Raw genomic sequence first — 144,179 nt, 5'->3', positions numbered from 1 at the left:
CATCCCTCTGGCAGCCCGGCAGCCCTCGGGGGATGCCCACTTGCCAGCAGGGAGTAGACCTAAGCTGCAGTCGGACATCCTTAGCACTGCTGAGGAGGCAGGAGAGGCTCCCACCACCACCACTGTGCTGGCAGCTGTCAGCCTGGCTTGTGGCTGAGCAGAGCTCCTCCTATGTGAGAGCACCCTGACCACCAGAGGGCAGCTCCTGCATTGAGCGTCTGCCCCCTGGTGGTCAGTGTGTGTCATAGTGACCAGTCATTCCCAGTCCTTCTGCTGTTAGGGTCAGTTTGCATATTACCCTTTTACTATATAGGATAGAGGCCTGGTGCTTAGGTGGGGGCCAGCTGGTTTGCCCTGAAGGGTGTCCCAGATCAGGGTGGGGGTCCCGCTTGGGTGCCTGGCCAGCCTGGATGAGGGGATGATGGCTGTTTGCAGCTGGTCACACCCCCTTCATGGTGGGGGTCCCCACTGGGGTGCCTGGCCAGTCTGGGTGAGGGCCTGAGGGCCGTTTTCCGGCTGGCAGGTGACTGAAGCTCCCAACCTCTCCTTTTTTTTTTTTTTTTTTTTTATTCTTGGATTTATTTACCTTCTATGGCTGTCACTGGAGCTGAGAGCCGGCTTTAGCTCTGAGGCTCAGCTCCAGTTCTGAGACCTTGGCTGCTGAAAACAGGTATCTGCGTTTGTTTGGGTTCTATAATTGTAACACTGTTGCAGTCCTGCTTGCTCCAGCTCTGAAGGCTGAAAGCAGGTTTCTGGGGTTTATTTACCTTCTATAATTGCAACATTGTTTCTTAGACTGCAGCTCAGAGGCCGGCAGCGGCAGGCGGGGAACCTTGGCTTCCTCCATCACTGGAGCAAGCAAGCCTCCTGTTTGCTTCAGCTGCCTGGCTGCCGGCCGCCATCTTGGTTGGCAGTTAATTTGCATATCGCCCTGATTAGCCAATGGGAAGGGTAGCAAAGTTACTGTTAATTACCATGTCTGTCTATTATTAGATAGGAGATATATATATATATATATATGTTAAAAGAGAAACATGTAAATTGAACATCCCTTCGCTATGCTCACCAGCCAATCAGGGTGAATATGCAAATTAACCTGCCAAATATGGTGGTTAATTTGCATACACAGGCGCCGGGCAGAGAGCAGAAGCAGGAGAGTTGGCAACTTGGGGGAACGTGGCTCCCTTGGTCGCTCCCTGGGTCGCTCCCTTGGGGGGATGTGGCTCCCTTGGTTTAGGTGGAGAGCAGAGCAGGAGAGCCAGAGGCTTGGGGGGCTGTGGCTCCCTTGGTTGCTCCAGCAATGGGAGCACCAGGAATTCTGAGAATAGTAGTTCTGATGGCACCCCCAGGACCAGAAGCGGAAGCCCAGAGTGCGGGGAGCATCAGAGATGCTGGGAATCATAGTTGTGGTGGCAGACAGATCTCCTAGACACTAGAGCAAAGTGAGCCTGGAGCTAGTTACTGTTGCAGTAGGGGATGGAGGGAAAGCAAAGGTGAGAGACATAAGTAAAATCAGAGTGTCTGGGAAAAATTAAAGGGAAGATATCCTAAAACTTCCAGGAAATCTCCACCAATGAAGCAAAGAAAAAAAAATGCCTCTATTATTCTGGGAGCAACAAATCAAACTTGGTTGGGGGTCTCAGACAATTCGCTCATATGATTGCAAAGACAGACAGAAACTCCCATATTGGAGAGGGCTCACCTGAGGGCTTCCAGATTGGAGTGGGTGCAGGTCGGGCTGAGGGACCCCCCGTACTCCCCCTCCCCATGCATGAATCTTCATGCACTGGGCCTCTAGTATCCTATATAATAAAAGAGACACATGCAAATTAACTGTCCCTCTGCTATGCTGAAGCCATGCCCAAGTCACACCCACCAGTCACGCCCACCAGTCAATCAGGAGCGAGCATGCAAATTAACCCAAGTAAGATGGCAACGGCCACAGAGCTGGAGCAAGCAGGAGGCTTGGGTTGCCCCCGGCGATGGAGGAAGCCAAGCTTCCCACATGCCCTGACTAGCCCTGGGCTATGCTCAAGGCTACAAAGTTTCAATTATAGAAGATAAATAAATCCCAGGAAAAAAAAAAGAAAAAAAGGAGAGGCTGGGAGCTTCAGTCATCGGGGGTGTATGGCCAGCCTGAAAATGGCCCTGAGCCCCTCACCCAGGCTGGCCACACCCCCATGGGGTGAGGGTCCCCACTGGGGGCTTGACCAGCCTGCAAACAGCCCTCAGCCCCTCACCCAGGCTGGCCAGGCATCCGAGCAGGACCCCCACCATGATCCAGGACACCCTTCAGGGCAAACCAGCTGGCCCCCACCCAAGCACCAGGCCTCTATCCTATATAGTAAAAGGGTAATATGCAAATTGACCCTAACAGCAGAATGACTAGGAATGACTGGTCACTATGACACACACTGACCACCAGGGGGCAGACGCTCAATGCAGGAGCTGCCCCCTGGTGATTAGTGCACTCCCACAGGGGGAGCTCTGCTCAGCCACAAGTCAGGCTGCCAGCTGCCAGCACAGTGGTGGTGGCGGGAGCCTCTCCCGCATCCTCAGCAGCGCTAAGGATGTCCAACTGCAACTTAGGCCTGCTCCCCGCTAGCAAGTGGACATCCCCCTAGTGCCCCCAGGCTGCCAGAGGGATGTCTGACTGCCAGCTTAGGCCCGATTCCCAGGGGAGAGGGCCTAAGCCAACAGGTAGACATCCCCCGAGGGGTCCCAGACTGCGAGAGGGCACCAGCCGGGCTGAGGGACCCCCCGAGTGCACAAATTTTTGTGCACCAGGCCTCTAGTGTGTGTGTATATATATATATATATATATATATATATATATATATATATATATATATATATATGTATCTCCAGAGGACTTTGCATTAAAGTTTATGGGCTATTTGATCTCAACTTAAAATCTATAGTACACTAATTATGGTTTATTCAGCATAATAACACCAGGCTCCAGCCCACATACATAGCCCAGGACACAGCCACTCCCAAAGCTGCTAGAAACTGCCAGCTGGGCGTGTTCCCTCATTTGATCACTCCTAACTACTCCTGAGCATTGCTGAGTGGCTCACCAGCTCCCTTCTAACACCTCCACCTCTCCACCTTGTGCAAGGTCCACCTGGCTTTCTGAGGCCAAAATAGCATTCTGGGGTGACTGTCCTAGAATGTACCAGAATGTACAGGTGGAATAGTTAAGCCCCTTCAGAAGCACTTGGATGATTTTCTGGAACAGAAAATAACAGCAGTTCTTTTCCAAACCAGAATCCTTTGTTTGGCCCAGTGTATTAAAGGTTCCCACTCCTCCCCATCTGCCCCCCCTCCCCCCAGTTTATGTGGCAACACAGTTGCTGTGATTCTCATTCCCATGCTGTTGCCTGACTGAACAAAAGTGCAACAGGGTCCCATGGTTTGCGAGTACCCAGCCGGCCCATTTAAGGGCTGCAGCAGCTCATGCTGACCCAGGTGCAAAAAGAACAGGCTCCACCTCACCACATCAGCTGTGTGCGATCTAAGCCAAGAAAATTGGCCTTTGATACACCCCGGTTACCCACCACACTATATTTATTGTGGACTAAAGCAGGGCCTGCCTGAAGGCATGGATACATGGAGCAGACTGACAGAACTCAGAGGGAAAGGGGGGTTTGGGGGGGGGGGAACTTGATCAAAGGTGAGGAGATTAGCCAAAGAACATGTATGCATAGCCCATGGACACAGACAACAGTGTGGTGATGGCCAGATGGAGAGGGGGCAGAAACTAGGTGGAGGTAGGTAAAGGGGGGAGGGGGACAGGAGGGTATGTAATAGTGTCAACAATCCTATATAATAAAAGGCCAATATGCAAATCAACCGAACGATGGAACAACCAGTCACTATGATGTGCACTGACCACCAGGGGGCAGATGCTCAACCCAGGATCTGCCCCCTGGTGGTCCCCAGCGGTGGTGGCAGGAGCCTCTCCTGCCTCCGCAGCAGCACAGAGGATGTCTGGCTGACGGCTTAGACCCACTCCTAAGCCAGCAGTCGGACAACCCCCGAGGGCTCCTGGATGGGAGAGGGCACAGGCTGGGCTGAGGGACGCCCCAAGTGCACGAATTTCATGCACCGGGCCTCTAGTAAATAAATAAAAAAAGATTTGAGTTATTTCTTATCTGACCCTCCAACAGGTGGCTCAAATTCCAGGAGCTTTGCAAAAAGCTGCAGACCAGCCAGATATCCACTAGGGGGTGCCCTGCTAACATTTGTCAGAGCCAGAGGGCTCAGTCCCTGAAGTTTTCTGATATATTGGGCATGATTTATCAAACTGTTTATTTTATCCTTCCATAAAGATGTAGAAAGCATTAATAATGGGCACACTCCCAATAATGAGCAAATTAAACTAATTGTTTTACTTTCACTTGCTTTTGAATTTAATATTGGCCAGCAGTATTGAAATAAGGTGTGGATTGGTGGCAAGATACTGCGCAGCAAACCTTCTGAAGAAAGCCACTAGAATGGACTCTATCCCAGAAATGTGGGCACAGGGCATTCTGTGTCCATGCAGGAGTGGAAGTCGTTTTAGAGCTATTCAAACAGAATATTTCAGTAGGGAAGAACCAAATGTCTTCTTTGTTTATTGGAATTTTAATTGAGATAATTATACATGCAGTTGTGATAAATAATTCTAAGAAATCTCATGTATGCTTTCCCCAATGGTTAACATTTTCAAAACATAGTATATTACAACAACCAGGATACTGACATTAATACAATCCACTGATCTTATTTATTTAGATTACTTAGATTTCCCCAATTTTATTTGTACTCGTGTGTGTGTGTGTAGTTCTATGCAATTTTATTACCTACTAGAGGCCCAGTGCATGAAATTCGTGCACAGGGGCATCCCATCAGCCCAGCCTGCACCCTCTCCAATCCAGGACTCCTCGGACATCCGTCTCACAATCCAGGACTGCTGGCTCCTAACTGCTCACCTGCCTGCCTGCCTGATCTTCCCTAACTGGCCCCCCTGCCAGCCCTATTGCCCCCAACTGCCCCCCCCCCCGCCAGCCTGGTCACCCCTAACTGACCCCCCCGCCAGCATGGTCACACCTTACTGCCCCCTGCTGGTCTGGTCGCCTGTAACTCCCCCCTGCCAGCCTGGTTGCCTCCAACTGCCCCCCGGACATCCTGGTCGCCCCTCATTGGCCCCCCTGCCAGCCTAGTCACCCCGAACTGTCCCCCTGGTGGCCTGGTTGCCCCATGCAGCCTGCTGTTCAGTCATTTGGTCACCTCCCACCTCTCCCCCCTGCCGGCCTGGTTGCCCCACAAAGCCTGCTGTTCAATTGTTTGGTCATCCCTCACTAACACCCCTGTGGGCCTGTCGCCCTAGGCAGCCTGCTGCTCAGTTGTTTGGTCCTCCCTCACTATCCCCGCTGCCGGCCTGGTCGCCCCATGAAGCCTGGTGTTCAGTCGTTGGGTCGTCCCTCACTATCCCCCCTGCTGTCCTGGTCGCCCCACGCAGCCTGCTGCTCAGTTGATTGGCTGTCCCTCACCAACCCTCCTGCTGGCCTTGTTGCCTCACTCAGCCTGTTCAGTCCTCCATTCTGTTGTTTCAGATGTGACGGCCCCTGGCTCTTTATATATGTAGATAGGTTCACCCAACCACCACCACAGTTAAGACACTGGGCATTTCCTCCACCACAAGGATTCCCTGCGCTGTCCTTTTATAATCACACCCATCTCTCTCCCAAGCCCCGGCAACCACTAATCTGTCCTCCATTTCTGAGACTTTGCCATTTCAAAGTATTATATGAATGGAATAATACAGTATGTAACGTGGCAGAATTGGATTTTTTTTTACTCTGTAATTCCCTGGTGATTCATCCAAGTCAACAGTTTGTATGCACTACAGAGTGCTTAACCATTCGCCTCTTAGAGTACATCCCTGCTATGCTGCCTCAAGATTTGGCAAGTAAATAAAACCACTGTGAACGTGAACGTTTGGGTAGTGATCCTAGCACTGCTGGCTAACGATGCTGAACATTTTCATCTTATTGACTTATTTGTTCCAGGACTTTTTTTTTTTTTTTGGTAGATTATCTGAGGTTTTCTATGCAGACAATTATGTTTTCTGCAAATAAGTTTCTTTTTAATAATTATTCCTTTTCCTTCTTTTTCTTGACTTGTTTCAGTGGTTAGAACTCCTAGTTACTACCAATAAGAGTAGTGCGAGCAGACATCTTTGCCATATTTCTGATCCTAGAAAAAGGCATTGTGTTCATGAGGTGGGGCATAGTTATTTTTGCAGATGCTTTTTATCCAGCTCAGATCATTCACCTTCATTTCTAACTTGCTAAGAGTTCTTAATCATAAAAGGGGGTTGGTGTTGGGGGCCAGATGTAAGCTCGCAAGGTCCTTGCACCTGCAGGGGCTAGCAAGGCTGGGACCCTTACCCACACAGTTTTCCCAGACTTGTTTGGATGGCGGTTATCAGTAGAATGAGAGCAACATTTGTAGAATGAGAACAGCCTTTCATAGCTTACCAAGAAGTCTGTAACTATTTACTGAGATATGCTGTACTGAGAACTTGTCCTTCTGCTATGTCTCTCCCTTAGAGATTAAGAGGAACAAAGAATACATTCCTCTTGACAGACCTCCTATTCAGTGCGTTGTGTATAAATAAGATTGCATGACTAATAAACTCACTTCAGTTCATCAAGAGAACTGGGGTCCTCCTGACCCCACTTTCCTGTCTTTCTTTCTTTTCTCAATTCCCACCTCCCTGCCTCAGCCCGGCTCAACCCTGTCAGGCTGGCCCTGGCAGATCGGGTTTTGTCAAATGCTTTTCCTAACATCAATTAATATGATTATATGATTTTTAATTATTATACACTAGAGGCCCGATGCACGAAATTCATGCAAGGGGCTCAGCCCCTGGTTGCTGCCACAGCAGCGGACCTCTGCCTCTGCCTCTGCTTCTGCTTCTTCCTCTGCCTCTGCCTCGGCCCCAGCCTGCAGCAGCTTGGTCTGGAAGGATGTCCAGTCTAATTAGCTTATTATACTTTTATTATTATAGATTTTTGGGACACCTTCTATATGTGGGTTTATTTCAGGGGTCTCAATTCTATTCCAGTGGTCTGTGTGTCTGTTTTCTGCCAGCAACATGTTGTTTTGATTATTGTTGCTTTGTAGTATAGTTTCAGGTCAGGGAGTATGAGTATAATACCTCTGGCTTTGTCCTTTTTCCTCATGATTGCTTTAATTATTTGTTGTTTTTTTGTGATTTCATACAAATTTGATGATTCCTTTGTTCTATTTCTTTGAAAAATGCCATTGAGATTTTGAAAGGGATTACATTAAATATAAATACTGCTTTGGATAATATGCCCAACTATACTGATTCTTCCAATCCATGAACATGGAATATCTTTCCATTTCTTTGTGTCTTTTTCAATTTCTTTTAATATGTCTGGTAGATTTCAGTGTATATAGGTTCTTCATATTTTTTGTTAAGTTTATTCCTAGGTACTTTATTATTTTGTTGCAGTTGCAAGTAGAATTATGTCTTTTTTATTTATTTTTCTGAAATTTCATTGTTAATAGTACTGTATATAGGAATGCAATGGATTTTTATACATTGATTTTGTATCCTGCAACTTTACTGTATTTGTTTATTATTACCAATAGATTCCTTTGTGGAGTCTTTAGGGTTTTATATATAAAAATCATGGCTAATATCCAAAATATATAAAGAACTCATACAACTCAGCAACAAAAAACAAACGAACAACCCAGTTAAAACATGGGCGAAGACCTAAACAGACTCTTCTCCCAAGAGGACATACAAATGGCCAACAGTTATATGAAAATATGCTCAACTTCACTAGCTATAAAGGAAATGCAAATCAAAACCACTGTGAGATACCACTGCACACCCGTGAGAATATCTTTATCAATAAGACAAGTAATAACAAGTGTTGGAGAGGTTGTGGAGAAAAATGAACCCTTGCTCACTGCTGGTGAGAATGTACATTGGTACAACAGCTGTGGAAAACAGTATGGAGTTTCCTCAAACATTTAGAATAGACCTAGCAGAGGATCCAGAAATCCCTCTTCTGGGCATCTACCCCCAACATTGAAATCATTTATTCATAAAGCTATATGCATCCCCATGTTCATTACAGCATTATTCAAGGTGGCCAAGACATGGAAACACAAAAGTGTCCTTAGATGGTGACTGGATAAAAAGGATGTGAGATTATATATATATATATATATATATATATATATATATATATATATATCTCCTATGTAATGAAAGAGAAACATGGTAATTAGTGTACATCCGCTACCCTTCCCATTGGCTAATCAGGGCGATATGCAAATTACCTGCCAGCCAAGATGGCGGCCGGCAGCCAGGCAGCTTGAAACTAATATGAGGCTTGCTTGCTTCAGTGATGGAGGAATCCAATGTTCCCCGCCTGTCTTGCCAGCCTCTGAGCTTGCAGTTTGAAACATTGTTATAAATATAGAAGCTAAACAAAACCCAGAAACCTGCTTTCAGCCAGCCGGGACCTCAGAGCTGGAGTTGAAACAGTGTTTCGATTATAGAACCAAAACAAACCAGATACCTGCTTTCAGCAGCAGAGGCCTCAGAGCTGGAGCCAGAGCTAAAGCTGGCCCAGAATAAAAAAAAAGAAAAAAAGGAGCAGTTGGGAGCTTCAGTCAACCGCCAGCCTGAAAAGAGCCCTCAACCCCTCACCCAGACTGGCCAGGCACCCCAGTGGGGACCCCCACCCTGAAGGGTGTGTGTCCAGCTGCAAACAGCCATCATGCCCTCACCCACACTGGCCAGGCACCCCAGTGGGGACCCCCACCCTGAAGGGTGTGTGTCCAGCTGCAAACAGCCATCATGCCCTCATCCAGGCTGGCCAGGCACCCAAGCGGGACCCCCACCCTGATCCAGGACATCCTTCAGGGCAAACCAGCAGGCCCCCACCCGTGCACCAGGCCTCTATCCTATATAGTAAAAGGGTAATATGCCTCCCAGCACCGGGATCAGCGGAGCCAAGAGGCCTCCCGGCACTGGGATCAGCGTGACAGGGGGCAGCGCCCAAACCCCCTGATCGCCCTGCGGCTCTGTGTGTGACGGGGCGGAGCCACAACCTCCCTATCTGCCCTGCTCTGTTCGTGACAGGGGAAGGCGCCACAACCCCCTGATCAGCCCTGTGGCTCTGTGTGTGACAGGGTGTGGCGCCCTAACTCCCCAATCGGCCCTGCTCTGAGCCCGACCAGGGGCTGCACCTAGGGATTGGGCCTACCCTCTGCCACCCGGGAGCAGGCCTAAGCCAGCACATTGTTATCTCCCAAGGGGTCCCAGACTGCGAGAGGGCACAGGCCAGGCTGAGGGACCCCCCTCCCCTCCCCCCGAGTGCACAAAACTTTGTGCACCAGGCCTCTAGTGTATATATATTACTCAGCCAAAGGTGAAATACTGCCATCTGAGAGAACATGGATAGATCATGAAAATATCATGCTAAGCAAGGTAAGTGAGATGAAAAAAGACAGCAACCATATGATTTCACTCATATGTGAGATATAAAACAGAAAGCAACAAACAAACAAATAACCTCAGAGATGCAAACAACAATATGGTGGTTACCAGAGGGGCTGAGGGGTCAAATATATGGTGACAGAAGGAGACTTGACTTTGAGTGGTGAACACAATGCAATGTATTATAAATGATGTATTATAGAACTGTATACTTGAATCTTATAGAATCTTTTTTAAATAGATTTTTATTGATTTCAGAGAGGAAGGGAAAGGGATAGAGAATTAAAACATCAATGAGAAAGAATCATTAATTGGCTGCTTCTTGCATGCACCCTACTGAGGGGGGTGTGGCGGGGATCAAGCCCGCCACCTGGGCATGTGCTGGAATCAAACCTAGGACCCTTTAGTCTGAAGGTCGACGATTTATCTACTGAGCCAAACCAGCTAGGGCTAATCTTATATAATCCTATTAACTAATGTCATCTCAATAAATTTAAAAATATTTTTTTAACATTAGGTAGGAAGTGTTCCTTTCTATTATGTTTTCTGGAAGAGATTGTATAGAATTGGTTTTAATTTTTCTGTAGTTGTTTGGTAGAATTCTCCGGTATGCAGAAAAGAGTTAACGTGGAGACCTGAGACTGTGATTCTTACAAAGAGCTGCTTGTAAGGTTGGCCCTTGGCTGAGTGGAAGATAGTTCCCTATGGTGATAGCGCACTTTCCCTGAATGTTAACAGTGGCTCACTGTGACTAAACTGTTCCTGGGATGTGGTTCATGCTAAACCACTGCTTTCCTTCTGGGTGTCTGGCATCTCAGTGACTGTGGTCGGTCACACAGGTGCCTACATAAGCAACCCTGGTGAAAAACCTTGGATTTCTAGGTTGGCAAGCTTCCCTTATAGACAAGACCTCATATGTGTTGTCATCACCCTTTGCTGGAGGAATTAAGAATATTTCACTCCACTGGAAAATGGCTCTCAAAAGCTTGTACCCGATTTCCTCGAGACTGTGCCCTGGGTGCATCTCCCTGCATTGATTTTATTCTGTATCCTTTTGCTGTAATAAATCATAACCATAAATTCACAGCATGCTGAGTTTATGAGTCCTGCTGGCAAATCACGAAGCCTGGGGGTAGCCTCAAGGGCTCCCAACACATGCTGTGAATCCATTGGAGCCTACGGATTTCTTTTTCAGATTGGTTTAGTTATAAATTCAATTTCTTTAATGGTTATGGTATAGTAAGATTGTCTATTTTATCTTGGCTATGTTTGAGTAGTTTGTTTTCTAGGAAATAATCCATTTCTGCCAAACTTTCAAATTTATGAGCAAAAGTGTTCAAAACATTCCCTTGTTAGTGTTTCAATGGCTGCAGAATCTGTAGTGAAATCCTCTAGTTCATTTCTGATGTTGGTATTGATGTTTTCACTCTTCATTTTTGTCAATATTGCTAGAGGTATTTTAATTCCATTGATTTTTTTTTTCAAATAACCAGTTTTCTGTTTCAGAGATTTTCTCTATCCTTTTCCCACTTTCCACTTATTTGATTTCTGTTCTCTATTATCTCTTCTGTTATGCCTTATTTGGTGTGTTTTTTCTAGTTTCTTATAGCAAGAGTATAGAATACTGATTTGAGACCTTTCTTCATTTAATATTATAATGTTTCTCTCTCAGCACTGCTTTACCTGCATCTCACTTTTTTTATATATCCTGTGTTATCATTTTCATTCAATTATGTTTTCTAAATTTTCCCTCTGAGAATCCTCTTTGATCTATGGATTATTTAAAAGTGTGTTGTTTAATATTCATGTGTTTAGAGATTTTCCCATCTACATTTTGTTATTGGTTTCTGGTTTGATTCCAACAGAGTCAGAGAACACATTCTGTATAATTTCTTTGAAATTTGCTGTCTTGTTTTATGACCCAGGATATGAGGATATATCTTGGTGAATGTCTATGGGGGTTCTAGAAATGTGTTCTGCAGTTATTGGTATTCTATATATTATATGTCAACTAGAGGCCTGGCGCACAAAATTCATGCATGGGTGGTGGTGGTGGGGGGAGTCCCTCAACCCAGCCTGCACCCTCTCCAATACGCGATCCCTCTCACAATCCAAAACCACTGTCTCCTAACCGCTCACCTGCCTGCCTGCCTGATGGCTCTAACTGCTCTTTCCTCCTGGCCTGATCCCCCTAACTGCCTATCTGCTCTACCCTCCTGGCCTGATTGCCCTAACTGCCTATCTATGCTCCCCTCCTGCCCTGATCCCTCTAACTGCCTGTCTGCTCTCCCTTCCTCTCTGTGCCTTTTGGACCCCCAGTGCAGGAGTGCTGAGAGCTCTCCACCGTGGCCTCACCCCTGTCCTGATTGGTCATTACATGACGGTGTCCAGCAATTTACATATTTCTCTATTATTAGTATAGATTAGATTCTGCTGATCACATGGTTTGTCCAGATGTGCTATCTCCTTGATGCTTTTTTGTCTAGCTGCTCTACCAGTTGCTAGAAGGTGATGTTGAAGTCTCCAATTATAACTGTGGGTTTTTTATTTCTCCTTTCAGCTTTATCAGCTTTAATTCAAATATTTTGAGGTCCTGTTTTTGGTGCACACATATTTAGACCATTATACCTCCCTCATAGATTGATCTTTTTATCATTATATAATATACCTTTTTTTTTCTGGCAATTTTTTTGCTCTGAAGTCTACTTTATCAGATACTAATATAGCCACTCTCATTTCTTTATTAATGATTTCATTATCATATATCTTTTTCTTATTCTTTTACTTTTAATTTATGTCATGAAATCTAAAATGAGCTTCTTAGAAGCAATATAAATATTGGTTGTTTTTTTAAAATTTATTTTAAAAAAACCTCTTTCAGCCCTAGCTGGTCTGGCTCAGTGGATAGAGCGTCCACCTGCATACTGAAGAATCCCAGGTTCAATTCCGGTCAGGGCGCATGTCAGGGTTGCAGGCTCGGTCCCCGGTGGGGGGCGTACAGGGGGCGGCCAACCAATGATTCTCTCATCATTGATGTTTCTCTCTCTCCCTTTCCTTTCCTCTCTGAAATCAATAAAAACATATTTTTTTAAAAAAACTCTTTCTTTTGATTTATGTATTTAGACCATTTACTTTTAAGGTAAATACTGACATGTTCATGTTTGTGATGCCATCCTATATAATAAAGAGGTAATATGCAAATTGACCATCACGTCCTCACACAACATGGCCTCCTCCATGTGGTCAAAGATGGCCACCCCACCTCCATATGGACACAAGATGGACACTACAAGATGGCCGTCAGGGGAGGGCAGTTGTGGGCAATCAGGCCAGCAGGGGAGGGCAGCTGGGGAGACCAGACCTGCAGGGGAGGGCAGTTGGGGGCAACTAGGCCTGCAGGGGAGGGCAGTTGGGGGCAACCAGGCCTGCAGGGGAGGCAGTTGGGGGGCAACCAGGCCTGCAAGAGAGGGAGGGCAGTTGGGGGAGACCAGGCCTACAGGAGAGGGTAGTTAGGGGCCACCAGGCCTGCAGAGGAGGGCAGTTAGGGGTGACCAGGCCTGCAGGGGAGGGCAGTTAGGGGCAACCAGGTCAGCAGGGGAGGGCAGTTAGGGGTCACCAGGCCAGATGGGAGGGCAGTTGTGGGTGGGGGGGATCAGGCCTGCAGGGGAGGGCAGTTTACAGGGACCAGTTCTGCAGGGAAGGCAGTTGGGGGCAACCAGGCCTGCAGGGAAAGGCAGTTGGGGAGGACAAGGCTTGCAGGAGAAGGCAGTTGTGGGGGGAACCAGGCCAGAAGGGGAGGGCAGTTAAGGGTGACCAGGCTGGCAGGGGAGAGCAGTTAGGGGCAACTAGGCTGGCAGGGGAGGGCAGATGGGGATGGTGGGGGGACCAGTTCTACAGGGGAGGGAACTTAGGGGCGACCAGGCCGGCAGGGGAGGGCAGTTAGGGGTGACCAGGCCAGCAGGAGAGGGCAGTTAGGGGCAACCAGGTCAGTTGGAGAGGGAAGTTGGGGGCAATTGGGCCAGCAGGGGAGCAGTTAGGCGTAAATCAGGCTGGCAGGGGAGTGGTTAGGAGGTGATCAGGCAGGCAGGCAGGTGAGCAGTTGGGAGCCAGCAGTACCAGATTGTGGGAGGGATGTCCGACTGCAGAGACGAGGCAACCTATCTGACCAGTATTGCCCAGGGTTCTCTCCTCTCACCTTGCCCATCACAGCCTCATCTCTTTAGAGGCACATATTGGGCCTGGCCTGAACATGGCATGTGATTATCCTCACTGCCCCCCTGCCAGTCTTGCCCACCCTCTGTGAAGCTCCCTCACCTTTGGCACAAGCAAACATGATTGAAATTGGAAAAAAGCTAGATGGGGTGATGTTGCCATGATGATATGGCTACATTGGTGTAAATACAGCCTGGTGGGGAAGAAAAAAGTTATTTGTGTTTTTTTTGTTTGTTTGTTTGTTTGTTTTTATTTTTTTTTAATTTATTGCTTAAAGTATTACAAAGGGTATTACATATGTGTCCATTTTATCCCCCCACCCTAGACAGTCCCCTAGCCTCCCCTATCCCCCAGTGTCTTATGTCCATTGGTTATGCTTCTATGCATGCATACAAGTCCTTTAGTTGATCTCTTACCCCCCTACCTCCTGCCCCCCAACCCTCCCCGGCCTTCCCGCTGCAGTTTGACAATCTGTTTGAGGCAGCACTGCCTCTGTATCTATTATTGTTCAAAAGTTTATAGTGGTCTCTATTATCCATGAATGAGTGAGATCATGTGGTATTTTTCCTTCATTGACTGGCTTATTTCACTTAGCATAATGCTCTCCAGTTCCATCCATGCTGTTGCAAATGGTAAGAGTTCCTTCCTTTTTAGAGCAGCATAGTATTCCATCGTGTAGATGTACCACAGTTTTCTAATCCATTCATCTACTGATGGGCACTTAGGCTGTTTCCAGATCTTAGCTATGGTGAATTGTGCTGCTATGAACATAGGGGTGCATATATCCTTTCTGATTGGTGTTTCTGGTTTCTTGGGATATATTCCTAGAAGTGGGATCACAGGGTCAAATGGGAGTTCCATTTTCAGTTTTTTGAGGAAACTCCATACTGTCTTCCATAGTGGCTGCACCAGTCTGCATTCCCACCAGCAGTGCACAAGTGTTCCTTTTTCTCCACATCCTCTCCAGCACTTGTTGTTTGCTGATTTGTTGATGATAGCCAGTCTGACAGGTGTGAGATGGTACCTCATTGTTGTTTTGATTTGCATCTCTCGGATGATTAGTGACTTTGAGCATGTTTTCATATGTCTCTTGGCTTTCTGAATGTCCTCTTTTGAAAGGTGTCTATTTAGGTCCTTTGCCCATTTTTTGATTGGATTGTTTATCTTCCTTTTGTTAAGTTGTATGAGTTCCCTATAAATTTTGGAGATTAGGCCCTTATCAGATATGACATTGGCAAATATGTTTTCCCACATAGTGGGTTTTCTTGTTGTTTTGTTGATGGTTTCTTTTGCTGTGCAGAAGCTTTTTATTTTGATGTAGTCCCATTTGTTCATTTTCTCTTTAGTTTCAAGTGCCCTAGGAGCTGTATCAGTGAAGAAATTGCTTCGGCATATGTCTGAGATTTTGTTGCCTTTAGATTCTTCTAGAATTTTTATGGTTTCCTGTCGTACATTTAAGTCCTTTATCCATTTTGAGTTTATTTTTGTGTATGGTGTAAGTTGGTGGTCTAGTTTCATTTTCTTGCATATATCTGTCCAATTTTCCCAACACCATTTATTGAAGAGACTATCTTGGCTCCATTGTATGTTCTTGCCTCCTTTGTCAAATATTAATTGAGCATATTGGTTCGGGCCGATTTCTGGGCTCTCTATTCTATTCCATTGATCTATATGCCTATTCTTGTGCCAGTACCAGGCAGTTTTGAGAACAGTGGCTTTGTAATACAACTTGATATCTGGTATTGATATCCCACTTACTTTGGTCTTTTTCAGGATTGCTGCAGCTATTCGGGGTCTTTTTTTATTCCAGATGAATTTTTGGAGAGTTCGTTCTAGATCTCTGAAGTATGCCGTTGGTATTTTAATGGGAAGTGCGTTGAATTTATAGATTGCTTTGGGTAGTATGGACATTTTAATGATGTTGATTCTACCAATCCATGAACACGGTATGTTCTTCCATCTGTTTATGTCTTCCTCTATATCTTTTTTCAACGTCCTGTAGTTTTCTGAGTAGAGGTCTTTTACCTCTTTAGTTAAGTTTATTCCTAGGTAGCTTAATTTTTTTGGTGCGATGGTAAACGGGATTGTTTTTATAATCTCTCTTTCTGAAAGTTCACTATTGGTGTATAGAAATGCCTCAGATTTCTTGGGGTTAATTTTGTATCCTGCTACATTGCCAAATTCATGTATTAAGTCTAGTAGCTTTTTGATGGAGTCTCTAGGGTTTTGTATGTATAATATCATGTCGTCTGCAAATAAGGACAGTTTTACTTCCTCTTTTCCAATTTGGATGCCTTTTATTTCTTCTTCTTGCCGAATTGCAATGGCTAACACTTCCAGTACTATGTTGAACAGGAGTGGTGAGAGGGGGCATCCCTGTCTTGTTCCTGTTCTTAAGGGAAATGGTGTTAGTTTTTGTCCATTGAGTATGATGTTGGCTGTGGGCCTGTCATATATGGCTTTTATTATGTTGAGGTATGATCCTTCTACTCCCACCTTTCTGAGAGCTTTTATCAAAAATGGGTGTTGAATTTTGTCAAATGCTTTTTCTGCATCAATTGATATGACCATGTGGTTTTTTTCTTTCAATTTGTTTATGTGATGTATCACGTTTATTGATTTGCGGATATTGTACCATCCTTGCATCCCTGGGTCATGGTGTATGATCTTTCTGATGTACTGCTGGATCCGATTTACTAAGATTTTGTTGAGGATTTTGGCATCTATGTTCATGAGGGATATTGGCCTGTAATTCTCTTTCATTGTGTTGTCTTTACCTGGTTTTGGTATTAGGGTGATGCTGGCTTCATAGAATGAGCTTGGAAGTGTTCCTTCCTCTTGAATTTTTTGTAGTAGTCTGAGGAGGATAGGTTTTAGTTCTTCCTTGAATGTTTGGTAAAACTCCCCTGTGAAGCCGTCTGGTCCTGGGCTTTTGTTTGCTGGAAGCTTTTTGATGACTGCTTCAATTTCTTCCATAGTTATTGGCCTGTTGAGATTTTTAGATTCTTCCTGATTGAGTTTTGGAATGTTGTATTTTTCTAGGAATTTGTCCATTTCCTCCAGGTTGTCTAGTTTGTTGGAGTAGAGCTGTCCATAGTATTTTTTAACAATCATTTGTATTTCTGTGGGGTCTGTTGTTATTTCGCCTCTATCGTTTCTGATTTTGTTTATTTGGGTCCTCTCTCTTTGCTTCTTGGTGAGTCTGGCTAGAGGTTTGTCAATCTTGTTTATCCTTTCAAAGAACCAGCTCTTGGTTTCATTGATTTTCTGTATTGTTTTTTTGGTCTCTATGTCATTTATTTCTGCTCTAATCTTTATTATCTCCTTCCTTCTGCTCACTCTGGGGTTTTCTTGTTGCTCTCTTTCTAATTCTTTGAGTTGTAGTGTTAGATGATTTACTACCATTTTTTCTTGTTTTTTGGATAGGCCTGTAGAGCTATAAACTTCCCTCTCAGGACTGCTTTCATTGTGTCCCATAGGTTTTGGATTGTTGTGTTTTCATTGTCATTAGTTTCCAGGATGTTTTGAATTTCTTCTTTGATTTCATTGGTAACCCAATCAATATTTAATAGCATGCTATTCAGCTTCCAGGTGTTTGAGTATTTTGGGTTGTTTTTATTGTAGTTTATTTCTAATATTATGCCATCGTGGTCTGCGAAGACACTTTTTATGATTTCAATCTTCTTGAATTTGGGGATACTTTGCTTGTGACCCAATATATGGTCTATTTTTGAATATGTCTTATGAGCATTTGAGTAGAATGTATATTCCCTGGCTTCGGGGAGAAGTGTTCTGAGGATGTCTATTAAGTCCATCTGATCTAGTGAGTCATTTAGGATTGCTGTATCTTTGCTGATTGTTTGTCTAGAGGGCTTATCCAGTGTTGTCAGTGGTGTATTAAAGTCCCCTACTATGATTGTATTGTTGTCGATCTCTCCTTTGATATCTTCTAGGAGTTTTTTTATGAATTTGGGTGCTCCTGCATTGGGTGCATATATGTTTACCAGGGTTATATCTTCTTGTTGTATTGATCCCTTTAGTATTATGAAGTGGCCTTCCTTATCTCTTGTTATGGCCTTCACTTTGAGGTCTATTTTGTCTGATATAAGTATTGCTACCCCAGCTTTCTTTTCCTTTCCATTTGCCTGAAAGATATTTTTCCATCCTTTCACTTTCAGTCTGTGTGAGTCCCTTCTAATGAGGTGGGTTTCTTGTAGACAGCAGATGTATGGGTCATGTTTTTTTATCCATTCAGCCACTCGATGTCTTTTGTTTGGAGCATTTAGTCCGTTTACGTTTAAAGTTATTATTGAAAGGTACTTGTTTGTAGCCATTTCTTTTTTTGTGTGGCTGTTTTCTTTCTGAGCTTTTTATTTCTTCTTTTTATACCAGTCCCTTTAGCATTCCTTGCATTGCTGGCTTGGTGGTGATAAACTCCCTTAGCCTTTTTTTGTCTGTGAAGCTTCTTATTTCCCCTTCAAGTTTGAATGATAGCCTTGCTGGATAGAGTACTCTTGGATTCAGTCCTTTGCTTTGCATCACTTTGTAAATTTCTGTCCATTCTTTTCTGGCCTGATGTGTTTCTGTTGAGAAATCATTTGACAATCTAATGGGAGATCCCTTGTATGTAACTTTCCGTCTCTCTCTTTCAGCCTGTAAGATTCTCTCTTTGTCCTGAACATTTGCCATGGTAATTATGATGTGTCTTGGTGTGGGTCTTTTCGGATTCACCTTGTTTGGGACTCTCTGGGCTTGTGTGACTTTTTTCTTCCCCACCTCAGGGAAGTTTTCTGATATTATTTCTTCTAATAGGTTTTCTAATCCTTGTTCATCCTTCTGTTGTTCTGGTACCCCTATTATTCGTATGTTGTTTCGTTTCATGTTGTCCCAAAGCTCCCTTAGGCTCTCCTCCTGTCTTTTAATTTTTTTCTCCAATTGCAGTACATTTTGGGTGTGTTTTGCTTCCTTGTCTTCTAATTCACTAATTCGGTCCTCGGCTTCTCCTAGTCTACTGTTGATACTTTCAATGGAGTTTTTCATTGCAGCTATATCACTCTTCATTTCTTCTTGGGTCTTACTTAAGTTGTTGATTTTTTCATCTGTTTCTTCTAGCTTCTTCCATATGTTATCAATTTTTTCATCTGTTTCTTCTTGCTTCGTGCAGAGGTTGTCGATTTTTTCCTCCATCCAGTTTATGCACTCTAGGACCCTTATTCTGAATTCTTTTTTGTCATGTTGCATGCCTCTGTATTACTTAGCTGCTTTTCTGGAGAGTCCTCCTTCTCTTTCCTTTGGGGGTTTCTTTGTCTACCCATGTTTGATCTCACTGACATATCTAGACGTTGAGTCATTCAGTGGCTGCTCCCTGGGTGGCAGTGACTCCTTGGTCTGTGGTTGCTCTTCGGGCGGTTGCGGTAGCAGCTGCTCTTCAGTTGGCAGCAGCTCCTCTGGTGGGTGCTGTTCACAGCTGTGGTGGCTCTTCTGGCTGGTGGGGCGAGGTTTCACATACAGCTGCTGTTCCTCAGCAGAGGGTGTGGTGCTCAGGAGGTTGCTGTTGCTTGGATCTGCTGCGTTGATTTAAAGGCACAAAATACAACACAACAAGGCACCACATACCAGGCACTATACACAAATATATTCACGATATTAATAACCCCAAATAAAGGTGACCACCTGAATTAAGAGAATTAGGGGATAAGGAAGAAGGAAGAGAAAATGATAAAAGAGAAAAAAGAAAAGAAAAGTGGGGACCAAAAAAAGGAGTGCAAAAATGAAATTGGGAAAAAGGAGGGGGGAAAATAAAAGCGAGAAAAGAAAAGAAAAGAAAAGAAAAAAAAAAGAGCGAAAAGAGAGAATGAAGTGGAAGAGGGGAAGAGACTTGTTTATATGAGGAGAATACTCCTATAGAACAGCCATTAATCCCAACAAATTCCAGCAACAGCTCCCTGGAGATGAATGCAAACTAGAAACAACCAATAACATAACGATGAAAATAGAATGGAGAACACTAATCCCAAAATAAAATAATGAGAAAATAAAATGCCACTTTAAAAAAAATGGTAAAATGGTAGCAGTAATAATACTGGTTAAAAATAAGAAGGTAGTAATTAAAAGGGTAAAATCAGGTGATGGAAAAAAGAAGAAAAAAAAAGAAATAAAAAGAAGAAAAGAAAAAAAAAGAAAAAAAAAGAAAAAAAATTGGTTTCTTAGTTAAAAGGTGAAAAAAGAAAAAAAGAATTGCAGTAGTGAAGGTCTTTCGGTTCTTCTATTCTTCAGTGTGGCTCACCTTAGACCTGCCAGGTATTCAGGAGAGTGTTGAGTTTCCCTGCGATACACTGTTCCTCTGTGTTGTAAACCACAGTCCTTATTTTAAAGCAAGCCGCATTTGTTTCCCAGACTGCCTTATTTTGTGTTTAGCAAAGAGTCAGTTTGTGGGTCAGCCTCTGGGTGGCAGTGTTCTGGGGTTGGCCTCTGAGGCTATAGGGCCTCTCTGTCCAGGGGAAGTTCACTGCCCAGAGCTGGCTGCGTAATAGTTAGTTACAGGCTCTGTGTTGTTGCTGGGATTGAAAATCCCTCTATAGGCCAGATCCTGTTAACTCCCAGGGACTGATCAGGTTATTTTAATCCTTGATCTCCTACAGGGTGGAATCTGGGTGTGGCTGTGCTCCTTGCCTGGGGGCTGAGGGGAGGAGTCTCACTCTCTGGAGAGAATAGCTGCCCCAGTCCTGGGCTCAGGGGTGTCTCAGCACTCAATTCGCTGCCACCTCTCCCGGCCCCCCTTCTCTCCTCAGTCTCTCCCCAGATTCCACTCCTCCGCACCCTCTTCCTCTCTTCAGCACAGGTGAGTGTCTGTATCCGAAATGTCCCATGAACAGGATTCAGTAAAAACAAACAAACAAACGCCGGCCGCGGAAACGGGAAAGGCTTGGTTTCTGTAAGCTTCTTCTCTTACCGGGAGCGCATGGTCTGGTCAGCTCTTCAGGCTGCCCCCTTTAGGCTCAGTCCTCTGTGATCACAGAACCCAGCTCTCAATTCCCCCAGCGGCGCCAGGAATCCCGCGGTTCTCCTTTCCCCAGTCAGGGGCTGTGCCTGTCCCAAGGGACGCGGCTGTCTGCCACGCGGTCTCCCTCCGACTCTCTGGGCTCAGAGGTCTGGCAAACTTTCCAGCCCAAATCCCTGGTTTTTTTACCTTTCCAGGGGAGTTCTGCTCTTCCTGGCTGCAAACCGTCTCACCAGCTGAGCAATTTCGCCAATTCGGGGTGGATGTTACTAGTTTCAGCTGCTCACTCCATTTGCTCCGGGACACGACCTGGGACGCGTCTGCCTATACCGCCGCCATCTTCCGTCTCCTGTTTGTTTGTTTTTAAATATATTTTATTGATTTTTTTACAGAGAGGAAGGGAGAGGGATAGAGAGTTAGAAACATCAATCAGCTACTTCCAGCACACCTCCCACTGGGGATGTGCCCACAACCAAGGTACATGCCCTTAACCGGAATCGAACCCGGGACCCCTCAGTCCACCACTCTATCTACTGAACCAAACTAGTTAGGGCAAGTTATTTGTTTTATTCCTTGTAGTTAAACACTGAAAAAGGCTGAGATGCAATGTGACAAATTCTCCTCCATCTTCATCTCCACTAAACCTAAGACATTTATTAGAACTGAATTTTAATTTTTTTTAAAAACCTCTTCCATTCTAGAGGGCAAATATTGTGTGTTGCTGGTGCACTCTGCAGTAATGGCTAAAATTCATCTGTGGAAGGCCTGTGCAATTCAAAACGCAATAGACAGGAGCTCTGGCTGCTCCTAGGCTTTGCAGCCTTGGGCTTCAGAACGAAGACTGCAGGTTGGAAGGTGATGATACAGCATAAAACCCAAGGGCCACCTTTTGTCAGATCCACTGTCAAAACTTTTATCTACAATGTCCTGTGGATATCAACTTTTAGGGAAATGTTATGTTTTAAAAATCAACTTTCCCAAGTTTAGCTATAAATCCTATGGTAATTAAAAATGAAAAAAAAAAACATTTCTTTTTCATTGATCTCATTTGTCTAATAAATGCCTTAGGGACTGACAGCTCAATCAATGCTTCCAGTCTCCTGAAATGAAATTATCTTTCTTTCATGAGCTAGATAAAAATGATTTAAGTAGGTGGAATAATTTGGCTATCTTAGTGTTATTAACTGGATGGCATTATCATCAATGTTTGTTCCCTCCTGTGTTATTTATTTCAAGAACAACCTGGGATTGCTGCAAAAAATAATTTTATTTCAGTAAAGATTATGTTACTAGAGGTTGCTCCCATTTACCCTTTGAATAATAGTGTAAATGTGAGGCCACTGGCCTTCCTCAACTGAAAAGTAGATTTGATCTTCTTCAAATCAGAGCATTCATAGTACATTTAGAGCGTTCTTACATAAGATAAGCACACAAATTATAATTACAGAAGGAACATGGAAAATGTCTTGGTGGTTTAATAAGAATAGTTTTGTTGGCATTTTTAACTTGTTGTTTATTATATAAACATTTGTTAAACTATCATTATGTACTAGACTCAATGCCAGAAAGATGAATAACCAAGAGGCCTGGAGTTCATGCATTTTATAGATGGAGAAATAGACACAAATAAATAATGCTGATATACATAAGGTGTGCAAATGCTATAGAGAAGATAGATAACTGGACCCTAAGTGTATAGGAACTGGGGATAGGTGAGAACCTATATTCTAAAGCAGCACTGCCCCATATGATAGCTACTGGCATCATGTAGCTATTGAGTACTAAAAATTTTCAGGTTTATTTCATTTTAATTAACTTGAGTAGCCAAATGTAGCCAGTGGCTACCATAGTGGATAGCATCATTCTAAAACAATAGTTCTCAAGCCTTTAGTCTGCATCAGAACCACCTAAAGACCTTCTGAGTTCTGATTCAATAGTTCTGAGGAGGGCCCAGGAATTTGCATCTTTACAAGCCCAGGTGACTCTCATGCTGCTTGTCCATGGATCTCACTCTGAGAAGCACTGATCTCTAAAGGAATCGTGTCCTTGGCAGTCACCATAGGGCTAACACCCATCCTTTGCCATGTAGACTTACTATGAAGTGGGCTCCAGAGCCCACACTTCTATGGCCCGTTTGGAGACTTAAGAGGGTCTTCAGCAATGTGTTCACACAGGTCATAATTTGTAAAATTGGTAAAACCCAAGATTGGTTAAGACGACCATCTGACAAACTCTCCATCACTCTCCCTCTCCCATTGGCTGATGTGGAGATGCTAATGGCATTTTGAGAATGGTGCTAAGGGGAGATTAATTGGCTTCCTTTTAGCTGCCTAGTGGGTATATTTTTGTGGTTTCCAGTTACATGCATGTGTAGAACTACGGCAGCTGGTTTTTGTGTAAGAATTGCAGCAAGACCGCTCCTATCAACCACTCTGCTGGCCTGCCGGCGCTGAGGTGAAGGTTCATTGCTTTATAGACTCTCCACACCACCAGACAGAAGTATGTGGACTGCAGGGGAGGAACAAGGTTTGAAATGAAATCTGTGGGATGTTTTCAATCATTAACGTTTATAATTGTAAGTGGAAGATTCAGTGCCTTATAGACACCTATTCAAAATGGAAATTCGTTCTTACAGAAATGTGCTTGATTCAGCGAATACAATATAAACAAACCATTTTCTTTTCTGTTGTTGTTGGCTGTTTTGTGTGTTTTTTTTTAAAGAGACAGATATTTTGAGAAAGTTGTTTTCCCTAATACTGTTTTACTTGCAATTTGGCAAGAGGTTTTGGAATGTATATTTTAAAAAGTTAAAAATTACAGAGTTTTTTGTAATTTATTTTGCTTTTTAGATATTTGTTTTGATCATCATTAAATTTATGGAATCAGCTAAAAATAAATGGAATCTAAAACAAAAGTCATAGAGATGAGCAGTGTAATTAGTAGAAATATTCTGATATTGAGAAGTAAGTAGTAGAAATTTTTGTCTTTATATTAAACCTAAAGTAGTAACTCATTATGTTGAATGAAAATAAAGAGTAGGCTCTTTGGGTTGTTTGATATTCCAATTAATGAAGAGAAGTAAGTCCTATAGCAAAATGGGAAAACATTAAACTCTTATTGATTTGTCACAAACCACTAGTAACAACAAAAACCTAAAACTCATTAGAAGCCATGAAATGAAGGCCTGGTGACAGGATGGTTTATAAGTGTTTCTAACTCAAACTCTTTTTAGAAATTAGTATACCCAAAAAGTTGAAAAGTCCTCAGTGCCAGTTATTGTAAGGAAAAAACTCAGTTGATATTTTCCCAAATTTGACAATAATCTTAAAATTTTACCAGAAACAAATGGGGAAACTAATCATTTTTTATAAACTATCAATAATTTAAAAAAAAAAAACAACTTTAATCAATGATGCTAGAAGGGGTCCCTCGCTTCACTGTCCCACTGTCTGGCTTCTGAGGACTCACAACCTGTGGACCCACTACCCCACTACCCACAAATCTGCCAGCTCTCATGTGTACAACCTGGTTCTGCCAGCGCCACCTTTATGAAGACAGTGATTCAACAGCTCCGGCTAGAGGCCAGGCTCAACTGTGTGAAGATTTCCCAGGCAGCTGCAGATTTGAAACAATTCTGTCTGTAGAATGCTCAACACGACCCCCTGCTGATGTGAATAACTTCAAGTACCAATCCCTTTGGACCCCAGAAAGGCTGTTCTTTTTTGAAGTGAAATGAATCTTTGAAGGTGTTCTAAACCACTTTTCATGAACTGGTGAATATTCAAAGAGAGCTATATTTGAAGCCTGTACAAAAAGCTTGCCCTCTAACATGTGCCATACTACAGAAACTTCTGCTTTTGTTAGTCCTTAACATCTTCCACTCTAAATTTCATGAATTTCTATTTCACAAAGATGATTATTTTATATACACTGGCAACAGCATACAAATGAAATACTAGGTATAAACAACAACAAAAATAATGCTAGAGGAAAGACGAAATTATCTTCTTAAAATTGTCATCTGAAGAGAGTGAAGTAATAAAAAACAACAAAAAAACAAAACACCAGGTGAAACAGTAGTTAGAGAGGATAACCGGAGAATTAACTAATTGAAATGCTATTTTTATAGATTTTGTGATGCTTGTGGTGTCAGCGTTTTAAACTTAATGGTTTAAAATTGAATGATATCTTATTTATCTTATCCTTTGAAATATTAATTTATGTTTGCAAATTTTTTTCTTCAAGAGGGCCCACAAATCATGAAAGTATTAGGCTCTACAAAACCTGATTTTGCCTCTGGCCTTCTCTTAGTACTTATGAAGTGAGTTGAAATAATGTTCTATAAGCAAATGGACTTAGGAAATGCTTTCTCTGCTATGGCACCCACAGTGCCTAGTTCATAGTAGGTGCTTAATAAAAAGATGTTAAAGAGTAAATGAAGAGTAAAGCGCAGGAGTGAATAATGGTGAGCAATTATCTGAGACAGAGCTACATGTGTGGGGTGAGGGGCTAGGGGACAAGTCAGGAAGAAGCTTCTTTTTACACACCCCATTTTGCTTCTCCTCAGTTACCCAGATTTATTGGTCCTGTGAAGCACACTCTGCTAGATTCCAGAGGCCTAAAGGTTTACATGACAGCCCCTCAAGGGGCTCTAAGTCCAGATGAGGGGACAAACTTATATAAAATAGTGCAACTGGAATGGTGAGGTAGCCTGGTGGACATCAGAGGAGAGAGAACACCCTGGGCCAATGTAGTTGGTACAAGTTCATAGAACAGTAACTCTGAAACAGAAGAAAGGAGACGTGGGAGAAGAGTGGGACAGGCAAAGGGTGGAGGTGGGAACTCATGTGGCCTGCTTGAAAGGCGACAGAAGGCAAACCACTTGGTGTGAATAGGCAAGTCCTAAAGGGAAAAATTGAAGCTTCTTTGGGAAAATCAACTATGAAGGCCAAGAATACCACACCAAGGGGTTTGGCACCATCCTAAGCATAGAAAAGAACATGCAGAGGGTTGAATATGGGAGATGAGTGTCCAGTGGGGTGCAGAACACTTTGTCCCCATGGCACAGAGGAAGGCTTGGAAAAAGGGACTCCAGGCAGAGAGACCAGATCAGAGGCTAGTCCACCAGCTCAGGAGCAAAGGAACATAGCCCAGGGCTCAGGATGTGGGAACAATAGCAAAGGAGGATGGCACTGAGGCACAATATAAAAGAGAGAGACTTGGGGTTTTGCTTTATTCTGTTTTAACATTCATTGAATGCCTAGTGTGCAACAGATGCTTTTTCATGAACTACCTCATTCAAGTGCTGGTCACCTGAGAAGATGGGGGACTCTTGTTCCAAAGCCCATCTTAGCATCTCAAGGCAGTCAGGGGTTTCTTAAGAGAGTAGTTGAAAGAGGAAAACTAAGGAATTCTGTCAAAGTCCAGTTTCAAATTCCAGTCTTCAGATGTTTCACTGTTCTCTTTAGTGTGTGTCAGTGTCTGGTGTTTTATTTCTTAGTGGGTTTCATTGTTGATATCTGGGCACAGGATGTTGAAGACCTGGTCAGCCATGAGCATCTGCTACGCCTCTATGGTTGAGGCTGGCAAAAAGAGGAACTGGAACTGCTGCTGCCTACAACATGCTTACATGTGAAACTATTAATATTTTAGAATATAAGTTTGATTAGTATGTTCTTATTTTTAATTCTTGGTTAGTTAGTTAACTACATGTGAGGTTTTTTATACCCGATACCCTGTTACAAGCTACATGGAAAAATGGGGGCCATCATCCTCATGCCATATGTAAGGAATGTGCGGCTCAGTGAAGTAACATTTGCCAAGCAGGCAGGATTCCAGGGGTTCCCCGTGAGCACGTTTTCAGCTCATGCTCTTTCAGCTCATGGCACAGCCCCTGGGAGGGGAGACAGTGGAGCAGTGTGCAGCATGGAAACCGAGAAAGGCCTGCCAGAGAGCCAGTGGGGGAAGGAGAGGAATGGCTGATTTTAACTGGGATCTTTTGCAGGAATTGATTTCTATTTGAACAGCTGGAGGACAGCTTCCTTTTCTTTGTTTTCCCAGCCTGACAAGTATTTTGAGCCCTGAGACTAAGACAGAATCACCCTGCAGCTGTCCCTGACATTTTTAAATCTGTTCCCAGTTTGAATTAAGTAAAGTCTTCATTCTTGGATATGAAAGCTATTGCCAAAAAGGTTGTAGAAAGCAGTTTATTTCAGCTTTTTCTCCGTGTTGCAACTGGCCTTCTAAATAAAAAATGTGCAATATAAACAAGCCTTCCTGTCTCCAGTGAAGGAAAGTCTAGGAGATAAGATCCCGGGCCAGCCAAAGTTCCACGGCCACATATCTAACTCCAGAAGAGGGGTTCGCTCTGCCTTTCTGCCCCTAGAGCTAGGCCATGGTCACACTTGAAGTTAAGCTAATACAGTGTGATCATAATACTGCTTCCACATGTGTGTTCTTTGTCTCCTCCAACTGTCCGAAGCTCAGTCCTTGGAGGGAATACAATCACCGGGGTATGCTCAGGAGAGAGTATTTCTCCTGTTCAATAAGGAAAGAAATACTTATGCATTTTCACAATTTACAGTTTAACAAAGACATGTTTATTTATTTAACTATTTCTTGACAAGTCAGTTTTAATATCTTACATTAATCTTCCAAAGACAATTCACTACAGCTGCAAAACATCCTCCCTCTTGCAAAAACAAAAATTGCTGATTAATCACTTTAAATTGTCCTCTTCTGTGGAAAGTGTGAACATTAAAGAAACACAAAAATGGTAGTCCTACAACAGGAAGCTGATTTTAAAGACCCTGTAGGCATTCTTTAAGGTTTGAGGAAGTGAAATAAGAACTTATATGCATATATGCATAATCCATGGACACAGACAATAAGGTGTTGAAAGCCTGGGGTGGGACAGGAACTGGCTGGAGGGGGACAACAGAGGACATTTGTAATACTCTCAACAATAAAGATAAATTAAAAAAAGAAAGTAACAATCTCCACTTGCACCATCTAGGTGGATATTTTTTAAATCTTCTTTTTAAGTCGCACAAGTGCCATGTGGTCACTGTAAGAGCAACAAATGTCATAAAACATAAGTCTAAATATCCCTTCCTTTATTGTCTCTCACAGGTTATTATACTGTTGTGAAAATTACATGTAAATATTCTGCATAAAATCTATAGTACATACTCCAGGGATAACGTGAAATTAGACTGTGATGCATTGGATCACTCATGACTCTGCCACTATAACATGGCCCTGGTGTCGTCACGTCAGCTCAGAAAGCAGTGGTTCCGAAGTGCCTGCCCACAGACATGAGGAGGTACATGAATCATTTTTACCAGGTCTCAGCAAAATAAATAAAATAAGAATAATATCAATGTCAGTGTGAGGCTGCCAACTGTCTTGATTGTGAAGAACTTTGTTTTAATATAAGAATGTGTCTTTCTTTCATTTTTGGGGGTCATTTCTCTAAAAACAATTATATCCATAGTAGTTGATAATTTGGGGTTTCTGCTTTTATGCCATTTATTGCAAAATAAGAAGTTGAGCAATACTAGTTCAGCTTATTTTTAACAACTTTCAATATTTTTAAGTGTACAATTAAGTGGCATCAATTACATTCACAATGTTGTGCAACCATCATCACCATTTTCATGTTTTTTTCATCATCCCAGGTATTCTGTAACCATTAAACAGTAACTCCCCATTTCTCCCTCCCCGAGCCCCTGGTAACCTCTATTGTATTTTCTGTCTCTATGAATTTGCCTATTCTAGGAACCTCATATAAGTGAAATCATACATTTATCCTTTTGCGTGTGGCTTATTTCACTTAGAATAATATTTTCAAGGTTCAGTCATGTTGTAGAATGTATCAAAACTGCATTCCTTTTTAAGGCTGAATAATATTCTGTCCTACATATGTACCAGTTTGTCTATCCATTCATTTGTTAATGGACCCATTGTCTTCCCCTTTTTGGGTAATGTGCATAATGCTGTTATGAACATGGATGTACCTGTATTTGTTTGAGTCCCTGCTTTCAATTTATGTGCTAATGTAGCTAATGGCTAGCCTTTTGGACAGCACAGCTCTACAGCAACCACTAACAACATAAAACAAGGAGGGAGAGCTAAAAAGCCAACACAAAAAATATTTTACATCAATGTTAAAGGCATGCTTTGAAATTAAATACCCATTGCATTTTGAAGTTATTTATTACATGTTCTTACAAGCTAATATCTTTTTAAAGTATGATACTTTGTGAAACACTGTGTAATATGAAGCGAGAATTCTCGTGATCCATCCACAATGTGTTAACATGCTTTGTGGCCTTAGAAAAGAGACCTAATCTTTCTCATCCTGCATTTATTCCTTTACCAAATAACTTATCAGAGGTGGGGCCAGAATGAAGTCACCACCCACCCCACCCAATCTCTCCCTTACTGGGGCCATAGAATGTTGTACTTAAGAAAATGGACTTGAATATTAGCCCCAGGTTTGAGTCTCACCTCTGCCATTGTGCAACGTTGAACAAATTACTTAATTGCTATAAAGTTCAGTTTCTTCATCTGTATAATGGGTATTATATAATACTTACCTTAAATCCATGTAAAACATGGTATCCATCATCTTAAAATATTAGTTTTTTATTATTATTATCCACCCCACTAACTCTAAAGACCATGAACTATGAGGTAGACACCATTCAAGGCAGCAGGGATTCAAAGGTGAATGGCAAAGGCCTTTTCTTCAACAGAGAGGTCAGACATGTGATATCGGACTGACAGAAATGGCTATTCTGAGGCTGAAGTAAGAAAGTTCAGAGAAGTGAAACCAGACAACCAATGGATCTGGGCTGCTTGTCACTACTTCAGTCAATTAAACAGAGACGGGGTTGAATCATATATGAGCGTTTATTCCAATACTGCCAGCAGTATGGAAGAGCAACGGGTCATCAACAAAAGTCTGCTCTCCAACATTCCATAAGACAGCTGCTTATATTGGATAGGACAAATATTACAGGGGGAAGTAGGAATTACAGGCATGGGGAAGTAGGCAATGCCAGCTGGGGTGGGACTCCATTGTTTGGGCAATAAGGTTATTAATCTTTCCATCATATTAGGTAGTTCTTGAATGAGAATGGACCACATTCCAAGGTTGACTCCCAGGTTCCAAGGTTGACCTCCAGGTCTGAGGTTAACTCCCAGGTCCCAGTGGTATGAGAGGTATACAACTGCCAGCCAGGTTAGAATATCCTTTCTTTAATCAGAACAAGGTAATCATGGTTAATAGGACATATTAATATTTCTTATAACTATAGCTAGTCCCCAATATTCTATTTTTGCCCCTGACAGAACCATTAGGGTAACCATATAAATGTTGCTATGTCAGTGTTCCTATTGTGATGTGTACTCTTTTTTTTTTTTTTTTTTTTTTTTACTAAAATACAGTAACCAAGGAGCCTGGAAAAATTATGAATATCGTTCTGATTCAGTTGAGGAGACAAAAGAAGCTAGGCAGATTGGGGCAGGACCATGGGAGGAGGAACCCAACTAGGCGGAGTTACTAAGTAAGACACACCTATTGGGTGGGGAAAGAAGGGCGTGCTCGGGAGGCACAAGCTGTAAAATGTATGGCTATTTCTAAGACAGGCAGCATGCAGATAACCCATCACAAGATAGTAAGGTGCATAAGCCAATTCCAAGGATGTTGCTAAAGCAGAATTATTTGAAAAGACCAATCAGGAGCCAACAAGTCTACCTCTACCCCTCAATTAAAAGGTGTGCGCTCTCTCTCCCCTCTCTCTTCTCCCAGACTTGCTAGGATCTTGGGTTGATGGTAGGAGATGCGCTCCCCTGAACCCATGTGGCTTATGGCCACGTGGGCCTCCCCACAGGGACTAATAGACTTAACTTGGATGCTAACCTACTCCCAGTGCAACATGGAAAGGAAGCTCTGGACACTGGCCTGCTCCTGGGACCCCAGCTGCACCTTTTCTAGGACTGGCTTCTCAATAAACTTCGGTTCCACTAACTGCTTTTGGTCCATGACTTTATTCTTCAATTTTATGAGACAAATGAACTTGGACTCAAACCCCACATTTTGGTTTCATAGTTATTCTTTCCAAAAATCATTAGGCTTTATTCTATCAGTGAACGGGAATAAATTATTTCCATTTAACTTAAAAGAGCAGTTTCTACTCGTTCACAAAGAAGCTCAAATCTTCTGAATCTTACTCAGAGTTGTCAGGAAGTAGTATTTTACTGATAGTCTTCCTTATCAGCATCCTTTCACAAAGTATTGTGCTCGTTTATGAGACCCAGTTGCTAATTTACGAGAGAATTATTCCCTAATGAGGATTACCAGGTTTTTAGTGCCAAATATGTAACAAGCACTTTCCATACATTCTCAATCTAGTGTTTTTTTTTCAAACCTGAACCTTGGGTTTGGCGAGCCTCACTTTACAGATGACTCTGTGACCTGCCAAGGTCACAGGGTGGTCAGAGGTGGGACCAGAACCCAATTGCCCCGCCCAACTTCCCCCTTACAAGCTTGCTCTTCTAGTGGGTGTTTAGGAGAGAGCACTTGCTGAGTAATGGTATTTCCTATATGTTCAAAGTGTAAGGAATTGGTCCCACACCTTCAGTCGTTCTTGGCAAACCTTTGGAGGGGCTCCAAGGAGACTGCGCACTCCCAGGCGCAGCAGCAACAGCGGAGCAGCAGCCCAGGCCCGAGTTCACAGTCCAGAGTGGCAGCTGCAGCAACAGGCCCGGAGAAATCTCCTGTTTCCACACAACTTCTAAGGTAATCATCACAAAGGTGAAGAAATTACCCACGCAAATACAGTATCTTATCTAAAGCACTTTTATTTGTTTATGGATATTATCAGCACTGTGTCTTTTATTAATAGCCTGCATCCTCTTCCCAGTAAACTTGAGTGTCAAGCATTTCTCAGGGCAGGCTTTTCTTTACCTGCACCAGCTCATAATGCCATTTATCCAAGGATAAAGAGCACCATGCAAAGAGGAGGTAACAATAAATGTTTGTTAATTAAATTCTCATGAAGATCTAAATTTAGTCCTCTTGCCATTTCTTGTCTTTACCTTTGATATCAAAATAGAAAAATGGGCAATAGCTATGCACAGGCATTTTCATAGGAAGAAATACAAATGATCAAAAACAATAAGATGAAAACATGTTCAACTCTATTTGTGCTGAAAGAAATATAAGCAAAACAATTTTTAAATACTAATGTCTAACTGCTGGTGGGATTGTTGTATTATTACTGTGTCTGGAAACAATACGGTAGCATGCATGAAGAGCCTTAAAAGCTGGTAATTCTTTTCACCAAGTATTTCACTTTCAGGAGTTTACCCTGAGGAAGTAATCATGCCTGCCTGCACAAAAATACAGCAACAAGGAGATTTGCTGCTTCATTATCTCCTCCTAGTTTGCTATTAATAACAATCTAAATTGATTAAATAAATTGTGGTTAATCCATGCAGTAAAATACTATAAGTCATTAAAAGTCATGTCACGGAAGAATTCTAAGTGACCGGTGTAAGTGATGTAGCATGTTACAGTATACGCAGTTTGTACAGTGTGGTCTTGTGTGTGTGTGGACTGAAAGGATATTTCACAAAATGTCAACAGTGGTTTATCTGGATATTGAGACTACAAGTGGTTATTTTCTCTCTCTCTTCAGCTTCCCTGCCCTACCTCCTTGCAGGAAAAGGTTGTCCTGTATATCTCCCAAGTCCTTCAATTAGAATATATTACTTTAAGAATGAGAAGCAAAAGGAGAGAAAAGGAAACTGTAATACTCCTGGGAAAAGATGACATCACACTTTGTTGCCTATGTGGGGACCATAGACTCCCTAGTGATAGAGAGCTGCTTGCTTTGCCTTACTGTGCTGGCCCACTAAGCCCAGAGGTATAGTCACCTCAGCTAAAAAGACAAGCTTGTTGGGCCACACCCATCCTGTTTTTCATCCATTCAGACTAAACTATTTTACTAAATTCTTGCTATGTGCTAGGCACTGGGCATACAACCATCAGGGGGAAAGGAGAGAAAGAGAAAGAAGGATGGGAATGAGGGAGGGAAGGAAGGTGGGAGAGTTACTGATTAGTATAAAGGAATCTGACCTTCACTGAATAACGGCCTGTGAACAGTGCTGTGAAGAGATGAGGTCCCCCTGGCAAGAGCTCAGTTTAGGGGGAGTTACCCTGTCGCGGCAGAGCAGCTTTCTCCAGGAAGCAAGCGCGGAGCTGAGCTCTGAAGGAAGTGTAAGCATTAAGGCAGGAGAGGACAGAGCATTCCAGGGCGAGGTAACAGCAGGTGCTGGAGATGCTGCAGGAACCCAGAGAGGCCTGGGGCACTGGAGTAAGAGAGACCAAATCAGGCAAGGCCTGTGGACATTTACATGGGGCCCCTCTGAAGGGCTTTGCAGGGCAACCCTTCACAGCTTTGCATCTCAGCAGGTATCTCAGTGCCAGCTGGAGAGTGTGTTTGCGAGGGGCCAGGCTGGATCCTGGGAGACCTTGAGGACCCTCGTAGAGGGTGTGGCAGCAGAGATGGCCAGACACAGACAGGAGGAGAGATCCTCACACAGTCAGATGGAAAGCACATGGTGATGGACAGACTATTTTTAAGTGACTTCATCTTTGACTCCCTGATGGGTAGTCTCTAATCTTGGAGTTCAAAAGCATGAACAAGGGGAAGACCAGTTTTTGAGCAAGAAGTGAACTCCGGGCTACGGCTTTTTAACACAATTGAATTCCAGGTGAGCAAGGCCACGGCCATGGAAAGCACGGTTTACCTGGAAAGCACAAAGTGGGGGGTTTCCCCGCTTTATTCATCAATAACCTTGTGATTGCTCCTGACATATCCAAGCTTTAAAGGAAAAGAGAAGAACTCGGCTTCTGAATGCTAAGTGGCTTGCAGTGAAATCATCTGAGCCTTAGTTTTGGCAGTGGCCGTGGCCATAAGAAAGGTGCATCGTTAGACTCCTTTGGGGCCACTCCCATGGCCTCTCTCCTGAACTGTCACTTCACAGTTCTAATGGGAATATATTTCTCCCATCCTATATAATAAAAGGCCAGCAACCATAATGGTGTAATGACCAGAACAACCAATCAACCAGTCGCTATGCGGTGCATTGACCACCTTTTGGTCCCTCCTTCCAGTCCACAGGCTCCTATCGCTGAATGGTCAACAGGGAACCATGGGGAACCAGAGTGGGTGGTGGCAGGGCAGGACTGGGGACTGGAGAGTGGGTGGAAGGCAGACCTCTTGGTCCCTCCTCCCGGCCTGCAGGCTCCTATAGGTCACCAGATGGCAAATGGGGAACTGGGGTGGGTGTCAGTGGCAGGGCGGGACTGGGGACTGACAAACAGGCGGAAGATGGCCCTGATCACAGGCTAGGCCTAGGGACCCTACCTGTGCACTGGGCCTCTAGTAAGAATAATTTATGTGCCACATAAACTCATCCAGTTAGCCACCTTTCCATGGGGTGGAGGGCCTGGCTTTGGCTAAAGAGCAAAGCATGCAAACTAGATTCCTGAGAGACTCTCTAGCCTGCCTCTCAAGCCTCTTCCAGGATCTGGTTTCCTTTAAGAGTAAAAGATAGAAAAAAAAAAAAAAGTACCATTTATTGATTATTATTGACTTTTGCAAAGGTAAAGAACTTATAGTCAGAGAGGTTATGTGACATTCCAATACCACACAGCAGAGGCAAGATTTCTGCCCAAGCCGGCTGACTACAAAACCCATTCCACGTGCACGGCCCCTATATGCCCCAGCACCCAACTTCCCATTGTGGCAGTTCTCTGACAGAGATGCCTACTCCTTGAAGCTACAAAGGCCAGTCCCGTCAGTCTCTAAGTGGTGGGGATAATTTGCTTTGATCTCACTAGAGAGGAGGATAAGCAAACATAAAGGCTCATTAGTAAAGAGGCCATTTTCTCTGGGGTCAAGAACCTTGGATTCTGGAGTCTGTCTGACTTTCAACTTGGCTTTACCCAATGTGTGATCTTGGACTAATTTCTAACTGTGCCTCAGTTTCCTCATTTTGATAATGAGGATCACCACAGAACAAGTCCAGTACCCTTTCACTGAAATCTTTAGTACAGATCTATTTAAAACTCAGAATTTCTTGATTTTAAAAAGGTAATAGGGTTTATATTTTATAACACTCCAAGTGGGGTCTGGTACAGGGTCCATTGCTCATTAATCAATCACATTAATATTTTTGCAGTGAAACAAATTAATATTCAGTTAGGTATAATAAAATAAGTCTCTAAATTGAGACTATTAAACTGATAAGACTATATATTTTAGATCAGATTTTTCCAGCAAAAGTATGTTTAAAGACTCCTTTTCCAAGACTTGGGATTTCAAAGTTGTGTTAGTGGAATGATGGTACCAGACCTATATTGCAAGGCTGTTTTGAGGATTAAATGAGTGAGGGAATGCATACTGAGTGCTTAGAAGAGTGCCTGGCACATAACAGCGGTCTAGCACGTTTGGCTATTCTTATTTATTCCAGGGAATAAATAAACAGGCTATTTCAAAGATTATTATTTATATGTCAAAATTACTGCTGAGTAAGCTTACTACTTCAGGGAGAATTCTAGATGGATCCATCCCATAGCCAACATCAGGAGAGAGAAGTCAAGAAAATGTTCTGAGTTCTGATACAAACAATGGGCAAGTTATTTCATTCCAACTACCACCTGCCCGTCCAGCAAAATATGCTCTCCAACAATGTGTCTCAAAATGACTCATGTAAACCCTATGATGACCAGCTGAAAATATGGAACGAACCAGAGTGGGAGATACATACTGAAGCCAGAGGCAAGGCACAAGCTACAACTGCAAATTAGGACCCCTCTTCATAGCACGTAAGAGAACTCTCCTCATTCTGACCCACACTTTTGGTTTCCTTCCTAATGCTTTTCCTTCAGCTTATCAAAGTCATTTCAATCTTAACAGAATGAAATCTTGAGAACATCTCAATCTGGAGAGAGTTTTAGCTACAAGTTGCTAATTTGTCCCAGGCAGCAGAGAAATTTTAGACAGTGTACATGAGTCCTTTCAGACTACCAGTGATGGCGAACCTATGACATGCATGTCAGAGGTGACACGCGAACTCATTTTTTTGGTTGATTTTTCTTTGTTAAATGGCATTTAAATATATAAAATAAATGTCAAAAATATAAATCTTTGTTTTATTATGGTTGTAAATATCAAAAAAATTCTATATGTGACACGGCACCAGAGTTAAGTTAGGGTTTTTCAAAATGCTGACACGCCGAGCTCAAAAGGTTCGCCATCACTGGACTAGACCCACCCTCTCTGAATCTCAGAGCAGTTTCTTGTGCCTTAATCATTGGGAAACTTGTGGCCATTTTCATCATTGGGAAATTGATCAGACTAATCTATAAAGCCCACTTCTTTCTTGGCCCAGCATACCTGTTCCCCAAACAAAACAAAACAAAACAAAACAAAATCATTTCTGTTTGTAGTTCATCGTAGAGTTTATGGCACCATACTTTGCATATTATGTCCCCAGAATAAATAAATAGGAATGTTAATAAATGGAGAAATAATAAGGAAGTTGGAAGAGGCAGTATCTCTAAAAATGTTCTTAAGAGGAAAGGCTTGCTAGAGTTCGTCTATTAGAACAGTTACTGGAAAGCTCTGATGAACTACCAGTCTGGGGCAAATTAAAAGGGAGGGGCAGTTAGTGTATACAGACACTAACTCCCCGGGCCCACAACTCTACTCCTTTCAGCAACAGGAAGCTGAAAGGATTTCAGAAATCTCAGTTCAATTTTCTGTGAAAACCAAGCAATTTTTCAAGAAGTGCAGTGTCTTTTCTTTTACTAAACGCTTTTACTAAACAAATGTTTTGATTGTCTTCTCCCACTAGAAAGTTAGCTCTATGGGAATCGGCTCTTTGATCTGCTGGACTTCTGGTGCCTGGAATTGTACCTGGAATGTTGGAATGCTTAATAAATATCTGCCGAATAAACGAGTGAATTAATCTGAAGCAGGTAAATAGATGACATTTTTCTCCTTTTCTGTGGAGAGCAGACTGTTTCTACACTTTTCTCTTTTATTTGCCTTGTTCTCTGCAGCAAGGTCTAGTCCATCCAACTTCCTCATGTGGAGCCGCTTCCCTCTTACCCTTTTATGTTGGACTCTTGCCCGCAGAATCTCACCTTTTATTCATAAAGTCTCTTCCTAAACATGAGTTTTCCTCTTAAGAACATTTTTAGTGACAGTCATCCTGATCATAGCGTTTTACCTTTCAGGAAAATATAGACACCATCCCCAAGCAAAACTCTATGCAAGGAGAGCAGCTTGAAACATGGAGGAAGAGGATTAGCAAACGAAGTAGAAGAGAAGTCTGAAGGAGACCAGAACAGCGCAGCTTCTACAGGGTCCTGGGAGTCAGGATCAGAGCCTGACAGTACTAGTATATTTGGTTGTCATTTACATGTATAAGGCCATTTTCAAAATAAATATCATGAATTTTTTCTAATTTTATTCTATGGTTAGGGAACAGGACATTATCAAAAAACTCTTCTGTGAACTCTACAGCGCTGCTAGCTGAAGCACTCCTCAAGCTGGCATGGATTGATGGAACTAGCGAGCCATACTGATGATTTCAGTCAAATCCTGCTCTTTAGGATGCTGAACTCCTTCCAGAAAGTTGCTCATTCCTTACTCCTCTTTGCCTGTGTTGTGTTTTACAAAATGTTATGCATCATATAGCAGAAGAACATGTTGTTTATAAGAGGATTTTTAAAAATTGTACACTCTGCAAGAGAACAAATTCCATAATCTAGGGCAAAACTCTCAAACTGTGGCCCCAGCCCAGCAGCAGCAGCATCTAGGAACTTGTTAGAAATGCAGGTTATAGGGCCACACCCCAGACCCCTAAGTGGGGCCTGCAATCTGTGTGTTAACAAGCCATCCAGCTGATGCTGATTCCCCCCACCCCAAGGTATGAGACCACGGCTGTAGCATCACCACGCCTCCAGAGCCTCTCAATGGATGGTCCCTTTTGAACATTTCTGAATGCCAATGCTACCTCTGAATTATGATTCTTTTCATTGCCAGGTCTTTTGATTCACAAATATCTGTGGCCCGGTCCTCAGATGCCCTGATTTCCTTACTAGAAGCCACTCACAGCTCTCTGCCAGCCTGCCTGCTCCCTGCTCTGCACCCCTGGGCCGGTCTGCTGGTGTATTGGTCGTGCTGTGCTCTGCAGGGTGGAAGGGCTTCACCTTGATTGCTCTCCTCACTCACTGTTTAGAGCTCTCTCACAGCCTTAGAGACCTCAAAGGTCCCCAGGGAAAGCTGCCATGGCCTTGTCCTGAAACTACCAGAGATTAAGTGCTCCCTGGACCCACAACTCTAAACATTGAGCTTCTGGCTCTCACCTGAGCTCTTGTTCACAGCATAGCTGAACTCTGTTCACACAGACCGCGCGGTGCTATCTTGTCTCCTCTTAGAGCAACTCACCTTCCTCTTATTTGGGCCTCAACTTTCACCCTGAGTTCTTAATGCATCAGAGAGCTTATTACTACACAGAGTGCTGGCTGGCCCCCATCCAGAGGTTCTGATTCAGTTGGTCTTGCATGTAGCCCAAGAATTTTCATTTGTAATAAGCTCCTGGTTGATATTGATGCTATTGCCCAGGAACCATACTTTGAGAACCACTTTTGAAAGCCAATATCACTGTACTTATTTGCGGATGAATACCTAAAAAAAAAAAAAAATCAATTCAGACCTGCCCCAAATGACTAGTCTCTGATGTCTCCCCCCCAAAATGGAAAGCATCCATCAACTAAGTCAACACATTTATTTGTCTTTATTGGCAATTACATTCCACTTCAAAAACAGTTTTGAGATGACTTTAATTCTTAGTTAGCCAAAGGCAAAATTTGTCAATTTCACCTACTGTGCTTAGTGAAATGCTTTTTCTCCCAGGGGAAATAGTGTTCTCTGTTGCTCCTAAAATCTGCCGGTATTGGCTCTGACTCCAGTTCTCTCCATCGAAGGTGCAGTTGGGTGGGGGTGGGAATCAGTGTTCAGAAACCTTGCTGTCTAGAATCAGGGCAACAGTACTGGGATAGGGAGACAGAATCTTGGCTTTGAAAAGAAAGTGAGACATGACTTTAACAATCTTGCCAATGACCAAACCAATTAGATTCCCACTCTTAAAAGGGAGGCCCTCACTTCCCCATCTTCCCCTACCCCGTCCACCAAGCTGAACCAAAAGTAGCCTACAGCTCACTTCTTAGGGCGACTCCCTCCCCCTCGTTTTCAGAGACCACATTTGCAGCGTCCAGAAAAAGGCTCTGTATTAGCAGCTGCACAAGTCCAGAGAGTGGAGCTGAAACCAGAGAGAAAAATGCCAATAGGGCAAAAGCCTCATTCCAGATCCCCAATGCCAGATGCTGCCTGCCAGCATCAGCCAGGTCCAGGGTTCACAGCCCGCATGAGAAGCCTGCAGGGACCTGGGGCCTGCTGATGGAAAGCACAAGATGGCCTGTGGCTTACCCACCCTGAGTTCACAGTTCCACCTGGGGTGGGGACTCTTAGGCGGGATGTTTTGCGGGGACCTGAGGCATAAGGCCACACATCACTTCCTAGTTTCTCTCTGTGAAAGCAGCAAGTCAACATCAAACCTACCCCCCACCTAGACTAGCTTCACTCTGATTCAAGTGTCCCAGGTCCTGGGGGAACAGTATTCAAATGGCTCTGCTAACAGACTGTGCTACTCACAGTGGTTCTCCAGGAGCATAAAATATGAGAAGTGAAACCGAACATGTCACCCTTTTAATGAGGGGAGAGGAAGAACCACCCTGAAGGCCCTTCTTATTGGGCCTCTTATTTTTCCTTTGTTCACACACAGGCCAGGCCCGCACCATGAAGGGTTTCACTGCTGCCTTCCTCATCTGGACCCTGATTTCTCCCAGCGGTGGTAGCACCCCACCCTGGCCCACACACACAGCCTGCAAGGACTCAAGCTTGGAAGTGCTCTACCAGAGTTGTGGTAAGGTCTTTAACTATCCATCTGTGGCTCAGTGGTTGAGCATCGATCTATGAACCAGGAGGTCACAGTCTGCTTCCTGGCCAGGGCATATGTCTGGGTTGGGGGCTCGGTCTTCGGTGTGGGGCATGTAAGAGGCAGCCAGTGTGGGGCATGCAGGAGGCAACATAGTAGGATATTTTTTTTTCTCTCTCTCCCTTTCTCTCTGAAATCAATAAAAATATATTTAAAATAATTAAATAAATATCCATGTGTGTTTTAGGGGAAGTTAAGGCCCACAAACATGGGCTACTGTAGCACTTAGTTGGGGTGTGTAAAGGGTGAGGGAATTAGTGGCTGAACACTTTCTCCACTTGCAGCAGGTCTGCGAGGGCCATTTGGAGCCCTTAGGGTAGGAAAGAGCCTGAATAGAGTGACAAAGAGGACAAGAAAAAGACACTGAGAATCTAAGTATAGAATCCACTAATCCCACAGAGCCTGAAAAAGAACCCAGTGACCAATGAATCTTCAAGTCATGAAACCTCGCCTCTGCAAAATTAGGAAAAGATCCTTCCAATCCCCCATCCCCTCCTTCAAATTGTATCCTTGGATAGTTTGTTTAGTTTGCAAGTTGAGTGAAAAGATTGCTTTGGCTAAAAAGGAGGTTTCTGTCCTTCTCATAACACTTCCAGAGCTTCTGCTGCAGCAGCATCGCTCATTAGTTAGACAAAAACTTATCTTGCAGTATGAATGCCTGGGTTTTCTCTAGTGCTGCACATAGTAGAAGGGAATGAACCCTGGTGGTTACCCCAACAGGGCAAACAGATAAACCAACAGAAATTGCAATCTAATGAACAGAATGCAGTAAATTGCAATAATCAGTGTCTGAGTTTGGGGATTAAATTAGTCTATGAGGGCTGTCATAACAGAACACCCTGGATGTGGTGGCTGAAACAACAAAAAATTGTTTGGTTTCTCCTGCGGCCTCTCTCCTGGGCTTGCAGAGGCTGTCTTCTCCCTGAGTCTTCGCCTGGTCTTTCCTTTATGCCCACACAGTCCTAGTGTCTCTCCCTTCTTATAAGGACACCAGTCCTATTGGATTAGGGCTCATTTAAGCTTAATCGCCTCTTTAAAGGTCCTGTCTCCAAATACAGTCATATTCTACAGTACTGATGACTAGGCTTCCAGATATGAATTGGGGAAGGGACACAATTCAGTCCATTAAGGGGGCCTGAGTGGGGAGAAATGAGCCTTGCCTCAGGATCATCTCTTGAATGAAGATTAGAGAGATGGGCTCATGAAAGGGCATGGCATTGTGAAATCTGACACTTTGGAGATAGACTATGGGCAAATTGTTGTTTGGATTGAAGGAGGTGGAAGAAGACCTTGCTAAGCATCTAAGTTGGTGTACTCTAAGCTGGGGAGTAGTGGAGATGTTATGAGCAGATAGACGATCCCTACAGCTGCCACCCAAGGAGATGACCGTCTGGACCTCTCTGAGGCAACACTGACTTAACTTTATTCCTTTAAAAGAAGGAACATGGAACATTAAAGTGTACAGTTTTTTTGTTGTTGTTTTTTAATGTAAAAGAGAATGAAAGGTTGATGCTGGTGTGTTGATCTCATTACTCTTGCTCTTCCCGTGGGAATGGGATGCTTTCTGCTGGCATCTGTTCATTTTAGGTGCAAGATGACAAACAAGACTTGAGATGAATGGACTTCTCAGGACTTGTTTTCCCAATTCATCCTCCCATAAAAGTTGCCATGGCTGGTTCAGCTCCCTGACCAGCCTTCAGCTTACAGCTAAGCTTGATACAGCCTTTCAAGTTGCTGCCAGGAGAGGCAAGAGGAGCAGATGAATCGGGGAAAGAACAAGAGCATAGCATTCACCCACCTGGGGATAATGCCTCCCTCTGCTCCAGGAATGTGGGTACGAGCCCTGATCTGGGCACTCAGAAAAAAGAAATGGGGGAGATGCTGTTTTTGTCCAAGAATAGTGGGAGTCAAACAATTAAACAACAGGGTAAGTGTTCTGTATTAAGGGCTGGAATAGATGCATGCGTTGTGCAGCAGAGGACATGGTAGCTGGAGAGGGTGATGTTGGGGAATGTCTGGGGCAGGGACACCAAGCTTGAATTCAACCTCAAAGAAAAATACAAATGTAACTATAGCATCTCATGTTCATGAAAGATTTATATGTGCCAGGCACCAGGCCAAGTGCTTCATATGTGTTATTTTACAGAAGTGCTAACTGAGGATTAGAGATGTCAGGTAATTATCCAAGGCTGCTGCACAAGCAACAGTGGCAGAATAACATCCCTGCTGCACGGAGAAGATGTTGAGTAAATATTTATGCAATTAATGAATTGATCCGAGGCCTTTCTGACTCCATAGCTATTGCTCTTTTTTTTTTTAAATTTTGTTTTGTTGCTTAAAGTATTACAAAGAGTATTACATATGTCTCCTTCCCCCCCCCCCCCTTGACATTCCCCTGGCCTCCTCTACCCCCCAGTGTCTTGTGTCCATTGGTGATGCTTATATGCATGCATACAAGTCCTTCGGTTGATCTCTTAACCCCCCCCCCTCCAGCCCCCCAGCCCTCCCCGGCCTTCCCGCTGTAGTTTGACAGTCTTATAGCTATTGCTCTTAATGTCCTGCTGTCTATTGTTCTGCCTGATGCCAAATGGAATAGAGGTGGAGAAGGAAGGAATGGCATGTGTGTGTGAAGGAGGGGCATGTGAACAGCCACAGAGTTCAGAGCTCTGAGGAAGGACTGGAACATGAGGGGATGAGACACAAGGTGGGCAATGGGGTCAGAACCTGAGTGTGATGGTTAATTTTACGCATCAACTTGATTGGGCAAGGGAATGCCCACATAGACGGCTAAACATTATTTCTAGGGGTGTCTGTGAGGGTGTTTCCAGAGAGATTAGTATTTAAATCAGTGGACTGAGTAAAGCAGGTCGCCCTCATCAGTGAGGATGGGTATCTTCCAACCAGTTGAGGGCCTGGGTAGAACAAAAGAGTGGAATAAGGAAGAACTCACTCTCCACCTGACTGCTGAGCTGGGCTGTACCTCCTGCTTGCAGCTCCCCTGGTTCACAGGTCTTCACACTACACCACCAGCTCTCCTGGGTCTCCAACTCCCAGCCAGCAGATCATGGGACTTCTCAGCCTCCATAGTCATGGGAGCCTGTACCTCAAAATAAATCTTCTTCTGGAATACATATGCATTATATATAATATATCTCATATGTAACATGTATACATTACAGATGTAATTCCATTGGTAATGTTTCTCTGGAGAACCCTGACTAATACACCAGGGGATCCAGACAAGGTTGGGCTGCATCCCTCTGGCAATGAGGAGAATGCATTTTGGAATGATCCCTCTGGTAATAGATAGGAGCATGGGTATTAGATTGAAAGTTGTTTAGGGCTAGATGCAGACTTTGTAGCCTAAAGAATCCATAATTTAGGAAAGAAACTATAGGAGCTTGAACCAGCATCATTTTAAGAGCTTTAATGTCAGAGGGAATCTTTGGTTCACTTGGTGTCAACAGAAAGGGAAGCAGAGTCCTGGGAGCTTCTCAAGAGACGGGCCCTGCTTCATGTGTCCTTAGCCACTGAGCTGCCAGAGACCGGGCTGCGTACCCCCTCCCAGATGGAGGTGGTTTCCTTTCAGATTCAGGATTCACAGTGGGACAGGCACCCTCCCTCCCCACAGCCTCCATCCCCAAGGCCTTCACATTGGTAACACAGTGCAAAGGCTACATGTGTGATGCCTGCCCAGCCCTGGTGTTTAGGGGCTTCAAGAATTCTAATATGCATGTGAATGTGGGAGGGTCAGCTGACAAAACAAAGGATTCATTGTTTTCTGGGTTTACTGTTTCATTTTTTTCCCTTCTCTTTTTATTTTATAATTTTAGTGGGAATGGGAAATCTTAGGATATAAACTGTTTTGAATAATACAAAAATCCTTGAGAAGAAAGAACCTCATAAACACTCACTGGGCTCTGAACACTGAGCAGGAAGTGAGCAAAACTGAAAAAAACAGAAGTCCTGCTCTGTCCAACTGTTAGTGCTACAGTAAAGAAAAGAGCAACAGTCTTTACGAAAGCAAAGGGGGAACAAAAGCAGTCAGCAGCTTTTCTAAGGTTAAATCATAAAAAAATTTGCAGGCCTAGAAAAAGCCCATGCACATGCCGCAAGTGTCCACCAGTATGTTTATACACTGACTCTATCACACATGCCGTAGATTACAAAAGTACAAGATGGGAAGATGAACTGCCAGTGAGAGAAGAAGGATAAGGAGAGAGAAAACAAAGTAAATAATAATGCCAAGGTAGTTAGGACAAGCACAAAAGATGAGGCAGTATAAGGGATAAGATCTTGGTGTCTGGAGTCAGCAAATCTCATTCCAACCCTTAGGCAATATTCTTTAAGTCACCTGTTCTTGAATATACAAAAGGTGTATGAGTCTCCTGTAGCTGCTGTAACAATGGTGGCTTAAAGTGACACACATTTATTCTTTTAGAGTTCTGAAGATCAGAAGTCCAAAGGCAATTTCCCTTGGTCAAGGCCACACTGTCTTGGGGAGAATGTCTTTCCTTGTCTTTTCCAGCTTCTATAACTGCGTGCTTTGCATTCCTTGGCTCACTGCCTCTTCTTCCATCTTCAAAGCCAACAAAATAGCAGCTATCACATTGCTTTCTTCTGCATCAAATCTCCCTCTGCCTCCCTTGTGATTAGGATAATCTCACTCTCTGAGGATCCTTAGTTTAATCATAATTGCTAACTCTCTTTTGCCAGATAAGGTAACATTCAAGGGAGAACGTGGATGTCTTTGGAAGCCATTCATCATCCCTCTACAAAAGGGATAATAAATTAATCTACCTCTCAGGGCTGTGGGAGGATTAAGTGCAAAGGACTGCATGAAAAGTGCTGAGCACATACTGCATGCTCAGTAAATCTTTGCTGCTCATGACTTATAAGATATTTTATAGTCACTAGAGGTATTTGACTATGAGCTCTCTTGAAACCAAGTGAAACAAGGACATTGCAATATTGCAAGGTAAAACCAGTTTTTAAGGGGATGTCCAGCTTTTTCTGCTACCTGGATGTGTTATGAGAGAAAGTTCTTCTTGGAGAGACAGCACCCTGGACAGCATCTCAATAAGAGAGGCCACAGTGTTGTTTCTCAAGGTGCCTTTAGTGTGGACCAAGGTCTCATTACTAAAATGCAACTCAGGATCAATTTTGCAATGGGCCACAGTGGAACCTCGTTGGCAGCACTTGCAGGTCTGGATTACTCAAAGGAACAGACTGTAGGACTAGATGAGCTGTATGTGCCCCAGGCAAATCAGCCATAAATACCATTATTGCTGCCATTGTTGTTGTTGCTGTTGTAGGAAGTGGGTCTGTGATCCATCTCCAGCATAGTCAACTTTTAATGGAAATGGTTACTGAATTTCCCCAGGGTAAACAGAATGTAGGGAGGAGGGAAGAGGATATAAGAACAAAGAACTGTGTAAGTGAACCAGCATCATGGTGGAAACCCACGAGGCGCTAGCCTCAACTAGACAGGGAGTGGTGAACACAAATAGAAAAGGCCTCAGACCATTTTTTTTAAATGCCCTAAGGGGAGACAATAAGACCTAGGCAACATATGAGGAAACTATTAGCCCCATGGTACTCAGCCAGTGAGGAACTGGAGGAGGGACTCTCACACTTTGGGGATAAATAGGCTGTGATTGCTACTCCATGTGTGCCTATACAACCAGACACCCACTCTGGAGAACATATTAAAAGTCTTGTTTTCGCCATACTTCTGTCTCTGAGTTTGTTATTTGAATTCAGACAGGTGAGCATTTCTCACACTGTTATGTGATTCTTGATAAAGATTGGAGAGGAGAGGTTTTCTTCAAGAGCCTTGAGTATAGATCTCAGTGTTGTCATTTAAGATGCTTTGACATCAACCAGGCAGAGCGGAGGGTCATAAAAAGTAAGGGACCTGTGACACACGTCTAAACAGCTTCCTGTCCTCTTTTTTATCTCTCTGACACTCACAGTCAACCTGGCCTTTTAAGAGGCTCCTTCCTGGGAGTTGTGTAGGACAGGTGTCAGCAAATGAAGCTCTCAGGCCAAATCCCAACTACTGCCTGTTTTTGTCTGGTCTAAATGGTTTTCTAAGAATGGTTTACACATTTTCAAATAGCTAAAAATTTCAAAAAAGGAATAATCTTTGTAGCATGTGAAAACTATATGAAATTCAAATGTCTGTGTCCATAAATACGTGTCACACTCACTCATTTATAGATTGTCTTTGACTGTGATTGTTGCATAGTTGAGAATGTGACTATTCCTTGGTCAAAATTAGGAAGGAAGCTCTTCGCCAGATCAGAGCCTCAAGTTCTAGGTCTCCTGGATAAGTCTAGCCATAGAGAGGCTGCATGGTCAAGTGAACTTGACACCTAAACCACCAGGATTGCAAGGAATTTATAGAATGCCTTTGAAAGAATCATCATTGCCATAAAAATCTCCTGCTTCTGCATAACATTTTACAGTTTACAAAGTCCTTCCGTTTATAAAGTGCCATTCTATCCTTATTAACAGCCCTAAGGGGTATGTGGGATGTTTATCTCCATTTCCCAGGTAGAGAAGCTGAAGCACATACATATTAACCATCTTAATTAAGTAACATACCTGAGCCATGATACAAACCTGAGGGTCTAACTCCATGCCCAGTGCCTTAAAGCTGGATTGTGGAATTAGAATAATGAACAACTCATGACATTTGATCCCAGAAACACAGGATGGGGACAGAGAGAAGACACAGCTCAAAAACTAAGTTTTTGGGTGAAGAGATAAAAACACAAGTATTCTGTGGACTAGAAAGGGAAGGAGAAGGAGAAGGAGGAAGAGAGGAGTGAAGGGGGAGATTTATCCTCTGATTTAAGGATTGCCCCATCCCCTCCAACCTCCCCTCTCTGCACACACTCAGAACTTGGCCATTTTGGCTCTTCCCAGCATGCATCAGGCCTACAGCAGCCACAGAGAGGCACTCACATCTATATTTTTCAGTCATGTGTACCACATCCCCTTTTGTTACAATGGTGTCTGGAAATAACATCTCCCAAATTACAATGACATCTACCATTTTCTTATCAGTAACAGCATATTTTTCAATCAGAGCCCTCCTGTGCATGCTTATTAATCCACAGGAAGCCCTATGTCCCCCACACCTGACAGCAGTTTCCTCTGTGGAGAAGTTGGTGAGTGGGGAGGGGGCACAGCAGGAGCCCTATCTCTGGCAGTAAGTTGAGGTCTGTGGGTGATTCCTAGGGGGGCTGGCCAGCCATCTGGGAGATTCTAGGATCAGGAAACCATGGTATCCGGTCACATGTTTCAACTTTGTAACAAACACCCGCTCTCCTCTCCTTGAAGGTAAACAGTCTTGTCCATATTTGCCTGAATAGTTTTTGTGCGTTGCCGAAGTTTGCTGCAGGGCAGGTACTTTCTCTGACTTCCAAAAAGTCCTTAATTACAAAGTCAAAGTCAGGTCTGGTGCACCTGGATAATCCATCAAACAGAACAATTAGTCAGACTTTAAGATTGCAAAGCAATGCTGTGCAACATCTCCTCCAAAATAAAAGGTAAGCTGCAAATGGCCTAGCTGCATAGCAGAATGAACAGGCATGTTGATAAAATGTTCATAGGAAAATTTCTTCAAAACTTCCCTGGGAGGAAAAGGAGAGAGAAAACACTTGCTTTTCTCAAACCTAATTATTCTCAAACCTTATGCTCCTAAGTAAATGGAGCATAAGACAAACCCAAAAGAAGCAACAACATTGACAAATAGTAGTAATAATGGAAAACATCACTGGCCAAGTAGTCCTTTAGCAGTACTTTAAAATATTGCACACAGAAAGCATTTCTCTCTTAGTTTATTTTTCAAGACTAATAGGGATATAAATAAAGTATAATGAAAGACAAGTAGACAAATAGCCAAAGAAACAGAGATGCAATTCCAAAGGGTTAACCTTGGGTGTGCAGTATTAAAGAGTGCGCCGCTTTGAGCAGATGGAGGCCTTTTGGCCCACATGTAAAGACAGGAAGTTGACATGCAAGTATAAGGTGTGTGTGTGTGTGCATTTTAACATTGAGATGCAGATTTTTATAAATGGGAACAGGAAAACGTTCAGGAGGAACAGGAGCTGGAAGAGAACAAAGCTTGTAGGTGTGTTTCTGCTACCAAGCCACCGGGTTCCCACCTGCTAATTCTCCCATCTTTTAAAAAGAGATGCCGAGAAACTTATCAATAGGGACCTAAAGAGGATTGAAAGCTGAGGGTCTGGGATTCTAAGAGGCCTCTTCTGTGCAGACAGAAAATGTCTCCCCAGGTCTTTCCATCCTCAGGCCAATCCCGATGGGCAGCTCTGCTCCTGTTTTGGAGCAGAATCTTTGGAGAGGAGATGGAGGAGGGCTGTCCTCCAGCTCTGCAGCTATTTTTGTAGAAACTATGACACAGAAAACACATTCCCAAAGCGGTTGCCAGTGTGAAGACCTGGGCGTGGCTTTGCACCCAGGTAGCAGAAGAGGGAGAGTGGGGGGAGCAAAGCAAATTTTTTTCTTCACGCCAAGAAAGGCACAGGCGAGAGAGCCCCTTCCCAGCCCCAGCTGTGCAGCTGGAGCAGCTAGCAGAGCCTGCAAGCACCAGGCTCCAGGTGACAAAGGGGTGACTTGCCCAGGAACTCTGTGCCAACTGGGTTGGTGTTTGGTCCTTTTCTTAGGTTCCTTGTAAAGTGCTATCCCAGTCCCCTGACCCAGTGGCTTTGTTCTGGGATCCCAGAGAAGCCACATGGGCATTGGAAGATGTACTCTGGGTTTACCCGGGAACAGCTATGTGCATATCCATCTGAGTGCAGTCAACAGGGGCAATGCACGGTCAGCTTCCTTGTGTGGGATCCAGGAAGGCATCAGCGTCCCTTTCTGAGAGTCCATGCCGGTGCCCTTCTAGTGTCTCTCTGCCTCAGGATGCGGGTGAGTGGTAACCACCCAATGGCTAGGAGGAGAAAGAAAAGGCTCCTCGCCCAGAAAGTGCTGCCTCAAGCACAGTTTGTACTTGAAGATTCCTTCTCACAGACTGCCTGCTTAGCCAAAGTGCTGCCAGTGGGCTCCCTCATTTGAAGCCTGACACCTCCCCTTGATGGCCAGGCAGGAACTACACCAGCCCCATCAAGAAATCTAGAACCTGGTGTCCAGGTTCCCATGGCCGGTCAGCCAGCAGGCTCCTTCCCCATAGCTGGGAACTTGCATATTCAAAGGGCTCCTGTATATGGTCAATGTAGTCTTCCTCTACTGTATTAAAAATGTGCCTTCACACAATTAAACACTGCTTGCATAATTAATAAATGAAAACTGTAAATTAAATTTATTGCTGGCATACATACATTGGTCACAAATTTATTAACATAGCTTTCAGCTTTTAATCTAATATAGCAGATTGACTTAAATCCCTTAAAAGCAGGCAAAGCACACACAAATTATCACAATGATTATTGTGTTTATTACCTGTTTCTTAAACTAGTTTCCAAATATTAATAACATGGGTTTACATTTACTTCTTTATCATCTTTACATTGATTTTTGTTTTTACCTGTTTTCTAATGTTCCTGGGGTTATAGTAATACTTAGTTCCATATTTCCTAGGTGTCTCATGTGCTCTAGACCAGAGGTGAAGACTGTCACCTCAGACCAATCAATTGATTCTGGGCTTGGTTAGTCAGCAAGCTCTCTTTACTTAAACTAGACCTTTTACACAAGCGGTTCTCAACCTGTGGGTCGAGACCCCTTTGGCAGTCGAACGACCCTTTCACAGGGGTCATCTAAGACCATCCTGCATATCAGATATTTACACTACGATTCATAACAGTAGCAACATTACAGTTATGAAGTAGCAACGAAAATGATTTTATGGTTGGGTCACAACATGAGGAACTGTATTTAAGGTCCTGAAGGTTGAGAACCATTATTTTAAGCCCTTTCCTTTCAAAAGTTCCCGGTATCCTGGTGCTTTTTCTTCAGATGATGTGTGTTTTGCTGGGTCACTGTGAGGTTCCTTATTGCCCTGGCATTATTACCCATCAACCTGGTCTGTCAGCAGGAAACTTCTGTCTGCTGTGGTGAAGTCAAAAATATAATGAGAGGAGTTATTTAGAGGAGTTGATAAACTTTGTACAGTTGAGATCGATCTGTACAACATTTAGCTGACTCATCATCTTAGGATGCTCTTTCTACGTGTATATCCTATGTGATCGCTGCTGCTGATTTGACTCTTGTCCAGCATTCTATCCAATTTTTATGTGAGACCACCTGAGCTGATCAGGCCTTCTGGTCTAGTTTTTTCTGGCTCATTCACAGCTCTTTGTCCTTACTCCTTCCTACTTATGAAGATAGAGAAAACCACGTAGTTCTCTCTGGTCTCTCCAAGGGCTGGAAACACTCTAAATCTCCAAATAACTAAGCACAAGGCCTCATGCTCCTCTAGTGCTTAGGATGTGACCCAACTTCCTTCCTGTCATTGTTCAGGCTGCATTGCTCAGAAACGCTTGCTAAGTAATTATTAAAAACAGAACCGGGAGAGATGAGGTCTTCAAGAGCCCCAAACAACAGTGTGGCTTTTTTCCTATTCCCAGACACTGCCTGGCATGGCTAATGCCATGTGCTCCAACCAGAAGGAGAGAGAAGTCCCCAGTGGTCTCCCCTGCCCGCCCCACTCTGAGTCAGAGATGAGCATAACAGGCTATACTAGCACTGGCTTGCAGTCTGTTTACAAAGCTGTGGCCAGTACAGACAGTTACAGTTCACATGGCTGAGTAGCTGCAAATGGAAGAGACGGGAAAATGTTCCAGGGCAGGGCAAGGTTGCTGGAGACATTCTTGGAAACAACCTTACGCTTTGTAAGACCGAAAGATCAGTTTCTGACAGTCGGCCTGTGGCCACCTATTGTGGTAATGGATGCTATTTGGTTTGGGGCGGGAGCTATTACATAGCCATCTATTTCTCCACAATCCTAGCATTTGCAGGTATGTAGGGAGAGTCAACATCCTGCCAGTCCCAGCCCATAGTCTCAGGGCAGACGGAGGACCTCTTACAGAACTGGGAGGTGTTCTTGCCAGATAGAACTGCAGGGCTCCAGTCCAGGCATCTCCTTGTTCAGAGGAAACTGAGACACCAGGCAAGATGGCACAGAACCTGATAGGACCCTCCCAGAAGCTCTGCTTCCTCTCTCAGCACAAAGGCCATGAAGTGAGTTCACCAGTTTCAGGTTAAAGATACCACGTCCACCAGAACCAGGCCTCTTCCCCACACCCACATCCCCCAAGTGCCAAGGATCCTCTTTCTATGCAGCCCGTCTCTTAAGGCGATCGGCCCACATCCCTGCTTGCCCAGACCCTATAAAACAAGAGCCTCTGTATATGCAGAAGCTCTGTGAGGGCTCATTGATAGCACTGAGATGACCAACAGTTCATAAATGTACTTTCATTGCAGACTTTACATAGAAATGACAGTTTCATGGAGTAGTAAAAAGAAGAGCTTGTTTAGATAAGAGCTGCTTTCTTCTGTGATATGGGCCTCGTTTGGGTTTCTAACAATGTTTAGAAAACAAATAACCAAGACAGAGAACAGCTGACCAAAGTATGACAGGTGACTCGGGCCCCTGAAGCCCCGAAGATCAATGCCAGCACCCTGCTTCTCCTGGTCTTTTCTCCATGTGAAAAAAACAAAAACAAAACAAAACAAAAAAAAAACAAAGCTTGCTCAGGACAGCCAGCTTGAGCCATCAGGCAAATGCCAAATCCTTCCACCCTCTCCTCCCCCGCCACTGGGTCAGCTGGCAGGGTCTGGGCTGTAGATGGAGGTTATTCCAAACGGAAGTACCAGGAGCCTCAACTCTCCAGAGACCCGAGTTCAGCCTGACCTACCCTGAGCTGCTTGAGATCCAAGTGGAGTGGAAAGTCAGCAGTAAGATTATTTCTCCAGGGTGAACAATAGCTTTTCTACCTCACACTTGGCTTTGGTTTTAACTAAGTGAAAGGGCAATTCTTGTGTGAGTGTGTACATTAAAAGAAAAAAAAAAAAAAACCTGAGGAGAAAATTGCCAATGGCTCTTGGTTTATTTAAACCAGTGATTAAGCAGAGCACAGACTTGTTAGTTAGTATCAAGTGTCCTAACAAAAATGTGCCTGAGGTTTTAGAGCAGTGATTCTCAACGTGGGGCACAATTTGATTTTTAAGGGGGGCAATTCGAGAATGAGTTATTAACAGTGAATTTTTTGCATTTCTTAGGATTCTAGGGGCCTCATATACAGTATATAAATATATATAGCGACTTATTTATGCATTTCAGTTCTCTATTATATGTTTTGAAACTTTATTTGCTATTTTTTCATGTCACTGCATATTATTATTATTTTTAAACAATTTCTTAGTGATTTCTTCTTCAGTACTTCAACTGTCCTTTCGTTCTTTTATTTTTCTCTTTCATAGATGCTATGTTCTTTAGAAGCTTGTTTAGACCAAGTTGGTGGCCTTTTAGGCTTCCTGCACTCCTTTTAGAGTGCACTGCTTGAATAATAAGAATTATATGTCACAGGGAGGCCATCAGCATTTTAGAGGTGCTTAGGTGGGGCATGGCCAAAAAAGGTTGGGAACCACTGTTTTAGAGCGAATTATCAAAATCATGAGCAGCAGGCTGCCATGCAAGCACTGCCTGCTCTCAGGGACTCAGCATGCTGCCTTCTTGGAGTGTGGACCTTCAGAGTTCTAGAAAGCAGGACAGGAGAACAAGCAAGAGAGAGAAGGCCGCAGTTACTTCCTGCAAAACTTGTCATCTCCCTATATCTCACCATTCCAGAAGATGCAGAGCAGGGGTAAAAAAAAAACCAAAAAACAAAAACAAAAACAACAAAAAAAACAAACCTCAAATGCCACCACCTTGGCTGGTACGGCTTAGGTGGCTGAGCATCCTAAGCCACCCAGAGGTCACCAATTCAATTCTTAGTCAGGGCACATGCCCAAGTTGCAGGCTCAATCCCTAGTATGGGGCATGCAGGAGGTAGCCGATTGGTATTTCTCTCTCTCTTTCTCTCTACTTTCCACTCTCTTTAAAACCAATAAAAACATGTGTATATGTTTTAAAGCCTCAAATACCCTCCTGGAAAAGGCAAATTATGAATGAGTGGATCAGTTGTAATGTACAATAGAAAGTGACAGAGACACCAGCACTTGCCTCATCTCTGGAAGAAACTATTCTTCATTCCCATCTGATCGTCATGAGAGCTTGTGGGACCTTTGATGTCCAATCTTCTAATTTTTTAAAAATGAAACTGGAGTTTCTAATCCAGACACACAACTTCCTAATTTATAAGCATGGCGACTAGTCTAAGTATTATTAAAGTTTATGTAGGCTAACAAAATATATCTGAAAGCTAAAAGCATCCCATAAGCTAGCAGTTTGTAGCCTTTTTCACCACTCAAAGCATCTCTAAGAAACCACGTTACACTTCAGTTTTACCATCACTATCTTCTGTATCAAAGCGATGTCCCCACATAAGTCCCCAAGCATGCCAAATTATAATAGTTAGATATCCACGTATTCAATGTGGAATATCCTTACTGGCCCAATAATCAAATACTCAGGTATGTACACTCCATGCTATTTCCATCTCACCCAAACACCTGGAATAGCTAATTAGATTTTGTGCCAATTTTGACCAAATTTATTAGAGTGTTTTTTTGCCACCTACAAATATCATTAAAATGTACATTTCTAAAAGATAGCAAGAAAGTAGGAAGCCTAGAGTATAAATACTCAAAATGAAACTATTTATTAGAATTTAAGATGAATCTACATTTAACACCATATAGTCAATAATCACTATAAATTAGGGGAATTTGGTTTAAATATTAAGTTTAAAGTTTCCTCAGAAATGGTCCCTGACACAAGAATTAAATATAAATTTATTTGAGGCAGGATCCTAAGAAACATTAACATAGACTGAAGAAGTGAGACATGGAAGTAAAGGAAACCAATCCAGGTAACCAAAATGGGCAACTGGGGTTTGGTCCTTCTGGGGACCTCTGGGAGAACGTGTGAAACGTAAGTTCGAGTGGTCAAGATCTGAAGGGAGAAGAAACTGGAGTATTGCTCTACCAACTCTTATTGGCTGTGGTTGTCCGTAGAGATGCTAACTCCTAGCACTTTGATTTGATTGTGATGGGGGCAAGCTCACTTCCACACCCAGAGAAAGCCCTCAGGCAGCCATTGGTGTTTGCAAGAAGAAGGCTTCAAAGAGAATTAATGGCCTTCTGCAGTGTCCTTGTGTGTTTGAATCTCTGATATACACTGATAAAGCTCCCATAAATAGGACACTGGCAAAAGACAGATCATTATAGCGCACCAAAAATGGTCGATGCTTCAATTGAAAATGTATGGAGTGGGCAATCTCCTGGTCTACATATGAAAACTGTCTTGCTATGAGATATCTGAAACGAATGGGTAAAGTGTGACACAAACCTTTTAAAAAGCTTAGCTGAGCTTGAAAGAAAGGATGGTTTCCAGGAGCCAAAACAAAATGAAAGCCCAAAACAGAGGCAAGCCAACACTGAAACTGTGTCTGCCTGCAGTAAAGGTGTGTCTTCATGAACCATGACTTAGACTTCACTGGCTGTGTGGCAGTCTGGCAAAGGTGTCTTATGCTGTGCAAGATGGGAAATGGATTCCTCCATGAACCTCAGACCTTCAAAGAGCTACATCCACAATAAAAACAAGTGGATATGAAAAAAATATATACTATTCCGCAAAAGTAGAAGACAAGAATGCTCATTTAACTCTACCTGGCCTCTAGGGAAAATAAGTCTTCCCTGAGAATTAGTTAACTCCAGACCTGATATCACATAGGTTTGGAATCCAAATGTATATTGTCTTCACGATCCAGAAAAGTCCAACCCTAAGAATTAAGTTAAAGTGGTCTTGATTAGGAACACCTGGGGAATATTGGCATAAGGAAATATGTCCTCTGAAGGGCACACACTCTCAATTCACAGGACTTCTGAAGATTGAACTGAAAATTCAAAATTTAAAAATATAAAGAAATATACATCCAGGAGGGAAAGTCAGCAGAAAAAAACAAGCAAAATCGCACCCCTAAATATTTAAGATTTAGAAAATATAACATTCAGAATATAAAATTAAAAAAGTATCATTTGGCCCTGGCTGGGTGGTTCAGTCAGTTGGACTGTCCTCCTGGACATCAGAAGGCATCGAGTTTGATTCCCAGTCAGGGACACGTAGGGGAGGCAACCCATCAATGTTTCTCTCTCTCTCTCTCTCTCTCTTTCTCTCTCTCTCCTCTCTCTCTTTCACCCTCTCCTCTTTCCTCTCTTTCTAAAAATAAACAAACAAACAAACAAAAACCATATCCTTGGGTGAGGATTAAAGAAATTATCATTTGTTTAAAGAAATAAAAGAGGGTTTCTGTAACATAAACAAGGAAAATATGTCAAAAAAAATAAGAAAGATTTGACAAAAGAATAATATAGAAGCCCTTAAAATAAAATATTTAATTGTTGAAATAAAAAAATTAATCATTTGTTTAAAACACAGATTTAAAAATAGCTGAAGAGATAACCAATGAACTAGATCAGTGGTTCTCAACCTTCCTAATGCTACGACCCTTTAATACAGTTCCTCATATTGTGGTGACCCCCAACCATAAAATTATTTTCGTTGCTACTTCATAACTGTAATTTTGCTACTGTTATGAATCATAATGTAAATATCTGATATGCAGGATGTATTTTTATTGTTACAGATTGAACATAGTTAAAGCATAGTGTTTAATCACAAAACAAAATGTAATTATATATGCATTTTCTGATGGTCTTAGTTGACCCCTGTGAAAGGGTTGTTTGACACCCAAAGGGGTCACGACCCACAGGTTGAGAACCACTGAACTAGACGAAAGGTCTAGATACTCAAAATGTATCACATAAAAATAAAGAGATGGAAAATATGTTCTATAGCTTAAAAACAAAATAGATAAAATAGAGAGAAAGTAATGTCTGAAGAAAAATGCTGGGATTTTCTAAAATCATTGAAAAATATGAATCTTAAAATTCAGTAAACATAATTTCCATGTAGTATTCATAAAAAGAATTCCACAACTAGATCTTTTAAATCAACAAAAGTGTATATATATATAAGAAGTGTATATATAAGAAAAAAACCCACACACAACTGGTATAAGTGGCAAGAAAAATTACCTACTAAGAAAGTATGTTTTAACTAATAGAAGATTTCTAAATAGCAATAGCAGAGAAAAGAGAAAATTAACCTAGACTTCTATATATAGCTAATTGTCTTTCAGTAACAAAAATAAAGAATTTTTTGAACAAACAAAATCTATAGTTTGCCACCAAGACTCCCAGAAAAGAAACTTTCTAAGGGATATCTCAGAAAGATCAAAATGATCCCAGAAGTTAGTTCTGAGATGCAAGATAGAATAGTGAGCAAAGAATCAGGAAATTTTAATAAGGAGTGAATGTTAGGATGTGAATAATGTCTAATCTGAAACAGGAATATTTTTTCTTATTGTTGCATAATAAATTACTTTAGTGCGCAACAGCTTAACACAGAAAACATTATTATCTCACAGTTTTTCTCTGGGCAGGAATTTGGGCATGGCTAATTGGGTCCCTGTTCTACAGGTTCTCTCACTTGCCAATCAGTGTTGTCTGGGCTACCACCATCTCAAGGCTTGGCTCAGGGAAGATCTGCTTCCAAACTCATGTGTGTATGTGGCCATAGGAAGGTCCACTCCAAGCTCCCTCACATGGCTGTTAGCAGGGGTCAGGTCCTCAGTGGCTATTGGCCAGAGACATCAGTTTTTTGCCACATGGGCCTCCCTATGGTGCTATTCACAACAGAGCATCCCTGCTTCTCCAGAGTGAGGGCTCTGAGAAAGACAGTAAGAGAGGGCCAGAAAGACAGAGGACACCAATTTTTACAGCCTAATCTCAGAAGCAACATCACAACACATTTGCCATGTTCTACTACTCCTTAGAAGCAAGTCACTGGGTAACTCAAGGCGAGAGATGTTCACAACAGTGTGAATTAGGAGGAGGGATCATTGGGGGCCCAGTTGGAGGCGGCCACCACAGGGCACAACACAGCACAAAACCATAGGGTAATAATAGCAATGGAGGAGGGTGGTGATGGAGCGGAAAGCATTCTGATGTCCTTGTATTTTTCAGGGGGCAAGAAAGATAATATTCCGTTTTACAAGATGAAAAGTTCTAGAGGTCTGTTGCACAGCAATGGGAATATACATAACATTATTGCACTGCACACTTAAAAGTGATTAAGGTGATAGATTTAATGTCATGTGCTTTTTACCACAATAAAAAAATAAATAAATGCCAAGAAAAAAGTTTTTTAAAAAGATAATGTTTAACTTTAAGCTTTGTTAAGTAAGACATGCATATTAAAATTTCAAGGGTAACTATTAAAAACTAGTAATTAGTATGTAACTTTCAAATTAATAAAAAAAATTTTTTTAAAACACCCCAATCAATCCCAAAGAATGCTGGAAAGAAGAGAGAAAGGAACGTAGAAAGATCTGGCATAAAAGAGAGAAAACTCAAATATAAATGAGAAATAATACAAATATATTAGAAAGAAATATAATTTGATTAAAGTAATCTGATTAAAAAATTCCAGATTGAATTCTAAAAATTGGTTCTCTGTGCTCTTTACAGAAATGCTCCTAAAATATACATCTACAGTGACCATCACATTTATTGGTTATTCACTGAAAGCAATCCCTTTAAAACTAAGAATGAGACAAGAATTCCCATCATCACCCTTCTATTCAACATTGCACCAAAGACCCTACCCAGCATAGTAAGTCAATAAAAATGAAATGCTTAAGGATTTGAAAGGAGAAGGAAACAAAAACATTATTATATGCATACAGCATGATCCTCTAAGACCTAATCTAAAAATTATTTGAATTAATGAGAGAGTTGCATTAACAACTTATTTTGGGGCCAATTTATGACATTATTTCAGGAGATAGCACAAGTAACTTTGGTTAATTTGGTTTCATGGTTATAGATTATATAATTATGTGTATAGATGACAATTGTATCTATTCCCCTTTTGATGAATATTTAGGTTGCTTCCAATTTTTTACAGTTACAAACTGTTGTGAGGATTTATTACTTACTAGAAACCTGTTGCACGAAGATTCGCGCAGTAGGCGTTCCTTCCCCTGACTGCTGGCACCAGTTTTCCTCTGGCACCCAGGACCCAGTCCTTTGGTCCGGCCGCAGCTGAGAAGTCAAGCCTCAAGGATAGGCTTCTCCCCTCCGGCCGCAGCAAGGCTTGGCTTCTCCCCTCCAGCCGCAGCAAGCCTCTTCAGTCTTCAGTCTTCAGTCTTCAGTCTTCAGTCTTCAGTCTTCAGTCTTCACTCTGGCTGGAGCCTTCAGTCTTCGCTCTGCGCCTGCGTATACAAATTAATCGCCATCTTTATCGGGTTAATTTGTATAGTCACTCTGATTGGTTGGTGGGCGTAGTGGAGTGACACCAATTTGCATGTTTCTCTTTTATTAGTGTAGATGTTTTCTGTGTCAAAAGACAATTTCTCAGCTAGGGACTTTTCTTTCCAGTTTTCTGAAGCTTAAGCCCAGGTAAAGGTATTTTGGAGAACTGCTCTTAGTTTCACCAATTTTGTCTAGAAATGTTTCCACACAAGGACAGTTTTAAAATGTTATGTTCTGAAAATTCAAACAGATGGCAAGAAAAGGTGACAGCGATGGTGTGAAGGAGAAGGGTGAAGGGTTGGGTTGGGGTCTACTTGAAATTCTGCTGTGATCAACTCACGTGTTATTTTAAACTTGTGTGTGGGATTGATTGAGGAAGGGAAGCTGTGGTTAATTGGCAGGTTGCACTCTTCTCATTTACTAATCTGAAATCAGGTCTCTCATCTTACTTTTCATGTCAGTTTGCCATCTTCCCATATAATTTTTTATATTTTTAGAAAAAAGTATTTTTAATCCTCTAATCAGGGGAAAAACACTAGAATTGTGTTGATTCAGAAAATAGAGAAATGAGTCCTTTACTTGGTTAAGAATTTGTTTTGCTGGAAGAGAGGAATTTTCCCGGCAGAAGGCAAAGGAATTTTGTCTTTCCATCATCGACCAGTAAGGGCGGTAGTCCTGTCTTACTTGTGCTGTGGGAGTCTAGACCCAGGTGGTCTGTGTTACACCCGTGACAACATGCAAAGGAGAAGTGTGGAGTTTCCCTGGAGGCACCTCTCTCCTTCCCGTCAGGGAGGGCTCCCTGCAGAGCTCTGGCTCCGTGTCACCATGTGAGAGGTGCAGAAAGAAATGATGGCCTGGCTTTAGAATTAAGGAATTCTGCTTCCCTGATTTCAGTCCAAGACATCCTCCTATAGTAGAATCTCAGGATGGAGCCTATAGGTGGAACCCCTGATAGGAGTACTGTCCTTCTAAGAGGAAGAGAGCAGAGCTCTGTCCCTTTGGTGTGAGCACACATGGAGAAGTCACCATCTACAAAGCAGGATCAGGGCCCTCGCCAGGAACGGAAACTTCTAACATGTTGACCAGGGACTTCCCAGTCTCCAGAGCTGTGAAAAATTAATGTCTGTTGTTCAAGCCACCTCGACTGTGATATTTTGTTATGGCAGCCTGATAGACAACACGTCAGCTCCATCAGTGGGCTTGCTTCCTAGAAAAAGTGTAAATTGATTTTTTTCCCTTGTGAGACTGATGGGGGATTGGAAGCAGCAGTGGACAATTCATTATCATGTGCAGGACAGCAGTACTCAAGGAGGAAGAAAAATATATGAAGTTGATCTCATACTAGAAAGCATTGGGAAACAAATCTCAAGAATTAACACTTGCTCTGCAGGCCTCTGTATGGCCGAGAGTGGCCACAATTGCATCGGGGGCTCTGAGTGTGGCATTAAAAAGGAAGGGTGGTGGCTAAGTAAGAAACCCCCATCATAGTGATTCAAGCCTCTCTCTCTCCTGTACAGGCAGGCATTAAGGACAATTAGCCATGGCTTCTTGTGCACTTCACAGCTCCTAGCATTTGCATTGCTTCTGGAAAAATCCTTCTCGTGTCACAGGGGAAGTTAGCTAGGACCTCCAAGGCTGATGGGTATAAAAGTTGTCAACCCCACATTGGACTACAAGGCACTCTCCTGACTTATCCCTGGGGAACAAGCTTCTATGACAAGAGTTTCTCTCTGAAAGGACCTGCCTGCATTGCTGGAGGGAATGTAATCACAGCTACTCAGGAAAACAGTTGTGCCTTTTCTTATAAAACTGAACACATACCATATAATCCAGCAATCCAAATCCTGAGTATTCATCGCAGAGCAATAAAAACTATGCTCATACAAAAAGCTATAAGTGAAAAATCGTGACAGCTTTATTTGTAACTAGAGGCCCAGTGCACAAAATTTGTGCACAGGAGGGGGAGGATCCCTCAGTCCGGCCTGCACCCTCTCACAATCCAGGACCCCTTGGGGGATGTCTGCCTGCCTGATTACACCTAACCACTCTGCCTGCCTGATTACACCTAACCACTCTGCCTACCTGCTTGATCACCCCTAACCAATCACCTGCCTACCTTATTGCCCCTAACCACTCTGCATGCCTGCCTGATTGCCCCTAACCACCTCTGCCTTGGCCCCTACCATCATGGCTTCATCCGAAAAGAGATGTGGAATGATGTCCAGAAGGTCATTCGGCTGTCTGGTCTAATTAGCATATTACGCTTTTATTATTATAGAAAATAGGCCCATTCTGGCCAAATGTCTCTCAACAGGTGAATGGTTCAACAAATGGTTCACACTGTGAGCTCTACTCAGCAATAAAAATGAATGAACTATTGATGCACAAAACCTGCAAGGATCTCTCGAGGGCATTATGACAAATTAAAAAGTTTAGTCTCAAAAGGTTGCATATTGCATGGTTGTACTGATGTAATACTCTCAAGATGGGAAAGGGGTGATGGATAGGGAGTGACTAACAAAGGGCAGCATGAGAAAAACCCTTTGTATCTGTATCTTGATTGTGCTGGTGGTTACATGTGAGAAAATTGCATAGAACTATATGTGAACATGTGCACATGCATGCACACACCCCTCCCCCATACACATAGGACACATAAAAACTGGTGATATCTGAAGGTGGTTTGTAGACTTCACCAGTGTCGGTGTCCTGGCTTTGAAACCCAGTTATGGAAGAGGTTACCATGAGGCAGGGTAAGTAAAGGACTTTTTGCAACTTCCTGGAAATCTATTATTATTTAAAAATAAAAAGTTAATTATAAAATGAAGGTCTGGCCTGTAGCTTTGAACCTAATGCCCTGCATCTCACTTGCAAGGGTACCATCCACAGTGCAGATCCTGCCCCCCGAGTGCAGGCGCCACAGCCCTTGCCTCTAGGGCAGCCGTGGGCAAACTACGGCCCGTGGGCCGGATCCGGCCCGTTTGAAATGAATAAAACTAAAAAAAAAAAGACCCTACCCTTTTATGTAATTAATTTTACTTTGAATTTATATTAGTTCACACAAACACTCCATCCATGCTTTCGTTCCGGCTCTCCGGTCCAGTTTAAGAACCCATTGTGGCCCTCGAGTCAAAAAGTTTGCCCACCCCTGCTCTAGGGCATCTGAGAAGCTGGCACCAGAACAAGTGTGAAGCTTAAGTTGGTTCCAGGTTCCTCCTTTTACAGGTGAGGACATGGCAGCTCAGTGAGGCCAGGTAATGGCCAGCTGTCATCCTAATTTAAATTCTGAGTTAAGTGGAAGCAGCTGTTCCCAGAGCCACTCCAACAATGAGTGCTCTAACATGGTCAGCCTTGCGGGCCAAACTGAGCTGGAGTTGTTGTATTTCTGAAGTGTGTGTGTGTGTGTGTGTGTGTGTATGTGTTTATTTAAAGGCTTCAAAGGATAAACTATGGGCATCAATGTAATTTAATTCCATTTAATGATGGGCAGATAATCAGCAACATGAGGAAAAGGGTGAGAAGGCCAGAGCTTACCTGTAAAATGCAGGCCAATGATGACGCTGGAAACTGTTTCACCAAAGTGTCTCCTTCTCTGGAAGTCATGGGAAGAAAGTGGAGACCTGCCTTTCTGGTGCCACTTTAGCAGTAGAGGAAAGAACACTACATTCTTCCCAGCATCCTGCCAGAGGTGACTCCAGGATCTTTAAGGTCCACCCATGTTCCTGCAAACACCTGCCACCTCTGACCTCACGTTTTCAAAGAAAACCCTCAACTGGTTGCATTTATGATGCTCACAGTGAACAGCACAAATGTAGGACTGGCTTGATTTCACCAGGGGCTTTTGTCGGCAGCTGTGGAGGTCCCAGAAATCACAGGCTCTTTAGAACTCGCTTCTGTGTGCATGCTGTTCTCTCTGCCCAAAGGCTCACTAGGAAGAGTTGCTATAGACTCAGGAGACAAATGCCCCATCTGGGTCCATGCTCCAGCCCTCCCAGAGGGGTGACTGTGCACAGTTTCTTTAAACCTTCTTTGCTTCAGTTATCTTGACTCTTAAAATGAAGGGAATTCTCTCTTAACACTTTACTGAGGATCTGAGTTAATATACATATAGTGCTTAGAACAGCACCTGCATGTGGTCAGAACTATAAAAGTGACCTCTCCCGTCACACTCCCCTGGGTCCCCTGCAGCTTGAAGACTGGGCTCTGGTGTCACTGTCACCTCCTGCACTCCCTGACCACCCACGATGGGTCTGAGGGCCTCTCTTGGGCTCTGTGGCATCTTGTGGCAACTGTGTTTACCTTCTCTTCCTCCTTCTATACTCTAGGTTCCGAAAAGTCAGGGGCTATGCCCAAAATGGAATCATCTCTTAGTACCCTCACATGTAGTTCAGTGTTCAGCACATAGTAGGCAGTGGAAACAGGTCTGTGATTTGATCAATAAACAACAGGTATCAGGTTTCTTGTCTCGCCTGTCTAAGTTGCATCTCCCACTCTGTTTTCTCAGCATTTACCAAAAATAGGGAAATCAAATTGCTGGCATGCTCAGATAGCTGCTCTGACTTCAAACATGTATCCCAAACACAATCTAATTGGAAGAATATTTATTCCCAAGTCTGAGGATTGAGAACTATGAAGGGAAAGTAATCCTTACTTCATGTATACCAAGAGAAGGCAAACTAAGGGTATTTTAGGGTTAATTGACTTATTAAAAAAGGAAATGTGTTAGCAAAACATTTGAGGAGATAAGCAGGCGGGCTTTTCAAAGTCAGCTCAATTACTGCAAAGGAGATCTGTTCCCTCACTTTCCCTGTCTGATTATTGATTAATGTACCTTCATTCTCTCAACAAACATTTCTTCCCCACCGATCACAGTGCAACGAGCCCAACAGGTGTTGTCAGAGTGGGGGAATTCAGAAATAGTAAAAGGACTGTGTTGGTTTTGGTTTCTCATTCTCAAACTCTTAAGGAGTTATTGTTCAGAGAATTCTCAGTTTAAACCCTGCTGCCTCTCTCAAAAGAATAAAGTTATTCTGTCTGTGTAGCCCTGTATCCAGGACCAGAGGCAGCCTCAGGCAGTGAAATGGTGTCAGGAATAAGGATATGGATGAGGTGCTATTCTATTCTCAAAGGTCCTGGAGAGACACTGGACACACAACACAACATAACACAATACAACACACTCCGCCCAAGTCCCCACCACAGGAAGAGGGTGCCCAAATTCCCAGACTGCAGAGTTGGCCTCCTCTTTGAACACAGAGAGCAGAGAAAGACAAAGCTGACCAGGCTGTAAAAGATGCAGCTGTCTCCTTAATCAAGGCTGGATGTCTTTCATTTAAAACCACAGGCTGCTCTATTTTAATTTGATTTCAGGGACTGATCTGATCCCACCCACAAATGATGCTCTGCACCCCAGCACAGAGGCCTGACCAAGCCCTGCAGGGGGCTGCCTCTCCGGCACAGGCCCCACGCTCCCACTCCCATCTGCCAAAACCCTGCTGTGTTTCCATGGAAGTTCTTCCCCACCTTTGGAGTTTGTTATGGACACGCCATGTTTCATGTCCCCATTCCACAGCAGCTCTCACTGTCCATCATTTAGCTCTACCCTCTTCATCCCATCTCAAACCTTTCTGCGTCTAGGTTAGTGTTAGGCTCAGAGTCAATAGTCCTGAAATAAGATAGAAAAAAATTCTCTTAGGAGCTGTTACAAGAATTCTAACTAGCAGAGCCCTGCCTTTTTCCTTAAGGAGTCACTGGGGCAGCCGCTGAGGCCCGGGGGCCTGGTGGGGGTTCTTCCCCGGCACTGAGACAGAAATACTCCATTGTTCCTCTAGAGACAAAAGTTAGAGAGATAATGAAATACTGCCATTTGTGACAACATGGATGGATCTTGAGAATATTAGGCTAAGTGAAATAAGTCAGTCAGAAAAAGCTAAGAACGATATGACTTCACTCATATGTGGGATATAAAACTGAAACTTGTGGATACAAACAGCAGATGGTGCTTGCTCGAAGGAAGGGGGGCTGGAGGGTGCAGGGGCCTAATGTATGGTGACAGAAGATAATTTGACTTTGGGTGGCAGGCACACAATGCAATATACAGATCATGTGTCCTTGAAATGTACATTTGAAACTTATATGATCCTATTAACCAATGTCGCCCCAATCAATTTAATAAAATAAATAATTTTTTAAAAAAGAGAGGGAGGGAGGCAGGAATATGGTGACAAGTAGCTTATGGGGAGGGGCATGCCTTCCTGAAATCCCCAATCTTCATAAATTCTATTAAACTTATGAGCAGATTTGTAAGATTTCTGAAGAAATCTTTGAAGGGGTGAGACGTTAGCCTGGAGGGATGCACTGGAGATCTGGGAGCCCACCCACAAGCGCATGCACCAGGACCGAGTGCAGAACTTGGTATGGCTTATCAACGGTGCTTTCCCATGAGGCTGAGCTGTGGCATCAGCTGGGAGCACTGAAAAACCTCAATGCCCAGGCAGCACCCAGCCTCCTGGGGTGGAGCCCAGGCATGGGTATTTTTAGAGCCACCCAGGTGATCCCAATCTACAGTCAAGTTTGAGAACCAGTGGTGGCAAGCATCCGGACCACGAATTGTTCAATGCAATCCTATTTATAGCACAAGGGCTGCAAGCCCTCACTGACATCTAGGTTTTGTTCCAGAAATATCTACTGAACTTGGATAAATTATTTTAAGCCTAGAGTGCTCTGGTATTAAAAAGAAAATTTCTAAAAGAAGTTGGTTTCTATAGCTGCAATGAAAATAGTCAGCATTGCCCTTCTATTGAGAATCTATTTGCCTGGGACTGACCTAGATGCTCTACAGACTTTGCTTTTCTTGATTCCTAGAAAAACCTTCCGATGCCTCTGCTTTCCACTCTGTGCCATGCCAGTGTCTTTTGGGTAGAGAAGCAGGTGCCCCTTTGCAGGGCAGCAGTGACCTACCCGACCCCAGCCAGCAAGCTAGCATAATTGGGAAGCTGGCTTTTTGTTTTTGTTTTGTTTTTGTTTTTGTTTTTGTTCCTTCCTGTGATCAACCTGCAGCGTAAGAAGAGCAGGGTCTTGGCGCAGGGGTTGGACTCATTTTGCCTCTGTCCAAAGCTCTGCTTCTTTCTTTTTCTTAGTGGCCTCTCTTGCCTTTTGTGTCTCCCACGTGGCAGCGTGGGGGCTGAGCCACAGGAGCAGACTGAGAGCACTGGAGGCTGAGTCCTCAGGTAAAACAGTCCTTTCCCTGCCCTAGATCTCAGCCTCTTCATCACGTGATGGAGATACTAATACCTGGTGTCCTGGCCACTCACAAGATTGGGAGAGAATGGATGATTCAAGTACACCTGGGAACTCCCGGTACTCTGGGCTCAGATGCAGTTCTGTAAATGAGCAAGGCCAGGGCTGCCCTCGGCTGTTACCTCCCAGTCAGCTTATCAGTTTCTGTCATTCATGCATCGTGTTCCACAGCACGAGACGCCAAGGACAAACACCTTAGCTCTTTAAAAAAAACAAACACCATACCCAATTCACAACTTCCAGAAGTTGGAGGAAATTTCTTTCCAGCATTAACAAAACAAAACAAACATAAAAGCCCAGCACTCACCCTCACAGCCACACACCATCAGGTGAAACTCCCTGCACATCAGGACCCAGCTCTGGTCCCCTGTCAGAGATGAACAGATTTGTGCTAAATGCAGAAATGAAATATGACAAGTGTATCTGGTGGTGTCTCGATGTCACCAAATACTGCCATCGGTCCCACTATTCCTCAGCCCAGGACTCGTGGAGTCACCAAGGATCCCCCCCCCCCAGGAAGGGGGTGTCTGCCTGCTTGTGAAACCCAAACCCCCACCCTCAAAGTGCAATGGAGACATGCTCTGAATTCTACTCTCCCATTAAAAACAAAACAAGCTAGCTTTACTCAGTTTTCCTATCCCAGGTGGACTGATTCCAGATTAGTTACAGAAAGTTAAACAATTATCAATACCAAACAGAATAGAAAAGTACCCCAATGCTTCTAGACTTGGAGGAGCCCTGGCAGTTTCATCACTACTTAACCAATACCGGGGCTCTGAGGGTATCTGGCCTGGTCAAGAGCCTCCTGCCCCGCTTGGTCTAGCTAGCAGTGTCTGGTGTGTATGACACAGTTAATAAATATTATTGGAAGAGTGACTAGCAACATTGTCACTAAGATTAAAAAGGGGCCAAAATAGACAGAATGAAGTGCACCCATGGAAGACGTACCTTGCACAGAGAAGACCATAAAACGTTGCCTCTATGTTGACTATAAAGGAGAGAGTGAAGGATGCATGTATCTTTTAATGAATCTATCATTCAGTTGTATGGCATTGTAATTAGATGATGGAAGTGTTGCAATCCAGATGAGAACAGATGCATTTTCTGATTTGACTTTGTACACCCAAGGCCTGATGCTCTTCCTGCCAAATGTCAGATACTCAGTGAAATGAATGAGAAGCTACAGTAGAATTCCCAGTCTCAAGCCACTATCTCACCTATAGGACAGGTTCTAGTTTTCTCTCACCTTCATGTTAAGATTCTGTGCTAGGTGGCACCGTGGTGCCCTCTTGGTAACACACCATACAACTGTGCATTTAGTCTTCGTTGTTGATCTACCCCTAAGACTCAAAGGATCAAGCATGTCAGCCTCTAATGGGTCCTTATTTTTCTTAAGACATTTGACGAGGTATTTTGGATAAAAGCTTGTCTTCATTGCCGTGGTCTCTAATGCTTACCTTATGATACAAAGCCATCTCCTCCTAAGCTGATGGAAGCCAATCTCAGGTTATTCTGGGGGAGTGGAATTCAGAAGCCAAGGGGCCATGCAGGTAAATATCCCTTTCCATCAATAATGAATTCCATCGAACTTCATTTCTTTTACAGTTAGAAGCAGACAAGTTGAGGGATCTAGAATTTTGAATTTCGTAGCACCAAACATACCTTTATACTCAATAATGCCTTCATTAAGCTTACCAGATAGACTTCAGATGTTGGAACCATCTTGCATTACAAACAATAGGTAATCTACTATGATGATGTCCATTCCACTTTTGTTGTAGTCAATATCAAGAACATATTTAAGCATTTTGATTAGACAAGAAGCCAGATCATATATCAGACTTTAAATGTGTGTGTGTTTCCAATGAAATGCTGACCAAAAAGACTTGAATGGGGATGAAACTACTCTTATTTGAAATAGTGGCCCAAAGGGTCCTTGTCGTGCCATTCTATAGTGACAAGATTTGACAGGTGTAAAAAAAGAAGAGATCAGGAAATGACATAACAACATATAATTAAAATATATTTGCCACACTGTAGGTCATGTCTTTCTCTTCCAAGTCAGGGTAGGAGTATGGAGAAGAGTGGAAGGAACACACCACCGTGGCATCAAGGACAGACAAAATAAAGGCTAATTTTGTGTTGTTATGGTAATGAATTTCCAGCAATGGGATCTCACTGACCTTACTCATCATACTCCTTTCAGTGATTCACAGTGACCCTTTAATGTTTTCCTATGAATCACACAGGAAAATTAAAACACCCCAATCAAAATGCAGCTACACAAGAAGGCAAATTTTCAGATTCATGCATAACTAGACCTGTATTGTAAACAGAGTACAAGCTTGAAGAATTGGTAATCATCCAACCTAAAGGAAGATGTCAAGAGCAAATTCTGTTTATTTTGTTTTATTTAGAAAAGAATTCTGAAAGATGACAGGAATATCTGCTACCATTTGGACTGGGACTGGGTTTTCAACTGCACTCAGAAATTCTATCCTAAATGCCAAAGCAAATTCCCACTATTATGATGACAAAGCTAATGCACTAGCACCTTCTCAGAAAGCCTTCTGAGTGTGAGGAGAGATCAATATTAGTGGCCTCACAACTTAGGCTTTCCAAGTAATAGCTGGTGCCCAGAAAACCTGCAAGTACAAGCTCAACTTCCCTTCTGCTATCATCAAAGTATCTGATTTCTTTCCTTTCCATCTATTTATCCAACCAAGTGACATTCCTGGACACATTTACTAGAATAGACTCTAGTTTTCTGAGATAAATAAAACATAGTTCCTACCCTAGTGTAATCTATGAGAGGTGCAAACCAGCAATACTTAGCACATTCGTAATGATAAAGGTATGATAAAGATATACACAGCCTGCAGTGTGAGACCAGAGGAAGGACAGATGAGGAAAGGGCAGACAGCATCCGGGAGAGGAGTGCAGTTGAGCTGGATTGTGAAGGAACAAAGGCCCCAGAGAAGCGATCAAATTTTTCCTGTATGAGACCTAAACCTCTCACAAGACATTTATTGGAAATTGTTCAAATTGATTTTTTCACAGCAGATAGAGGTAAATATGTCTTCTGAAAGTAGAGAATTAAAACAAGAGCCATCTATCCAGCAAATAGTGAGTTAGCACCTGCCATTTCAGGTGCATGTCAGACACAATGAGAAGGGGACGGTAATCAAAGACATAAGAGGATATAATATAATAAGATATAATAGAAAAGTCCTGCCCTGGAAGATGGGACAGCCTTTGGAGAGGCAAGGCATTATCACATAACATATTGAGTAAGTACACAAGGCAGTCTGTTACATGGTAAGTAACTGGCATAGATCATAAGTTCATAGGAATGGAGAGAAAGAAGCTGTGGGATGAGGTGACATTTCCCATAGAGGTCAGGATTTGGATAGAAAAACAGTGAAATCACAGATCAGATCACGTCACCCACTCCCTCTAAAGTCATCATTGGCTCCCAGGAAGTTATTGGATCACTCTTGGTGCTTCCACAGGACCAGGTCATCCCATTCATAATCCTCCTGAAACTGAGATGGCTTTTTCTAACCTCTATATCCCAAGCACTCCACATATTTCCTGCCCCTGGTAGGGGCTCCAAAACTTCATCCCACAAATGTGCGGAGCCATTTAGAGGCATTTTAATCTTGAGCTAACTAACTGTTGACCAGATAAGAGCCGGAAGGGCTGTGAATGCTCAACTGGAAGAGCTGTGGAGGATTCGGGCAGCGTGACACAAGAGGCCTCTGTGGTGGGGGACTCTATGTCTCAACTTGTTAGGCTCTGGCACCAGCTGTTCGGTGAAGATGCTGCTGTGAAGGCATTGTGGGTGTGATTAACATTTCCAATAAGAAGACTTGGAGTAAAGCAGACTGTCCTCCACATTGTGTGGGGGCCTGGTCCAGTCAGCTGAAGGCCTTGGGAGAAAGGACTGAGGTTTCCTGAGGAAGACGCAGTCCAGTCTCATGACTGTGACAGGTAATCTCAAATTTCTGGCCCGCTGGCTTGTCAGCTGTGCCCACCACACCAAACTGTGTGAGGCCATCCCTTATAATAAACCTCTCAGGTAGGTAAATAGACGATAGGTACATAGATTAGATATACTATATGTATTTACTATATATATCCTCTATGTAATACATATACAGGGTGTAATTACAAAGGCAGTGTTTATTAAAATGCATTTCATTTTCATTTAACAGCTATCAGCTTTTAAAGTGTGTATACATTTTTGGGACACCCTGTATATTATACATATACAATAGAATATATATATATATATACAATCTCTAGAGAACCCTAATATACCCCTTTTATTAAATAACAAGAAGCTACCTGGGAGAAACTAAGATGGCGGCTTAGGTAAATACCGGGAAATTGCTGCCTCCCACAACAACTTCAAAAATACAACGAAAAGACAAAACAGACATCATCCAGAACTACAGGAAGGCTGGCTGAGTGGAAATTCTACAACTAGAAGGAAAGAAAAGCACACTGAGAGCCAGAGGAGCTGTGGAAGTAAAGAGCAGAGGTACGGAGGCTCATGTGCGCGGAAAGGGGCTGGCATCTGAGGACAGGGCTGTCTTTTTGAATCGGGAGGGAGGCACAAGCTTCCGACTGCTCTGAACTCTGGTTCCGGGAAGTCTCTGGGGACCCAGGACTCATACGGGGAGAAACTGGACTGTCTGCAGCAGGCAGAACTCGGAGCTTGAGGGCAGCTTTCCCTCAGAAGTGCTTCCAGCAATTACCGGGACACTGAGACCCACGGCCCCTTAGGGCTGGGCTGAGGATGCGCCATAGCTGCTTGCTCCGCCCTTTGATTCCCTGAGACCCCGCCCCACCCAGGCTGCGGCAGAGGCTTTTGCATATGAATGCCCCGGCCCCTTGCAACCTGAAAATTACCTAAAAAATTGCAGCTGGGCCAGACAGACCCAGAACTTCCAAGAGAAGGCCCAAGGCCCCACAGCAGCTTGCATTGCTCCACAGCTGGGCCTCATCAGGGCACCTCCAAAATCCAAAAAAGGAAGGGGAATCTGCAGTTCTCTTTGTAGCTCCTGACGGGTAAACTCAGGCCGAGGCTAAATTAGCACCTCCTTAGATCCAAGAGCCAGTGTACCCAGTTGTCAGAGAGGGGGACCACCCAGATTACAACTCCTCAGATCCATAAGGGACACACTCAGGGGGCAGACTCAGTGAGCACCAAAGCCCCACTGAAGCAAGTCTTGCCTCATAAGGGTGTCTTCAGCACAGAAGTTCTCCCACTGCAGACACAGCTGATTCTCACTGCCAATTGGCCTGGAGGTCAATTCCTCCCAGTGATCCTACAACAATCAAGGCATAACTACAACAAGACTGTGCACAAAGCCCACAAGGGGGTGCACCAAGAGTGTCCACCTCAGGTAACTGGGGAGGCTGAGCCACTGGGCCCTACAGGACACCTTGCACACAAAACCACTCTACCAACACAGGGAAGCATAAAAAATGCGGAGACAAAGAAACAGGTCACAAATGACAGAAATGGAGGAAAGCAAACGACTGGATATAGAGTTCAAAACCAAGTTTATAAGGTTTTTCAAGAATTTTATGGAAACCGCCAATAAATTTAGTGAGACCCTGGAGGATATGAAAAAAGACCAACTAGAAATTAAGCATACACTGACTGAAATAAAGAATAATATACAGAGATCCAACAGCAGACAAGAGGATCCCAAGAATCAAGTCAAAGATTTGAAATACAAAGAAACAAAAAATACCCAACTGAAAAAGAAAAAAGAAAAAGATTCCAAAAATATGAAGATAGTGTAAGGAGCCTCTGGGACAACTTCAAGCGTACCAACATCAGAATTATAGGGGTACCAGAAGAAGAGAGAGGGCAAGATATTGAAAACCTATTTGAAGAAATAATGACAGAAAACTTCCCCTACCTGGTTAAAGAAATAGACTTACAAGTCCAGGAAGTGCAGAGAACCCCAAACAAAAGGAACCCAAAGAGGACCACACCAAGACACATCATAATTAAAATGCCAAGAGCAAAAGACAAAGAGAGAATTTTAAAAGCAGCAAGAGAAAGACAGTCAGTTACCTACAAGGGAGTACCCATACGACTGTCAGCTGATTTCTCAACAGAAACCATGCAGGCCAGAAGAGAGTGGCAAGAAATATTCAAAGTGATGAATGCCAAGAACCTACAACCAAGATTACTTTATCCAGCAAAGCTATCATTCAGAATAGAAAGTCAGATAAAGAGCTTCACAGATAAGAAAAAGCTGAAGGAGTTCATCACCACCAAACCAGCATTATATGAAATGCTGAAAGGTATTCTTTAAGAAGAGGAAGAAGAAAAAGGAACTCTTACCATTTGCCACAGCATGGATGGAACTGGAGAGCAGATAAATACCACATGATCTCACTCATTTGTGGAATATAATGAACATAAACTGATGAACAAGGACTGATCCAGAGACGGAGAGGCATTGATTGGACTGTTGGGTCTTGGAGGGAAGGTAGGGGAGGGTGGGGGTAAGGGGGAAAGATCAACCAAAGGACTTATATGCAAGCATATAGGCCTAACCAATGGACACGGACACCGGGGGGGGGGGGGGGGAGGGGAGGGCATGAGCGGGGGGGGGGGGATAGGGGGTAACGTGGGGATAAGGACATATATGTAATATCTTAATCAATAAAAAATATATATTTAAAAAAAAGAAGCTACCTGGTACTGTTTTATTAAGCAAACAGAAGCAAATCAGCTTCATTCACAGTCTCTTTGCCCAAGTGTTCTTCTCTCCATAAGCTGTTAGAGTTGATCTCGCCAGTGCAGCTAAGCTGTGTGTTAATGGTAAAGCCTTCCCATTCTCTATTGTCCTTCCCTCCCCTCCCCAAGCTGTGCCTCTATTAAAAGCATGCTATGAAATATGCTTTGTAATTTCTAACTCCTAGAGTCAGCCTGTATTCTGCTCACAGAACATGTAGGAAGCAACACCAGTTCCTAAAGTAATGGGGTGAACCAGAAGGTTAAGGTATAGTATTAGAAGAAAAGGCAGTGTTCTGGGTCTCAGATGCCATCCATCTAAGTACTGGATGGGTGCAAGGACAAAAAGGGAGGGGGGAAGGGTGAAGGGAAGGGAAAAAAAGAGAGAGAGAGAGGGAGGGGGCCTGGAAGGAGGGGTAGAGAAGTATGGGAGTGAGAGGAGGGAGAAGAAGAGAGAGGTGGGAAGAGAGCAGAAGAGAGGAGAGCAGCAGGAAGAGGGAGAGGGAAAGAGAAGAGAGAGGGAGACAAACTTCATGTAGCAGAAAGGACATGGACAAGCTTGGGGATGGACTTGGATATGAACCTGGGAGGCGAGCGGAGATGAGGCTGGAGGAGTACCAGCTCCTTTTCAGGGTGGCGCTGCTGTAAGAACTCCACCTCTCATGGGGCAGGAGAGCCTATGCTCACCCACCTTGCATTAGTTTTTAAAACCTAAAAAATCTGAATAAGTGCTGTGGATTATATCTATGTCAGTTTCCTAGTTTTCATACTGTGCTATATTTTATGTCAGATGTTACCATGGGGGGAAGCTGGGTAAAAGGTACCTAAAACCTCTCTTTATCTCTTTGCAACTTTCTGTGAAAATATAATTATGTCCAAATATGAAGTCAAACAAAACCCCTCAAGCAGAGCTATGAAATATAAAAATGGCATGAGCAGCATGAGAGTCGGCTCCTCCTCTATCCCTCAAACCACCTAACCAGTGACCAGGCTGCAGAGCGCCCAGCAATGCCCTGGCTCGGGACTTAATGCCATGGAGCCTGGGACCACACTGCCGGGCCCAGAGGCCTGCACTGCCCAGGGCCCCCAGGCTAGCAGCCTCCCTGTCCTTGGTGGGGAATGCCCCTCCCGAGGCTGTGCCAGTGGGTTTTGTTTCCTTCCCCTGGGTCCAGCTGAGACCCGAACACTGGTTAGAAAATACCCAGGAGAGCTTGTCTTCTCCTGGACGACCACCCGGTCCCAGCCGGCCCCGAAGAGCACAGGCCACCTCCAGAGCTTCAGGCACAAGCATGTTCCCAGAGCTGAGATACGTTAGACCCTGCACAGGCTACGCCTCCTGTTTACCTAGGTCTGTTCTACTCCGTGGGTGATCCCCAAGCAGTTCCAGGACACGCTGACTGCTGCTGCCCTTGGAGAGCCAGGCAGATGTTACGCTGCTTTCTAAGAGCCTCTTCTCAGTCCCAGGGACTGGCTCTCAACTTTCTGGGGGTAGGGGATGAGGCTGCTTCCATGCAACCATGTCCCAGGATGGTGGGGGCAGCAGGGCATTTGGGGCAAGCTGGACTCACTCACTCTAAGTACCGTCTTCCCTTGGGTGGAAGCCATACATGTCAACAAGGAGCTTAGAAGCTGAGGAAAAATATTTCACATGAACAGGCTATATATTTTACCATGAAGCTTTGCTTCTTTGCTCAGTTTGTTTGCTGCTCTCTATACAATGATGAGTCTGGAGGAAACATTCTCTCTGCCCTGAAAGCCTAAGAACACCAACTCGCAATAACTTCCCAATTTACTCTTTCACAACATCCAAGTGCAGGTGATGTGCATGTGTTACAGATCACCTGAGCAAGTGTCCAAGGGAAAGTCTCTGCCTTGCCCCCGATCAGTTCAAATTCTTTATAAAGAGAACTTTAAAAATGCAATTCACCACCTTTTATTCTGGCAGGTGATTCTGAGACAGTTGGTAATCTGGTAACGGACAAAGCAATTCTTTAAAGCAGCCGTTCTCCACAACGTTAGCTTGTCCCCCAGGGGATATTTGTCAATGTCTAAAGACGTTTTTGCTCCTCACAGCTGGAGTTGGGGGCAGGCCTGCTGCTGGTATCTAGTGGGGAGAGGCTAAAGATGCCTCCCACGATGCACAACACCACAAAAATGTGCATGTAACTCCTATTATTAATTCAGCAAACAACTATGTGGAACCCCTATAATCTTAAGGTATTATGTGGGCCCTGAGGCAGGGGACCCCGCTTGGCAGCATCTGGTGGAGGAATGTCAGAGGCCTACAGAGGATATTAGAGCCTGCTGAGTGCCTGAGTGCAAACACAGACCAATAGGGGGAGGATATGAGATTCTAAGGATGGAATTGGGGAATGGGAGGAACTGATGTCATGTCCCCCAAGATGACTGCAAGCTGCATATTCACTCTCAAATGTAAAACGAAAATAACTGATCGGAAAGATCGCCAAGCCCAAGGTGCTTTTCCCGCAATCTCATTTTCTGTGTTTATAAACACATCTTCAGAAAGAAGTAGCCTACTGCTTTCTTTGTGACTTTGTTCCTTATTACAATTATTTTCCTAACAATATTTTTCCAGTATCAAAGACATATTTTATTTCCTTATTTTGTCCTTAGTTTATTCTCTCTATCTCTACCTTTAAATATCACTAAACGTACAGTATCATTCTGTAACTGCTAAGTAGCTAAGCATTACACACTTGGCCTCTTTTATTTTTCCTCAGATAGCAACCTAAATGTATTCACAATTTTCAGATGTACTTTTCTAAACATCTGTTAGTTGGACTCTCTTTTTCAACACCGAGTGCCAAATATGTAACAGAAACATTGCATTTTTACCCGCTGCTCCTACTTTCCAAGCTGAAGGAAGCCCTTGGACAGCACAGAGATGTTTATGAAGTAAAATGAGCAGAAGAGAAAAAGGCTTTTCCCCCCAGAAAAGTTAGTGGCCAGATTAAAGGTCACTAGATTCGGTTTGCAAGGCTGAAATTGCCTAGCGATCATTTCCACAGCAAAACCACAGACAATTATGCATCCTCCAGGTCAGCAATGTGGGTGATAAAACTGTCTGGCACACTATCACTGACAAATGTGAGCTCATAGCTCAGCTGAAATTGAAACCAGTTATGAAAGAGAACTAGCAGATGCCACAGGCCTGCACACAAATATTCCAGGCGATCTTGCAAATCAAGTAATTAACATGCATCTTTGAGGCTCTGCTTTGTGAAAGCCTCTGCACAACACTAAGCGGCAATTCTGTGTTTGTTTGTTTCTATCTTTCTTTCTTTGTTTTTTATTCTGGTTTTAATCTTGACCCTGCTAGTTAATAGCACCTCTCTGAGTCTATGAAACGGGGAAAATCATACCTATCTCTCAAGATCATTATTTGTTGCAGCAGTCTGGACCTGGTCAGGAAAACAGGACCACGTCAGTTATTTTAACACAGAGAATTTAATATAGGGAATTGCCTAAGCAGTTCTTAGAGAACCAAAAAAAAACCAAAAAGGGGGCAGTGAAGATGCAGTTACCACCCCAAAGGCTGGGAGAGCAGAGGGCAGTGGTTGGAGCTATTAGAACCTCCAGGGGTGGGCAAACTTTTTGACTCGAGGGCCACAATGGGTTCTTAAACTGGACCGGAGGGCCGGAACAAAAGCATGGATGGAGTGTTTGTGTGAACTAATATAAATTCAAAGTAAACATCATTACATAAAAGGGTAGGGTCTTTTTTTTTTTTTAGTTTTATTCATTTCAAACGGGCCGTAGTTTGCCCACGGCTGACTAGACCCTCGAAAGAAGAGTCCTGTGGGGCTGAGACACCCACTTCTGGGGGAAGGGGTGACAGCTTCTGAGGTACTATCATCACAGGAGCTTCGGGGCCCGCAAAGCTGAGCTTCTGCTGATTCCAGGAAGGTGCAAACGAGAGCTGGACATGAACCAATTGCCACTGCCAGGGTGACACGCCCTTGCCAGGTGACACTCTCAAGTACCAGCAAGTACGCAGGAAGGAGCAAGTCTCTCCTCCCGCTCAGCCTCAGTTTCCCTCTGGCACCTCTAGCAGAGGAGAAACATGATTTCGAAGAGCCCCAGCTTCACAAAGCAAGAGTTTGGAGACTGGGTTTGGAGCTGAGAGATAGTGGCTTACTACACGGCCCTTTCATCCATTCATTATGTGACTTATCCAGCGCTTGCCACGTGTCTGATCATGAGGCTCTCTGCTAGATGCTAGGAGTCTGAAGAATTCAATGGAAAACTCATAAATGAAGTGCACAGCTCAGTGACTAGTGCAATGTAGACCCAGCTCTCCTCTCTCAGGCCCGGTGAGAAACATAAGGAAAAAGGAATGGAAAACAAAACACCAGCTCCTACTTTTTAAGAGTTCTGCGTTATGGGGTAAATCAAAGAGCAAAGTATAAAATCATACATGTTTGTACACTTTAAAAAATATTTCAGACATAACTGTTTTAAGAATTCAGGAGCAAACAAATATGTCGGGGACTATCAGGGAAGCCTTCACAAAGACAAGGAGAATGAGCAACACCTTAGCACTTAGACAATGGCCCAAAGGGGTGAGGCCATGATAAATGGGAGGAAGCGCGTGCGTAACTCAAACATGGTGGGAACTTCCTGGGAGCTTACATTGCAGCCCCGACCTCCGGGAATGGAGGATGCTTTGTGACATGGAGGGTGGAAGATGGGGCCAGTAGAACATTTCTTGACACTCTTCTAGGGGATAGATGAGCCATTGGAGTTTTTTGAATAAGTAGAAGTTATGTGTTAAAAATATTATCTTTGTAGCCCTTATCAGATCTAACATGATACCTTACATATAGTGAAATATTTGAGGAAAAAGTATTACATTGAATAGGATGGCATGGACTGGGATGGAATTTTTAAGGCAGGTCTTAATTTTGAAAATCTGCATATAGATTCTTCTGTTTTAATTATAATAATAAATACTTTGGAAAGTGTTTCGAGCAATCAATGAGCAATTTTAAGTCTAAGTTCAGGAAATAAAAAGATTCAAGCAATGATAAAAATTTAACAAGTGAAGATGTAACCCACCAAAAAGACACCATGCTCATTTCTCAGACTGAACATGACATTGGGCAGCTTTGGCTTCACAGAGACTGGGAGGGGTTGTTGAAAGTATCATAGACCTATGCAAAAAATGTATTGGGCAGTATGTTTTTTAATCAATTTTAGTGACTCATATAGAAAAAATAATATCAATGGTGTGAATTTTGAATATGAGTCTGCAGAGTATACGGTGTATTCACACCTAATCTGCTGTTTTTCTCTTGGCAGATCCATTACAAGATTTTGGCTTTTCTATTGACCAGTGTTCCGAACACTTAAAATCAAATATCAACATTAGATTTGGAATCATTCTGAGTAAGTAAAAATATTGACATGAAATAAAACAACCTCTTCCTGACTCACTCACCCAATTACTTGTATTAACTGGAGTGGCTGGCTCAGCCCCTGCTCCCCAGCACTCTGTGGAATTAAATCTACTTCCATCTTCCTCTTCAGTTCTCTCTCTGAGTAACATCCAGATAGAGTAAAACTCTCATTTAATGTTGTGATTTTTGTACTGAAAAGACTCTAGGCACTCATTTGTATGATATAAGCACCTGGAATCAGTATACCCGACAGAGAAAGAAAATATTTTGAGCTTAAGCATTGATGTTTGCTCAGGAGAGAGTTTTTGTTTAGTTATTTCAGCAACAAACAAGTCTACTACCAGCAACATGGCTAGTCTTTGTGTTGTTTCATTTCCCAAACAGCTAATATAAGTTCTTCAATCTTGACTCAGTGAAACGTGTGTAATATCTTCTCACTCCACCCCAATCAATGAGCTCCAATGCTTTCTGATTGTTTACATTTGTATGGTCATGCCATAACAATTAATCGTCATATTGCTATAGTTACTAGAGTATCGCTTTTCTAAAAGAGTTTATCAAAACCAGAGCAGAGGATTTAATAAACTTAGCATGGGGAGTCAGTCCACAGAGATGGAGGGAACATTCCCAGAGTCTAAAGACTCTCATGCATCCTTGTATTTCTCAAACCTCACACAACGTCTGGACTCTATAGCAGCAGCTCAATACATGCTATGAGGAGAGACAGAGAAATGCAGAATGAAAGGAGAATGGAGCAGAACATAAAAAGAGGAATGGAAGAAAGTTTCAGAAAGAATTGGAAGCCAGCACTGCAGAGCACCCTGAAGCTTCCTGTGTAATTATGCTACAACATCTGCCCAGCAACAGTGGGGGTGTGCAGGCTTGCTCACACCCCGGCGCTGTCAGGGAGGTATCTAATACTATGGGGCTGAAAAGTGATAGAAGCCAGACTTGCAGCCACCACATTAAGGGGACATGGCATCAGGACAGGAGAGCGCAGCAGATAAACTATCTCCTCCAAGCAGATCAAGTTTGTGAAAGCACCTCATCTCATACTCAGGGCTGGCACCACAGTCCCCTGCACCACTGCCTCAATCAGTGGTTCTCAACCTTCCTAATGCCGCGACCCTTTAATACAGTTCCTCATGTTGTGGTGACCCCCAACCACAAAATTATTTTCGTTGCTACTTCATAACTGTAATTTTGCTACTGTTATGAATCGTAATGTAAATATCTGATATGCAGAATGTATTTTCATTGTTACAAATTGAACATAATTAAAGCATAGTGATTAATCACAAAAACAATATGTAATTATATATTCAATATGTGTTTTCCGATGGTCTTAGGCGACCCCTCTGAAAGGGTCGTTCAACCCCCAAAGGGGTCGCGACCCACAGGTTGAGAACCGCTGGCCTAAATGTTGTTTTACCAAGAAAACGGTTCCCTGTGCAGCACAGACTGCTGGAAATGCAAGTTCTTGGGGCTCATACTTGTATAAATTTTGAATGCTTTGATATGCAGAAACCCACACTAGGTAAAGCCCATCTCTTTTCCTTTAGGAGAGGACATAAAAGAGTTGTTTCTTGATGCAAGTCTCTTGACAGAAGGAGTGCCCTTTTTGAATTACTCCTATCCCATCTGTGAAGAGGATCTCCCCAAGTTTTCTTTCTGTGGAAGAAGGAAAGGAGGTAAGCTGTCTGTCTTTGTCACTGATTGCTGAGGCCCAGGAACAAGATCTCTGCTGAAGTCAGGACACCCTGTTGGGAATCTGTGGACAAGTTTCACCTCACATGTCAGCATCTAAGTGCTGTGTCATGTGCTGTTACATAAAAATAACCGTAAGGCTCTTCCACAGGGCCTACCTGATAAGGTGGGTGTGAAAATCAAATTAAACACCCATATATAAGGTACTTTACAAACACAACATGTGTTAATGATGGCACTTCATTTATTAAAAAAAAAAGGAGGGTTGGCAACAGAAAGAATCAGTAGCTTCCCCAAATCCATTGCTGTTCGGTGTTTCCAAGTTCCTCCTCAGCAATCTCTTTACTGGCAGGGTCTCCTCAATATAGCAATGGACTCTGAAAAAGAAAAAAAAATGGGAAGCTTTCTGACTGTCAGCATGCTGTAGTCTTTCTCATTTGAGTCATTGACTGATGGGGCAGTAGGTGGCTACATTCAAAGTACAGATGTGTAAAACCCATGGTATTATCACTCTTTCTCCACCCACTAGGCCGCCATCCCTGCCATCCATACCTCAGTAGAGCCCAGGAGCCCCCCTCCAGCCTTTCCCACCTCTCTCTCCTCCCAGTCCTCACCCCCCATCTTCACCAAGACCCTGAGATGCCTCTGTTTATTTAACCAAAAGTTGGGTCTGCTCTGTGACTTTCCTTCCCCAGAAATTGTTCCTTTCCTCTTCCCAGGGTCTCCTTACCATTCCCATTGGCCAAGGGGGAACATGCCCCTAATCCCACACCCTTGAGATACTCACTCATATATTTCCTCATTCAGGGAAGCTGGAGGGAAATCACCTAATTATGCTTCCAAACAAAGGCTCTAAAGAAATTGGATCCCCTTCCCATAGTGACGATGCAAACTCAGACGCATCCGTGTATTTCCTCAGCACGGAGGGCTGTTCAGTAGCTGGTCCTTATTGAACTTTTTCTACCTGTCCTCAGCCATTCCTGTCTCAGACTCCTCACCCCACAATCAGCCACTTTTTCTTTCCTTCCTTCCCTTCTTCCTCATTCACTTCTTCCTTCCGCCCTTCCTCCCTTCCTTCAATACTAAGTCTCTACTGTGTGAAAAGCACTTCGGGGAGCCTGAAGATGGACCAAGGATGGTTTCTGCCTTCAAGGACATTGATGATGGCCTAGAGGAGACTAGAAACCCACAAAATTCTGTGTGGTGTGTGCATTAAAGAGGCACAAACAAAATGCCAAGGAAACATGAGAGTTATAGTTCATTCCCAACAGCTTGACCTCTTGGAAAATGAAAGTCTGAAAAATGTAATATAGAATTATTTTCCTGTTTGCCTGAAAGTTATTTGAAATTCGGTTACAGGCTTTTCAGCATTCATTATATACTAGTATATATGGTTTGTGCACAGCATAATAATGCTGGTAGTCTACAAGCATTCCTGATTTTATAAAATGTTTTGAGGAATTCAAAGCAACTTGAGTTGATAATTAAATAATAACCCCCGAGAAGACTGACAACTCAGTAGGCTGCCACCTAGAGTCAGCATCTACAGTCCTATCTCCCATGTTTGCTTATCGTTCCAATTTTCCCCCCAAAAAATTATTTTTGAACCCAAATGTGGAAACAGGTATGCTTGGAAGTACTACTAGCTTAGTAAGAAAGAACCCATACTGGGCTGTCCTTTTGTTCCTTTGTTCCTACTTTCTTCTATTCTCCAGATCAAATCTCCCCACCTCCTTCCTGGAAGGTGGAAATGACCTCCAGCCTGGTTTTCCTAGTTCCTTACTGCTGCTGCGGGGAGGGGTAGTCTTCCCAAATACAGTGTTGATCGTGTTACCCCCTTCCCAAAAGATTTCAGGGGTTCCCATTTCTTTTTTTTTTATTGTTTTATTGCTTAAAGTATTACAAAGGGTATTACATATGTGTCCTTTTTTTTCCCCCGCCCTTGACAATCCCCTGGCCTCCCCTACCCCCCAGTGTCTTATGTCCATTGGTTATGCTTATATGCATGCATATAAGTCCTTCAGTTACCCCCCCCTTCTGCCCCACTACCCTCCCCAGCCTTCCCACTGCAGTTTGACAGTCTGTTTGAGGCAGCTCTGCCTCTATATCTATTTTTGTTCATCCTATCTAATAAAAGAGAAACATAGTAATTGGCGTACGACTGCTACCCTTCCCATTGGCTAATCAGAGAGATATGTAAATTAACTGCAAGCCAAGATGGCGGCCGGCAGCCAGGCAGCTTAAACTGAACATGAGGCTTGCTTGCTTCAGTGACAGAGGACTGCAACGTTCCCCGCCTGCCTTGCCGGCCTCTGAACCTGCACTTTCAAACATTGTAACAAATATAGACACTAAACAAAACCCCAGAAACCAGCTTTCAGCCACTGGGATCTCAGAGCTGGAGTTGATACAGAGTTTCGATTATAGAACCGAAACAAACCAGATACCTGCTTTCAGGAGCGGAGGCCTAAGAGCTGGAGCCTCAGAGCTAAAGCTGGCCCAGAATAAAGAAAAAAAGAAGCAGTTGGGAGCTTCAGTCCCAGCCTGAAAACAGCCCTCAGCCCCTCACCCAGACTGGCCAGGCACCCCAGTGGGGACCCCCACCCTGAAGGGTGTGTGACCAGCTGCAAAGAGCCATCATCCCCTCATCCAGGCTGGCCAGGCACCCCAGTGGGGACCCCCACCCTGATCCAGGACACCCTTCAGGGCAAACCAGCTGGCCCCCACACTTGCACCAGGCCTCTATCCTATATAGTAAAAGGGTAATATGCCTCCCAGCACCGGGATCAGCAGAGCCGCGAGGCCTCCCGGCACCGGGATCAGCGTGACAGGGACAGCGCCCAAACCCCCTGATCGCCCTGTGGCTCTGTGTGTGACAGGGGGCGCGGCCACAACCTCCCTATCCACCCTGCTCTGTGTTTGACAGGGTGCGGCGCCCCAACCCCCCCATCCCCCACGGGCCCTGCTCTGTGTATGATGGGATAGAGCCATAACCTCCCCATCAACCCTGCCCTGAGTGTGAGAGTGGCGGTGCCCCAACCCCCTGATCGGCCCTGCTCTGTGGGTGATAGAGGGTGGCGCCCCAACCAACCCCCCCCCCCCCACGGGCCCTGCTCTGTGTGTGACGGGATAGAGCCATAACCTCCCCATTGGCCCTGCCCTGAGTGTGACGGGGGCGGTGCCCCAACTCCCCTATCGGCCCTGCTCTGTGCATGACAGGGGGGAGCTCCCCAACCCCCTGATTGACCCTGCTCTGTGCGTGATAGGGTATGGAGCCCCAACCCCCCTGATGGGCCCTGCTCTGTGCGTGACAGGGGGTGGCACCGCAACCTGCTCATCGACCCTGCCTTGAGTGTGACAGGGGGCAGTGCCCCAACCCCCCAATCGGCCCTACCCTGAGCATGACTGAGGGTGGCATCACAACCTCCCGATCTGCCCTGCTCTGTGCATGACAGGGGAAGGCCCCCCAACTCCCCAATCGGCCCTGCTCTGAGCCCAACCAGGGGCTGCACCTAGGGATTGGGCCTGCCCTCTGCCACCCGGGAGCAGGCCTAAGCTAGCAGGTCGTTATCTCCCGAGGGGTCCCAGACTGCGAGAGGTCACAGGCCGGGCTGAAAGACCCCCCTCCCCCCAGAGTGCACAAATTTTTTTGCACCAGGCCTCTAGTAAGTTTATAATGGTCTTTATTATCCATGAATGAGTGAGATCATGTGGTATTTTTCCTTCATTGACTGACTTATTTCACTTAGCATAATGCTCTCCAGTTCCATCCATGCCGTTGCAAATGGTAAGAGTTCCTTCTTTTTTACAGCAGCATAGTATTCCATCGTGTAGATGTACCACAGTTTTCTAATCCATTCATCTACTGATGGGCACTTAGGCTGTTTCCAGATCTTAGCTATGGTGAATTGTGCTGCTATGAACATATGGGTGCACATATCCTTTCTGATTGGTGTTTCTGGTTTCTTGGGATATATTCCTAGAAGTGGGATCACAGGGTAAAATGGGAGTTCCATTTCAGGGGTTCCCATTTCTATAGAACAAAGTCTAAGTTCTTCAGTGAGCAAGGTTCATCATGGATTACACTCTAATCAGCTTCTCCTGCCACATCTTGGCCCACATGCATCTTCAGCTACAGCTTCATTGAATTATTTGCCACTTTCTGACCACACCCTGTGTTTTGACACATGTGGTGCTATTCTGATGGTGCCTTTCACCTCCAGACTTCACTCAAGTATCATCTCCTCTCAGAAACCTTCCTCCTACCCCAAGCCAGTTAGTTGTTCCCTCTGGATGCCCCTGGTGTATCCCATCCCCACCTATCTCAGCCATCGTTGTATTTTGTATTCTAGTTATATTATGTGTGTGCATGTATACTAGTATGTGTGTGTCCTTTGAAAGCAGGCACTTCAAACTTTGAACTCCTTTGAGGCAGGAATATTTCTTGCTCCTCTCTGTCTCTGTAGACATTACAAAGAGAGACCAGCACAAAGTAAAGATGCAATAAATTCTTGTTTTATTGAATTTGCATGTGACAAAATGAATGCAAGTATCCCACCTCCTAAGTGACTATCTAATGATGGTTACGCATGCCACAAAGACACAGGTGCATCCAGTCCCAGCAACTAGTAAATTATCTTGATCTTCCACATTTAATAAAACCTATTTTTCCTCAGTGAGTGGTTTTAATCCTATAGAATAAAAGGGTAATATGCAAATTGACCGAACAGCGGAACAACAGCAACACAACACCAGTGGCTCCTCACCCCCGTAGGCTCTGCTCCCGAGTGGCTCCCTGGAACCCAACGGGGGGCGGAGCCGACAAACTGCCCACAGTCCCTTGCCCTGGCTAGCCCACCCCTGATGGCTTCCATCAGGGGTAGGCTGGCTGGACCCCACCAGTGCATGAATTCATGCACCGGGCCTCTAGTAGAATTAATAAAACAGAAGAGAGATTGTCCCCCAAATTAAAGTGTTCAATTCTGTTTGGAAGCTCAAAAAGCTGGTTTTGCCTTATTCAAATGCTGGGCAGCCCTTCAGACATTTATTTGCTTTGTTGTCATGGAGTTGATAGCTTCGTAGGCAGGCTGAGAAGCCAGAACTCGGGAAATTGCCAAGAAATTTCATATATATATATAAAATTATCAGAAAAGTAATATACAAATGCTACATGCACAAATAATTATGTAAATTACTAAACCAGAGAAACTAAAACCTTAAATTCAGAGGCTTCTTGGGTTATTACCTTTTTTTAACTCACCCATCAACCCAGTGTAGGAATGATGCTGCTGAAAAGAAGTGAGGACTTCTAAGACCAGAATTAAGAGGAAAACATGCACCAAGGAGGACCTAAGGCAATACAAACCTGAGCATAAGCTGTTGTTGACATTTTAAACAGAAGCAAAGTCCCTCTGGGGTTCACAGGTCCTTCTTAGCAGAGCAGTGAGAAAACTTGGCGTCCCCTGTGGGCAGCCCATTATGGTGTCAGTTGCAGATGAATTATTTGATACTTCCATGGCATTAGAGTGCACCCCTCTGCAACCTGCACACCGCTGACTGTAATCCGAGCCAGATAAAAACATAAAATGGGTCAGACTTAGTGAGACTGTGTGGACAAAATGTTCTCTTTCCTTCTGCCTCTTCCCAGCTAGCTAAGACAAGAGCAAATTGGATTTAAAAACCAAGTGATAGTCTTTTGGCATTGGTAATTTGGGCGCAATAGCTTCCAAGTCCAATCATAGGGGATTGACTAAGTAGACTATTGTCAGGCCAAACAAAGGTATTTAAATGGCTTTGTAGGAGAATATTAAATTACATTAAAATAAACATATAAGGCTACTGTTAAGTGACAAAGAAGCTTGTTATAAAAGAGTAATCACTATTACATCCTGTTTTTGTTTAAGTGTATGTAAATGTATACATCAAAAAAAGATTTAAAATAGCATACACCTACGTGCTGTATAGTGGTTATCTCTAAGTGATGGAACTGCAGATCTTTATTTTTATCTTTTTTTGGAAATCTCTTTTGCTTTTATAATAAACTAGAGGTCCGGTGCACAAATATTTGTGCACTCGGGGGGACGGGGGGGGGGCGTCCCTCAGCCCGGCCTGTGCCCTCTCGCAGTCTGGGACCCCTCGGGAGATAAAGACCTGCTGGCATAGGCCCACTCCCGGGTGGCAGAGGGCAGGCCCAATCCCTAGGTGCAGCCCCTGGTCGGGCTCAGAGCAAGGCCGATTGGGGAGTTGGGGTGCCGCCCCCTGTCATGCACAGAGCAGGGCGGATCAGGAGGTTGCGATTCCACCCTCAGTCATGCACAGAGCAGGGCCAATCAAGGGGTTGGGGTGCTTCCCCCTGTCACTCACAGAGCAGGGCCCATCAGGGGGGTTGGGGCTCCATACCCTGTCACGCACAGAGCATGGTCGATCAGGGGGTTGGGGAGTGCCCCCCTGTCACGCACAGAGCAGGGCCCATCAGGGGGGTTGGGGCACCTTCCCCTGTCACGAACAGAGCAGGGCGGATAGGGAGGTTGTGGCCCTGCCCCCTGTCACACACAGAGCCGCAGGGTGATCAGGGGGTTTGGGTGCTGTCCCCTGTTACGCTGATCCCAGTCCTGGGAGGCATATTACCCTTTTCCTATATAGGATGCACGGGTGGTGCACGGGTGGGGGCCGTCTGGTTTGCCCTGAAGGGTGTCCTGGGTCAGGGTGGGGGTCTCCACTGGGGTGCCTGGCCAGTCTGGGTGAGGGGCTGAGGGCTGTTTTCAGGCTGGCGGATGACTGAAGCTCCCAACCGCTCCTTTTTTTCTTTTTTTTTTAATCTGGGCCAGCTTTAGCTCTGAGGCTTGGCTCCAGCTCTTCGGCCTCCGCTGCTGAAAGCAGGTATCTGGTTTGTTTGGGTTCTATAATCAAAACACTGTTTCAACTCCAGCTCTGAGATCCCGGCTGGCTGAAAGGTTTCTGGAGTTTGTTTAGATTCTATATTTGTAATAATGTTTCAAACTGCAAGCTCAGAGGCCGTTAGCGGCAGGCGGGGAACGATGCAGTCACTGAAGCAAGAAAGCCTCATGTTTGCTTCAAGCTGCCTGGTTGCCGGCCGCCATCTTGGCTGGCAGTTAATTTGTATATCGCCCTGATTAGCCAATGGGAAATGTAGCGGAGGTACGGCTAATTACCATGTTTCTCTTTTATTAGATAGGATACTAGAGGCCCCGTGCACGAAATTTGTGCATGGGTAGGGTCCATAGCAGCTGCCGGCTGCCAGCCAGGACATCCCTTTCCCTGGCGGCTGCCTGCCTCAGGCAGGGGCCTCACTTCTTGTGGTTGGCTGGCTGGTCCCACCCCCTGGCCAAACTCCTGGTCGAACTCCCAGTCGAGGGGACAATTTGCATATTAGGCTTTTATTACATAGGCTACATGGTTACCCCTTTAATTATATACATTCTATATCCTTTCTCTAATACACCTTTAGCCCCTTGTACCCAGGTTCATTGAGAAGGGATCAAAATGGGCCACTATTTTAATTCCCACTCCATTAATGCTAGTTTAGGTCTTTTCTCTGCTGATCACATAGATTAATCCGCTTTACTTGATTTTCATGCTTTTAAACTGGCTCCATCAGCTCCACATCAATTAAATTGAATGTCCTTAATAACTACACCCAATTACAAGCCCTAAGGAAGGAAGCTGCAGTAACTTTCTTAATATTTAAGTTAAGAACAGTAATGCTGGTAGAACCTCTGTGTGGTTAGTCAGGTTTGGCCTCGTCCACAGTCACCAACTGTGCCCTTTCCCCAGGTTACACATTACTTAGTCCCATGCTGTTGTCTTGGTTACACGTTAGGCACATGTGGCTTCTCAGCCATGAAAACATAGCTAGTCTAAGTTGAGATATACTGCAAGTATAAAATACAGACTCAATTTTAAAGACTTAATACGAAAAAGAGCAAGATATCTCAATCAAATTGTTATATTGGTTATCAGTTTAAATGATAATATTTGGGATCTATTGACTTGAATAAAATATATCATTATTACATTTATCAGCAATAAAATATATTATTAACAAATTGTTAAAATTAATTTTACCTATTTAAATGTGCACCCCCCAAAAAGAAAAAAAGAAAAACCACATGAAATTATACATGTTACCATCATATTTCTACTAGAGGCTTGGTGCACAAATTCGTGCATGGGGTGGGGTCCCTCCCAACTGATTGGGGCTGATTGGGGCTGATCTGGGCTGGCCGGTCAGGAGGAGAGACTGTGGGAGGTTGGCTGGCCACGGGAGGTTGGCTGTGGGAGTGCACTGACCACCAGGGGGCAGCTCCTGCAATGAGCATCTTCCCCCTGGTGGTCAGTGTGCATCATAGCTACTGGCTGGTCATCCAGTCACTTAGGCTTATATATATATATATATATATATTGGGCAATGATGCATTATAATCTCCCTTTACAATTTTCAAGATTCCCAGACCAATTAATTCAGAATCTCTGGTGGTAAGACCCATGCCAGGTGATTTTAATGTTCAGCCAAAGCTGAAGAAGGAGGAGGACCTTAGCCCCAGGTAGGCATTGCACAATATGTGCCAGGGACCTTTCCAGGCAATAACTACTCTACTGTTTGCACCAACCTTATGACATATAGAAACTACTGCTACTAGCCTCATGTTAACATATGAGGAAATTGAGACCCAGAGAGGTTAAGTAACTTACCCTGAGTCACAAAGAAAGCAGGCAGTGGAGCTGGGTTTCTCCCCAAAACGTTGGGTTCCAGAGACTTGCTCTTATCCTATCTGCTACCTATCCTCTTGAAACATAAATGAAACTGCTGGAGAAGCATATCTCATTTTAGCCCTCCACTAAGACTGAGAAGTGATCAAAAGACATGACCAAATTATAGAAATCAAATCATCATTTTTGGGCATAACCAGCCATTATATAAGGCAGTGTTTCTCCAAGTGTGGTCCCCAAACTAGCAACATCAGCCTCATCCAAGAAATTTTAATAATGCAAATATTTACTTTCTACCCACACTTACTAAATTAGCAACTCAGTGTTTAGAGCTTACAATTCTGTACTTTATCAAGCCCTTTAGGTCACCAGTCTGCAAACTTTTTCTGTAAAGGACAAAATAGCAGACATTTTAGGCTTTGCAGATGATATTTTCTCTACTCAACTCTGTTGTTACAGTGGGAAAGGGGCTACAGACAATATGGAAATGAATTGTACTGTTTTGTTTTCTCACCTCTATCTAAGGTTAGCCCCTACAGTTCTCATTTTCTGACCTAGGCTTGATTTCCTTTCAGAATAAGTGCCCATAGAAATGCCCACTCACTTCAGGGAAACCTGACATTTAACCATGGAGGTGTGGTCCATTCCCACAGCCCCAACAAGATTATCCCACAGTTGTCTGACTTCTCCCAAAGTCTGGGTTTGTCAGCACAAAGCAACACCACAAACAAGGCACCCACAGCCTGTCTAGCTTGGAAATGAGTTGAGTTCACCCCAGTCTCCTTTATTCTGTTCTGATTTATCAAGAGTTCAACACACATTGATGTCCATTCTCAACAAAATGGGGTTCATTTTGTTAAATAAGTTTCCTAGAATATCCCATTTTAGGAAGATGAGAGTGAAACAATAAGTGAAATAGAGCAAAAAATTGATTGTAGGATTTATAATCTGGGAAGTATGAATGAGTCCCTCTAAGACCCGCTCACCTCCCAAAAATACATGTAGGGTGAAAATTACTCAGAGGAACAGGGTGGCTCATGTTTTGGCTGTCTAGAATATATTGTATAGGATTATGTAGAAAGCAGACTCTCAACTGGACATAAGCCTGGAGATCTGGGCAAAGACCCAGATTAAGGTCATAAAGTAAATAGAATGAAGACAGGATTTTCACTCTTGATGACAAAAGACACATCAACTGTTATGCTTGTTTCAGCCCAAGCCTCTGGGAGTTCTAGCCAGGGTAGGTCAACCCAGGCAAAAGGCATTGGTTTCACAGCACTAAGTAGTAATTGGCTTTCAAAAATGACTTGTTTATTGTTTTACGGATTGACTTGTGGATATCAATCGTACCTACCCTCTTGCCAAAACCAACTAAAATTAAAATAAAGGCTTGGAGAAGTTAAATAAGTGAAGTGAAGTGTGTGTGTGTGTGTGTGTGTGTGTGTGTGTGTGTGTGTGTGTACATACTATGATTATAAACTAGGAGACTGTGATTGAAGTGGTTGAAACATGGTGAAAACTCGGGAGGACTTGATCTTACATGTGTGACAGATCCCAGAAAGGTGCTGAAGACAGCAGGCCGCACAAGAACTGCTGGTGCGGGGTGCACCACCCCTGTACACGAGCACTAACCACTTTCAGTAGGAGCAAAATCAATTATGAAATACATGTACCAGATATGAATACACTTCACTTCATGCAGTGTGTAAGCTACAGAAAAAATTGGTTGTGGATTTAATTTTCAATGCATCTGGAAAGCTTGCAATTAAATATTGCAGTGACACCTTTTGTAGGCTGAAGAATCCTTTAGATGAAAAAATAACTGCTCCCTGATGTATCTTTTGTGTAAATCTGAACTTTCCTGCTTTCACTGTTTGTTCAAAGTGGGGAACACATCATAATTAGATGAATTTCAATGCACGACAGAGTAGATCCCCTGAGAAATGTATTTAAAGTCTGACATGAGATTGTCCACAGGGTGGATATTTTCTCTGATAGCAGCTACAAGATTCTGCAATAATACTGATTTTACATGTACAGATAAGACAAAGATACAAGCATAGCAGGTACTCACATTGGCTCCCTGTCCTTCCTCACTGCTAGAGCATTTCTCATCTGTCCCAGTTCATACTGAACACATGTGTCCGGCCATCCTTGAAACATCTTTAATTGCTGAGCTTTCTCAATCTTTGTAACTATCCAAAATTCAGTCCGAATAGCAATTCAGATTTCATTGGCTAGATTTCTATTGCCTTAGCTATCTCTTCTTCTATGTGCTCCTTTTCACAGGTTTATATAATGGAGGACATTTGGAAACTGCCTTAACTTGGAAAAATTTCTATAAATGCTCTCTGCTAAATGCCTTACACATTGCATTTCTCTGGTAAAAGACGGGCAAAAGCCACCTTCCAGGCAAGTGCTACCTGGAAGAAGCTCCACCATTAATCTATGCCGATGACCTAGCACCTCCATAAAGCACACCCACAGCCACGCACCCCTACAGGGGGCCTCGCCTCTCATCTGTTTAACACCCGCTGCCCCGGCATTAACAAACGCATGCGCCAGGAGTGTGGCCATTGGTTTGTGCTATAGGAGAAGATGAAGGCCTCAATTTTAAAGCATGTCTTTACCGGGATAGCACTTCTGTCCTACCTGTTTGTTCACCTTCAAATTCTGGGCCATTAGACCATCTGCTCTATAAGCTCATTTGCTTCAGGCTTTCTACTCTGCTGGTCCCCGCACCTTATCCTCAGTCTCTCCCAACCGCAGCTTCTGGTTCCATCCTTCATCAACTATTGCTAATAGCCCAGATGACAAAGTGGCTTCGGTGGGAACTCGTGGCTTCACTTGCCATGGATGAATCAATAGACCTGCAGGGCGAGTGATGTTCTCTGCCACCTGGGAAATGGCAGTTTCTCCCGCCATCATCATTTGCGCTGCCATTTTGTAGTTGCAGGTAGCATGCTACCAAAACCAATATTATTCTGAGTGTTCTGTTGCCTGCTGCATTACACTTGCTGCATCGGGAGCAGGGCCCCGCCCAGTCCAGTGGTTCTCCTGCCTGAGCGTCAGCATCACCTGGCAGACTTGCTCCACCACAGACTGTGGGCCCCACCCCCAGTTTGCAATTCAGTACAGCTGGAGAGAAGCTGGGGAATCTGCATTTCTCACAAGTCCCCAGTAACTGTTGATCCAGGGACCACGCTTGAGAGCCACCAGCCTAGCACATGATAAGCACAGGGTTTGAAGCTAGACGCACAGAGCTGGACCTCTCCTGCCACTTATCGTTATGTGACTGCAGGCAAGTTCATCTCTCTGAGCCTCAGTTTCTTCATTTGTACGATGAGGAAAATACGAGCAACCTTACACGACTGTTATAAAGACAAAATGGGATCATCTGGGTGAAGGCGTTAGCACAGAAAGCCATTTGGCACAGAGGAAGCACTCAATAAGTGATAAATGCTTGCCACTTCCTGCAGCTGATTAGGGAGTTCTCAAGCAAGGGCACTGAGCCCTGAAGTCATCCATCTCCGAGTGCAAGTCTGCGTTTTCACAAGGCCCGGAGAGGCAGTACAGCTTTTGAGGCTTAGAATTTAAGGCCTTTTCCCTCAGAGGTAGGAGAAACTTGACTTTGGTCCAAGCTGCGTGGCCTCTAGCGGCTGACAAAGTGGGGGCTGCAGGCCCGTTTGCACCCCTAGGGAGACAGCCCCATGTGCACTGCTCAGGGAAATGGAGATTGGTAGCACCATCTCCTCAGCCTTCAGCCTCTCTTCTCTTCATGTTTTATTCTTTGTCTGCATACTTCAAAATGTTTCAGGCAGCTGTGGATTCCTTCTTGTGAGTACAGGGTAGCAGCCGCTGCCACAGATTCATAGGGAATCAGCAAAAACAGCAGTTTAGTATTGAATTAACAGAAACTTCCCACTCTTACTCTGTAAAAAGTAGAGCTAGAAACAATGGTCACCATAGAAAGGGCACCAGCAGTGAGCAAGCCTAAGAGGACTTTTTCTTTCTAAGAACAAAGAAAAACCAAACAAACAAAAGGAAACGCATTGCCTATTACGAAATCCTATAGCCTGGGAGCTTCCCCTCCTTCCTCAAATTGAAGCCTCTTAGTGGGAGCTAATAATACGGGGAAACTACCGTGACATCAGCCGAGTCTCTGCTTTAGTTGAGCTCAGCACATTGAGACTAGTGATGATCTAGGACCAGAAGCATTTTCCATTTTCTAACACAATACAAGCTCCTTTACAAATCCGGGCCCCCTATGGAATTTCATAAGTTTGCTCAATGACTCAAACACTCACCTGCGTGCAGGAATCATTGGGAAGCTAATTAAGGAGGCTGACTGCCAGCTCCCCACATCACATCAAAGCTCTGATCCCAGGGATCAGTGGGTTTGCATTTTAACAGCATCCTGAGAGCTCTGATCTGTGTGGACCCAAGAGGCCCTCAACCTGCAAAAGCCACCCCCCCCCCCCCCCCCCCCCCCCCGCCAATTCCCCACGATCCCCGTGATGTCTATTTCATTATTTCTAATCACATTGCTCTTTCCTGTGGCTGTCCCAGGTTTCTGGAGATCAACTCCATTTCTTCTCCTCTCTCTCCTCCCATCACCATCTCTTCATTTCCATTTCTGGAAATCCAATCAGCCCATCAATTCACAAGTTGTATTTTGAGAGTTAAGTGTTTATCCACAGAAATCCAGAAATAGGTTGATAGAGAAAATAGCTGAAATTCTCTTTCCCTCCTAACTGCCAGAGTTATGTATCTCCTGGAGGGAACTGGGGCAGTAAAGACAGAAAGGTCTTGAAGGAGGAATACAGTTGAAATGAATCATTTCACTTTTTGAGCCTCAGTTCCTCCTCAATGACTTCATAATTGGCACTCTCTCTAGAACGTAGCCACTAGCCACCTGTGGCCACAGAGTGCCAGAAATGTGGCCCGTCCAAAGTGAGATGTGCTCTAAATGTAGAATACACACTGAATTTTAAAGACTTTGTGCAAAATAAAAGTATAAAAATAATTTTAAACATCTTTAATATTTTTTATATTGGTTACCTATTGAAAATATAATATTTTAAATATTTGGGTTAAAATACATATATTATTAAATTAATTCTACTTGTTTCTCTTTCCTATTTTTCAAATGTGGCTACTAGAAAATTTTCAATTACATAAATGGCTTACATTATATTTCTGTTGGACAGTGCTAACCTAAATCTGCTCTGTCCAGGTTGGCAGTCACTAGTCACGTGTGGCTATTTAAAATAATTTACATTTAAATTAAATTTAAAATTCAGTTCATCAGTCACATTAGCCATCTTTCAAGTTCTTAATGGCCACACGTGGCCAGTGGTCACCAGATTTGAGGTGGCAAGCATAGCCGAGCCCATCTCTGCAGAATGCTCTGTTAGGCAGCACTCACCTAGTGCCTTCTATGTTGCTCTAAGTGTTTTTAACAGTCTGTCCTGAACTCATTTGGATTAGTTTATGTTAGCAATTTTACTCTCTAGCTCAGCTGTCGGCCCAAGCACCTTCCATTTTGTCCAAATGTGGTCAGCCCCTGTCTTCTCCCAAAGTGGGAGGCTCAGAGCCCCACAGGGCCAGTCCAGGGCATTCATTCTCCTTGTTGCTCTTTGGAGCAAAAGTCATAGAACAGGTTATAGGGTGGTCAGATTTAGCTTCTTGGCTGGGTGGCTCTGTCATCAGAAACAGTTTTCTGGAACTACCCATAGCTCCTATGGGCCCTCATATGAATTAAGAGAAGGTGTACTTCCCACCAGGAAGCGTTCTTAGTTTGGGGTCCTCTCAGCAAAGTCAGAAACAAAAAGCTGGGGTGAATAGTTTATTGGGATGTGAGACCAGGAAGCAAGAGTAGGAGAGGAGCTGAAACCTGTTTGGCTCAGTGGATAGAGCGTCGGCCTGCGGACTGAAAGGTCCCAGGTTCGATTCCGGTCAAGGGCATGTACCTGGGTTGCGGGCACATCCCCAGTAGGAGAAGTGCAGGAGGCAGCTGATCCATGTTTCTCTCTCATCGATGTTTCTAACTCTATCTCTCTCCCTTCCTCTCTGTAAAAAATCAATAAAATATATTAAAAAAAAAAAGAGTAGGAGAGGAGCAAGAGGGACTCAGTGCAAAAGGAAGGGCCAAGAAGTGAGGGGTCAAAGAGCTGATGACCAGTGTGGAGAACTTGGGCAACTATAATGTGTGTCTCAGAATTGTCCCTCTGAAGGTTAGGTATCAATGGCATTTATCCCTGAGTCTAAGTCTTCTAAGTTGAGGATTTCCCTGGGCAATAGAGCCCCTGAACTTCCCCCCATGGGCTGCTTTGCCTCAGACTACTGTGGAGGGGCAAGCACTTGGCCTGGGATATGGCAGAAGTGATGCTCACCACAGCTGGCGTGACGTAAGGTTGGGCAAGGGAATGTGCACAGGATACCAGAAGTATCTGCAGGTGGGAGCCAGCCCAGCCCCAGGCTGCACAGTCCGGCTCAGAGGGACAGGAGCTAGATTTCTGCTCCCACCATCCACTTGGCCGGGCCGGTCTGTACAGCTGTATGTGGCGTGGCTGCAGGACCACCGCTGAGATGGTGCAGGCAGGGCTATGCACTGCAGGACAGACAAAAAGGACTGCAGCTGCTCTAGAGAATAACAGGAAATACGGCTGGGAGATGAAGAGGAAACTGACAATTAGGACTACAAAATATTATAAAATATAAACACTGGACCTGGGCCTATCCTAGGGCTACCTACTCACACTGCCTGGAATCCACTGAAACCTTGAAACCTCAAGGTTCTCCGGCCCCACGGGGATTCTGGCACAGGCAGTCACCCTGGAGGCAATGGGCACTCTTCTGAGTCCCCAGCCCCAGGCAAGCTCATTATTAATTTAAATGATGTCTAACCAAGAACTGGCTCTGCACCTTGTGGGACCAGAAATGCAAAAGCCTCCAGGCCAGAGACAGAAAAAAGCAGAGCTCATGGCTGCAGCAAGGAGGAGGTGAGGAGCAGGGGGCCTGGCCCCTCCACCTGCCAAATCTGGGGTCTCTTTAAGGAAAAACACAAGGCAGGGAGAGAAAGGAAGCCTGTGTTTAGAGCTCACCACAATGGCCTAATACACTCGCTCCCTCCCACTCAGAAGAGGAGACTCTTGGTCTGCCTGCAGCATTCTCCCTCCTCCCTCCTCACCCTGGGACCACAGCCCACAGGAGCTGCTGCAATGGGCCTTCCCAGACCCTGAGGTCCCCACTCACAGGAGGACAGGGTGAGGGCTGTGCTCCTCCAGGGCATTGCTGTCTCCCAACCCCCGCTGAGCTGGGCCAGGTAAGAAACAGGCTCAAATGCTGAATAAATAAATGTGATAATTTTTAAAAACTTGTTCTGAATATACTAATCGACCTATAAATTGAACTCTGTATTATCCTGTCAAGTACCCTCATAATATTTATAAATTGGACATTTTTGTAATAATTTGGAAAATTAGGGAATTTCAATAGAAGGACTAGGAAATGGCAGGAAGGCCATGCATTGGACCAGGCCACATCCTGGTTACTGAGAACAAAGGGCTGGGCGGCAGCCCGAGTCTCATGTCAGTCTAACCCAAAACCCTCTGTGATGTTTCATCTTCACAATTTTCAAGTCAATTTCCTCTCTAAAAGACTCTGTGTGCCAACCACACAATGATCTGGGTCAAAAGGCCTATTCACAGAAATGACTTCAGGTCTTCAGAGCCAGAGGGTGAATTCCTTTAATTCACTGTACATTTAAACTGCTAATGATTTTAAATGAAGGAGAGAAAGAAGTGGTAGAGATATACTGGGGCTCTTTTTATAGTACTGGGGTGTGAAAATGTTAATTAAAGGAATCACAGAATCAGAGGGGATCTGAGGAAGGAAGGAAGGAGCAGGAATTTAATTTTAGGTGTTGTTTCATCAGGTTAAAAAAAAAGATAGTTTCATGCATTGCTTGCAGCAATGCTCATGACTTCATGGGCCCCCAGAACAGCTCCTGTTGAAATGGTAAAGTGTTTGATTTAATAACTCCCTCTCACCCCAGTAAAGAGCCCATTAATAGTGAAGAGCACAAATTAGTAAATTACCAAATCTTTGAACATTAAATGAGCAAAAGGTTTGATATCATTCCCATGGTATTCTTCAAAGAGCCATGCTCAGCCTTTTTACTTAAGCAGAAATTTAAAAAGGAAAAAAAAAGAAAAAGAAAAAGAAAGGGCAGCAACAGGTCTTAGTTGTGTACATGGGCTTGGCAAAAAGCTCCCAAACCTGGTCTCGCTCTGCTCCTCAGCAGCCGCCGAGTGAGCCCTCATACGTCACATCCAGGAACAATAATATAACAAATTATTACTATTTCTACCCTTACGGGGCACCCCACTTTGCTCAGCAAGTTCGCATACAAGTTCTTAAGTACTCTTAACGCCCCGCAGGAGAGGGGCCCTATTTATATTCTGCAGTTAGGAAGCTGAGTCACAGGATGATGGTTAAGCAAATGGCCCACCAACACTTAGTTAGTGACTAGGAGAGGTGGGTCCTGATCCCAAGCGTGTGCCTCCTAGGTCAGGTCGTCAGCATGATGCCACTTTAGAACAGTAAGTAGAAACATAAGTAGGTATGGCACATGCCCAAGAGCATCCAGTCGGACCAGACATGGATGGGAACACTCAGTCCCCATCCTTGGACTTTGCTCTTGAGCCACACTGTGTCCCCTACCCTGATGTCCAGCATGAGTGATTTTTTATTGGTTCATGCCCTCAGCAGTCAAAATCCCTGAGTTGCAGAAGGTAAAACCTATTCTAGTCAACAAAAACAAAGACATTTTCTCAAAAGGAATCACAGAATCAGTGAGAAGGCTGCTATGCCAGGCAGAAAGTGGGCAGCTCTAGAGCCTGGTGAGTTGAAATGAAACAAACCATCTCTTGCCAGAAGAGATTGGTCCTGGGTCTCTCTGTCCCTCTCTCAGAGTGTCCTGGCTTGGGTCAGATAGTACCCACTGCGAAAGAGATTCTTTCCTAAAATCAAATCATGTACTGGTAGCTGGGGCACTGTGTTGCCCAATTCCAGGGGGCACCATAGATTCAATGTGAATGGTCTGCCCTCAGGTTGCAACACGCCAGCAGTACAAATGAATCCCAGACCGCCCCTCTGAACCCTCTGCACCTGTGATGTACACTACCCCCACACACCACTGACTTCTCACAGTTAACATCTGTATAGCTTAATTATTGCTTCTCCTCCTGGTGCACTGGAAGATTATTAAGGACAAGATCCAGAATGTTAACATCTCTGTTTCAAATACCACACAATATAGAGTAGTAATTGCCAATAAAACTCCCCATATCCATACCCAAATATATACTTCCTTTTAAACATGACTGGACCAGTACATAGAGTGCCATAAAATGGGGGCGTCGGCCATCTGGCACACGCTGCATTTGCATGTGGTCCTTAAGGAAGGATCTATATGCTGAGGACATGGGCATTTAACAGAAGCCAAAGTCTGTACTAAGAACGATCTCCTGGTAAAAGTTCAGCCTCAGATGGCCCTGGGGAAGCCTTTTAAAGGAATATTATCCCCACCCTCCTGGTATTGTTCCACGTGGACAGCTGCTCTTGCCCCAGCCATGCTGCTCCTGGCCCAAAGTCCCTTTTAATGTGGAGAGTTTGATCTGTCTCCAAATATTTACTGAACAGATCCTGTGTGAAGCAGGAAGTCTCTGTGTCATTAAAAGAGCTCAGTAGCTAACAGCAATAAGCATTTATCACCTCCTTCTTCCTCCACCATCCCTCCTCCCTCATACCCGGTCGGTTGTTCTGAGTGACTCATTCCCTAACCCAGCCTCTTGTGTCAGCACATCCCAGGCCCAGACACTTCCAGAGGGATACAATAGCAAGAGCAAGAATGAAGTTGGTTGGCAAACCCATGTCCTGACTCTGGATCTGCTCATACAGTAACCTCATTCAATAACCATATATTGCACCTGGCTGTGTGTCAGACTCTGTGCAATGTGCTCGGAACCATGCAAACAAGAAGGCACAGAAGCCCAGTCTAGTGAGTAAAGCAGGCCTGGAAGCAAATGATTACAATTCCAGGTGGTCAGTGATTCAAATGGTTCCCATAATATTCTTGTCTACTGTCATATCCAGCACCTAGAATAATACCTGGTTTATAACAGATGGACCCCAGTCATGTGGATTGGTGGATGAATATATTAAAGGCTAACGCTTAATGATTGCTTACCATGTGCCAGGTGCTGTTATAAGAGTTTTACATGTATGAACTCATTTGGTGTTCACAAGAACCCTGTGAGATAGATGTTACTATCACCCACATTTCCTAATGGGGAAACTGAGACACAGAAAGGTTGGATGGCTTGCCCAGTTAGTAGGAAGAAGAGCAAGATTCAGACCCAGCCAGGATAGTCTGGCTCCAGAGTCTCTGCTCTTAGCCTCTGCTTATAATATGCTCCGTGCACAGTGCGGGGAGGCAGTCACCATCTGAGGAACTGGACAAGGTTCCATCCTTTCTCCTGACTTAATATTGACATGGATGGCCCACCCAGCACCATGATACCTCGGTTCTTCAACTTCCTTACTTCTAATAACCATTTCCATCATTCTCCCTCAACTGCTCTCTCCCATATCAGCCCTGCATCCTGTCATTGCCAGTAAATGCTCTACTTCTGAAATCTGAGTCAAGCCTTCTGACCTCTGGCTTCACCATATCCTTTTAGCTTACCTATTCTATGACCTTAAATGCAATACTGGAAACTCCATTCAACAGACTCCACCACTGTTTTGTTATTAACCAACTCCTCCTGCCTTCATTTTTTTCCCTTAGCCTCCTTAGATCCCATGCTGTTATGAGAAGCTTTTCCCTGTGTCTACTCCTAGTATCCTTGCCTTTCTCTCCTTATCATTTTTGTCCAGTAAAACTGTAATCCAACCATCTACCCTCTCTATTTTTGCATCAGAGCTGCTGAATGTTGCTGAGAAAATATAAATCTTAGCCAACCAGAGAATCTTTAAATTCATAGTCACAAGTCTCAAAAAAAAAAAAAAAAACCACACACACACACTCAACAACGTTGCCTAGTAGTCCTACTGTGTTTTTCAAGTAAATTTCTTCCCCACTGTCCATAACTATTTTATGCCATCTTCTTGCTCCTCAATGGATCAGAGTCGTCACCCTCAGGTTTTCCTTACATCTCTGCCCATGACCTTCACTGAAAACAAAACAAAAACAAAACAGAAGTAATCAGTTTGGAGCCCTGCCATTGGTCCACTGGCAAATCTACAAATCTATCTATATCTGAACCTGTTCTACTGTCTGTTCAACCTCATAACTATGGGAGCAATCTTTGTGCTCTCTCAAAGGCAAATCCCTTCCCTCTCATCTTCCTAAACACTTCATTCCTTCAGTTATTTCCTCTCTTCTGCATCTTCAATCCCTCTCTTTCTACAAGATAATTCCCTTCAAATTACAAACATGGAGCAATATTGCCTGTCTTAAAGAAGCCACTCAACCCTGCACTCTCCTCTAATTGTTGGTCATTTCTTTTCTGCTTCTCTCTATAGAAAAACTTTTTTACTTTCTTACCTCCATATCACTCTTCAACCCACTTTATCTGGGCATTTGTTCTCACTTCTCCAATGATCTTGTCAAGGTCACTAAATGACATCCAAATTGCCAAATCTATTGCAAATTTTTGTCCTTAAACAAATTTTTGAATATCATTCAACACAGTTGATAATACCCTCCTTTTTTAATTGATTAGAGAGAGAAAGAGAAACATTGACATGAGAATGAAACATCAATCAGTTGCTTCTGGAATGTGCCCCAACCAGGGATCAAACCCACAACCTGAGTATGTGCCCTGACCAGGAATCAAACCTGCCACCTTTTGGTGTATGGGATGATGCTCCAACCAATTGAGCCACACCCTCCTCTTTTGAAGAATATTCATCTGGCTTCTTTGATCCACTTCTGGTTGCCCTCCTCTCCGCATCTGTTCCTTCTTGATTGCCTTGTCTGGCTTCTCCTCTGTCCCTCTCCTGGACATTAGAGGACCTCAGGAGTGGTTCTGGCTCTTCTCCCTTTCTACCTATTAATTTTATTTTCCTGGGAATGGCGGGGGGGGGTTGCTCTCATACTGCCCTATGTCCTTATCACCATATACATGTTAATGACTCCAATATTCATACTCTATCTCTAATCTCTTTCAAAAATTCCAGATTCATGTATCCTACTGCTCTCAAGGTCCCTTAATAATCACCCCAAAGATAATCACTGGGGTATTATCTTTAATCACTGTCCCTACACAAAGGTCTTCCTCCCCAGGCTCTCCTATCTCAGTAAATGACACCCCTATCTGCCCAGGTGATCAAGCCTAAACTCTCCTTTGCCTTCACTCCACATGCAAATCATCAGTAAGTCCTGTCTCCCAGTGTAGTCATGATTTTATTCATTCTTCTCCATCACCACCCTCATGCTTCACTATCCATCACTCTCCTTAGCCACTGAATGGCCTCCATTCTAGGCCTCTGCACACATATGTCATTTGACTTTTTACCACTTTTCTACATGGGCCCTTTTGTTCACTACACTTCAGCACTCTCATCTCCCTCTGTCCTTCCTTCCCGAACTCTTGTCCATATCAGGGCCTTTGTCCTCTTTCTGGTGCCCTGGGGTTCTCTTCTCCCAGATCTTTAAATGGTCACCTCACTCTCCTCTCTCAGGGCTTAGCTCCAATGTCATCTCCTTAGAGACACCTTCCCTGACCAGCCATCCTATCAAACATGGTGTCTCCAGTACACATCTTTAGAAACATTTACTGTGTGCTTCCCAGACATTGGTGTTTTCCAATGATTACTTCTTTTCTTTTTCACAGCTTGATGAAGTGAGCACTGTTATTGTCATTATTATATTCATCTTAAAAACAAGGAAACTGAGCCCAAGGAGGTAATAACTGTCCAAGGTCAAACAGTCTTCAGAGATGGTTTCTGGATTTAACCCTGCTCAGCCTAGCTGCAACCTGGCCTCTTAACCATCACACCACCTGCCTGGCTCGCCTTACCTGATGTCTCCTTCCAGCACTTTTTACATCCTAGCTACTGTTTATGTGCTGTCAGTGTCCTCATTAGAATATCAGCAGTGTTTGGACAAAGATCTTTTTCTTCACGGCTGGATCCCCAGGGCACAGTGAGCACAGAAAATATGAGAAATCATTTTTGTTTTAAATGGTTGTATAACACTATGTATATTTTGTTTATTTTTCAGAGCAGATTTATTATGCTGGCCCTGCCACTAATCTTGGATTTGAAATTCCCAAGGTAAGGTTTTGTTTTTCCATTTTGTTTTGTTACTTAATTATTATATTGAGCAGTTTCTCCAAGGAGAACAGAAGAATGGGGGGTAGAGGAGAAGGAGGTGGGGGAAGAGGAGGAATAGGGAATTAAACAGTTAACCCTTCATAGGCCACCAGTAAGAAAACCCTCTTTCAGCAAAGCTGATACCTCATAGTGGGCAATTTCAAATGTTTGATGAACTGGTTTTGTCATTTGGGTATTTGACATTTTATGTCATGTCAGACCTTTGGGGATCTTCTAGGTCAACACCTCCTGCATAGAGGGATGTGTCCCTTCAGGGCTGCCCTGCCTGTGGGGACTCCATGTAACTGCAGCTGCTGGGGTGTGGGAGGCAGGCACAGGCTGGCTGTCTTTAGCGCTCAGTAAGGCTGGCCTTTCAGAGAAAGGAATAAACACGACCACGAGGGCTGACAGGTGCCCCAGTTCGCATCCTTACACTGCTATTCAGGGGCTGCCACTGAGTAAATAACGTGTCCACATCCTGAGTGTTCACAGGAGAGCCTCACAGTTAAGAGTAGAATTTTCCACTAATTCTATTTTTCTCAAAACCATGTGATTTTATTAGATGGCTGCATGTAAACAGCTCTGACATAAGCAATACATTTTCAATATGCTATTTCCCAGAGAACCTTATGGAACAACATAAAAATAATCAGGAAAAAAATGTAATAATCTTAATTTTTTTGTTTTTAACATCATCGTTTTTGTCCTCCAAAAGGGTCTCCTTCTTCATAAAAAATTTGTTTAATTTCATTTCATTTCTCTTGTGTTTCCTTTCTATCCTAGCCTCTGGTTCCTAAGGTCAAAGCTGTGGTGTCTGTAGGCCATCTGGGACCTTCACCAGCATCGCTCAAGTAGCTGGGAACCCCCACCCCCCACCCCCCCCACCCTGGTTTTCTTCTCCAGAGCTTTCTCTGCAAGCTTTCAGTATAATATGCAAATTCCTTCATTTCTGAAATGTGGGGTCTAAATTCTCCAGATAGCTTTTTCTATAAATCTTTGCTATTTGAATTCTTTTTCCTTACTCATTTTCTTTCTGATACCCCCTCCCCCCCAACACACACACTGGAGATTGACTTAAAATTTGCAAACAATTGACTTTCATCTTGCATTATTGGCTTTTTTAAAAAAAATAAACCAATTTCTGTTAGCAATTGCTATGAAAGGGGAAAGAACTCTTTATACTCATGGAATCCCTCTGAAATAAAATTTACCAGAGCTGTACAAAGCTTCATTGCCAGGAAAAATGCTCAATGAGATTATTTCCCAACATGAGGGCAAAGATGCAGTCAGGTCTCCTGGCCCTGGTCTGGGTGTTTGAGCATCTATTGACTATCTTTGCCTGGTCCTCTTGCCTCCTCCTCTTCTGAGGCCTGGGCCTGGGAAGCAGAAGCCTGGCCAGCGCTATTCTCCCAACCCCCACCCCACAGCCTGCTGACACCTTGCCAGACCCAACAGGGGAAATAACCCAAGTGGGACACATGCGGCCTGTCACATAAGCAGCAGAGGCAGCTGGAGGCTTAATCCCCACGTGGGCTCCCATGCTGGCCGAGGATCAGCTGCGGTCAGCTCAGGGTACCTGGCCGACGGCCAGCCTGCAAGGCTCAAAGGCTTCCCTTCCTAATATGGGACAGACACAGTGCGAAGCCTTTTGGTTTGAAAAAAATCCCCTCCTCCCACCAAATCCCCTGGGGATGGGCTCTGTGCTAATTCTGTACCAGCTTGGCTGAAAACTTCCGCTCAGCAGCCCGTCTTCGGTGTCTCGGTATTCTTTACTTTCCATAAGCGGTGCCTGGGCCCAGATGGAAGCCCGCCTGGGCCCTGCATCTCTCTGTGACTGCTGTTTTCTGGATTACAGCTCAAGATCCTTGGGCCTCCAAAGCACATGGACAACTTGTAGGTACAGCCCGAACTGCATAACTGCCAGGGACTGCATGTTCCTAACTCACACATTCGGTGCTAGTCTCAACAGCAGAAAGGCCACTGTTCTGTCCCTTGTCCCTCCTCTGCCCCCTGTCTTCTAGCATGTCCTTCCACCTGCCTAGAGTCGGGCACAGTTGCCTAAATACTACTGCTTTTAATCCAGAGTATCTATAACTTGTAGTTCATAATCTAGAAACCCTTCCTTCAAATACTACATCTGACATTAGGCTTATAAAGCAATAATAAAAACGTTATTTTGTTTTCAATAATTTTATAGGGTATGGACATAAATGCACATGGGCAGTTAAAAGAAAAATAGATGGTGATAATTAAACATAATCAGATGCAAATTTGAGCTGGTTTTTACTCATAATTACTTCTCTTTTACACTGCTTTGTTTAAATTCCTGACACTGCTCCTGTAACCACAGCTGCTCCACATGTGAGCAGCCAGACCCACGGGAGCCTATGCAGCACAGAAGCCTCGAGCTGAATGGTGCCTGGGGTGTTCCAATCAATCCCCATGCCCAAGACACCATCCCAAGTGGAACTTGGGTGTCTTGAATACAGTTTTCAGTGGGGGGAACCCGCTTGCTCCTGGACCTCTGCTAATTGCTAGGAAGTTGTTCTCTTCTAACAAAAACTGCCTTTCATGCGACTTCTACCCAGCAATCTGATTTACCCTTCCCTCTGGCTTACATAGATTGGACCCCTTTCCTTCCTCCCGTGACAAGCACGTCGAAGATGTGCCAGGAGCCTCCTGCATCCTACCCTCTTGGGCCCTTGCCCTGCTTAGTGTTGCCGCTGCCCGCCCCAAGCTTTTCCTCTCCAGACTGCTGAGTCTACAGACACTTGCCACGTGGACCTGTGGGGGCTGGGCAGGGCTTCTGCTGGGAGCAAAGCAGATGTGGTTAACCCCTGGGTTCTTTCTGCAGCTCCACACAGGCCTGTGCAGCAGCCACTATCACAGACAGAAGGATCCCTCTGTGGAGTGCTGTTGCCAGAAAGGAAACCTAAAAGACAGCGATGCTTTTTCTGGCAGAGCATGTTGGTTTCATAGAGTTGAATTTTGCTCCCCGAGAGGTCTTCCCTGTCTCAGCAAATGACACTTTATCCTTCTACTTGCTCAGGCCAGAATCCTTGGAGTCACCCTTCACCCCTCTCTCTCCCACCCACATGGGTTTCCTTAGTAAATCATATCAACTCTTCTTACAAAATCTATCCAGAATCCAACCCCCACTCCTTGTCCACCATCAGCTCCAAATCAGCATCTCTCATCTGGTTTGCTGAGTCGCCTCCCATCTGCTCTTCCTGCTACCCCCTCTCTCCCTGCAGCCTCAGGCTAGAGGCAGCCACAGGGACCTGTTAACATGCACCAGGTCAAACCACTCCTCCGGGAAAAACACTTCATGACCTCCATCCCTTTCAGGGCTGAAGGCAGCATTCCCATGGCCAGTGAGACCTCCCTGACTTCATCTCCTCTCCCTGCCCCTGGGGTTCCCTCTCCCTGAACCCCACTGAACACTTCACTGGTCCTTAACCTCGCCCCAAGCAGCATGGCTGCCCCTGCACATTCTCCACGGGTCTGCCTTAACCACCCTACTTAAAATTGCAAGCCATCCCTAGCCCCATCCCGCCCTGCCCTGCCCAGCTCTGCCCCGCACTCCCACCACCCTTCCTGTGTAATGTCAGCATGTGACACACCACATACACAGTTGTGATCACATGTGCTGTCTGCCTGTCCAGTGAGCCATAGGCTTCACAGGGCGAGGTTCGGTTTGTCTGCTTCTACTTTATCCCCAGGGTCCAGAGCAGTGCCTCACATGGAAGGTGCTCAATGGCTCTTTATTGAGTGGTCGATTACTCTATGGCTCACACACCTCATGCTCTCCTTGTGTCCCTTGCAGGGAGAACACCAGGTTTTGCTGAAACTGTATAATGAAAACCATTCCATGGTGGCCTGTGCCAATGCGACCATCATTTGCTCCTGAGCAGCTCAAAAGCACAGCAGCCTTGTCATGTGGAAATTCCAGGCATCTCCAACTGAACCTACTGTGTAAGCAGAACCTCTGCGAGAAGGCTTGCTGAAGGTGCGGGCGCTGACTTAGCCCAGCACCGTGGGCCCCAGACTCCACATGTGGAATGAAGCGCCCGAAATCACCTGCTTCTAAGGAGCCTCCTGGTAGTCACTAAGCAGCCCTGAGCGCCCATCCTTCTGTAAGCGGGCACCTCACACCAGACGCCCACTGCAGCTCCCTAGGAGTACTTCCTCAGGTACCAGAATAAAGAAAGCTGGCCGACAGCCGGTCATGGCTCTTCACAGAATCTGAGTACAGTCCTGTAGTTATGTCATTTCCTGCAGACACAGCGCCGGGGCCTGGTGCAGCATGGGTGGTTCTAAGACAGTGGTTCTCAACCTTCCTAATGCCGAAACCCTTTAATACAGTTCCTCATGTTGTGGTGACCCCCAATTTCATTGTTACAAATTGAACATAATTAAGGCATAGTGATTAATCACAAAACAATATGTAATTATATATGTGTTTTCCGATGGTCTTAGGCGACTCCTGTGAAAGGGTCGTTCGACCCCCAAAGGGGTCGCAACCTACAGGTTGAGAACCGCTGCTCTAAGAGATTCCGGAGGATGGTGGCCCTGCTAAAGCTAGTGCACTGGGGAAACATGCCTATCCTTCTGCTGGGAAAGCCCTGCGCCCTGGACCTCAAGGGCAGAGAAGCTGATGAAACCTCATAAAGAGTGACATCAAAGTCTTATTTGATGGATAGCTGCAGAGCTATGTACCAGGCCCTGCGCTCAGCCTGGTACTCCAGGGAGCAAAGCAGGCACTGTCCCTGCCTTCCTGGTGCTTGCTGTCCCCTACAATATTACAAAGCCACATGTCAGCCAGTGGACACATTTATTCACACACAGAAGACCTCAGTGCCCTCTGTTATGAGCAGGTGGCCTGCCTGATGTCAGAGCCATTTTGGCAGCCCCGTCTTCTCCTGTCCCGGCACCTGCAGAACCGATTGGTGGGCCCCACAGCCCCTTTGCCATCCTGAGTCTTCCCCAACCCCCCTTCCTATGTCCCTGGGCCCAATGCCTGTCTGGCCTGTTGTCCTGCAAAGGGGCTGGAGATAGGTGACTGGGTTGACTTTATCATTTGCAGATTTTTTCTATCCATTACAGTGCCACTATATTAGAGATTAAAGAGGAAAACATGCCATAGTTTTAAGAAGTTTATTGCTGTCAATTACTGTCTGCATATAATTAAACTACCTAGAATAGCAATCCATAAATACTTGGTGAATCCAAACTTTAAAACCAGAATCTGAGGCTCTTTGAGATTATAGAGAGACGAAATTACAGTGTGGCCTGCCTGTGCCCCAAGTGCTCAGGAGGAAAGACCAGCTGTGGCCGTGCCAGGCTCAGGAGACACTGACCACACACAGGGTGATACTGCTACGCACACAAAAAGCAAGCTGAGTTTCTGACCCTTATGGTTCCCTCTAGCAAGACTCTCCCCTGCACCCTCTTCAGTAAGCATCCCTATTCTAGCAAAGGCCTGGGGTAGATTCTGGGTACCCACATGTGCCAGCCGCTAGGTCAGCTGTCAGCCTTCCAACGACGGACCGAGGAACAGGGACAGCTCACTTCTTATTGTTCTACAGCTCAGCTGTTGCCTTTCCTATGCTTTGCCCTCTTCTTAAAAATTCAACAGTGTGTGTGTGTGTGTGTGTGTGTGTGTGTGTGTGTGTGTGTGTGTGATTGAGAGTTTCAGATGCTATAGGTGTGGGTTAAACAAGGATTTTCATATGCGGAGCTAACCTTGGTCATGATTGCATGCACAGCAGTTGCACTAAGGGTGCTGTGATCTGAGAGAAAAGGAAAGTGTTTCTCTGGCCCAAAATATGTCTGTCCTTAGTGTCCTGCCCTGGGCCTTAAATTTCACTTTGAGTTTCACTCTTGCAAACTGAGAAAATTACCCACTGTCTACAAGTCTCCTGTTAAAATACAAAGTCCTGGTGGGAGAAACGCCCAAAATCATGATCACTCTTTAACCCTCTGGCAGAACAGAGTGACTGGGATGAAGTTGGGAGCTGCACTCCGGAAGCAGGAGGCATTGAGGAGCTGGCAGCACCAGGCAAGCTCTCTTAGGTGAACCGTCTATGTGTGCACCTGGGGGTAAGGGCGAGTGTGCACCATCTATGTGTGCACCTAGGGGTGAGGGTGAGTGTGCATGAACAGAGAACTTACTTTACTTTTAATTTTCTCATAAACAAAGTTTGCTACTGTTTCAAAAACATCATCAAGAATTCCAAAGTTTCTCCTCAATAAACTTCCCTAAAAACAGTGAGTTGGTTCAAGATTATGCTATGCCCCCAGAACCAAAGGACGCTGCAGAAACCAGCCAGCCCGTCACCATGGTGCCACAGACCTCCTTTATATTTTAAGGGAAATTGTAACTCTCTTTATTTACTTTTTTTTCTTTTTTTAAAGGAAATGCCAGTGCCCAAGGGAAGCTTCGCCAGGCTAGTGTTCAGCAGAATGCTAAAGGTTCCTTTGGGACAGTGTGATCACATCTTTCAACCTGTTTGGTCTCTGAGAAAAAAACCCCTTTCAAACTGGCTTGCACACATGGGGACCTCTGGGCCCCTGTGACTGCCCAGCTGCAGGGTTCTGGCTCAGCCGTGGTTTGCTGCAGTGGTTCACACTGTCCTCAGCATTTCACCGCCATTTCTCTATAATTCCTTCGCCTCTCACCTCCCTAAATATTGGTTTCACCCTCAAACAGTCTTTCCTATAACTGCAAATAATTTCACATGTCCAAAGTACAAAAAAAAATGAGAGACAGCTTTATCCAAAATGCTGTCATTCATTCTGAGTGCAAGGTCTAGGATCACATGACTACTCCTGGCCAGTCACTTTGGCCTGGCACTGATTCGCTTAGCCTAAGTCACATGGCCCACCCCCAGAGCTGGACTGATGTTAGTCCCTCTGGAACCAATTTCTCTAAGTGGAAACGGGGGAAAGGGGAGTGAAAGAGGTAAAGAAAAAAGAGGGGAGGGATACTAGAGTCCAGAACACAACTAGAATTAGGCCAGTTTCTGTTCTAACTTCCCTAGCTATTAACTCAGCAAGTGACTTAAATTCTCTGAGCCTCAGCTTCTTCGTCTGTAAGTGTGGACAATAATAATACCTAACTTATAGGAATACGGTGAAAATCAAATGAGAAAATGCATGCAAAGTGCTTGGAACAATGCCTGCATGTAACTTGAAGTGAGTGACTGTTATAAGCTGGTGCCTAATCTCTTAAAGCTGCTATAATAAAAATACCATAAGCCAGTGACTTTATTTAAATAACAGAAATTTATTTCTCACAGTTCTGGAGACTGGGAAGTCCCAGGTCAAGGCGCAGGCCAATTTGGTGTCTGGGGAGGGCCTGCTCCCTGGTGCATAGGCAGCTGTTTTCTCACTGGGTCTTCAGCTGGTGGGAGCGGGGAGGGAGCTCAGGACAGGGGTCGGGGGTGGGGTGCCCTTCTAGAAGGGCACTAATTCCCTAATCACCTACAAAGGCTCACTTCTGAATACCATCACCCTGGGAGTTAGACTTTCAACAAGTTGACTGGTGGGTCCCTAAGGGCTGGGTGTTCCCCCGTAGAGCTGAAGCCTCTCCTAACTCCCCTCTCCTAGTTACTGGGCTGCTCCAGCCAGAGCCCACAGTCCTCCCCCAGGCCTGGATGGTGCCTTGGCACCTTGATTTCTTCTAAATGGAGCTGGTTTTATTAGACCTGGGGTGGAGTCTTATTTGCTGAGCTGTGTGCTTTGACCATTAATTTGGAAAAGAATTTAAGGGAAACATTCGAATATAAATTTTCCCCCAAACAGAAGATAACTGGGCCAAAAGAACATAGGAAAGAAAATGTGTGTAATTTTTAATTAAACTTGTTTTAAAAAGAAAAGAAAAAAGATATATGTCCAAGATGTGAAGAACTAAATGTAACATCTGCAACTTTAACAATTACATCTGCCTTCAAAAGAAATAAAAATAAATAAATAACCCAAAATAGCTAGTGAGAGAACGGAAAGGGCCATGTCCTGATTTCAGGGGACTCGTTCGGGAGAGGGAGCTCATCGAGCCAGCAGGGAAACTTCAGACTTGCACCAGCTGCATGGCTCCCAGTCAGCAAACATGCTCCTGCCTAATTCCCGACCCTTTTATCTGGCCGAGGTGGCTCCAGAGGAGTGGGAAAGAGCTATTCACTTCTAGTTAGTAAATAATTTCAGTTGTTCCTTCTGAAACAGAAGCCTTCAGCTGCCTTCAAATGGACCAGCCTGAATTTTTTTCTCTCCTCAATAACCAGCTTTTCTTTAACATGTATGACAAGATGGAATCCTCTCCTTCAGCCTCTTGGTCTCCTTGTTGCTGAGGAAAAGAATGTATACATCAATGTTACTTTAGCTGAAAACAATGAGTTCTTCCCCAAGCTGATATTTTTATGGATTCCCTGAAACCCAGCTAACAACAGAGGAAAATACATCCATGCACCTGAACTGTGTCACTGTATCGTGGTTTCCACCCCCGGCCCCCCTGCCCCCCACTCTTCCACTCAGAGGTGGTGGGGGCACATTTGAGAAGGGGCCAGAGAATATTATTGAAATGATCAAAGGGATACAACAAGGTTTCCACATAAAGGTGGACTAAAAAGGTTAAGATGTGTGAGTTGTAGAAAGACAACATCTGAGAAGGCAGAACAGCAGCAATAACAGCAACAATTTGTTAAAAGCTACCAATGATTTGAACATTTGCTATGTGCTGGGCACGTGTGAGGTATTTTACCTGCATTCAATACTTAATCTTAATAACAGCTCTGAAAATTAGGAATTAAAACCAGCACAACTGTGGAAGGAAATCAATCCTGTTGGCAAAGCCCACGTGTCATCTTTTCTGGATATTTGGGTGGAAGTGATGATGGTGGCATCACGTTGTGGGTGAGCTCCTGGGGGCAGAGGGAGAGGAGGAAGGAGGACCCGGTGCCTTGTGTCCCCACCCAGCCACTCAGATGCGAGACAGTCACGAGGAGAGAGAAGCTGCAGCCAGAAGTCAGGCCAGGAGCTGACTTCACAACAGTTTCTGAGAAACTCGAGGACACCAGTGGCATTTTGGGGGGCCTCCATGGCCATGTGGTACAGGGTCAAGAGGGCTTAGGACAGCTTGGCCTGTTCCATGAACCTAGGGCAGGAGGGGAGGGAGCAAAAAGAGGGGAGAGAGAACCAGGCCTGGGCGTGAGCGCCATGTTCACCTTCCACCCCCAAACAGCAGTGGCAGCAATGGTCTGCCTCCAAGTGGCCTTAAGATCTTGGACACCAGCCCCGGGAGGAGGGTGCTAACGAATGAAATAGGAAAGCACTGCTCTTGAGCTGACTTGAGCGTCCAGAAATAACCAGCAGGGAATGTGAGAAGAGTGTGAGGGACTGTGTAATAGGCAAGTGAAGTGGTAAGTCAGTGATATCTATTACATTATCATTGTTCCAGTGTCTTCCTAGGAAGCCACAGGCCGACACATAAGAAATTCCAGTTTTGCTGCTGAGTAGGGTTTCCCTGCCCGATGACACCTTTATGCAAAGCAAAGGGGAACTGGTCCTCTGGGCAGGCCTGGGCCCAGGCCCAGCACGTTGCTTGGTAAGTGAGTGCATATGGGTTTCAGTCCCGCATCTCCCCTTGTGCAGTCCACAGCCTGTACGGCCTTACCCAGGGCCTAGCTCAGCTTTGGAATCTTGCCCCTCCATATGGACCGTGTTGAAGAAAGAGCCAACTAAGGGGACTATTCTGCCTCTGGGAGACATTAGCCTCTGCCTGGTGATCGATGGGCCCTGATCTCATTATCACCCTCCTCTGCCCCTAGCCCCATGCACCATTACCAACCCACCAAACTTCACGGGGAGGCACCCTCGCTAAAGTTACTCTGGAGTCAAAACTGCTAAGTGAACCAATCACATAGGCTTGTTTGTCTCTAACCTTGCTTGTCCCAGGTCATTGTGCACATCAGCTTGGAACTGAGTTTGTTCCATTATAACAACAAAGTCATTAGCAACCTGGCTCCATGACAGCCTTGCTCTTGTCAGAAACACTACTCCATCATGTGTGGAATACCTCTCCCTCCAAGAAGCCGTCCATCTCTGATGCCCAGGCTGGGTTAAGGGCGGCCCTTGGGGGCTCCCCTGGCACCCTCCCCTGGCCTTGACTGAAGCATGACACTCCCACGTTCAATTGCAATCGCTTGTGTACCTTTTGTCTGCCCTACTGGGACATAAGCATCTTGAGAGAAGAAACAAGGCCTTGTTCTCCTTTGAATAAATCTCCAGCACCTGATTTAAGATTTTTGTTGACGTACTGGTCTAAGGAGGGGAGAAAAACATCGACTGTGTACTGTATTCATCTGCTAGGCCTGGTGTAACAAAAAAGTAGCACAGATGAGTGGCTTAGAACAATAGAAATTTATTGTCTCGCCGTTCTGGAGGCCAGAAGTCCAAAATCAGGGTAGCGATGGGCCATGCTCCCTCTGAAGGTGCCAGGGAAGGGAAGAGTTATTCTGTGCCACTCCAGACATCCCTCAGCTATGGATGCATCATTCCCATCCTCCACCTTCATGTGGCCTCTCCCTGCCGCCTTCACATCACCTTCTCTCGGTGCAGGTCTGCTTATGTCCACAAAGTTCCCCTTTCATAGGGACACCAGTCATATTGAATTAGGGGCCACTTCAATGACCTAATTTTAATTTGATTACCTCTTTAAAGACCCTATTTCCAAATAAGATCACATTCTTAGGTTCTGGGAGTTAGGACTCAACACATTTTTTGGGGGAGGGATATAATTCAATCCATATCATGTACCTACAATGTAGCCAACATTTTCTCTTGGATTATTTTAGTTAATCCTCATAGCAATCCAGTGAAGTAAGTAGGCCAATTCCCATTGTTCATAATATTCTAGAACTGAGACTTAATGAGAGAGCACAGGGCAGTAAGTAATGGAGCCAAGTTCAGTACCTATGTGAATGTGACTTCGGCACTAGGTGTCAGAACGTCATGGTGGGAAGGAGCATGGACTTGGAGTTCAGGTGGGTCTCCGCTGAGTCCTGGTCCTGCCTCCTCTCGGCCCTGTGACCTCCATCCCCTGGTCTGTTAAATAGCAACAATAACAGAACCTATGTCTTCATGTCATTTGGAGATACAATGCAAGTAAAACAATTACCATATAATATCTATTACAAAGATTTGACAATAATTAGTTAATATCATATAATAATACAACTCTAAATACATCTTCCTAAGAAGCAGCCCCAGGAACAGTACCAGATCTGAGACATCAGGCATACGTTTCCAGCTCATCTCTGTAGAGGATGAGACTTCCCTTGCAAAGTCCACGCATCCTTGTATGAGTGAAGAAGCCATCTGCTTCCTCTCAGCACTCACCTCCTCCAGCTCAGATGTAACATTCTGAGCAAAACAGGGACGTCTGGGAGCAACGGCCCTGTCCAGACGTCCACCCCTCTGCCGTATCCCATTGCCACTTGCTTTCTGTATCTGTCCCTTCCTCATCTTTGTCCCTAGTGTCACTATTTCACAAAGAGAGGTAACAATGGAGCTACTTTAATGCAAACACAAATCACAGAAATCCTTTAGAGGTCCTTTCAGTCCAAGGATACGTGAGGCCAGAAAAGAGTTGACTATTAGCTCTTAAAATTTTCCAACAAAACAAAACCCAGGCTTTGCTGGAAGTATCTTTCAGTAGCTAACAATCTAACAGTCCTAAAGTTCACATTTCACCCAGTCCCTTCCTCCTCCTTTCCTTTGTGCTGAAATAGATTTATACAATGCTTTGCAAAAAAAATTAGTGAATGCTTTGCAAAAATTTAGATTTTTGGAAGGGTGTGTCAAGTATTAAACATTCATGGTCCCATTTTCTTTTCCTTGCCCACTAAGGAAATAGTTTCAGAATTAACTCCTTTTGATTTTTAAAAAATGTTTGTGGTTTCAACTTGAGAATATGGTTCCATTGAAAAACTGACAAGCTTTGAGTCTCAGCTCCATCACTTCCTAGATATGTGACCTTGGGCAAGCTGCTTAATTCTTCTGTGCCTCAGGTTCCTTATCTGTAAAATGGGATAATAGTTTCTGCTTCACAGATTGTTGTGTGAAATATGTAACACATTGGGCTTGGTGGTACTTGATACATATTTCCTCTCCCCTTCTTCCTTTGAGTCATTTTTAGCTACTTGTATCCAAACAACTGTGTGATATTTATGTAGAACATTAGAATTCTGAATGCAGTCAAAAAGAAAATGTGGGCTCTAAATTCCCTGATGCAACTTGCATCTGAAAAAACACGAAGTTGATTTTGGGATGATGACACAGTCTGGAGATGGACAGTGGAGATGGTTACACAAAGTGAATGCACTTAGTGCCACTGAAAGCTTCAAAATGGTTTAAAAAGTAACTTTTATGTTACATATAGTTGGCCAACTAATTTTTAAAAAGAAAAAGGAATTAATTCTGATACTATTTTTCTTAGTGGGCAAGGAAAAGAAAACGGAACCATGAATGTTTGACACACCCTTCGAATAATCTAAGTTTTTTGCAAAGCATTGTATAAATCTATTCAGAAGTCTTTGATCTTAAAATTTTGGCAGATATTGACACTAAAATAAAACCGTATTCAAAGACATTGTTTAAATTGCTCTCAAAAATCTTTGTTCTTTGTGAGGGTAGCAGTCTCTTTAACTGAGGCTGGGAACAGATTCAAACTCTCTTCATGGGACAGGAAAATACCTCTTATCAGAGAAATGCAGACAGTGAAGCTCTGGGCCTGCTTGAGATTCATAACACTGAGAAGGTTCCCTCCACCCACCCCTCTCACCCTCTTCCCCTTTTTCTGAAGAAAAGAAGGAAACTGGAGGCTCAGATGCATGGCAAGCAAACAAATTTGTTCAAATACCCCAGAAAGAGTGAAAGCAGAAGAGAATGCTTCACTGAGAATCGGTGACCTAGAACGCCTCAGCTCTGCATTTCGCCGAAAATGGTGTTTTTAGTCCTTAGTGCTTATGATGGGATTGCTTTTAGGGGCAACCTACTAGGCACTTATTCATAAATTAGGTAATTTAAAAGTCACTGCTACTCTGGGAGGTAATACTACCCCCATTTAAAAGTTTTTTTAAAAAAAAATAAGGTTCAAAGAGGTTAAATGAATGACCCATTTACTGTGACCGAAACCAGTATCAGCAATTTAAGTAGAGCCATTCTTAGCAGAACCACGTTTTGATAAAGTCTGGAGGCCAGAAGTTTGCGTGAGCAGCGCGTCAGCCCGCACTGGGGCTGTTGTCCAAGCTCCTGAAGCTACTAAAAGGCCCAGCCTCACTGCCGTCCTGCTTTGGGGCCACTTGGCTCCCCAGCCCGGCCTGGCCTGGCCTTTCTCCCCCTGGTGCTGACATGCCCTGCAAACCAGTCTCGTGTTTCAGTGCCTGATGGTCATGCCCCACCCGGAGGCCCTGTGCTGGAGGCCAGGGCTCTGTGAACAGGCGGCATGGTGTCTGCTTTCAGGTCAGTAGAAGCAGGGAAAGCGCAAATGTGAACTCTGACCCCCGGGACCACCTGTACTAGTTTCCTACCACTGTTCTACTAAATAACCCCAACCTTAGTGGTTTGCTCGACACAATTTTATTATCTTTCAGTTCAGGAGGCAGAAATCTGAACTGGATCTCACTGGGCTAAAACCACGGTGGAGGTGAGAGTCTGTTCTTCTGCAGACCCGGGAGAAGAATCCGTTTCCTTGCCCTTGCGCCGCCCACATTCCCTGGCTCGTGGCCTTTTCCTCCATTGCTTCCCTCTCTGTCTTTCTTCCATCGTCATATCTTCCTTGGAGTCTCTCCTGCCTCCTGTGTACACCTTGAAGGACCCTTGGATTACATTGGGCCCACCTGGTTAATCCAGGGTCATCTCCACACCTCAAGGTCCCCAATCACACCTGCAAAGTCCCTTTTACCATGTAAGGTAGCAGGTTCTGGGGATTAACACGGGGACATCTTTGGGGCCCTATTCTTTCTTCCTCACTAAACAGGATTGGGGGACACAGACTGGGCTCTCAAAGGAGAAGCTGATTTAGTGAAACTATTTTCACATTTTTTAAAAAATAAAATGTATCCTGTATTAAATTAAAATATTCCAACCCAGCCCTGGCCCACGTGGCTCAGTTGGTTGGGTGTCATCCCTTACACTGAAAAGGGTGCTGGTTAGATTCACAATCAGGGCACCTGCCCAGGTTGTGGGCTCATTCCCAGTGGGGGGATTGTGATATTTTGCTTTTGCATTGATGTTTCTCTCTCTCTCCTTCTCCCCTCCTCTGTCTCTAAAAAATAATTTTAAAAAAATTCTAACCCACTGCCACCAAGTAACAAAATATCTGATAATCTTGAATCATTCATAGTTAGTTATAGAGAGATTATAGGTTTGTCTGAGTAGCCAGAGTTAGTGTAAAAGTACTTGTGCATGGTATGGCATTTCCCGAAAACAATTAAACACAGAACTACCACATGACCCAACAATTCCCTTTCTGGGTACATGCCCCAAAGAACTGAGAACAGGGACTTGAGCAGATATTTGCATACCCGTGTTTATAGCAGCATTGTTTATGATAACCGAAGGTGAAAACAACCAAGTACCCATCTGGGGTGAATGGATGGACAAAATGTGGCATACACATACAATGGAAAGTTACACAGCCTTAAAAAGGTAGGAAATTCTACATGCTACAAATGGATGAACCTTGAGGACATATGACCAGTGAAATAAGTCATACAAAAAGGACTTAATTTAATTCTACAGGGTGTCCCAAAAAATGTATACACATTTTAACAGCTGATAGCTCAATTTTGAAAATGAAATGTATTTTAGTAAACACTGCCTTTATAATTATTCCAATTGTGTGTATACATTTTTGCTCACCTTATATTTATATAACATGTACCTAGATAAGTCAAATTCATAGAGACAGAGTGTAGAATGGTGGGTGTCAGAGTCTGGGGAGGGGAAATGGGAGAGGGTGCTTAATGGGGACAGAGTTTCAGTTTGAGATGATGAAAAAGTTCTGGAGATGGAAGGTGGTGATGGCTACACAACAATATGAAGGTACCCAATGCCACCGAACAAGAGCTTAAAATGGTAAATGTATGTTATGCATATTTTACCACAATAAGAAAGGTCTTTGTGGATTTTTTTAAAATTTCAATCACTGGTTAGAAAATGAAACAGAAATACTACGGAAGCTCTTACTCAATTCCTAGTGTGTTGTTATCAGCTCTTCTATTGATCTAAATGGCCAGACCAGGAAGAGACAGCAAAAAGGCCAGGAGCCTGTCCCCAACATGCCATCTTCTGCCTTGGAGTCTAAGCCAGTTTTCTTTACTTTTTTCCTTGTCACTTCCCTCTCCCTACACACACATTCCATCAGCTTCTAGGAGTTCTGTGGCTGCTCAGCTGCACCCGGGCACCGGTAGCTTCTCTGCTTCCAGCCCGGTCCTGGAGGCTCCTGGCAGCTCCCAGTGACTCACCTGCCATTTGCTCTTACAGAGACCCACAGAGCTCCAGATCCCACTGTGTAGACCAAGCCTGTCAAACTTGCAGCCCACAACCAATATTTTTGTGGCCCAGCCAATGTAACAGTATGTAAGAAATGTTTTAATAAAAGTTTTGTAACTTAATTTTTACCATATCCTGTTATACATAATTAATAATAACGAACTACAGCTTTCACTAATGACTGATTACTATAATGGTGTTGGATTCATTTCCCTTAAGCGCCTTATGTGCAGGCGCACCGTTTCTTGCCACTAATACAAGCAGCGAATATTTTAGCAGCCGATTGCCACGTCATTAGTCTTGGACTGACTTGTTTGGCGTGCGCAACAGGAAATATTTCGCTTTCAGAGAACTAGAAAAATAGGTTTATTTGCATTATGCTTATTAATTTGTGCAGTTCTTTAGTGTCTGGTAAGTTAATGTTCAAGAAAAAATATTAATTTTTATTAAAATGTTCTATTATTTTATGTTAATGATGACTCATTAATTTCAGCCCTTTGCATGTCTATTGAAATAATCCTACGCATGTATGAAAATTGAAGCTTTTGGTTTCTGTGGCCACACAAACTTACACCTTGTTTATTTGGCCCGTGTGAGCCTTTGAGTTTGACATGCTTGGTGTAGACCATGAGTCCCAACCACTGGCACACACTTTTCATCCTGTGTTTGTATCTCTGGAAAATTCAATATCGTGTAAACATTTCCAATTTTCAGTCAGTGCCTCTATTTATTCTCTGAAGCAGCTCTGCAGCCAACATGGAGATTTGAATCCATGTCAAAGAGGAAGTGTGAGCTTGGCAGAGCCACGTGGGCCCCAGGAACTCCCCAGCCCTCAAAGCCCTTCCACACTCACAGGCCTGCAGGTCGGGGCTGAGAGGAGGCGGGACACCCAGGCGGGGATGGAGCTCAGCTCCACAGCTCCCAGAGGCCACCGCTGTGGGGAAGGCCACATTCTGAAGTGGAAATAGCAGACCCTTAGCGAGGATTTGTAAGTCCGTCAGTAGAGATAAAGGCGTAAAGTGCTCAACGCAACACGACAGAGCAAATGCTCGATAATGGAAGCTGTCATCATTTGTTATAATCACAAGTGACTTGGGACATACTGAAATCCAATCGAGAATATGCGCTGGGCTTAGCGCTTCACTCAGAATGAATATGCCCTAACTAAACATTTCATGGCCCCGGGTCTTCTTCATGTAGTTTAGGAAAAGAGAGCTGAGTCAGGTGTGAGCCTCTGACGGTTGGCTACTCCCTCGTTTATTCTGCGGGCGCTAAGCAACCTTCTCGCTGTGACTTGGTTTCTCACATAGACCCTTTGTGCAACAGCAGAGACTGGTTCAGTCCTAGAGTCCTTATAAAACAGGGTGGGGTCGCCAGGGGAAGCTGCCTAACTCTGAGTGAGTTCTCCCCTCTTCGAGGTCAGTGTCCTGGACTAAATTACCTCAGATTTTCTTTTACCCTAACACCTTGTATCTTCAAGCATCCCAGTCCACTGCAGTTACAGGTACCTTTTCACAGCAACTAAATGAACTCGGTATTCTTTTTTGTTTTTTAATATATTTTTATTGATTTCAAAGAGGAAGGGAGAGGGAGAGAGAGATAGAAACATCAATGATGAGAGAGACTCACTGATTGGCTGCCTCCTGCACGCCCCATGCTGGGAATGGAGCCTGCAACCCCAGCATGTGCCCTGACTGGGAACCGAACCGTGACCTCCTAGTTCCTAGGTCAACGCTCAACCACTGAGCCACGCCGGCTGGGCGAACTCAGTATTCTTTATGGGTTCTCCTCTCCTGAGTTGAAGATGAGCCACTTCCTCTGATCCTGGTTATTTCAGGGAGAAATAATAAAAATTAGTTTCTGGATTTACCAGCCTGAGGGCAAAACCCCACCTCATGGAGAGGCACCCAGGTTCATCACTGTGTCCTCAACTTCCTCACGTGCAGTGCCTCCAGCCTCTTTTCCATCTGCAAAGTATAGACGAAGTGCTGAGGAAGACTCGGCTTTTAAAAGATTCATGATTATACGTATGAATAAGCACAGATTGTGCTATTTGTTTATTTTCCAAGTGTCATTGGTGGCAAATTTACACGGCCAGTCGGAGAGGAAACAAAACCTTTTTTCTTAGTTTGGGTCTGTACCTGACCTGGTTTCCTCCTGCGCCCACCTGTAAGGTGGCAGAGGAAAGACCATTGATGTAGAGGCTGATTTTCAACCTTAGATGCAGTAACTTACGCAGCCTCTTGGGTATTCATTCTTGGGGGCTTATGTCTCAGTCTCCTGTTTCCATGCCTCCCCTTCCAAGATGGATCTGATGTCTGAGGGAGGAGGGCTCCTTTGACCTCACGGTGCGGGGTAAGGAGTTGGGGGATCCAGGATCTGTCCTCAGCCATGCTCCCCTCGGCCAGTCTGGCACTACAGTGGAGTTGGCCTGCCCTTGTCTGTTAGATCTGCCAGTCTGCTGACGACATTGTGCCTCATGAACCTGGGACCCATTCTCTCCTAGTGCAGTGGTAGGCAAACTCATTAGTCAACAGAGCCAAGTATCAACAGTACAACGATTGAAATTTCTTGTGAGAGACAAATTTTTTAAACTTAAACTATATAGGTAGGTACCTTTTATTAACCTAATTAGGCTACTCCTAAGGCTTAGGAAGAGCCACACTCAAGGGGCCAAAGAGCCGCATGTGGCTCGCGAGCTGCAGTTTGCCGACCACAGTTAGTGAGTCCTCCCACTGGTTCAGCCTTCCTCAGCTCTCACTGCTGCGTCTGATTTTTCTGTCAGGCTCTGGGTGGGCTCCTCACCTTACCACGATGGGCTCCAAGTCTGACTTAGTGGCTTTCAACTCAGCATTTTGCCACGTGAGAAACTAGGTAGGGTTGAGAGTGTTAACTAGACCTACTCTCTGTCCAACCATCTCACCTGCCATGCTGGATCACCCATGCTGGCACATGTGCCCCCATAGCACTTTCCTCCCGTCTGTCAAATGGTGCAGAGGGAAAGCAGGCCCCACCCTCTGAGCACTCCCATTTCTCCGTGGTCCATCTGTCCCCAGAGGTGTGCAAGTTAAACAACAGGCTCTCCAGGGATTTTACGTATTTACAAACATTCCGACCAGATCCAATTTCCAGCTGCCAACTATGTAACAATCAGCCTATAAATTCCTGAAATTTTAATAATCAGCCCTCAAGAATTGGTAAATTACAAGCCAGCTTCAGCACACGTGGACACTCTGACACTCAACCCTCTCCAGCATAAAGAGAGAAAATTGCAACAAACTTCCAACCAGCTACCTCTCCCGCCTCTTTCTCACTATTTTTTCTCTCATCATCTCCCAGTTTAAGAAGGGATGGATCTTCCCTCTTTCCTCTACCCAGAGCAGTAGGCCACAGAGCCAAGGCAGGCCCTTCTCTGTACTATGGAAAGACCTCTAACATCTGAGCCCCCAGGCTTGGTCCTTAAAGATGCTAAATAGGAGCTGAAAGTATCAGAAAATGCTCTCCTTACCAACGCTTATTGTCAGGCTGTAAAAATCAGCTTTGAATGTCAGAGCTGAACATTCCTTTATTCATACTGGGCCATTTCTATTGCTCTGTCTTCAAGCTCACTGACTCTTTCCTCTATCACCTCCATCGAGACCATTCAGTTTTTAAAATGTTGGTTACCATATTTTTCATTCTAAAATTCCCATTCGATTCTCTCTTCTACTTAGTATTTTTTGTATTTGCTGAGACTTTCTATTTCCCACTGACTTGGAGAGGAGTTGCCTTTACTTCTTGGAACATTCTTATAATTTCTGCCTTCAAGTCTTTGTCAGATGATCCCAACATCCACGATGTCTTGGTTTTGGCCTCTGTTGGTTCCTTCTCCTGCCAGTTAAACTGCTCCTGGTTCTTTGTACACTAACTAATGCTGGGTTATTTCCTGGATATTTTGGATATTATGTTCTAAGACACTATGTTTTCTTTGTTCTGTTAATTCTCACCTGAGGATTTTTTTTTTTTTTTGAGAATGCAAATGTAAACTCGCTGCCGACTTAGAGGCCCTTCAGATGCTGGCCCTCTTCCCCAGTCCACTTGCTGTTATTTACCGTTCAGAGTCCTCACATAGCAGCCCACACATTCTGTCCCGGTTTTATACCTGACCCAGTAGGAGAGGGAGGGTGGAGTGTGTTTAATTCATGTTATTCAGAACCAGACCCCCCACAGTGTAATCAAAGCGATCTTTCCAAAGCACAAAACTGGCTTGTCACCCCTCTGTTTAAAACTCTTTAAAGCCCACCCCACCCCCCACCTTGTCCCCTGATAGTCTGGCCTCCCTTCTTTTCTCCAGCTTCCAGCCATCCCCACCTTTCACTTTGCTCCGAAGCAACACTGAGCCTCTTGCAGCTCCTGGAGCCATAACGCTCTCCTGACCCCGGGGCCTTTGCACATGCTGCTCCCTTACCCTAAATTCGTGTCTCCCTCTTTCCCACACATCTTAGTTGAGATGCTGCTTTTTCTGGGCCACTGCTCTTTATCCACAGAATGGACTCACTTCTCTGCAATGAGCTCCCACTGCCTCCTAGCACAGCAGGTTATCACTCTGCGTTGTAGCTGACTGTCCGCCTGTCCTCCACCGTCTGCCCCACAAGACTGTGAGCACCTTGCAGGCAGGCAGTGTTTTCTCCAGTTGCTAACAGAGGGTGTGGAACATAGTAACTTCCAATCATTATCCGCAGAATTGAATTGTGTCAGTACCAACAGTGGCCCTGGGAAGTGGATTCCTAACCCTAAGTCGTTACCCCCTTGGTCGAGGCCCCTGGTAACACCCTGACATTTGGTTCTCTGTCAACAATATGCTCCACCCTGGTCCCTGGTTTGCACCTCTCCAGACTGACGCTGTCGTCTGGACCCCCAGATAGTCAGCCTGTCTTTAGACTCCCGTGACTGAGTGCTGCTTCCTCAGGTGCCTGCCCCTTGACCTCAGTCAATATCTGTGGAACTAAATTGCATCAGTATCCACAGTGTCCCCAGAAGTAGATTTCCTCCCCTGAGCCTCTCTGCCTTCATTGTCCGCACCCCCGACAACCACAAGATACTGTTCACATGGACCTCAAGCTCCTGTTTCACTTTACCACTCACCCCGTCTATGTGCCCTGGACCAAGCTGTGTCATATGAGGTCAGCCACATATGAAATTTAAAATTATCTAGTAGCCACTTTTAAAAAGAAGAAAAAAACAGGTGAAATTAATTTTAATAGTATAATTTATTTAACACAATATATAAAACATTTTATCATTTCAACATGTAATCAATATTTTTAAAAATTATCAGGGAAGTATTTTACATTCTGGTTTCCATACGAAGTCTTCAAAATCTCGTCTGTATTTTACACTTACAGCGTGTCTCAGTGTGGACAAGCCTCATGTCGAGTGCCAAACGGCCACACGTGACCAGTGGACACCATCCTGGATGGCACAGGACTGGAGATGGGGTATTAATATTGACAGGAGTAGCTGATGGTTATCAGGCATCCACCACATGCCCAGCACTCTTCTGAGCCTCTATGACTCTTCGTGCATTATTAAACTTAATCCTCACAGCAAGTCCATAAAAGAGGGGCTGTTTTAACTCTCCGTTACAAATGAATCTAACAGATTAAGCACTTGCCCAGAATAACCCACGCAGTTCAGTGGCAAAGCCAAGCCCAGGCAAGGCTGGTGTGTTTCCAGGCTCAGATGTTGGCCCACCCTCCATCTGCCTCCCAACCTATGCGACACTTTGTAAATATGAAACTTGCTGATGCCACACATTGATAACGCACATGAGGACAAAAAATGCTATGGATAATATGGCAACAAGTTTTGATGAGTAAATTCATGGTTTGAAAGTCATCAGAAAGGATTCCATATCCTTCCAGAAAATACCCTCCCCTGGGCCATGGCCAAAGAATGGTTCTGGGTTGAATCAAAGACAAGTCTGACAAAGGGTAGCATTTTTATGGTCTCAATCTTTGAAAGCTTCAGAAAGAATTAGTTTAGAGCAAGTTAGTTTTCAACAGATTTGACAGCATTTCAAATCAAGTTGGTTCCCTTCTTAGTCTCTTCCTTCAACAAACTCTGTTAGTCTCTGAGGCCCACGTTCTTAGCCTGGCACACAGTAGGGGGGTTTTAGCTGCTTTCTTACATGCTGTTTTCAAAGACTTCTCCACGATGAACGTGAGTGATTCCCTTCTCTTGCTCTTGCCAAGAGGGGCACCATCCTCACAATAGGAAAGTGAGATCTATCTGCTACCACCCTAATATAAGCCTAATATGCTAAGTGTCTGGTCATCTAGTCGGCCATTCAACCAATCAAAGCATAATATGCTAATGATATGCTAAGGCCACTTAACTGCTCGCTATGACGTGCATTGACCACCAGGGGGAAGACCGTCAACCAGTTAACCAGTTGCTATGACATGCACTGACCACAAGAGGGCAGATGCTCTGACTGGTAGGTTAGCTTGCTGCTGGGGTCCAGCCGATCAGGACTGAGTAAGACAAGCTGGACACGCCCTGGAGCCCTCCCATGGTCCCTCCCTGGCTGGACAAACTCCCACATCCCTCCCCGGTCCCAGTGGAGTCCCTTGGCCTGGCCTGTGCCCTCTCACAATCTGGGACCCCTTGGGGAATGTCAGAGAGCCGATTTCAAACCAATCCCTCAGGCCAGGCTGAGGGACCCCACTGGTGCATGAATTTGTGCACTGGGTCTCTAGTCCTATATAATAAAAGGCTAACATGCAAATCGACTGAACGGCAGAACAACTGGTCGCTATGATTCGCACTGACTACCAGGAGGGAGATGCTCAAAGCAGGAGCTTCCCCCTGGTGGTCAGTGCACTCCCACAGGGGGAGCACCACTCAGCCAGAAGCCCTGAGCTGGGCTCATGGCTGGCGAGCACAGCGGTGGTGGCAGGAGCCTCTCCTGCCTCCATGGCAGTTGGACATCCCCTGAGGGCGCAGGCTTGGCTGAGGGACCCCCCCCCCCCCCCGAGTGCATGAATTTCGTGTACTAGGCCTCTAGTATGGAATAAAGGTAACCCAGTAATAGTCCCAGGTAATTAAACTTTTGTCTGTACCATGACTTATCTTCTGGGAAATATCTACTCCTTTAACCTTCAGACTTCACACAGAAAATGTAAATTTTTTAAAAATTAGAATTAAGTTCTGTTTTAAGTTCTTTTTAAATGGCCCTTCCCAAAAGTTGTATACAGTATACAGTATACAGTATATGGCTTGCACATATGCCACATTGACCAGAACTCAATCACAGTGCCATCCAAGCTTCAAGGGAGGATGGGAAACGTAGTCTTTGTTCTGAGTGTCTTTGGCAGCAATGAGAATGTGCTGCTCAGATCTCTGAGTGAGGAAGTGTAATGTGAAATCCACCACCACATTTGCATTGAGATCATGCTTCCTGCAGGCTCCTTCCAGCCAGCCATGGCAGAGAGCATCAGGAATACTAAAGCGGCTTTGTTTCTAGGAGTCCGTGAGCCTTCATTGATGGGCAACATTTACTGGAGAACTGCATTAATTATCTGCTGCTATGTAGCAAATTACACCAGAATGTAGTGGGTAAACACAGTTTGGGTTGTTTCACAGTTTCTGTGGGGCGGGAATTCAGGTGCCCTTTATCTGGATTATCTGCTTCAAGAACGCTCATAAGGCTAAAGTTCAAGCATCGGCCAGGGCTGTGTTTCATCTGAGGCCTGCCAGGGAAGGATCTGCTTTCCAGCTCACCTGGTGGTTGGCATCAGGATTCAGCATCTTGTGGGCTGTTGACTAAGGGTCTCACTCTTTACTGGCTGTTGGCTGGAGGCTGCCCTCAGTCCCTTGTTACATGGGACCTTCCCATGGCAGTCGACTTCACCAAAATTAGCAAGAGAGTCCAGTGAGCTGGAAGTCTCAGTCCTTTATAACAACATCATGGAAGTGACATCCCATCACTTTTGCCATTTTTTATTCATTCGAAGCTAGTCACTAGGTCCTCCCACCCTCAAAGGGAAGGGATTACACAAGGGCATGGGTACCAGGAGGCAGAGTTCACAGGGGGTTATCTCTGAAATCTGCCTGTCACAGGGAGTGCTGAGAGCTTTGCAGAACTTTCCTTAGAACCACACAGGAGTTTAAGATCCTTTCTTCCTTCCTTCCTTCCTTCCTTCCTTCCTTCCTTCCTTCCTTCCTTCCTTCCTTCCTTCCTTCTCTCCTGCACTTGTGGTCAGACCTGCACCGGGGCCTGGTGGCCCAGCCAGTCCTCCTTAGCTTCCTCCCATCTTCGCTAACAGATGGTCCCCCTAATAAGATCCTTGCATGTTTAATTCCTTCTTAGCATCTGTTTCTCATAATACCCAGAGTAACACAGTGGTTGTGGGCCAGCTGAGAATCTGCTGAGGAAGAAGGGGACTAAGGATTCTGAGCAGTTTCTGCCCATATCCTTAATACAGTTTGGAAACTGCCTGCCTGTGATCTCAGCACATTTGATATTAAAGGTAAAATGCAACCTCCCCCCAAAAATGTAACTTAAATAACTGAAAAAACTTAGCTTTACCTCTGTCAGTATATGTGTGCTAGAGGCCCGGTGCACAAAATTTGTGCACAGGAGGGGTATCCCTCAGCCCGACCTGCACCCTCTCCCAATCCAGGACCCGACAGGCAGGGTCCTTAGGCCTGGCTGGCGATCAGGGCCTATCAGGGCTTTCCTTTCCCCAGCTGCCGGAAGCTGGCCCTGCCCCTACTGCTGCCACTGCTTGCCATCTGTGTGGCGCTGCTCCCCCTCCCCCACCACTGGTTGCCTCCCTCTGTGGATGACAGGTGTGGGGTGCAATCGCTTGGCTGGCCTGGGCCTCCCTCTGCAAGGCCATTGCTGGCCGGCCTGCACACATGCCACAGCATCTCTGGGTGGTGGCCTGGACCTCCCTCTGTGGGCGATCGGTTGCGGGGTCTTCAGATCAATCATCTCAAAGACGGAGGTCCCATCCACCCACCACAGTGCCGACAGCCAGGTGGCCTGGGCCTCCCTCTGTGGCTGCTGGCTGGGTGGCCTGGGCCTCCCTCTGTGGGGTGATCGATCACGCGGCTCCTCCAAAGAGAGAGGCCCTGCCCACGCGGCTGAGGCTCCACAATCACGGAGCCCCCTTCCACCATCAATTGCCCCACTGGCCAGTGGCCTGGGTCTCCCTCTGTGGGGCAATTGTGGGGCGATGGTGGGGCCCCCCTTAGCAATCACATTGCACCTGCCTTGGCTGGCCTGGCGCCAGTGTGTGTCATAATGTGGCCATCCAGAAGGGCATCCAGACAGTTGTTCTGCTGTTCAGTCGTTTGGTCAATTTGCATATTATGCTTTTATTATTATAGATTGAAAGTGTGTTATAGCCCTAGCTTATTTTCTTAGTGATTAGAGTGTGGGCTGGCAGACTGAAGTGTCTTGGGTTGGATTCCTGGTCAAGGACATGTACCTTGGCTACAGGTTCCCTAGCCTGTGTCAGGATGCATGTGGGAGGCAATTAATCAACGTGTCTCTCTCACACCAATGTTTCTCTTTCTCTCCCCCTCTTGCCTCCCTTCCACTCTTTCTCAAAAAAAGAAAAAATTCAATGGAAAAAATATCCTCAGGTGAGGCTAAATAAAGTGTGCTACAATAAACCTTTTTATAACTTATAATTTAAATTTCTAGAGATTATTACCCTAAGAATAAAACCAATATGAAATGATGATGAGGACTAATATTAAATCTAATATTTTATTGCATAATTTAAAGGCATGCTTTAGACCAAATACTTTTTATGTTGTAATTCTACTGAAGTCCTTAATTTTACACTCATTTTCCAAAATGATTGGTAAAATTCCCTAAAATTGCTAATATGGCAACTTTAGAGAATGGGAAGGAGATTTAAGAAACTCAGATAAGGGCTGAACACTTACTTTGGACAAAGGCAAGTCAGAAGGTATAATAAATTGCTCAGATGAATTCTTTTCCTCATTGTCTCAAATGAGAATAGTCCCTGTTTTTATTAATCATTCTTGTCTCTGATTTACATTGTTCTAATATAAAAATACCAATAAATACTCTATCTAAATACTTTCTCGCTCTTTTTTTTCTTCTTCTTTGTACCACACTGAGCTTGTAAATAGAGGGAAAATAGGGTATGTGATCTTAAGGTTTCCCAGGAAGCCCATGCTATGTAGTAAACAGAATCAGCCAGGAGGTGGCAGTAGTGACCAATGAGAAATCCTGATGCTCTGCCTCTATCAGCTTTCACTGCCCTGGGGATGCTTCCTGGATCTAATCTGATGCTTATGAAAGCTATTTCCTTCTTACAAAAACACCAGGCCCAAACAGAAACTAACCTCATCCTGCCGATAAAGAATGTTTGTGCCTCACACGTTGTCAAACTATCCCAGCTATAGCTAGAGCTTCAATAAACAGTTCCCAGCAGCAAGATGCAGCTGTGCATTTTAGGCAGCGGGAGCGGGCACACTGGCCTGCAGGGAAGCCCAGCATGTCAGGTGGGCCCTCAGGATGGTGGGAGGCTGCGAGACTGGTCTCGGCTCAGGAAGGCTGAGCACGCTGAAGGATTCTGCAGGACATAACTGTTCTGAGTCACTCAGACCAAGTGCTTTCCCATCAGCAACACCCAAGTGTCTTCCTCATGCAACACAGGTCCGATAGCGTCTCCTGCGAGGGGTTTAACTGAAATGGTATCATTGCTATCTTTGCAAGGGACTCTGGATGATTGGGGAAGCCACGTTAGGAGTTGAGACTTGTCCCCGTGGTCAGTGGGTGTCATTCGAAGGCTTTGAGCAGGAGATAAGGTAGCAATGGGAAGAAGACAGTAGGAAGGGCACAAGTTAAGTGGGTTTTTCTAGCCTTAGATATGTTCAGCATCCAGACATTTTTATTCTATTTCTAATACAGTAAAACCTCGATATAATGGACTAATTTGGCCGAGGGGGTGTCTGTTAAAGATGAAAGTCCATTATGTAATAAAGTAGGTTTTCTATGTGCGCACATTGAAAAACTGACAAATTGGTTAATTTACCTGTTTATTTACGCAGACATGTTTGTGTAATTAAAATCGAGAGTGTATGAGAAGTTTAATTTCACAGAAAAGTTTTCTACATGTATGACTGTAATTTTGCATTTATACTGAATAGGTCTAGTAAACGCGTGCACTCACCCGTCACCAGAGTAAACATGCACACGGCTGGGCCGAGGTTTAGCACACGTGGGAACGTTGGCCTGTGTGCATCCAAACTGCTGCAGAAGGTCACGCCACCCGACACCAGAACCAGTTACCACATAGGATGCGGTGTGATCATGAGCTAATCATTCCCTGAGCATTGTCTATGAGCTCTGACTCTTGGATTTAGATATGTAGACGATAGTTGTATATATGTAAAATGTATTTATGCAGGCGAAATTACTAAAGTTTTTCCAACATGTAGCCTATTCACAAAAATTCGTTTAAAATAAGTGAATTAATAACAAAAAAAAACCAACCTGTTAATTTAATTATAAGCTAATCTTGGTTAAAACCATTTTAAAATTGATGGGGTGTTAATCGTCACATGACATATGGACCGGGAATTTTGTCTGTTGAATCCGAAGTCCGTTAAATCGAGGTCCACAAAATGGAGGGTTTACTGTGCCATGCTTGGACGAGCCCCGAGGGAAATCCTGGCCATGTGCTCTGGGTTTCCTTTCTCTACGGCATCTTTGGAGGGGAAGCAGCCCCCATTTCCATATCGTCCCCAGGAAAACAAATGATGAGAGAATACTCTGGCCGGAGCTCAGAAGGACCTGGCCTGGGGGTTGGAAAAGCAGCGTAACTCCCACCGGTTTCCTCGGGCGCCACATGGGAAATAGCACGGGCTGCGGGGATTGGTGTGAGGCTAAAGGACTCACGCGCATGAGTCCTTAGGACAAAGCAGAGCTATATCAGCGCTCAATAAACAGCAGTTACCACAGAGGGAGACCTGACCTGAAAATGGTCACAAAATCGTTCAGCCAGCCCCGGGCTGGTCATACCCGCCAAGCTATACAGACCCGCGCCTGCGCACACGCAGAGTCCCTCTCCACCACCGAACACACCCACTGGGTCTGCCTGGGCACGCCTTCGCTTCAGCCAAGATGCCCTTGAGATTCACCCTTTCCATCCATGATCTGCTTCCAGAGAGCCCACCCGAGGTCCCGCCCCTCAGATGCTACCCCCTGGTATGACCCTGACTCTGGCCCCCTCCCAGCGCTTACCTCAACGGGCTTCTGCTTTCACTGTGGCCAGAGAAAAGTCACCTGCCGACTCGATAAGAGGAACTAGAAATATTTGCTTATATGGCATCAGGGACCTGGGGGCACAGCCAAGGCTATGACACAGGTTTGAACTACAGGGAAGGGAAGGTGTCCTGCCAAGGTCAGAAAGAAGGTGGGCACTCGCAGAGGCCACACAATGAAAAGCACGGCTTGTCAATGCCAATTTCACACCTACTCACCCCTGAGCAGGAGCCTGCACTGGCCCAGCTGTCTTTTGAGGAGAGTGGGTGTGGCACTTACCATTGCTTCAGGGCCTGGTGCTGGCTGTCTGGCTGGTGGCCCCTGAGAACTTGCACTCTTGGAGTTTAGCATTTGCCCAGATCTATTGCCAAACAAGGAAAGCAGACAATGGGTCACACTTCCATGTGGGAATTCCAAAGCTCTACAAAGCAGGTCCTACAGGAGGAGGGGGTTAGCTGCCAGGCCCAAAGTCCTCTGATGTAACTCGATTTGTTTAACAAAATCTGCACAGGCCCCAGCTTACAGTCAACCGACAGCTGCAAGTGTGGGTTTGAAGTTGGTTTGAAATGTGTTTTCCCATCGGAACAATGAGGTTTGGGGCGGTGCACTTGCAGGACTCCCTAAAAGCCAATCGAGCCCATGCAAGGCCTTGTGCAGAGACCAGGGGGCCAGGGCAAGCTGACAAGTCTGGGGGACCAAACCACGTTCAGAGTGGCAGAAGCAGTGATGCGAGGGCCAGGGGACAGAGAGCACTTGGCGGAAGATGCACAGATGCTGGGGGAGATCATGAGGATTTTGGAAGCCACTTTCAGACTTTGGACCTTACCCTGAGGGCAATGGGGCGTCATGGAAAGGTTTTAAGCAGAGGAGCCACTTCTCCCTCTTGAGGTATTGGGACACTGGGAGCAAACTCTGGCCCCCAACCTGGATCCCCAGAGGCTCCAGGCCAGCAGGGAGGAGAGGGCCTGTGGAAGGAAGAGCCTGGGTTCCCCGCCATGGTGGGCAGAGAGGGGGACCCTGAGGACCTTGGCTTCAGTGTTGGGGAGGGAGAGGAGCTGCTTGTTCGAAAGGCCCACAGGACACCAGATCCCAGATCGGGGAGCTGGGTGTAGGAGGGAGCAGTGTTTAATGCAGGTGCACACCAACTGGGGATTCTGCATCCTGCTTTCTTGGAAAGACAGCTTCCTGCCAGCCTAGAAGCTGCTCTCAGCCAGACATAATGGCTGCATGGCCCTGTAAAGAATGGTGCAAAGAGGAAACAAAGGTCTGTTTTGTGAGACATTTGCTATCTCTAAATGTGTGACAAAACCAAAGTCCATTGGCCTTTGAGCTAGACTAATATATTGATTTCTCTTTATGCCCAGATATGAACTGCATGAAACTTGAGGTGGGTGGGAAGTAATTTAAAGTTGAAATATTTTTTATGATATTAGTGTTTTTCTAAAAGCACCAATGGTAAAGTTAAAGGTTCTATTTAAACACATTAATAAATAAACCCATGGGACATGACCAAGGGAACTCAAGGACACTCATGTCCCTAGTGGCGAGTTCATCAATGCAGGAGCAAAGAGGCAAGGCTTTGAAGTGAAGTGCTTTTGTCAAAGCTACATTCACTTTGCACAGCTGAGCTCTTGTTCTCTGGATGGCACAATTTATGATGCAAGCATTTTGCTCTTATTTCATTATTATTATTATTTTGCTTTAGACAAATGCCAGGATTAACAAAAACTTACCAAAAAATATAACCAGAAATGTAGCCTTACAATATTGGAACTTCTCCACCCAAGAGCGAGAGAGTTGCATAGCTCAATTTAAAACCATTGGCAGGCTTCCATGAGATTTTGAAAATAGCTTAATGGCAAGATGGCTCACATGCTTCTCCAGGAATACATTAGAAACAGATTGATGACTATTGAAACATAAAACATGAATCCTACCGCATTTCATGGAATCTAAAACTTCACTATGTCAGACACACTGCTATTTCATGAAACACTAAATAAGTGTCATAATGCTTTCTTGGCACTTAGAATTTTTATCTTAAATGTATTAAAAGAGTTCTTTTAGACCTATTTGGACACAGAATTTTAAACCATATGTCACTCACTCTCCTGCACACACAGAAAGAAAATGTAGGCTAACAACTTGGTTAAGGTGTGACTAAAACTGCGTCACATCCAGAATTCACCTTTCGGGGGTTACTCTTGGATGTAAGACTTGGAAATCCATGTTTTTCCAGACACCATCGTCCTGTGAGTCACCAAGCACTTTCAGGAGAGCTCTGGTGAAGCCGTAGGGGCCACGTTTCTTTTAAAAGTGTTCCACAATGGTCTTCCCTGAGCTCTGATGCTCAGCCAGTGGCAATGACAACTATGACATGAGCTGTTTAGTTGACAGCGAGTGTAAGACACAGAGATTATAGATGGCTACGGCATGAGAAAATGTTCCTTCTAGAATCAACAAAATGGGTGCAATGGACTGAATGTTTGTGTTGCTCACAAAATTAATACCTTGAAACCCAACCCCCAGTATCAGGAAGTGGGGCCCTTGGGGTGATTAGGTCATGAGGATGGAGTGCTCATGAATGGGATTGCACCCTTATGAGGGGGCCCCAGGGAGCTCTCTCACCCACCTCCTGCCACGTGTGGACACAACAAGAAGTCTGAGACCACCCCCCCGAAAAGAGGGCCCTCACCTAACCCTGCTGGTGGTACCTTGACCTCACACTCCCAGCCTCCGACCTGTGAGAACTAAATTTCTGTTGTTCATAAGCCACCCAGTCTATGATACTTTGTTATTGTAGCCTAACTATGCATACAGTCACTCAGACTTCTGCTGTCTCCTGAATCCACTTCCTCCCTCCCAGATGTGTGTGTGTGTGTGTGTGTGTGTGTGTGTGTGTGTGTGTGTGTAGATTTTGAGGAAGGAGAAAAAACTGACATCTATAATAAAAGCTAGGAAAAAATGCATTTGAAGAAACCTGACAGTCTACGGCCATACCACCCTGAACGTGCCCGATCTCGTCTGAAAAAACATGACAAGCCCTTAATTTCATGATTGGGATTCTTGTTGCCTCGTCCCAGAAGGTCTGCAGCGTGTCCGCTGTGTGGTCAGCAGTGCAGTGTGGGAAGCGGGAAGCCAGACCAGGTGCAGTTAGGTAGCCTGGAGGCAGCGAGGACAGAGCAGCACTGGCTTGGGGGTCAGGCACAGCCAGGCTGGGGGGCTGGTTTTCTCTCAACTTGCCCAGCGCTGCTCATGTGACGGATCCTCTCTAAGCTCCAGGTTGCTCATCTGCAAAAGGGTGAGTATAGTACATGGCCCATAGGGTTCCATAGGAGCAAAGAAAGTAACCCATGTAAATGCCATTAATAAATGCCAAACACATTTGATCCCCTATTTATTCTCCTTAAATATACAGCCCAAGGACTGAAAGTAAACCAAAACCACCATCAGAAAAAAATAACAAAAACCACCGAAGCCTGTTTTTGTCTGTATTTCACAGAGACTTCTGAGTGGAGACAATTCCTCCTGAAAATCATGCTTTTCACCAACACATAAAAAAAATAACAGCTAATGAGTGGGTCATTTTCTTTTGCATTTTACCAAACAGTGATCTTTATTTTAAGAATAGGATGTTAGCATGACTCAAGTCTGAAGACAATCAAGCTCCGTTCTGTCCTCTGGTGTCCGTGGACAAAGTCAAAGAGACTTCTCTGGTGGCAAGTCCTGGCATGGGACCCGGTGAGCGATGATGTGGCCGATCCCAAGCCTGGCTCACTCAGAGTGGTTTCTCTCCCCTCCCTTTCCTTAGGCACACCCACTGCAGCCCTGTCCTGGCTGCACCCAGATAGAGGCCCCGCATGGGGCATGCACATGCAAACCTCTGCCTTCCAGGAAACCAGCAAACTTCTTCCCTGGGGTTGGTTCCAGTAAAAGGTGGGGCTCAACTGCCTGGGCAGGACGCCCACATGTAATCCCAGACTCAGCAGTGACTTTCTTTTCTGGTTTGGGGAGCTCAATTATTCACTTTGCCTTGGCTTTCCATCTTTATCATGAAAATAATAGTCTTACCTCTTCTATAAGTGTGTTCTGGAGACTAAAAATTTGGGAGATGTGGCTGTTTCGTATCCTAATGGGTGGGACACAGAAGGAATGCTAAATACCACGTTGGTGTTACTGTGGGTGAACCTCCAGCCTGACCACTCAGTAAAGCATGTTCCTAGGAGTCTGGTTCCCACCACTGCTCACAGCCATTATGTGTAGTGGATAATCCTTCTCATTCTCGCTCCCTCCTGATTTGGGTCTGTGCAGCTGTTTCCACTCTGCCTCTGGAAACAGCCCTCCTTTGCACTGGGCATCCAGCCTTCCCCACTCTAACCATAGCACCTCATCCTACCCCACTCCCATTGGGGAGCCCAGGCAAAGGCCTAGGACTTGGGCCTGGCCAGTTATGAGAGCCCATCTACCTTAGCCTGGGTTTCCCCAAAAGCAGAGTGTTACAGGCAGTAGTTTATTTGGGAAGAGGGTCCAGAGAAAGGGTGAGGGAAACAGGAGAGGTCAATACAAAGAGGTGTTATCAAATTGCCCACCAAGGCAGATGCCTGGAGAAAGACCTTGCTGGTGTATTTGGAATGCATCTCAGAGTCATCCGCCTGAGGGACGAGTGACAGGAGCATTTATGTGTTAGTCCCTGCCCCCACCCCATTGGCCCTGAGTTCCAAGTTGAGCATATTTGAGTGGTGGGAGAGGTCCTGCAGATGTCCCTCGCCAGGGTTCTGGAGAACTGCATTGGGAAGCTAGGGGCATCCCAAGTTGGGAGAAGGCACATGTGCAAACTAAAGAATCCTGACTGGTATGTGTGGATTTAGCACTAAGCAGGCCCGCAGAGTAAGGATCGGAAAGGAAGGGATCACACCCCTTGGAGAGGAACATTCTGCAAGTGACACAGTAAAGGAGCCCTTAAACTTATACTTGAAGACCAAGAGCTTAAGCCTCTGATGGTTGCAGTAACTTTTCTATGAACATATTTAGACAACCAGGAGCTCCCAAACCAAATCTTATTTTAGTAGATATATTTCTCTATTTTTTATAAAAATGAGGGAGTTATTTCTTACTCTTTAACAGCCATTTCAACATTTTATATGAAGTATGATCCAAAGAATACCATTTAATGAGATGATTTATGAAAAAAGTGTGCCAGTGTCAAATATTGATAAATAGTGTATGCTAGTACACTTCCTTGATTCTATCACTCATTTTTTTTTCTAGTTCTTTTAAATTTCTAAAATCGGAATTCATTTAATAATTAGTGTGCTATGTTTCCTTACTTCCTCTTATGGGCTGAATTATGTCCCTTTCTCTCAATTCATACTAGTATGTTGAAACCCTAATACTTCAGAGTGTGGCTACATTTGAAGATAAGGCCTTATTCAGTTAAGAGGAGACTGTTAGTGTGGGCCCTATATACAATCTCACTTGTGTCTTCAAAAGAAGATATTCAGGCACAAAGAGATGTGCATACAAAGGGAAGACCAGGTGAGGACACAGAGAGAAGGTGGCCGTCTTCAAGGCAAGGATGGAGGCCTCAGGAGAAACCAACCTGCTTGCAGCTTAACTTGCCTCCAGCCTCCAGAACTGTGAGAAAATAAACCTCTGCTGCTTAGCCTCCCAGCCTGTGGGGTTTTGTTATGACAGCCCTAGCAGACTAAGATATTTCCCATAAATCTGTTATTAACCAATGACACTCTGGGAAACATGATGTATCTCGGGAGCATCATGGTGCACATTACATACGGAATTTTCTGGGAAAGCCTGCAGCCTCTTTAACTCTAACCCCTGCTCCCACGCTCGGTCACCATCCAGAAACCCACTCTGAGCAGCACAGCACGGACACATCTGCAGAAAGCCTCAGGGAAACAAATTGCCCTCTGGTGCCTTTTGAGCAATGGATTCGAGTAGGAGGGGTGAAAATGCCATTTCTTGGAGGAGTAAAGCTCATTCACGCATGGTGCCATCAACAAGAACTTCTATAACTTGAAGGTCAAGAATAACAGAAAAGCTCATTTATACTATTCCATCAGGCACACATACATGGTGGAATATACAGGCAATCCCCCCTCACACATTTCCCAGATGCACAAATTTCAGTTACTCCATGGTAACGGGAGTTAAGTAACACCAGCCCCCAACAACACGGTTCCAAATTCAGTTACTACAGTACCTTAACTGTACATAATTCATCAAGTACAACTCTGCTGCTGCTCCCCAGGCCACAGGTCACTACATAAATTACAGACATGAGTCATAACCAGGGACCAGTCTTGTCACTTCCTTCAGAGTCCATGGGCGACTGGTCACTGTGCATCTGTTATCAGGTCACACACAGGCAGCAGAGCATGTCGCTGCATGGCCTCTTGTCTCCCGGTGATAAACCCCCGTGACATTTTACAGAAACGGATAATCAAAAGAGAGAAACAAAAAAAGTGATAAGGCTGGAAGTGGAAGTTTAATCAGACGTAAACAGAGTTGTAGAGTAATGCCCGCTGATGCTGCTGTTGTTCGAGAGATTCTACATACAGTCGATGGACTTAGTGAACTTATTGAAATAAGTGAGGAAAGTGGTTGTGACAAAAAGGATGAAGATGCTGCAAAAAACAGTCCTTATTAAAGGAACTCTTGGAGATATTTCATGGCACTGAAAGTGTAAAAAAAAATTGAATGTTGGAAGCTGACCCAGATTTAGAACAGGGTATGACAATTCACCAAGGCATAGAAGAGATGCTTGGTCCATACTATAAGCTTTATAATAAAAAATTACTGTTTAGAACTCTGGAAATTTTTCACAAAGAAATAAAACATTATTTCTCAGTATTTCTAAGGTTTTATAGTATGCTAAGTTAATATTCATTTTGCAATTTATAATTCTCCTTATATATTTATAACCAATGATAAGAGAGTTCTTAATATTTTGACAAAATTTTGAAATTCAGGAAAGAATCTTATTGATCATTGATCATTATTATTGAGATTGCTTTGCACAGTTTCAGCTTCACCAGTCCCACACTACCATGCAAAGCAAACATTACTTTGTAACACTATGATGTTAAAAAGAAAATTCCTGCTGTCCTACTCTTAATTATTTGACAAACATTTTTGAAGCTACCATGATTAAGTTATATAAGGGACCCAAATACCAAGGTTAAACATAGCTTAAGTAAGAAGGATGGCAAGTATCTATACTAATAAAAGGGTAATATGCTAATTAGACTGGATCTACCAGACATCTTCCGGACGTCTGACTTGCTTCCAGGCAAAGCCACAGTGGCGGGGACCAAGGCAGAGGCAGTTAGAGGCAATCAGGCCAGCAGGGGAGCAAGCAGTTAGGGGTGAGATCAGGCCAGCACAGGGGAGCAAGCAGTTAGGGGGGCAATCAGGCCAGCAGGGGAGGGCAGTTGGGGGCAATCAGGCTGGCAGGGGAGCAGTTAGGTGGCTATCAGGCCTGCAGGAGAACGGTTAGGGGGCAATCAGGCCAGCAGGCAGAGGCAGTTACGGGTGATCAGGCAGGCTGGCGGAGGTGGTTAGGGGTGATCAGGTAGGCAGGCAACCGGTTTGGAGCCAGGGGTCCTGGATTGTGAGAGGGATGTCCCAGATTGGAAAGGGTGCAGGCCAGGCTGAGGGACACCCCCCCCCCCCATGCACGAATTTTGTGCACCAGGCCTCTAGTGCATTAATAATGGTTAACGCTATTATTGACTGATTGCTTTCCATGTGCTGGGCACAGTGCTAAATGTTTTTCTTGCAGTGCATGGCCTCCAAATAACCTCAGCACAAGTGGACCTTTCCCAGGGCCACAGAGGAGTTCTGATGGCTTAGATCAAGCCTGTCAAACTCAAAGGCTAACACGGGCCAAATAAACAAGGTTGAAGTTTATGTGGGCCACAAAAAAACAAAAGCTTCAATTTTCATAGAAACATAGGTTTATTTCAATAAAGACATGCTGAATACAAAGGGCTGAAATTAATGAGTCATTGTTAACATAAAATAATAGAACATTTAAATAAAAATTAATATTTTTTCTTGAACATTAACTTACCAGACACTGAAGAACTGCACAAATTAATAAGCATAATGCAAATAAACCTATTTTTTCTTGTTCTCCAAAAGCGAAATATTTCCTGTTGTGCACACCAAACAAGTCAGTCCAAGACTAATGGCATGGCAATCGGCTGCAAAAATATTTGCTGCTTGTATTAGTGGAGAGAAATGGTGAGCCTGCACATAAAGTGCGTAAGGGAAATGAACGCAACACGATTATAGTAATTAGTCATTAGCAAATATTGTTCATTATGAATAATCATGTGTAACTGGATATTATAAAAATTAAGTTATGAAATTTTTATGAAAACGTTTCTTACATACCTTTATATTGGCTGGGCCACAAAAATATTCATTGTGGGCCGCATGCGGCCTGGGTGCTGTGAGTTTGACATGCTTGGCTTAGATGAAGAGAGGCTCAGCAAGGCCTTAGGGAACCACAGTGATGTCACCCTTGTGAGCTCAGGCTCTGCTTATGCCCAGTGCCCTGTGCTTGTGGCTCAAGATAGGCCTGGCCTGCAACACAGCACCCATCTTTCCTTTCCATACTTACAAGCCCCAAGGCAAGGGCTGAGGATGATGTGAGTCATAAGACAGGTGCTGCTTATATGGGCCCAGGACACAGCAGTGTCCTGCCACCAGGAAGATGGCAGATCTTTGCATCTACCACTGCTTTTTCATGGTCCCACAAGATGCAAATGTGTGTGGAGTTTTTGAACTGAATCTTAGGCAGGTGTACTCCCATCTTTCCCATACTGATCTAATTTCATTAGAGCACATTCATGCAGTGAGTTGCTGCACAGGAAGGAATATCTAGCATGCTTTCTAATCTACTCATTAGGACTTAGAAAACTCCTTTGGCATAAAAAATATAAAAGGATCACCTAACTTTGCTGCATATTCAAAAATGATCAGTGCTAATATGATATCTTTGTTAGACCTCCTGCTTCGAGGCAGCCCCTTTGAGCCTATTTAGCCTCTTTTTCAACTATAAGGTTAGGTATTTTTTGTTTTGTTGTAGGCAAAAACATTTTCTAATGTATAGAAGTCAAATATCAAGGTGTTGGCAAGGTTGGTCCCTTCTAAAGCTTCCCTCCTGGGCTTGTAGTCGGCTTTCTTCTCCTTGAGTCCTCACCAAGTCATCCTCTGTGTGTATGTGTGTGTCTCTTTATTTGTCCAAATTTCTTAGCCACCCCTATTTTCTGATTCAGCCACATTCTGAGGTAGTGGGGATTAGGACTTTAAAATATGAATTCAGCTCATAACATAGATAGATAGATAGATAGATAGATAGATAGATAGATAGATAGATAGATAGATAGATAGATAACAGATCAATCCTTAAAATGTCAACATGGATTTTAGAGATCCAAAGTTTCTAACTAATCATGATCCCTCAGTGTCTCATCTCCTCTCAATCTTCCCCTCCATGCAGATGAGCTTATAGCCACATTAGCTCCTTTCCTGAAGGCCTGATCCACATGTGTCGTGTCAAACTGGATGTTTCCTGCTAAGCCTTCTGCTGGCACCATCAGCTCTACCTATGTAAAACAAAAATCATCCCCTCAACATGAAATCTCTCCTTTCTTCTGATCTTCCTGCTCCTCTGAAGGCCCTGTCACCTTTCAGATGTACCCTCCTCACTCTGGAGGCTCTGCCTCTGTCTCCCCCCCTCTTCCCTCACTCCCCTCCAAGCAGTGGCTGTGTATAAATCTCTGAAGTGTTTCTCTCCAACTGCCCCATCACAGTTCAAGTCTTTCTCCCTCTGCTTGGGGAATTCCAACAGCACCTATGCACCTCCCCCACCGAGCTCCCCCACCCATACCCATCCCCCACCTCTGGGCCAGCCTGCACATGGCACTCCCTGGCATGTGTAGCTCTGATTGCTCTTCACTCTCCATTAAGTGCAAACATCTCACCCTGTGATTCAGAGCCCTCTAGAATTGGGCAACCCAGCTCTCCACATAGCCAAGCTGCCACACCTTTTGAAAATCCAGAGTTCTGCTTTAGAAAAGCCTTCCTGGGTTCCTTCTTTGGTAACACTGGCCAATGTTGCTGGCCCAGCAGGAATTGTGCCATATTTCCACCCCTATATTTGATTTCCTATCCTCCTTTCTTCCTTCATTTCCCTTCTCAACACAAACACACACACACACACACACACACAAATTACCTCTTTAAATAGAGAAGTATTCTGAAATAATCAGCAAAAATCAAGATGTGTCAATGTCATACAATGAGCAAGAGAAAAAAGAAGCATACAGAAAGTATAGAAATCCCAAATTTTAACCAATAACCTCTTGGCCTCCTATAGCCTGCTCTAAGAGAGGCCTCCACGAACAGATTCTTCCTCGGAAGGACAAAGTAGGGCTAGGAAAAGAGATTTCCCTGAGGCTGTCATATAGACATTAAAGGCAGAAGTTTATATGCCAGAAAATAATGAGAATTTTGTTCCTTGACACCAAGTAAATAGAAAAGTGTACATGTAGACAGCTTTTAGGGGAAAGGAGGAAGGGAAGAGAATGTGACCCATTTCCTCCATCAGTTAAAAAGAAAAAAAAAGATTCAATAAAACAATGAGAAGATGGTGTCACTACCAGACATCGTGTATGTGTGTCAGAGTTTTGCTGACCCAGGAAATACTTCCGGCTTCTTTGCAATGTCTCTTGTATGAACACTGCTGAAAACATTGGTTGTGGTGGTGATGATGTGGTGTGTGTGTCTGTGTGTCTCAATAGGACCTATGGCTGTTTTGAGAAGAATCCATTTCCATTCCATCCAGAGCTGCCCAAGCCAGTCTGATTAGTTGGGAGAGTGAAAGAGAAAGAAGCAGACAGAAGAAAGTTTTCTCTTTCCCTTCATCTTTACTCAACTAAACACAGAAGATTTTGGGGTTGAATACCATTTTCTATAATAATAAAAGTGTAATATGCAAACCAACCGACCGAACGAACAACAGAACAACCAACCATCTGGACGACCTTGCAGACGATCACACTATGACACACACTAGTGCCAGGCCAGCCAAGGCGGGTGCAATGCGATTGGTCAGGGGGCCCCGCCAATGCCCCACAATCGCCCCTCAGAGGGAGGCCCAGGCCAGCCAAGCAATCACACTCTACTCCTGTCACCTGCAGAGGGAGGCAACCGGTGGCAGGGGCAGGGACAGGACCAGCTGCCAGCAGCTGGGGGAAGGAAAGCCCTAATAGACCCTGATTGCCCGCAAGGCCTAGGGATCCTACTCAAAGGGTCCTGGATTGCAAGAGGGCGCAGGCTGGGCTGAGGGACACGCCCCCCCCCCCCCGCCCCTTGTACTAATATCATGCACCAGGCCTCTAGTAATACAATATTTCTAAACCTTTGCTCAGTTAACACAGGTCTGTGTCCCTGTGGGAACCCTCAGAGAAGCACATACCTCCCCCTCACCCTATAGAGAAATAGACCCTTTACAACCCCATCCACAACTCCACCAACTCTATTTCTGCATGCACATGCACACACACACACACACACACACACACACACACACACAACTGTCCTCCCTCCTCTCTACACCATGGTTACCAGAGCCCCCACCCTCAACTTCCCTACATCAAAAATTGGCAAAGAACTCAAGGAAATGAATGTCCTCCCCATGAACCAGAGTTTTGCTGTGCACTGTTTAGATAACAGTATCTTAACAGAATACCTGGAAGTTACAGAATATGCTCACAGAGACCAGTTTAATAAGCCCTTGAAATGTCTTGGGACTCCCAACAAAGAGTTTTTGGGGTTAGGGAGTTAGGTCAGTGCCTAGATCCTATTTAAGAATAATACTTTATTTCATATACTACTTGCTACTTTATATTGAGAATGTTTCAGGGGCTGAATCAGGCCTCCCTGTGAAAAATGCTATCATGAATTTGTGACATCTGCCTTGGATGTGAAAAGGAAAGTGGTATATTTTGTCACCCTCAATGGGGTTCATTCTCAGGCACTGTCTCATTCAGTCCTCACAGCTTCCTGTATGATAAGTATCAGCCTCATTTCACTAACCAGGACCTGGGTGTCTTGCACTCAGAAGGGAGGGACGCCTTGTGTCTAGAAGATATGGGCTCCTTTAACGAAGGACTCTGGCTTTGTGACTCCCCACCAGCCTGGTGGAAACTTTCGTAGACCTGCATTGCAGGTGCTCTTTCTCTCTTCTCTCCCACTGGATGACACCTCCATCTCATTTGAGGGTCTTCCTAGTCTTCCTTATAAGGTAGCTACTGCCCCTGAGGAACTCCCCACCTCTTTGCTCCACTCCTAAGTGATAACTATAGTCAAGTCCCGCATAACCTGTTTGGGTATGTGCTGTGCCCGATAAGGAAGGAAAGATATTACCTACCAAAGTTGCCTTGAGATTGAGTCACATCTACTGGCAGGAGCTAGGAAAGCGTTCCTGGCACTGATTTTTGAAGGGACTTGATCAAAAGAGCCAGAATATAAGACTGGAGAAAGGAGAAATTCATTGACTCAATGGCAATTCCCCAGAGTCAGAATTTAATATCTTGGCAAGGACTCCAGGGGATGGACAAATGCTCTGCTGAATAAACGACTGGGCGATGCTGGGTGGAGGAGAAGTTTCCAAGCTGCCCTGGCAAGTGGCCAAGGAAGGGATGAAGGGGCCGAGGGCTTGCTGGAATAGGCACACTGGGTGAGGCAGAAGATTGACCAGTGGATGATTCCCCATAGGAGGCCAGAGGACACACCTTCACCAAGGCATTAGGAATACACTGGTGAGGGGGAACCAGCATCACCATGATGCTCCGTGGTGGCTCTGCTGTGCAACCCAAGGCTGACCATAGGAAGGGTGGCCCCAGAGCTGGACGTAGATATCCACGGTTAGAATGAGGGCCCTGAAACACTAGCAGCCAGGAGGCTGTGTTTGACCACCAGAAGCCACAAGGCTGCAATCACCCTACCTACTAATGAGGTCACAGAGGCAGCCGAAGAGGCATGACCATCAGGGAGTTGTGGAATTGATTAACAGAGCTGATGTCCTCAAGGGCAAAAAACAGGCTTCCAAGGAAGGTGCTGCTTAATATCTGCAACAACAACAAAGGCAAAAATAGAGTAGCAGAAGGCTTCAAAGGCTGTCCCAGTAAAATATCATAATCCCTTATGTAGTTTCTAGATCTGAGCCAATCTGCAGAGTTGAAATCCATTGACTAAAAAGGTAGAACTCTGCAACACCATGGCAAGCTGTACTGTGACAACAGTTGTATTAGTTTCCTAGGGCTGCCGTAACAAAGTACTACAATTAGGTGGTTGACAATAACAAAAATTATTCTCTCTCAGTCTGAAGGCCAGAAGTCTGAAGTCAAGATGTTGGCAGGGCCATGCTCCCTCTAAAACCTGGAGGAGAATTCTTCCTTGTTTTTTTTTGCTAATTTCTGGTGGTTTGCCATTCCTTGATGTATCACTCCAATTCTCCATCTTCACATTAACTTTTCCATGTCTTCACACCATCTTCCCTCTGTGAATGTCTGTCTCTGTGTCCAACTTTCCTCTTGTTATAAGGACTCAGGTCATACTGGATTAGGGCCCACCTGGTGAACTAAACTCATCTCAGCCTGGTTAAACCTGCAAAGATCCTATTCACATTCACAGGACTTCAAAATATCTTCTTTGAGGAGACACAATTCAACCCATGATAATAATTGTTTCCTAAAGGTCTTTCACTAGTGAGTTATCACTGGGGAAAAGGGAAGACCGAGACAATTCAAGGTATATTGGACACATAGGGTCTGTGTTGACATTGACACTTGGATATCCCTGTTAGTGTGGAAGTCTAAAAGGCCAGGCAATAAATGGAGTCCTGGTTAATGTACAGCTCACCGTGGTCCTGCTGAGTCCAATGACATCCCTGTGGTCATTTCCTTGATCCCTAAGTGTAAAATTGTAATTGACATTCCCAGTAGTTGGATTAGCTTCAATATTGGGTCCCTCGATCTAGGGTAAGATCTATCATAGTGAATAATACCAAATATAAAACTACGAAAATACCCCTATCACCCAAGGTGGTAAATCAAAAATAATATTGTATTCTGAGGTGGCTGACAGAACTTTGTACCATCATTAAAGACCTCAAGTGTACAAAGTGGTGGTATCAATCATATTTCCATTTAATTCACCAGTCTGGCCCCTGCAGAAACCTAATAGATCCTAGGGAATGACTATAATCTACAACAAATTAAACAAATAGTAGCCCTGATCACCGGTGCTATGCTGGTCATAGTTCGTGGCATTCACTCATTAACCTGGTATTGTTTGCATAACATCTTTTCAATTCAATCAAGAAAGAGAATTAGAGCCCTGCCTGAATGGCTCAGTGGTTGAGCATCATTCTATGAACCAGGAGATCATGGTTCGATTCCCAGTTAGGGCACATGCCTGGGTTGTGGGCTCAATCCCCAGTGAGGGGCATGCAGGAGGCAGCCAATCAATAATTCTCTCATCACTGATGTTTCTATTTCTCTCTCCCTCTCCCTTTCTCT

General features: G+C 44.5%; 1 protein-coding gene, 1 long non-coding RNA gene and 1 pseudogene across 2 annotated transcripts; 2 read left to right on the top strand and 1 right to left on the bottom strand.

The window, feature by feature from the left end:
* Window positions 1-23,673: 23,673 nt before the first annotated feature.
* On the top strand, window positions 23,674-24,481 carry LOC118675590 (annotated as a pseudogene).
* A 15,203-nt stretch (window positions 24,482-39,684) lies between these two features.
* On the top strand, window positions 39,685-105,961 carry LY86 (lymphocyte antigen 86). Its single transcript, XM_036352426.1, has 5 exons — window positions 39,685-39,824; window positions 77,797-77,883; window positions 79,457-79,585; window positions 101,626-101,678; window positions 105,544-105,961. The coding sequence occupies exons 1-5, from the start codon at window positions 39,698-39,700 to the stop codon at window positions 105,625-105,627; spliced, it is 480 nt and encodes a 159-aa protein (XP_036208319.1). The 5' UTR covers window positions 39,685-39,697; the 3' UTR covers window positions 105,628-105,961.
* Window positions 79,834-135,931, bottom strand: LOC118677361. Its single transcript, XR_004974383.1, has 3 exons — window positions 135,785-135,931; window positions 129,844-129,925; window positions 79,834-79,978 (listed from the first exon to the last, which is right to left on the bottom strand). It is a non-coding gene; the product is annotated as an uncharacterized LOC118677361 (long non-coding RNA).
* Between the last annotated feature and the right edge of the window lie 8,248 nt (window positions 135,932-144,179).

This window comes from Myotis myotis, unplaced genomic scaffold (genome assembly GCF_014108235.1).
Source record: "Myotis myotis isolate mMyoMyo1 unplaced genomic scaffold, mMyoMyo1.p scaffold_m19_p_2, whole genome shotgun sequence".
NCBI classification, from domain to species: Eukaryota; Metazoa; Chordata; class Mammalia; order Chiroptera; family Vespertilionidae; genus Myotis; species Myotis myotis.
The sequence above is the reverse complement of the archived record's forward strand: the minus strand, read 5'-3'. Positions and strand labels throughout refer to the sequence as shown.

Bases quoted from the DNA above. Each gene is read 5' to 3' on its own strand.
- LY86 (XM_036352426.1), top strand. From the start codon at position 39,698: ATGAAGGGTTTCACTGCTGCCTTCCTCATCTGGACCCTGATTTCTCCC. The intron at 39,825-77,796 runs GTAAGGTCTTTA...TTCTCTTGGCAG, and splicing joins AGTGCTCTACCAGAGTTGTG to ATCCATTACAAGATTTTGGC. The intron at 79,586-101,625 runs GTAAGCTGTCTG...TTTATTTTTCAG, and splicing joins CTGTGGAAGAAGGAAAGGAG to AGCAGATTTATTATGCTGGC.